At 37.5% G+C, this 142796-nt stretch overlaps 9 protein-coding genes across 21 annotated transcripts; 8 read left to right on the forward strand and 1 right to left on the reverse strand.

Annotated features, from left to right (window-relative positions):
* The first annotated feature begins 8941 nt into the window (after positions 1 to 8941).
* notum1a (notum, palmitoleoyl-protein carboxylesterase a) lies at positions 8942 to 17950 on the forward strand. Its single transcript, XM_028043068.1, has 11 exons — positions 8942 to 9672; positions 12683 to 12735; positions 12847 to 12942; positions 13236 to 13296; positions 13380 to 13438; positions 13528 to 13630; positions 13713 to 13904; positions 14003 to 14100; positions 15200 to 15347; positions 15436 to 15483; positions 15571 to 17950. Exons 1-11 carry the CDS (start codon positions 9332 to 9334, stop codon positions 15872 to 15874), a joined length of 1503 nt encoding a protein of 500 aa, XP_027898869.1. The 5' UTR covers positions 8942 to 9331; the 3' UTR covers positions 15875 to 17950.
* Positions 17951 to 19298: 1348 nt separating this feature from the next.
* On the forward strand, positions 19299 to 21484 carry myadml2 (myeloid associated differentiation marker like 2). The gene has a single exon (XM_028042740.1). It carries the CDS (start codon positions 20059 to 20061, stop codon positions 20968 to 20970), a length of 912 nt encoding a protein of 303 aa, XP_027898541.1. The 5' UTR covers positions 19299 to 20058; the 3' UTR covers positions 20971 to 21484.
* A 1608-nt stretch (positions 21485 to 23092) lies between these two features.
* pycr1a (pyrroline-5-carboxylate reductase 1a) lies at positions 23093 to 28140 on the forward strand. Of its 2 annotated transcripts, none has more exons than XM_028042738.1 (8): positions 23093 to 23186; positions 23430 to 23501; positions 23613 to 23683; positions 24395 to 24574; positions 24666 to 24887; positions 25002 to 25094; positions 26741 to 26904; positions 27161 to 28140. In XM_028042738.1, the coding sequence occupies exons 1-8, from the start codon at positions 23108 to 23110 to the stop codon at positions 27327 to 27329; spliced, it is 1050 nt and encodes a 349-aa protein (XP_027898539.1). In that variant the 5' UTR covers positions 23093 to 23107; the 3' UTR covers positions 27330 to 28140. The 2 variants fall into 2 exon arrangements, with proteins under 2 accessions (XP_027898539.1, XP_027898540.1); XM_028042739.1 differs by having other exon boundaries at positions 23098 to 23223.
* A 766-nt stretch (positions 28141 to 28906) lies between these two features.
* LOC114160117 (transcription factor MafG-like) lies at positions 28907 to 46213 on the forward strand. The gene is given in 4 exon segments (XM_028042547.1): positions 28907 to 29412; positions 29415 to 29452; positions 39722 to 39794; positions 40795 to 46213. Coding segments are annotated over 4 exon segments (618 nt in total). The 5' UTR covers positions 28907 to 29358; the 3' UTR covers positions 41248 to 46213.
* Positions 46214 to 49006: 2793 nt separating this feature from the next.
* Positions 49007 to 59909, forward strand: LOC114160435 (ethanolamine-phosphate cytidylyltransferase-like). The gene is made up of 13 exons (XM_028043034.1): positions 49007 to 49368; positions 54236 to 54324; positions 55798 to 55959; positions 56026 to 56092; positions 56185 to 56269; positions 56350 to 56391; positions 56973 to 57105; positions 57589 to 57671; positions 57781 to 57858; positions 57942 to 58007; positions 58085 to 58150; positions 58236 to 58324; positions 58713 to 59909. The coding sequence occupies exons 1-13, from the start codon at positions 49220 to 49222 to the stop codon at positions 58825 to 58827; spliced, it is 1224 nt and encodes a 407-aa protein (XP_027898835.1). The 5' UTR covers positions 49007 to 49219; the 3' UTR covers positions 58828 to 59909.
* A 399-nt stretch (positions 59910 to 60308) lies between these two features.
* LOC114159631 (guanine nucleotide-binding protein G(o) subunit alpha-like) lies at positions 60309 to 70759 on the forward strand. Of its 2 annotated transcripts, none has more exons than XM_028041633.1 (10): positions 60309 to 60469; positions 60759 to 60894; positions 60972 to 61063; positions 61170 to 61262; positions 61973 to 62133; positions 65074 to 65202; positions 66742 to 66871; positions 66972 to 67043; positions 69788 to 69875; positions 70411 to 70759. In XM_028041633.1, exons 1-10 carry the CDS (start codon positions 60431 to 60433, stop codon positions 70599 to 70601), a joined length of 1131 nt encoding a protein of 376 aa, XP_027897434.1. In that variant the 5' UTR covers positions 60309 to 60430; the 3' UTR covers positions 70602 to 70759. The 2 variants fall into 2 exon arrangements, with proteins under 2 accessions (XP_027897434.1, XP_027897436.1); XM_028041635.1 differs by having other exon boundaries at positions 70362 to 70547.
* A 1146-nt stretch (positions 70760 to 71905) lies between these two features.
* Positions 71906 to 75279, reverse strand: LOC114159376 (neuropeptide B-like). Its single transcript, XM_028041318.1, has 3 exons — positions 75169 to 75279; positions 72775 to 73125; positions 71906 to 72267 (listed from the first exon to the last, which is right to left on the reverse strand). Exons 2-3 carry the CDS (start codon positions 73030 to 73032, stop codon positions 72139 to 72141), a joined length of 387 nt encoding a protein of 128 aa, XP_027897119.1. The 5' UTR covers positions 73033 to 73125; positions 75169 to 75279; the 3' UTR covers positions 71906 to 72138.
* Positions 73132 to 77803, forward strand: LOC114159375 (B-cell receptor CD22-like). 6 transcript variants are annotated; one of them, XM_028041313.1, is made up of 9 exons: positions 73133 to 74619; positions 74693 to 75022; positions 75111 to 75356; positions 75829 to 76083; positions 76253 to 76343; positions 76616 to 76667; positions 76884 to 77020; positions 77109 to 77159; positions 77241 to 77803. In XM_028041313.1, exons 1-9 carry the CDS (start codon positions 74505 to 74507, stop codon positions 77245 to 77247), a joined length of 1284 nt encoding a protein of 427 aa, XP_027897114.1. In that variant the 5' UTR covers positions 73133 to 74504; the 3' UTR covers positions 77248 to 77803. The 6 variants fall into 6 exon arrangements, 4 of the variants coding, with proteins under 4 accessions (XP_027897118.1, XP_027897114.1, XP_027897115.1 ...); XM_028041314.1 differs by having other exon boundaries at positions 73135 to 74619; positions 74696 to 75022; XR_003598569.1 differs by lacking the exon at positions 77241 to 77803 and having other exon boundaries at positions 73132 to 74619; positions 76616 to 76785; positions 77109 to 77158.
* A 7088-nt stretch (positions 77804 to 84891) lies between these two features.
* Positions 84892 to 120356, forward strand: rnf213a (ring finger protein 213a). 6 transcript variants are annotated; one of them, XM_028041703.1, is made up of 68 exons: positions 84899 to 85045; positions 85119 to 85160; positions 86337 to 86452; positions 87496 to 87653; positions 88153 to 88821; positions 88909 to 89048; positions 89134 to 89304; positions 89722 to 89927; positions 90062 to 90351; positions 90433 to 90689; positions 90862 to 91074; positions 91176 to 91368; positions 91608 to 91663; positions 92655 to 92829; positions 92906 to 93064; positions 93143 to 93241; positions 93330 to 93452; positions 93618 to 93801; positions 94010 to 94183; positions 94283 to 94435; positions 94520 to 95136; positions 95903 to 96062; positions 96146 to 96363; positions 96493 to 96630; positions 98254 to 98418; positions 99010 to 100282; positions 100382 to 100563; positions 100658 to 100813; positions 100901 to 104506; positions 104590 to 104714; positions 105642 to 105758; positions 105839 to 105963; positions 106040 to 106162; positions 106357 to 106412; positions 106843 to 106996; positions 108584 to 108719; positions 108810 to 109001; positions 109082 to 109212; positions 109303 to 109460; positions 109550 to 109756; positions 109861 to 110048; positions 110141 to 110261; positions 110377 to 110477; positions 110834 to 111016; positions 111110 to 111276; positions 111367 to 111469; positions 112191 to 112305; positions 112401 to 112608; positions 112694 to 112890; positions 112982 to 113104; positions 113204 to 113314; positions 114101 to 114343; positions 114423 to 114498; positions 114596 to 114630; positions 114738 to 114838; positions 114943 to 115099; positions 115596 to 115770; positions 116077 to 116171; positions 116277 to 116528; positions 116995 to 117127; positions 117424 to 117507; positions 117577 to 117757; positions 117901 to 118102; positions 118191 to 118268; positions 118694 to 118891; positions 119114 to 119203; positions 119309 to 119487; positions 119635 to 120356. In XM_028041703.1, the coding sequence occupies exons 3-68, from the start codon at positions 86353 to 86355 to the stop codon at positions 119789 to 119791; spliced, it is 15612 nt and encodes a 5203-aa protein (XP_027897504.1). In that variant the 5' UTR covers positions 84899 to 85045; positions 85119 to 85160; positions 86337 to 86352; the 3' UTR covers positions 119792 to 120356. The 6 variants fall into 6 exon arrangements, 5 of the variants coding, with proteins under 5 accessions (XP_027897507.1, XP_027897504.1, XP_027897508.1 ...); XM_028041707.1 differs by having other exon boundaries at positions 87496 to 87647; XM_028041705.1 differs by having other exon boundaries at positions 86343 to 86452.
* The last annotated feature ends 22440 nt before the right edge of the window (positions 120357 to 142796 follow it).

Consider the following 142796-nt stretch of genomic DNA (forward strand, 5'->3'; position numbering starts at 1 on the left):
GTTCACAGAAGATTCCAGGAATGTGATGATCACAACTTCATAGACATAGCAGAGGATGCTGGTAGCAGTCACCCTATTAGTCATGACAAAAACAAGATGATGTTTTCGCTCATTGCTTTTTCTTCCTCTGTGAGTTAAGCTTGAGTAATGCTTTTCTCTCCAACCACAAATGACCACCTTCCTCTGGACACAGGAGAAAAGAAAGTGGGCGTTGTACATTCCCAAACAGATATGTTAAATTCCTTAGAATAAATATACCTACAGATGACCTCAAACCAAAGACAGAATATTTGTGGTGATGACACACAATTTTAAAAGGAACACATGGATGTGTTGGAAGTGGTTTCAATATGTTTGTTTGTTTTTCTACTTAGATCCCACAATACCTACCTGCTTTTGTAAGAGGATGCTCTTTCACACAAACCATCAAAGGCTACGTTGAATAAGGTTCAAATTGACTTGTTCCCACCACTGGTGAACTTAAAGCGTGACAGACCCCAACCTGTTACCACCTGATGGAAAATTCAAAAATGCAGTCTTTTTTTTTCAATCAGTAATTTCCATAATATCACATACAAACACATTAAAGATACAGCATAATTATGAGTTTATTTTTATTTTGAAGACGACATGTAAAAAGTTTGAAAATTAACAGGAAGTTGGCATCTCAGAATCCAGAATAAGCTGCTCTGTATATGAAAGAGCTTCAATAAATATTTGTTTGCACTTTTGGCTGTTTGTTTCACAGTAAAATTCTTGCACACACAATATGACACAAAGTTAGACAGGGAATCTGTTGTTATGTTACAGGCTGTTATATACTGTTATGGTACCACTTCCTCTTTATGGTGGAACTGGAAGAGGGTTAAGCTAATTCTCCAAAGTTACAACTTCATAAGTACATGGAACATAACACAAGTGGTCAAGAAGCCTTGTTTCTGGTTCTCTATTTTCGGTTTCATCATAGTTATGTTGTATTTACTTTGAAAATATTTAATTCACAAAAACTTAATCTGAGTGCCACTAAAGGCAACCCCACTGTCACCAGTGTTAGTTTTGTCTTAGTTTACAAACCATGACTGGGGAATATATTTAGAGATCGATATTTAAGGCAAATAAAGCTAGTCATGCTAATTTTTTCCTGCTAATCGCTAATTTAAGATACACAAAACAGTTTAGCATGTCAAAGTCACCCATCCATTTTATGTACACCCTTGTCCCCACTGGGGTCGGTAGGGGTGCTGGTGCCTATCTCCAGCGAACGTTTCGGGCGAAAGGCGGGGTCACCCTGGACAGGTCGCCAGTCTGTCGCAGGGCAACACAGAGACTAACAGGACAAACAACCATGCACACACACACCTAAGGAGAATTTAGAGAGACCAATTAACCTAACAGTCATGTTTTTGGACTGTGTGAGGAAGCCGGAGTACCCGGAGAGAACCCACACATGCACAGGGAGAACATGCAAACTCTATGCAGAAAGACCCCAGGCTTCTTGCTGCAAGACAACAGTGTTACCTACTGCGCCACTGTGCAGCATGTCAAAATCATCTTTCATTTAATTTAATAAAACTATGTTTTCTTAACACAGACTGCTTGACTGCTCAGACATGATGATTAGAAAGAAATCAGAATTGGGGACAATTGGTATTGGTAGGTAAAAGCATTGCAAATGTAAAACCATGTTGCCTTTACTCTTCAAATATTTTTGAAGACTGACGTTTCTAATCTCAAGATGGTGAAAATGAAAGCAGGCAGACCTGTAGGTGACAGATACCAATACTGTGAATGTAATTCTAAGCAGTGATACAAGAGTATCGGCAACTAAAGTGGTAACAAAAGCCCAGCCTGAACTGAAGTTTCCTCGGGTTTCTCCAAGGAGTACCACACAAACTAATGTCTTCGATGTGCCTTTTTTTAGAAAGAGAGAGAGAGAGAGAGAGAGAGAGAGGGCTGTAAAAGCTGAGGTGATGATTTCATGTTTCTGGCGAAAAAATTCCCAGGCTGGGAAGAGCCCGTGGAAAGTAATCAAGTGGCAAGGCTATGTCATTCTGATGAAAGATGGCTTGTCAGAAACTGGCAACTATGGGTGCTCTTTGGCATCACCCACAGCCCACTGTGCACTACAGTAGAATGTGACATCAAAGCAGGTACGAAGCCAGGCCCAGATGCTGGCAGTGATCATTGTCTTCTGTAGTACCAATGGCCTCAACATCCGTGTGAGGGGATGAAAGCAAATGGTGTTAAGAGTGTCAAAATGAGAACCTTACCACATGCTGGTGACTTTACAGTGGTACAATAACAAGAAGGTGCTGCATGCCAAATATATTGAAGCCATTTCTAAATCATTTTTGTCAATTATACTTCTATCCTTGTATCAACAGTTTCAGTCCATGTTTACTCATCCAGTGGTTTTACTATTAGACATATATGTTGCAGGTTAACAACACCAAAACAAAACAACATCATAAAAGTAATGGAAAATGCATTTTTTTTATCTACAGCTCAAAAAGAGCTCCAAATACAGCTCTTATAATAGAATAATGGCCATGTTTTATGACAGGGTGTGGACTTCAAAAGAGCTTCCCCATTGAGAATGGCAGGTTAAAGGACAAAAAATGAGTAATGTGTTGTGACTCTGCTGTGATGACCTGTAATAAGGGCTTTTCCATGTCCTATGGCAAATGTGTGGCATAAATAAACATTTTGGAGATGGTAGAGCCGGATTCTCCCTCTGTCTCACTGGGAATGAGATTAGACATAGTGGCAGGAGGGCTGCCGCCTCTCCGGGGATAATAATAGCACATTTTAAAAGGTAATTGGTCTCTGTTGTCTGCTTTTCTCCTGACTACCTGGCAGAGGGCATAGTAAAGGATGATTCAGGGACCAAGCATGAATACAAAACTCCCGGAAGATGGTTGCACGCACTTTCGTGCACCAGTATCTCCATCACACCCTGGTCCACCCCCAGTCATCCTGAAGCGTACCGTCACATTCCTGCACACATGCAGGCAAACACGCAAAACATGCATGTAAACCCCGCCCTGACAGACACACGCATCCATCTCTCTCAGGGTAAACGATGTGACAAAAATGTTAGCAGGCAGCAAGTGCTACCTTTTCACTGCCAACAACAAACAGCTCAGCTGCAAAATCAACGGTTTGATTGCTATTTAGTGTCAATGAGATCTCTAATGCTATCTTAAGAGTTTGTTTTTTATCAAAGAGGGCATCATCTGCAACCAATAGACGTTCTCCTCTTACGAAATGAGAGCCTGCTCGACAGATGTCTCCTGCCTCTCTTACTCTGTCTTACCCCCCCCCCCTATCCCCAGTTTACATGCACATCTTAGATGGCACCTCTTGACTTCAGTCAGGATCAAGGTTGTTTACTGATTCTCTGGGAAATATCAGGAACATGTGGCTAGGGCACATGAAAGGAGCTCCACTGTGCATTAACACCCAAAAGCATCAGTACATGTTGTTGTTTGGGGTTTCAAACAAAGGTTCTAGCATTAAAATTAAGGAGGACCTCCTGCTTCCGTAGGGTTGCCTCAAGGTGACGCAGAACAGAAGCTGTGGTTAGAAAGGCTTCCACAGGGACATTATAACAGTGTTTGTTTGTAAAGGAAACTCCACAGTGCCAGGAAATATAAAATCTGGTAAATGAAAAAAATAAAAATAAAGAAGCACGAATGGTACATGCAGTGGGGGAAAAGGTTTTAATGACACATATTCCAAAGTAAATATGCTCCTAATAGGTTTGTTGACATCACATTCATACAAAATGTTAGTATAAGCCCAGGTAATTCATGCCTGCAAAGAAATATACACAAATAAGTACATAAATAACGTGTATTGAAATGTATTTAATACTTGGTAGAGACTTGCTTTGGCAAACAATGCTTCAGAACGTCTGCTGTAAGCTGGGGTGCTCAAGTGTGATTTTGATTCATTTTTTTGAGGGAATTGTCTTCAAACAAACCAACATTTCTTTCTTTCTTTCAACAGATTTTTTAATTGGATCATTGTTGAGCAGTTGACAGTTCCATTGTTGTTGCTGCTTTAAAATTTTAGATTTTTCTTGGTTGTGTGGGATCATTGTCTTGCATCATGATCCATTTTCATAGTCTTAGCAAAATTGTCTTGACAGTGAGATATTCTCCACTCTACACTGCACTATCCGTATGTGATTTCAGGAATAATGTGCAGCACCATGTCTCCTCTTAGCATGGCATGTATACAATAAAATCAAATGAGTTAAGTTTTGAGCTTGTCTGACCTCGGTATATTCAATATGGGGTTTGCTTGACCAAATGTCAGAATCAATCTTAAAATGAGCTTCATTATTGTTTTTTTCAGAGAAGTTTTGTGCAATGACTTCAAATATATATATATATATATATATATATATATATATATATATATATATATATATATATATATATATATATATATATATATATATATATCCATATATCAGCAAATTCCAAGTCTTTCTAAGCCTTCTCCAAGTGGTCCGTGGCTCATCTGATTATAGCTTCAGTCTTCTGTCAGAACTCTTGTAAGTAACTCTATCAACTTTATCAGTCTATACGTTGCAACAATGTTACAAATGTCTCCAGTGTTATTTTAGCATCAATTTTTACACATAGTTTAACTGATTTTTGCTTATTTCTTTGCATAACTGGGTTACTTGAATTGTTGCTGACATATTGCATGATTTTCATGTCAACTACTGAGAAAACTATTGATTTGTCTAATACTTATATTTTCTCCTGTGTCCCAAAATATCTTTAAATTTTAAAATAATTCAACACACCTGAGCTGTATTCCACACATTTCCAGATCCCTTTATGTTCTGAATCTGATCAGACTTCCAAGCTAAAACACTTTGTGGTATTATACTGCTAAATCCTGGTCTTTGGTATTGTGACCTTTATGAGATTTGCTTGAGGCTCACAGCCTTCAACTTACCATAATGCTTTAATATGTTTTATACTTCTACTTTTAGGCTTTTGCATAATGTGTGGGAAAATAAATGGTGATTTAAGGAAATTTAAAGAAACTCTTCAATGAATTATAAAAGTTTTATAGCTGGCGATCCCTTCTTTGTTCTTCCAATGAGGACCTCCACCTGTTTCTGATGATGTGAGCCAGAGCTTGTCCCTTTCAAGAGGCTGATCCCTCCTGATCTCTTTGATGTAACCTGACCTAACAGTTCCAACTAGCAGGATTTGACGATCACGGACAGACCCTCAGCAGCAAGCCTGCACAAATCAGAGCTAACAGCAATGGGGGCGATAGGAGATGGGGATGTGCACGCAGACCTGGTAGGGCACAAAGACGGAAAGGGGGCTCATAGAGCTATGAAGTGTCTGAATGCCAAACAGCTAGCAGTCACATGATCACTGCTGCCAGCTCAGACTTAAGCAGTAAAACCTGTGAATCTGTGAGGGCACATGCAACTGATCGGAGATGAAAGACAAGCTTTGACTTTCACAGGAGGCCTGGAGTTGGGGTGGAGGGGCTATTCAGGGGCACTTCTGAAGGACTGCCATCAGAACAGCTGGGTCATTTTCAGATGACCTAATTCTTGGATTAATCCAGTCAGGCTTGCATGGGTAAATTTGAGTGTATGCTACACAAAGAGGACAAAAAAGGACAGAAGGAGAATTATTGGCAAAAGAAGGGCCTAGTTCTTCGATTTCAGCGAAGCTATGCAGAAAAACCCACCTTTCACACAATGGTGGGAAGTTGTAACCTTTCTTTAAAATTTCTTAAGTCTGTTATCATGCCTAGTACATAGAACTTTAGATGCAATCATCTACAATTCACTCTTCTTTGGTCAGAGAACATTTTCTCGCCAGGGCACTATGTGTGTCAGAGGCCAGAGTCCATCTGCGAGTGATTTAAGGGTTTAATTTTTGAAGATGATGCGTGATAAAACAGGGAGGTATGGGTCAAAGTGACTATACACTCCGTCTGTGACAGAACCTCTACTCTTGGACCTTAGCACATGTTTTAATCTATCCAAGCATGTGTTTGAAGTTCGCATCGAGCACCATCAGATTCATTTTTCCTGGCTCACAGCGGCTTCACGTCATTTAGACAAGGGCTAAGTTAGGGTATTTTAAGCTGTTTGGTCGTGTTGTCTTTTTGAATGGAATTTTGATGGATGGTATATATTTGGAATTTCAAGCATTTTGATCAACTTTTTGTTTTTTTCACAATGAAATCATAACTTTTAACAGCAAACAGTGCAGCTGTTTATTTCAGATAATCTAAAGCCATTGGTTACATTGGCTGTCACATTATCTGTACTTTGCCATAATTGGACCTGCTGCTACTTCTTTGGTGTGGTTGAGTGCCTTTAGTTCCTTTAGTTAATTTAGTTGTATATATTGTTATTATTATTATTGTGTGTTTGCTTATTTATACTGTATATATTTGACCTTTTGCACGGGAGCTGCAATGGAAATTTCGTTGAATTCTGTTCAATGACAATAAATGCTATCTATCTATCTATCTATCTATCTATCTAAATGCTACCTCAATTATTCTGAAGCAACCCCTAAAGTGTTGCTCCTCAAATCAAATCCACACACAGCAGGGGAAATGTGCACAGTAATAGAACTCTGGATGACAAATAATAGTCTCTTGGAAGACTGCCTAAAACAAAACAGGAAGTTAGCCATTTTTGTTAAAAAAATAAATAAAAAATGAACAAAAAAATCTGTCATTTTACAGAAGTTACATTTTAACAGGCCTCTTCTATGTATTTTAATGTATCAAATGTATCAAACACAAACGTTTGATAAAAGTGGTATGATGTCAACAAGATGTGAGTGACATCAAAATTTCAACGTGGCATCACTCTTTTAAACAGGTGAGCAAGCTCCTCCTACTGAGAACAGGAAGTGACATGTTTTACTGGTGAAGGCATTCTAACTATAGCTATAGTTGAGGTTTCACAGGATTAAGAACTATGACTTTTCACTGGAGGGTGTGGCTATGTGGGTAGGCATGGAAGCATGGCAGATTTTGATTTATGCTGTGTTAAAATGTGGCTCCAAATCACACATATAACATCCAAAGCATATTTAACTGAGCATGAATAAATGTCAAACTCCAGGCCAAATGGCCAAGTAAATCCACAGCATCCTTTAGCATGTCTTAGGTTGCTGTGTCTCCCACATACAAGATTTGAGTACCACAAAAGTTTCTGTTGCTAAACAAACATACTCAACATCTGTGTCGTAATTTGCTAATATGGTTTTTGTCCTGGCCTCTGAGAAAGTGAAATGAAATGTCCAATTGAAAGTTCCTCTTTAATTGTTAATCATATTAGAGTCACACTTTTTCTGATGACATTACATTCTATTTGTTTGTCCATGCCAATCCTTCACCACCAATCAGGAAGTTGGCTTAAATGAATGAGGCACCTAAGTTTTTCTCCCTTCACATCAGACATTATTCGTGATTGAATCCATTTGTTAAAGGAACACAGCTTACTGGCTAAGCATGCCTATTGAGAGACAGAGATTGATCTTACTGAAGAGTGGCGCAGAGCCCTGGATTAAGCCACTGACCAACCTTGAGCGAAGGCTGCTCAAGGTTGCTTGCAGCTTTTCATTCAGACTTTATGTTTTGTCATGGTCTTGTTTTGTGAAAGATCTCTAAACATAAGTAGAAAGTAATTTTCTCATCAATAATTTCATCAAGAAGGAACTGGAAGTTTCTTTTTTCACCAAATCTGCTGATAACTAATATTAAAATGTACTTTTATTGAACAAAAAGAGTCTTTTAAGTCATCCCACTAAAATATGAAGTCACTACTGTATGCCAGTAGCACTGAAGTTGAACTCCCATGGGTGAAATACTGACTGACTAGGGACTGGCACCGTTACTGTCCACCTCCCCAGGTGACACAGTTGTTTGAAGAAATGGAAGTGTTGATGCTCACCCTTGTAGAGCTAGTTGGACATAAAGAAAAATAAGTTCAGCATCTAGCCGAATGCTGCAAGAACTTTAGTTTTCAAATTACAGGTTTGTAACAAGCAGCCAAGTGCTTTTAAATCTCTGGGTGCTGGTTTGTTAGGTCTCCAAGCAGCTGTCCTCAGATGACACTTCTGACTTCCCCCTCCTCAATGGATTAATCTTTACTTTTGCCTCTTTTTTTAAAATTATTTAGCAGTGATGCTAGAATTCAACATTTGCAACATAACCACATCCCTCTCGCAAAACTTTTAGCCATATTCTTGGTGCCGTGTGCCTGCCCTTTTTGGATGCCTTTTTATTTTGTAGAAAATGATCATGTAAGCCCCTTAAGTTATACGCTTTGACCCAAAGGTGTCATTGACAAGAGGGAAGCTGCTCCCTGGAAGCTCAACTCAACCGTAACCAGGCATTCTTGTGTTAAAAAGCCGGCTTCCCATCAGGATGCTCTGCTCCACTTCAAATATACAGTACAGCAGGAAAGTTTGGGAAGGACTGAAGTGGGAGGAAGGACGCAAACAGGGGAAGAAAGAGTGATGGCTGCTTTGATCTTCAGAGGCCCAGTCTGGATGAAAAAACAGAAGCGTCCTTTCCTTTACGAAATGTGAGCAACTCAGAAATGGAATCAATAAAATATAAACATAAACAAATACAGTAGATAAATAACAAGTGCAAATTCGATGATGATAATTATACTACTACTAATAATAATAATAATAATTTTTTTTTCTTAAATGATTTCTTTTGCCGCAAAAATATTTGTAGGTTTTTCTCAGTTGTTTTTCTTTGAGTGTATTCTCACTTCATAAATTTGCGGTAGGATGGGAAATGGGCATTTCAAGGCCAGTAAAAGCTACCACATCAAATAAAACACTGTGGATCAAAAGAACCAACGCATCGACATTTTTTCCTGTTTAAATAAAAAAAAAAAAAAAAAAAATAGTGGGGCTAGTCTGCCACGCTTGATCGTGCCCTAAGTCCTCCCCCCGCACCAGCGATTGGCTGGGTGGACGCACATGGGGGGAAAGTTTGAATAAAATACAAGAGCATGGCACAAGTGTTGTTGTTCAAGCTTGTGTGCTTGATCCAGAGGCACTCCAGTCCGTCTTGTAAAACAGAGGTGTGACCGCTGTCTGAGACGGTTTGCATCAGTTCCAGAAAGTTTAGTGGATGACTTGTTGGTCTCTTAGGACTTTTTGCTTTTAGGTTATTTTAAATTTGACATCTTGGGAGCTTGATAAGCTCCGTCGAATCCGTGCGTGACAGCCGTCGATTTACTCAGGAAAGTTGCGCGCATCGCTCCGTCCGTGTTGTATTTGTTGAAACATCTGAGATGAAAGCCGCCAGAATGGTCCCATCACTGCTCCTGGTACTGTTTCTGCTGGTGCTGATGCAGTCCGGTGCTCTGTGCGCGCGGAGGTTCCGGGGCGGCCGCAACCCGCAGCCTCGCCGCTCGCCGCCTCCTCCCACGCACCGGGCGGACAGGGGCGACACCACGGAGAGCTTCCCTCTGGACTTCACTGCAGTGGAGGAGAACATGGATAACTTCATGACGCAGGTGAAGAACCTCGCGCAGTCCCTGTACCCGTGCTCGGCACAGAAGCTTGACCACGACATGAAGCTGAACTTTCTGGTGAACACGTCAGTCACCTGCAACGACGGGAGTCCCGCCGGGTATGTAGCAATTCACATTAGAGCGCAGACACACATGTGGTCAAATTTAGGTTCAGGGTCACCTGAGCTGCTGTTGTTCTGCCTTCACCGGGGCTTTCTCTGCTCCTGGTCACCTGTAGCCAGTCGCATCTGACCTGAGGAAGAAAGTTGCTTTTCCAAAAGTTAACTTTCGGAACTTGATCAAGTTTCTTTCCCCAATTAAAAAGTAAAATTGATTCTTATTTTCGCTTTTTACATATATAGCCTACTTAGAAAAGTGAAGTTATTTATGAAAGTGAGCCGTAAAAAGCTTTCTGTTGAGATGTCTAAGATGTCTAAAAGTGGTTGAAGTGTTTAGGGGTTGTTTTTCGGCTAACCAACCCTGACTTTTGATGTCCTTCCTTTGGCTACGTTTACACTGAACGTATGGACTTAAAAAAAAAAAAAACAAAGTTCCGTTTTGTCATTTTCCATCCCTCTCTTGACTGATTAATCTTGCGACACAAACGACTTCGCAGTATTTGCAGCGTCGGTTGGAAAACACATGATTGGCAAACGTGTGTAAAGAGTGCAAAAGTACAAAAAGCGGAGGCTCGGTCAGGATAAGGTAGGATCTGGACAGCTGCTTTGCGTCAGCGGAGCGTGAAATTTGCGGGGAGCCACATGGTCCATGCTTCATTTCCTTTGCTTCGAATTAGAATGCAGGATTTGCTCTGCAGAAAGCTTCGGTGTAAGTTTGCTGAACCCCTGCCTATTGCGTGCACGTCACTTTCTGACAGAGAATGTTTGAGGACGGGACCCAAACAGTGGAGTTGGGATGTTTCAGAAGTGTTCTGGTTTATTCTGCAACTGACAGCTAAACCTGTTATGTGTTTGATTGGAAAAGGAGATGCAAGCTTTGAAAAATTTTTAATATATCTAGATTCTTTACAAAAATTAAGTTCATGAAAATGTATGTGCTTGTGCATCAATTTAATCACAAAAATGTAATCACATCCACAAAAGCATGTATGTTTGTGGCGGTTTTTATATTATGCAATCTGCACATAATGGAAATCTGAGATAAATTATACTGTAAACATATCATCTAGTTATAATTTGTAGCTTTCTTTGTTATATAAATCACTTTTAAGTGTGTCCTGTTCTGGCAATATAAAAAACCCCATTATGGTAGGTATGGCTGCCTTGCATTGTAGGTGAGATTTGTTCTTTAAAAAGGGGGAAATTGAGATATTCATCCTGTAACTTAACCCCCCCCCCCAAAAAAAAAACACAACAAAAAAAAAAAAAAAAAATCAGGCAGGTGATACAAGTGAGATTTCTTCCATTCAGCTTTTCCCCAATTTGTCCCTGTGGATTGACATTTTGTCCTTCCTAACTTTCTGTTTTAATCAATATAAACTATGTTGTACTTAAGCGTTCATTTGAAGTTTTTAGGGAATTTGAAGATGAATAATCACATAAATTCTCAAATCTAATGAATAATTCAATTTATGTACATTTTGTTTTCCAAAAACCTGTTTCAGTTGTAATCTCTGCTTGCTCCAGTAAATGTGATATATTTTGACCCCGGATCAAACCAAAATCTCCCTGGTGGGTATGAATTGAGGCATATGGCAGTTGGAAGCGACCTGTGGTAGATGACATCAATCAACCAAAAATATCAGCATCTGCAATAGCACCAACTTGGGCGTGTAGAGGATAATAAAAAATAAAAGTTATAAAGGGTAATAAAAAAAAAGATACGATAAACTGCATGGGTCTTCTGCTCCCGTAGGTATTCATTTCAGTTGGCTTTAGTTCATGAAAACCCATCCTTGAAGAGTTTAGACATGGATCACCTTCACTAAATTTCATGTACCTATGGATTTAGAATCCAGTCTGATTCCTGTTAAATCTCAAAGTGGCATGTGGTAAGAGCAGGCTGCTTTCACTGTAAGATTCTGAGCGCTTTGGAGACCCAGCATGGTATTGGCAGATGGCCTTTCATTCAAATAAACGCCATTTTCCTGAGAGCTATTAATCACAGCTACAGACATCCAAAGATGAAGCGTATAAAGTTAATCGTTCAGGAATGGTGTTGTAATTCACCTCCCAGAATCACACTTGTTTAGCGTGAGTGGGTCAACACGACACCTTCATAGCGAAGCTTGTTAACTTTCCCAAGAATGCTCCTTTAAATGCTTTGTTGTTCGGAAATTGCATCACTGACTCTAGCTGGGAATAGTTGCATTAAGCATCATCTGAAGCCAAGAAGTGTGATTCAGCGGTCTGAACAAGCAGCTGGAAGGTTCAAGCCAAGTCCGTCCTCTTTAAAGTCATTGAAATGTCTTTTGGCAGTCTCTTGAGTTGAGTCATTGGTGAAGTTGAAAGAATAGAAAAAATGAAATCCAGTTGAGAAGTTTCTTCTTTACATAGCAGGTTAGATCATTTTCAATAAAATAATTATATGTTTTTAACAAGTGCATCCAAAAATCATAGCCATGCTCTCTCCTTGATTGTCCCACCATTAATTAAGTTGTTCTGTAGTTGTTGTTTGGAGAAAATACTACTTTCAATTCTTTTTTTCTATGCCTCAAAGTGCACTTGAATCTTGACAATTCTTAATTTCTCTTACTTTTTTTCTCCACTTATATCCACACTGTGGGAAAGACAGAAGAATGATGAGCTCTACGTTGAGAAATGATGGTATAACCTGGGATAGGGGTTGGTGTGATGTTTATCTCCCGTTCAAGCGTCGCATCAGAGCAGGAAACACACATAAGCTCATTGTTCTCCACTGTTGCGGTTTTCTGTCAGTTTTCACAGATAAAAATCAAATGAAGTGAAAGGACTTTTTGTTTATTTTAAAGCAATGAAGTCACATTTGTTTTGTTTTATGCTGGTGAAAGAGTATTTAGAGTGTTACCTTGCAGGTTTCTATCTGTATCACATTTTTAGAGAAATGTTTATATAAAATTAAAAGTGAGTTGTTATATTGTTTGTTTGTTTTTTATGCAGACAATTCATACTGACTTTTATTCCCCTACAGGTACTACCTGAAAGAGTCTCGGGGCAGCAGACGCTGGTTGATATTCCTTGAAGGTGTGTATCTAACCAACTTCTCACTTCTAAATCCATCTCCAAATCAAATTAGGAATTAGTTGATGAGAGAACTGATTTGTGACGCATCCCATTTCACATATTATGTTTCAGGCGGCTGGTACTGCTTTAACAAGGAGAACTGCGACAGCCGATACGAGACCATGAGGCGGTTTATGAGCTCTTCCAAGTGGCCCCAAACTAAAAGAGGTCAGTTTGTTTGCACCACAGTGTGCAAAGTAGAAGCTGCCTTGACTTATTTGCAATGAAATGAGATCGGATATGACGTGCACCCATTTACAGTGTTATTAAGACCTTGCATCCAGTCATGAGATGCTTCAGAATAGTTACCTGGCGCCCACTGCTAAGAAAGCATAGATTCCTTTCTCTGTCATTGCAGTGTAATGACTATAATCCATTTGGTAATGATGATGAGTAAGAGGAGGATGTGTCTGGGGATTGGGGGGGAGCCAGGATGGCTAATGATACATTTGTCTCTGCAGGCACGGGGATCCTGTCTCCACTGCCTGAGGAAAACCCTCACTGGTGGAACGCAAACATGGTGTAAGTTGACTGCTGTTTCTATGCTCAGTGACTGCTTCACTGAATTCCCTACTGCCAGTTTTAACTTTGCATCATTTGTGCAGGTTCATTCCCTACTGCTCCAGTGACGTGTGGAGTGGTGTTACGGCTAAGACAGAGCAGAGTAAGAAATTATAAAGTCTTCTCAGTCATGACAATGTATTCATCCTTAAGGAACTGCTATTTTAAACCTCTTCTTACTCTTTTGTTCAGATGGATATGCTTTTATGGGCTCCTTAATTATCCAGGAAGTTGTAAAAAATCTTCTGGGCAAAGGTTTAGACAATGCCAGGGTCCTTCTGTTAGCAGGAAGCAGGTATTTAATTTGAAATTCTTACATATCAGTGTAGCTTTGCTGTATGCTTGCGGATACAAATGTGAATTGTTGATGTTTGCAGTGCTGGTGGCACGGGGGTTCTTCTGAATGTGGATCGTGTAGCTGAGCTCCTGGAGGGGATGGGCTACGCTGGGATACAGGTGCGAGGCCTGTCCGACTCGGGTTGGTTCCTGGACAACAAGCAGTACCACTGCACGGACTGTGTGGACACAATCGGTTGCACGCCCACAGAGACTATCAAGAGAGGAATCAAGTAGGGGATAAATATAAAATCAAAAATTCATCTCATAATTGATTGTTTTGCAACTGAGAACATGTTTGCTTACATTGTTTTGTTGAATTTCCTTTAAGGTACTGGGGAAGTGTGGTGCCTGATAGGTGCAGGCAAAGCCATGAAGGAGAGGAGTGGAATTGTTTCTTTGGATACAGAGTCTTCCCATCAATTAAAAGTGAGTTTATCATGTGGGGCCCCCTGCTGGCCTGGTTAGACCAATACAACTGGAAGAAGCAGAGGACATGCAGATAAATTAACATACTATATGTCACGTACTAAATTTTCTTCCCAGCATCAGTTCAGTTTTTGTTTTTACAGCAGAGTCATTATTCAAAGCTGTATTGATGATTGTATCTTGTATCTAAGCTAGCAGGACATTTCTGATCATAAGTGCATCGGTTAGTAAAATTATTTAGTACTTTCCACAGTGTGTGTATGCTATGTAATTTTGTCCTTTTCTTCTTCTATTGTGTAGCCATAAACATATTGCTTCCTACCCATAAACTAAAAAAAAGTATTGTTTATTCCTCTTTGTAATTAAGTTGTTATTATTATTATTATTATTATTATTATTATTATTAATTGTTCAGACAAATAACCATAGAAATTCTAAAATCTCACATTTAATTGTGACCCTCATAATGGCTTTTCCCACTTCACATTTCACTTATATGAAATATATCCAATGATGACCTCAGACCAAACCAAAGTAACTGACTAACTGCCGACTGGTATGTATTATTAATTGGAGCTATATTACTACAATATACAGAATATGAGAAGTTACTTTAACTCCTCAGTTAAAAAGCAGCTATAGAACTTCTCTCTGGTGGGTATAAAATGATGCCTGATCAGTATAAACATCTTGTGGTAGACGGTTCAATTTTTACCTACGCTACAAAGGCACACATGTGCAAAGTGGCAAAATTATCAATTATAGAAACTTTCTTCCATGCTTTCTGGGGAACGTAACAATAAACTTAGCTCTTCTTGCCTGAGTGCAGTGAGACTGCATTGAATCTAATGCAAAATACAAAGAATGCTAAATAAATGTAAAAGCAAAAGGGGATTCATTAATAAGATAAAAAGGAGGTCAGTGGCTTGTTGGATTCTCTGGACGCCAGTCCTAAAATGACAACCTTTTCCAAACCTGGGCTGGCTCTGTTTGGATTATTTTTATTATACTAAAATGCCCGTATCCACACTTATTTTTAAGGTGTACATTTTAAATTAATTTGCCTTTTTCTCTCTCTTTTTTTTTTATCTCTGTGCAGGTCCCGTGTTTGTGGTCCAGTGGCTGTTTGATGAGGCTCAGTTGACAGTGGACAACATCCAGCTAACAGGTCAACCTGTGCAGGAAGGCCAGTGGCGCTACATCCAGAACCTGGGCATTGAGCTGAGGAACACACTCAAAGATGTCCCGTAAGGCTGCATTCTTGCAATTTAGAAGGAGAATTTAAAAATATATATATTTATTTACTCATTATTTATCATGTTTTCTTTTATTCAGGGCTATGTTTGCTCCAGCATGTTTATCACATGAAGTTATCACCAGAAAGTGAGTGAAATTTACTGTCCTTGGGGGACTTCGCATGCATTGTTTTTCTACTATGAGCTAACAGCGCCCTCTTGTGTTGTGTTTCAGCTACTGGATCGACGTGCAAGTCAAAGGGACCTCTCTGCCCAGAGCCCTTCACTGCTGGGACCGCAGCCTCCATGACAGCAGGAACAACAAGCCACCACCCAAAGCTTGTCCTGTGCATCTGATTGACAACTGCCCCTGGCCTCACTGCAATCCCACCTGCCCGACCATCCGGGACCAATTCACAGGGCAAGAGATGAGCGTTGTGCAGTTTCTCATGCACATGGGCTTCGATGTGCAGAAAATGGCCCAGCAGCAAGGCATGGACCCGAGCAAACTACTGGGCATGCTGAGCAGTGGCAGCTAAAAGGGACACACCGTCCAGTTTTAAGCTAGAACCAAGCAGGACTGGATGATCCTTCTGGCCTGTCTCCCATAACTGATACCTCTGCTCACCCTCCTCACTGCAGTTCCCCTTTTGTTGCTTTCAGACCTCCTTCCATCCCAGGTGCTTCAGTTTGACCCTGAAGTCAGGTCTAACACACACACCAGGCTCCACCATAACCAGGCAACACTTCTTGCTATCAGAAATGCTACAATAAATTATATTTTATTTTTTAAAAAGGAAAAAAGAAAAACAACAATAATATGAATGTAATCCAGTTTTAAAGACGCTATCTGACTTTATGTCTTGAGTGCTGTCATCCTTTTGTACTGAATAGATGTAGTGAACGCATTAATGGTACAACAAATGCTGTTTTATATTTTAGGTAGTCGATAGTGTTGATAATAGAAAAAAAATCCTATTACCTCTTGTGTATTAGAGATGTATTTCTATAGTTTCTAATAGAAAAACACATCAGGTCATGTGTTTAGCAGAAACAGTGTAAAACGATATAGAAAAGCACAGTCAGTAAAGCTCTTAAAAGTAAAAAGAAAGTAAGTTGCCTTTATTTTATTTAATGAAAATAAGTTGTCAGATAGCACCTGCACTAAATATTGCGATGATTATGAAAATAAGCAAAGTTGGAATTTCGCATGAGCTTGATTGAGACTTTTACGATATGATCACGTTTTAGCAAAAAGGTATATCATGATCAAATTGATTTGAATTTAAACAAGAAGCAACATTTATTTCAATTGCTGCTAAAATTATCTAACATGATCATTATTACAGTTTTCATAGCTAAATCTATGAAATTTGTTTATAGAAGTTATTTTGACTGATACATTGACCCAAGCAAAAACACAGAGTAACTCCAGAGAAATCAGTTCCAAAGGATTAATGTCATCTCCCATTTCCCATTGAAATATATTTTTTTATAAATAATAGAACACCACTGACACGGGTTAAGAGGTTTTTCAGTATGATAACCTGAAAAATAAATGACTGGTTAGTCATTTCAGGTATCTGCTCAGGTGGCTAGCTTGTAGTCAGCTGCCTTCAATCATGCTGCTCTTCAGTTGCCAACTATGGTTTTAAAACAATGCCACCTTAATCAAAAGTGATGGGTGATGCTCCTTTTTATTTACAAGGCATGACTGTCTGTGATTTTTGCAACCAATCTCTTTTCTCCAATCTCCATACAGTCAGAGAAATCTTCAACCACATGCCACCGACCCTGGCATGTCATTTAAATAACCTTAAGCTGTAGGAACTTTATAATGAAACATTTTGGTGATTTTGAAACTATATTTTTATAAAACATTGATATACCTTGATACCTGAAACTGGTCTACACCTAGTTGAAATCGGACATGCGAATTTTTGCAGCTGAAGTCATAAAAACATATTGTAGTTCTAATCGTACTCTGAAATGGTGCTAAGGTGGACCTGGAAACAAGTCACAAACAGCTACACATACATATTATAGTGCCATTACATCCATACCTCTTTCTTACGGACTGTGTCATCATCACAGGACAAACACTTATGTCAGGTCAACCCCCTACAGCTCAACAGTCATCAAACTCAATGCACGATGAACATTTAAAGGGAGACAAATGTTGTGTATTGTATATTTTATGAGTATTTGTATAGATTATTTGGAAGTGTTCACCATTGTAACTCCCTTCTTTTATTTCATCATAGAGATCACATTTTAATATAATGACATTGTTTGTATGTAATGATGACTTTATAAAATATGCTTGTAAAGGACCTCTATTTTTCATCACACCGGAAGAAAGGAGAAGTATTACTAATTGTAATTTTATTCTGTAACATATTTTTTAACAAAAAAGTAACTCAAGCTACATTGGTAACTTTTACATATTTATTTTGTTATGTAAATCATATTTATAAGTGCTATTGTTTTTTTTTTACAGAGAAGTGATTCTTTGTGAATTGTAAATACATTGCTGTTCTTTGCTTTGTGCTGATTGCATGTCTTTGTATCACATCCAAAAAGGAAGACATTACATATACTATAAGGTGAACATTGCTGAGCAGTCTTGTTATTATTTACATGTTATAATGATCACTGGTAATAAGTTGTAGAGGGGCTAGAATAGTTATTTGCTGACTACTTCGAAGGAAAAAGAAACAAAAAAATTGGGATCATCAAAGATATCTCCCTCCATTTTCTTTGGATGATTCACCTGGATGGATGGATGGATGGACAGAGAGATAAAAAGCTTGAAACATATGTTTTTCTATATATTGAACTGGAAATGGTCAAAAACACCATAATATTCCAGATTTTCCAGGCTGGTCTGGAACCACAAGCTTTTCCTGAGGCATTTTTTCAGTTTTGAGCAACCCCCACAAGAGCCTACTTTGGCCATTGCCTTCTTGTGCAACACTCGAAAAAAAAATTCCCACTTACAGCACAGTCTGGGCTTTCTCCCTTTGACATAGATTGTGCCCAGTAGATTTTCCACGGGGCCAATCAGCAAACAGAAGGAGAAGTTGTAAACGATAACATTGATTTTCTGCACTGTTTTAGGAATGGCAGCAGAGGATGTGATTGAAGCCGTTCAGTCCGTGTTGGCCACACTTCCAAATATTGAATTAATAATATAACTGTATTTGCAGTGGAGGATGGTTGTTTACAGCACAAGCAACTTGCAATAAGCTTCTTAGCAACGAACTGGCGCATTTTACATTATGAACAAACATTAGCAATTCAATAAAATTTAAAACCTAAACACAGTCCACGCCTCCAGGAAGCAATCGTTTCTCAACAGCTGACATCCCTGACCCTCTGTACAAAGCAAATAGCGCAAGACAAAGGGCTTGTTTTTACCAGTCTTAAAAGAGCCACAACAGGTTTTTTATCCCAGTGTATTTTTTTCACTTATGAAATTTGTAGGTGTTGCGAAATGCCCCACATTCTGCTTTCTAAGCAATCCTCATTTAATATTGTCTATGTAGCAGAGTTGCATTGGATCAAGATGCATTGGTAATCGTCAACAGCTATGAAAAGATTTTGGGGTAGTTGTCCCAGTAAAAACCATTCTTTGGTTCATAAATCAAAAATAAAAGTACACTGATCCTACATGTTGAAGCTTTGTTCTGGAAATGCCGCCTCCCTCTCACGTGTTTAGGCTAAATTTGCTATTACTCGTGTATAATCATCTCTCTCAACTCATGTGTAATTTATGTCCTTAATGGAAGTTTTTAACCTCCCTCCCTGTCATTACACTCCATGTAAATGCCAGTCTCTTATACTGAAGGGAGCTCTGAGTCAGCCTCTCCAGAAATACGACTCCCAGGTTGCCAGCCACATGTAGCCTCCCGCCCCTCTGTGGAATATAGACCCCCTATTTATAGAGCTGGCAAAGGCCTGGTGAGCCTGGGCTCTACACAAACTTTTCATTTAAACAGTCACCTCTAGCAGTCCACCAAGTGCACAGTGACACTCAGACACGGAGGAACAGAATGTGCCTGCTCAGGTAGAGAAAAGTTAAAAAAAACTAATCCAAGAGAGGCTGAAGGAGACTGGAAGAGCAAGCCGAAGAACAAGATTGAATCTGATGGACAATTAAAGGCCTACTGGACTTGATAGGCAGGACAACAACTTGTCCACCTCTCATCACAAATAGCTATTGCTGAAGACCTAAATCTGGATACGACTCTTAAAGGAATTCAGTGAGAACAGAAACTTCTTTTTACATCGGACACCAACAAAGGAAGACAGTAAGCAAAAAAAGAATATACTTTAATGGACTTCTACTGTACCAATAATGACCAAAGGAAAAAATGGCTTGTTTATTGCCTTATTAAATGAGTTTTCAGCACTTAAGATGAATGCAATTTAACGAGTTGTGTGGCAAAGAAGAAACTTTCCAAAATCTTTTTTTAAATCTGATTGCCGGAGTCTTCCAGAGAAATCTCTACATATCTGTCTGTAAATGTAACATGATCTCAAGCAAGCTTTTCTAATTGCAAAGCAAGTTCAGACATTTGTAATTAGTGGTCATCTTTACGAGCAAACCAGGAAAGGGTGAGGTCCGTGTGAAAGAGGGGAGTAGGCCGTAAGAACACCAACACTGAGAACAAGAATATCCCAAAGGAAGACATCTGTACTTCATAAGCCTACCAGCATTATGGATCCACATGGGGGACACTACCTCAACAAGGATGCTGTGCTGTCACCTTTGGGTGCAGCCCGAATATGCCAGCTGGTGCTTGGATGTACCATAATCGCCCTGGTGTCCCACAGCGCAGGTTACAGTGCAAACTATGGAACCTTCTGTATGTTTGTTTGGTGCTTCAGCTTCACCGTCACACTGGTTATTTTCACCCTGGACATCACAAGGCTCCACAGCTGCATGCCAATTTCTTGGGACAACTTCACTGTCGCCTTCGCCATGTTAGCAACACTGATGTACATCACTGCCTCTGTGGTCTACCCAGTATACTTTCTCCAAACAGAATACTCTGACGAGGACTACGAAATACAAATCTACCGCATTTCCGTCACCGTCTGTTCCAGTGTTTGCTGTTTCCCATATGGAGTGGAAGTATTCTTGACCAGAGCAAAACCGGGAGCTGTGGTGGGCTACATGGCCACTGTGTCTGGTCTGCTTAAGGTGGTCCAGGGATTTGTGGCCTGTATCATTTTTGGGGCTCTTGCTAATGACAGCGAATACAACCAGTATATTGCCACCCAGTACTGCGTGGTGGTGTACAGCCTCTGTTTCTCTGTAACAGTGATCGTCATCATAGTGACAGTGTCCGGAAGAACTGCCGCGCTGAGGTTCCCGTTTGACCGCTTTGTGGTCGTCTACACGTTCTTTGCTGTGATCCTCTACCTCAGTACTGCACTGATCTGGCCCATCTTCAGCTTTGATAAAAAGTACGGCAGCACTGCTCGTCCTGAGGACTGCCCCCGGGGAGAATGTTCCTGGGACAGTAAGCTGGTTGTGGCAGTCTTCACTTGTGTCAACCTAGTGTTATATTTTATTGACCTTGTCTACTCTCAGAGGATTCGATTTGTCTCCAGCTCTGCTGTCTAAAAAACAAAAATAAACTTTTATTCCAGTTTCTGTGAAGAATATTTGATCCATAGTTTAATAGTGTTATATACTAAAAACCTTAAAAGTACTAGACAGTATTAAGCATGTTGCTTTCTCCATTTGCCACTATTTGCTCCCATAAATGTACATTTCTAGACTTAGCAGCTTATTTATTGTTTTAAAGACTTCAACAAGTTAAATATACCTTAGAGATTTGTTTAATATGTAAGGTCTACTGTGTGCACCAAGACTGGATATTGGTTTTGGTATTCAAGAATTTTCTCTTTATGTTTTTTTTTCCTCTTCTTGTTGCATTATATAATTGGTGGATTGCAATTTGGTACTGAAATGTAAATGTAGCTGATACATTTTAAAACCTAAGTGACGTAACCTAACTGAGTATTTAATTGTTTTCTATCTACCTTACAGTTAGCACTGAATGAAAGTGGCATTCTTTATTTCCATATATTTTTTAATATTGCCAGTGTTCAATAAAATGCCCAAACACAGACCATGTTAAGTTTTGCATCTCTTTCTTTATCTGAAGAAGTGTAAAATTTGTCAGGCTGACTTTTAACTTGATTTCTAAAAGATTGTATTTATTTTCTGTTATAAGCATTTTAACATGCTAGATTGTCATTTATTCTATCATAACCTTCATTTATGTTTTTTTTTGTTGATTTTGTTTATAGAGACAGACATAAATACTTTGGTAGCAGTTGCTGAAAGTAATTTATAGCCATTTTATAAACGTGACTTTTGTGGTCACCTGTTGAAGACATAACTTATTAGTTCAAAAATATTGTGCAGTTATTTGTCCTGAAGCGGTATTTACAAATGTTAGTAAATGAATTTCAAAATAAACACAAGAAAATAACTGTGATGCAGAGATTGTGGACTGAACACTCTAAAAAATGTTTTATTTAAGCACCAGAAACTCAAGAAAAGTTCATTCATCCACTCATTCCCAATAAAGGATACATCCGGGGGAGGGCTGAAAGAGTTCAGTAGGGGCATTCTGAAGACTCCTGGTACAAACTGAAGTGGGTGGCTGAAAAGAAAATTATGCTACTGACAACTTTTCCTGTGTTACACTGTCTGACAATAATCTGGTTTTAGAAATTAAATCAAATTCAACTGAACAGGGCTCTATATCCAAGCTTGAAAACCAGTGAGTCTTGTTGATTAATATGAGCAACCTAATGGCTGTTAACAACACAAGCTAATAACAATGTTGCTTGTTAATTTCTGTGCATGTTGTACTTTCCAACAGCGTCATTACATGGTTACAAAAGGAATATTTTGGAGGTGGGGTTTTCTTGCAAGTATGTAAGTAGAAGTGTGTAAAATTGTCTTTGCTTAGCACCTTTCACATATGAAACTCACAAAGTGCTTCACAAAACACGTAGGAAAAGCACATCAAAAATAACATCAAATTAAATTTAAAGCCTGTCTGTACAAATTGGCTTTTCTCTGTGATAATGTTAATCAGTGGAATTGACACATGTAAAACCAGTGGCAGAGAATTTCACAATCAGGATGCACCTGCTTACAAAAGGAGTTTCATTATCTTTTTGATATTTTTTGTCTATTTTGCTTTTGTTTCTTATTCCAACAGGAGAAGCAATAAATAATAAGATGGATCTTTGTCTATTGTTACACAAACTTGATAAACAAACTGTAAAATACAACTTCTAAATTTTGGATATTGTACTTCTTTTGTCTGAGTACAAAATATAACCACAGTCAGCACCATGTTGATCTTTGGATATTGGATGTTTGGTTTGACAAATAATTTGCTCTCTCCACTACAAATATTATTAACATGGGGAAAAGAGGGAAGACGGTGGTGAAAAACCAATGATTTTTCAGTGTGAAGCACACATTGAGAACAGAACAAGTGACTTTTGGCATGTTTGGTGTTGTCAACGCGTGAGAAATCACGCAAATATCGTTCTCTTGACTAATTTTGACAATTTCAATATCTTCAATATCTGGGTCAAGGCATCTAATGTGTGATACAGACCGACACAACTGGCTCTTCAGCTTTCCACGTCCCACCCCTTAAGGTTGTTGATTGGTTACACGAGTTACGTATACCCAAAGGTACACGCTCATTGGCTGATTACATCTGCCAATGCCAGTATTTTTTACAGGTAGCGACTTGGACGTGAAGAGGAAGCTGAAACACGTTGACTGTGGAATCATAACATTTTGTAGCTACATTGCTAATTCGAAGAATCTTCCTCATTTGTAAGTCTATGTTTTGCTTTAAAGATGCGATTTGTCAAAAATATGATTTTATACATTATGTGACGTGATGCGTTCGGAAAACAAGGAAGTAAGGGTTTGTTTACTACGTACTCAGGAAGAAACGTACTCGTGGAAGTGATGAAAAACAGGCGGAACAAATAACAAACATACTGTATGATACAATATTCAGTTTATTCTATTTTCAGGCATAATGAGTGTCGGATTCATAGGAGCTGGCCAGCTGGCGCAGGCTTTGGTGAGAGGCTTCTCGGTTGCAGGTAAATTTAGACGTTTACATTTGTGTTTTAATAGGTTTTGACTTGTATTTTTGACATATGAAGATTGCAATCATACACTGAAGTTGTTTCTGGACATTTTCCCCCTCCAAGGCGTGATTGCCACCCACAGAATCACAGCGAGCTCTCCAGACACCGAACTTCCCACAGTGCAGCAGCTGCGGGTGGGTACATATATACATGTATTTGTCATGTCCATGAATGTCACAGACTATTAATTTTGGATTTGAACAGTTCTGTATATTCAACAAGTATATGTGGTTAGTTTAAAAAAAATCTTGTTTATAATTGAGTGAACAGACTAAAGAATTTATTTTATCTATTGCAACCAGGGTACAAATTCTACAGGACTAAATGTATACATACACCTCCACCAAAACCTCCAGGGCAGGTTGTGGAAGAAATCAACCATATTTTAGCCATCAACCATACTCTGGAAAAGTTCTGGCTGGATCTGATAGGATGATGTGACTAATCTCACTACTAAAATGACATTGCTGTTTTAACCGGCAGGCACAGAAAGTGGTTGTGGACACTGTTGGCACTATTTTCACTTGATTTGGTTGTTCTAGAAGCTAAATGTTTTATTTATTCTAAAACCAGTTATGTGTGTTTGGGTCCAGTTATAACAGCCAGATTTGTTCAGGAAATTTCACCCCTTATGTGCAATATATATATATATATATATATATATATATATATTTGTAGAACTCATCAATCCTTTCTTGAAAAAAATAAAGGTTCAAATTCATTAATAAAAGCCCTGGGTTAATGGGATATTCATGCCACTGATGAGTGCATGTAAAGTTTTTGTCAGAACTTTGTAGTTCTTTATTTGCATTGAACTGATTTGTATACAACTTCTGTATTTATAGAAATTGGGTGTGAACTTTACCACCAGCAACAAGGAGACGGTCAGCAGAAGTGATGTCCTCTTTCTGGCCGTGAAGCCCCACATCATCCCCTTTGTTCTGGATGAGATTGGGCCAGATATCGAAGACCGCCACCTTATTGTGTCTTGTGCTGCGGGTGTGACTATCAGCTCCATAGAGAAGGCAAGTCTTAGCCATTGCATTTATTTCTTCTTCACATGTTATGTGATTAAGAGAACTGGTCCTTGAAGATTTTGTTGTTACCGCTTCACAGAAACTGCAGCAGTATCGTACTTCTCCAAAGGTGATGCGCTGCATGACCAATACTCCAGTGGTGGTGCGTGAAGGGGCCACCGTCTACGCAACAGGTACACATGCAGAGGTGGAGGATGGGAAACTTTTGGAACAGCTGATGGCTAGCGTTGGCTACTGCACTGAGGTGGAGGAGGACCTGATCGATGCCGTCACAGGCCTGAGCGGCAGTGGACCCGCCTATGTGAGCTTGCTTTGCTTTACAGCATTTAGAAAATGCCGCCTTACCTCTTATATGATTCTTTCTGGATAGCTGCCCCTTTTCTGTCACTATAATTGTATGATTGTTGTCTTGCAGGCATTCCTAGCTGTGGATGCCCTTTCTGATGGTGGAGTAAAAATGGGCCTGCCCAGGAGGTTGGCTGTACGCCTCGGTGCACAAGCCCTGCTGGTAGGACCCTCATATTTGACAATAAAGTCGATGGCACAGTTTGGTCCAAAATGTATACCTAAATGCAAGTAATTTTATTTTTGTTTTGTTAAATAACAGGACACACTTTTGTATCGTTTTTGTTTTGTTTAATTCTCATAATCTTTAACATTAAACATCCTTTCTAATATGTAGCTCCTGGATTTTGCATCATCACTTAGTACCTTGACTATTTTCCTTCTGTTAACAAGGCATTCAGGATAGAATAATTCTTTAAAATCTTCTTATATAGCTATGTTACATTTGATCATGCAGTTCCTTGCAATGATGGTCATGAGTTTTTAACATTTTGTCATTCTATTGCCACAAAAATTGAGATTTTATGGGATAGGACAACACATAGTTTTGCATAATTTTGAAATCAGTGGAACAGCTGATTTCCACTGCATGGTTGAAAAGCATGCTTTTAAATTTGTTTCACAGATATAAGTCTGAAATTTGTGGTGTCCATTCAGTGCATCCATCCCCCTTTACTTTGACACCCTAAATAAAATCTAGTGCAACCAATTGCCTTTAGAAGTACTAATTAAATAATCAGAGGACTCTGCAGGATGCCCTATTCTCTGGAGAAGCTGCAAAGGTTCACTGCTCTGGGGGACAAATCTATTATCAGGACAACTGTTATATGGAAGTATGGGGAAAAGAAAGCTGTAATAGAAAAATAGAAAACCCGAAAAGCGTTTTGCTTAATGGAGACGATGTGGAGAAGATGCTGTGGTTAGTTGACACAGAAATGTAAAATACAATACATGCAAAATGCTATGTGGTAGAAAACGTGGACTGCACATTACTCTGAACAAACCATGAAGCATGGTGGTGGCTCAATCATTGTATGGGGATACATTCCTTTAGTATTGACTGTGAAGCTAGTCAGAGATGGTTGACATTAAATACAGATGATCCCAGAAAAAAGACTTAAGAAAGTTTTGGTGTTTCACTTCCCATCAAGACTGCAGTATTAAGCATAGATACAGAGCTCTGATGGATTAGTTAGGATGCTAGCATATGCATGTGTAACGGGGTAGGGACAGCTTGAAAGACACTGTGGGCTACTTCATGTATTTTCATATCTATGGAAGCCATAAAGGGGAACTTACTGCTGCTTCTTCTTTGTATTAGTGAATAACAATGAAATTTATTGTAGGTTTGCTTTGCCTGAGCATTCACACATCTAAGCTTAAGATATAGGAAATGGTTTTGGCATAATGATTCTCCAAAGTATAATATGATGTTCTTATTTTTTACTTTGCACTTGTTCATGTAAACTGGCCTTTGCTGTACATGTTTGTGTATGATTTATCTATATTCGTTTTTTAGACTTAATCTAATTGCTTTCTTGGGATGTAAATTTATATATGTATATTTTTTGGTCTTGTTTCTTTGTTATAAAAAAACTGACATTTTTAAATATGAATTCCAACCTTCTGTCTGGAAACTCCAGGCAATAGACAGTCATGGCATTTATTTAAGCACCTTTTCATTCCAGCGGAGATTAATTAAGCCGGTCTTGGCTGACAGCAGACAGAATCTGGATGCTCAGGTGCTGAATAACGATACAGAAAAAACATTGCTCTGTATATCATTTCCTTCTTTGTGCTACTCTATAGGGAGCCGCTCGCATGTTGTTGGACTCGGAGCAACACCCTGGGCAACTTAAAGACAACGTTTGCTCACCAGGGGGCGCCACCATCCACGCCCTTCACGTCATGGAGAGTGGTGGCTTCCGAAGCCTCCTCATAAATGCAGTTGAGGCCTCTTGTGTAAGAACGAGGTAAGTTGATCAGATGAAGTGAAAACATTTTTTTTATTGGCACCTAACAAAAATGTAATTCTTAACCATTTTTTATGTACCCGTAAATTGATTCTAAACTAAATATGAACTTCAGACAGCAGATGGAGCTGTTATGCAGACATATTTTTAAAATTTCTTAATGTTCTTGGTTTTCTGGATTTTAAAGTACCTGATTTCATACTGCAATGAAAGCTATACATCCTGTTTTTTATGCTCTATGTGTATCTTTTAAAAGGGAGCTTCAGTTTTTGGCTGACCAAGAGAAGATCTCCCCAGCTGCGATAAAGAAAACAACTCTGGATAAAGTTCTTCAGCAGCCAGGCGTCACTGCAGATGCTGTCGGTGTCAGAACTCGTGGAATCAATATTTTTAACAACACCAGCCCCAAGATCAAGAAAAACTGAGTCTTTTTTGAAATACCTCGTTCAGTATATACACTGTCTAGGAACCACTATTGACCACTGTTTGCGAACATGAACCCATAACATTTAACACTGTAGAGCAGTGGTCACTTCAGGGAGATTAAATCAGATTTATATAGGTTTTGACCATATTAAAGGAAAATTATGTGAATAATTATTTTTGTGGGAATTTTTTTTTAATTGAATTGACGAAATATAGTCGAACCTTTTAATTTGACATTGTGTGGAAGCTTGGCAATCCCTTTGGGTTTGATGCTACTGACTTCTTTGCCCTACAGAAATTGTCATGTTTAGCTTTTAATATATTTAATGTGAGGGCAGAAGGTTTATTTTTGCTATTTTTCTAAAAAAGAAAAAAAGTATTAGGATTTTTTTGTGTAAAGATTTGGTGCAAGGTTTAGTTGTAACAAATTGGATGGCGCTTTGGGATTTTATAATCAGATACTTAAAGACTATCATTATAGCCTGTTTTAAAAAGTGGAAGTAAGGGCACTTTTTTTCATCCATTTGTTTAGGTCCTTATATTTGTGAATAATAAAAAAAACATAAGTAAATGTCTTTATATTTATATTATCACAATGTTTTATGAACTTTAAAATATTGACATAACCATGTAAGATTATCTGATCTGCTTGTTTTAGCAGTGCCTTACCAAAATATAGATAACCCCCATACTTTTTTCACATTTCATCACTTTACAATGACAAAATGTATGTAATATATTGGGATTGCCCAACACCAAGTAATGGGTGTGAAGTTGGTGGAGAATGCTTCAATAAAAATGTCAACAATGTGATGTGCAGTTTAATTTGACACCTTGTAATATTATCCAATTCAACCACCTCCTACAAAATGGCCTTTATAAACATTAGAAAAGCCATTAAAGCCGTTAAAAGAGGGAACATTTTGTGTTAATTTTATAGTTGGGGAAAAAAAAATGTTTGTAATATTTTAATTATTACATTAATTATAATAATTATGTCAAATTATGTTTTCTGATTGATTTAAGGTACATTTGCATTCTGTTCATTTAGGTACAGCAAATGTAAGCAGTGTTCAACATAACATTAGGTGTAAAGTGTTTTATTATTATTATTATTATTGAAATGTTTGCTTTTCTTTTGAGGAAAATAGACCTTTCATGAATGGAGACACGTGACCAAACACGATGACGTCTGGCTTTGGTACAAGAAAGCAATCAACAAGGAGCGCACGAGCTGATATCTGGAAATCGCTTCTTTTTTGTTTGTTGCTAAAACCAAATAAATATGTATTTGTAATGCTCACTCCTCCTCACCGCGGTTTGAGAAGAGGAGTTTGGCAGCTCTGACTTCAGGGAGCTGCATCGTTTTACATTCAGGTGAGTCTGGAGAGCGAAGCGACTCGCTGTTGTTGTGCTGAGTGTGCAGAGATGTATTAGCACAGTTAGCTCGTCAAGCTAACCACATTAGCTCCCACAAACGGTTTTCAAACTAAAGCGTCCGCTGCACTCGACCGCTTAAAACACGCGTTTGTGCTCTTACTAGGAGGTTTATTTTGAAAGTTCAAACCTGGTACGTTATATAGTGGTTTAGCAGGACGAGGTTGTGCTCTTACTATGCAGGGCTAATCTTTTGTACGCTCGTAAAATGCGAATAAGAGAAAAAAACATTCAGATTTTAGTGCTCGTGGAGCGGGATTTGCCATCCGTTTCGCACCTGGTGGCCAATTCCCATCCCGCGAAGAATGGCACGGTGCCACAGTTGTAATGTGCAGACAGAGGCACGGGGATTTCCTCGCTTGCTCGCATCGCATTGCTTGCTTGCTTGTTTTTGTAGGCGGGGAGTTGTTTGCCACTTTCACACGAGCGGGGCGCCGAGGGGTTGAGTCGCGGAATGTCAGGAGCGCGTAGCCAGCGTGTAACCTGTGCAGGTTCCCCTTTGCCATAATTAGTTTGCTCTTGTGTTATTACGCCCGGTGTGCTTTGCTTGCCCACCGTGTCTGAGCGCCTCTCTGTGGGGTTTGTCAACTCATGCGCTTCTCGCTGGTCAAACCTGCTGCTTCATCACCTCGTTGTGCGAAGGAACGAGCGGCAGCCGAGCCAGCCAGCGGTGTTGCCAGATCAGGTTGGTTGCAGTGTCCTTTTGTGACATTTTTGGTCAGACGCGAACGCGATTACTAGAAATCGCAGCATGATGATGTCGCTTTTGTATGTGCATGAATTTGATCTTCCAGGAAATCGCTTCCACACCATCCTTTTCGTATTGAATTGCTTCACCTGGAGTGATCTTAATTCATTTCACTATTATTTGAAATGATCGTCAAATCAGACCCTTTTTCGTCCCTCATCAATATTGTTTCATTTTAAAATCCCAACTAGGAGGCGAGATATTTTTATCATGCTGAATCATCACAATGATGTATTTAGGCGCTCTCTTAGTCAGAATCCACCCCGAAATATGGCACCACCGGACAAAGGTCTCCTCGCCAGATGAGTGTCGATGATTATCACCGAGCCCGTCGTTATTAGTAGGAGACGGATGGAGATCTGGTTGCTGATCTCTCATCTTTCCTCAAGCCATCAGCATCAAGTGATGACCCATCAGGCAATTTATCAATAGCCTCATCGACATTCCGCTGAGAATGTGGCTTTTTATTGCAGCGCTGTCATGATGTACATCAACAAACAGATTTACACTAAATGCTTAGGTGTCAACCGCGATGTCAAAACCATTTATTTTTAATTGCACAATAAGCAGATATTGTGTGTTTTAGTATTTTAATCAAGTGCCGTTTTAATATTGGGTCATATCTAATTGTTGTATGATTAAAAAAAATAAAATACAAAAACACCACCTGAAAATTAGCATTTAAATTTATATTTTAATGTTGAATGAGGCATGATGTGAATCATATCTTTTAAGATTAACCTTCCTTATGATTTATTTTAAAGTCTTGCAGCTCTTAATTACTTTAATTTTGGGATGACAGCTGCTCTTGTTTCCCTGAGTGTGACATGATGAAATTTGCTGCCTATTAGAGCTTATAGAGGGCTTGCAGGTAATGAATTATCCATGGATAGTCTCTGTGCAATTTGAAAAGTCACCTTGGAAACTGTTGAGCACACATAGCCAGGGCTAAAACACATAGAAGTTGCCCATTCTTGCACAGATATCCCAACTTATTTCATCATCTCTGTTCATGCAAGAGAGGGGGAGCGCATTGAAGTGTGTTTAGCAGACAGGGCAATCGTACATCAGAAGCTTGGCTTTGCAATAAAGCGTAATGCACATTGCCCTGCCTCTCTCTGCAGGTAACGAGGAAAGATGATGGTCCATATAAGCGTCGGACGGAGGCAGAGAATGGCGGAGATGAGCTCTTAGATTTATCTCCTCTTTCATTGAGGTGGTGAGGATAAAATAAAGCTAGGTATTGTAGAGGTGAACTGAGTGCACAACTCATACCCAGTGGCGTTACTTGTAGTGGGCAGGCGGCGGAGGGTGGAAGAGGATATGTGAGGTTGATGAAACACGAAGCAAGACTTAGCTGTGCACAGAGGTCTGGCCACCAACACCACTGTACAGCCAACTCAGCTGCGCTTTGGGAGTCGTTACGCCTATTCAGGACAATTATTAGCCTCCAGAAAGGAACACAAATGCAGGATTTGTCCACAAAAGTGCTGCTTAAGCTGCACAGGGAAATAGAAATGCCTTGGAGGAAGGAAGGGAAAAGATCAATATTTTTTTTTCAGCCCTCTCCTTTTGGAATAGGGAGGGAATGTTGGTGATGAAACCTCTTGCAAGTGTGCTGCGGATTAGGATTGCTAAGCATTGCGATATGCCCCCCTTCACTCCTCAAAGTAATACTTTCATCCAGATAGAGTCAAAAAAGTGTGTTTGATGGATTTCTTGGAGCTTGACTTAGACATGCTGTGTTCATTAGGGCTCTCTGTTTACTCAGAATTTAGTGCAGTAAACGTGATGAGCATAAGTGCGCGTCTTTCTCATGGCTAACCTTTCATTCTTTATCTTGACTAAATTCTGTGCGGAACAGATCAGCTTTAAACTCTTATAGGGAAGCAAGTGATTTAAAAAACAATCCCTGTAGTGCTGTAAAAATAAAGTCAAGATAAAACTAGTGAAAGGCTCAGAGTTAGTCTTCCTTGCTTTTTTTCAAGTACTTAAAAAGGCATAACTAGGACTGTTTCTAGTAGATGTCTTACTTTCTGAGAAGCTTTAGAATGGTAGGAGCTTGTTTTAAAGCTACCACATTATGAAGATACATTGGAGAATTGTGAGAACTACAAACTGCTAGTGTTCATTGGATTTAGAATTACACTTATCACACTTTTCCTGGCCAGTACTGATTAGATTTTTTTTAAGGACTGACATAACAATTAAAATTTTGACTGATTACTTTTTGTCTGTTTTTCTAAGGATCTTTGCACATAAAACACAAACGTGCTGCAGCTTCTTTTTACGTTCTAACAGTAACGAAGGAATTTCAAAATTTTCCCTATGTATGCATCAACTCAGATATTCCAAAGAAAATAATTTTTTTAAAAGAAATACTCAACCACTTGCTATTGGGTTCCTTTTATGGGCTAAAAATTATGCTTCCTAATGCTGTTTTTGGGAGCGTTAAAAATATGTGCAGTCATCTTTTGAATGATTCAGTAAGGAACATGTAAGACAATTTTGGTAGATCATGCTTGGTTTAACAAATAAATGTTTTCAAAATTCAAAAATTATCCTAAAGTAAGATATTTAGAATTTTTCAAATAAATTCGTTTCAATATCAGGTTTTACTTAGGGAGAATCACATGGATGTAACTAATCTCCTGTGTTTGTGTTGTATTTTTTTCTGTAGAAATTCAGCTCTTTGAATCAGTTTGAATAAAAAAAACTATAGGAGAAAAAGTGACTTGTCTTTATACCTTTATATTTTGTGAAGTTTTCATTATTGAAATGTTACTAATAAATCTGGTCTGCATTTGTGCTTCAAAAGGTTACGATGTCAGGTCAATACAATATATTCTCAAAAACGCCAGTGCTACAGTAAGCAGCAAGGTTTGTCTGTATACCGTTGTTGGTTGCCCTCAACCTTTATTTCCTCTGCCAGAGTATCACAATATATTCTCTTCCTGTTTAAGCAAGTCCTCCAGGCAGATACAGTTGAAGGTCCAGAGTCTCTTCTCCTAGCCTGCTGCTTGTACTGACGGAGCAGCTCGGAGAGTAAATAGTGGCGGCCGAGACTGAAAATAGATTCTGTAAGACTAGAAAACATCGGAGAGCACAAACTAGTCCTTTTAAATAAACCTCATTTTATGAGCGACTTTAAAAAAAATGCAATAACGTCCCTGAGGGCAGTGATTCATGTTTTCACTTTAAACCAACATGAACTGGATGCAGAAGTTGAGATAATGTGCCGCATGCTTTTTTTTTTTTTTCAAATTCCGTGGATGGTGGTAGCTTCTTTGTTTATTTTTATTTTTTTTCTTGTTTGTGATCCAATCAACATAAATTACCTTATTATAACAAGGAAAAACACATAATAGGAACAATTCTGGCAAATTCTTATTCTTTTAGCTGCACTGTTGAGGGGTCGCCACAACACATCCTCCACTTCCATCTGAACTCGCCTGCAGCACACTCCTCTGTCACACCAATCTTTGGATATTCTTCTTCACTACACCCATGCACCTTTTTTATGTGGTTTTTCTCTTCTCCTTTTCCATGGCAGCTTCATATTCAACACCTTTTCACCAAGATATCCACTAACCTGCCTCCACAAATGTTCAAGCCATGTCTGCCTTGCTTCTCTGACTTTGTGTCAGAAGCTGTCAACCTGAGCTGTACCCCTGATGTACTCGGTTACAGTTCTGGCAAATATATATATTTTTTAGCTGATTTTATTTCCTAAATTATCAAACTTTTGGAATCATATGAAAGGGAAATAATCATAGAAGACAATGGGATTCACAAGAAATTGGACAAAACAATTTTTCTTTATAGAATTTGTATTTTAAAGACTAATCTTCTCACGTAAAGTTTCAATATTTTACTACTCATATCTATAAATTTATTTTAATTAATATTAAAACCTGTTTATAACTCACCCAAACAACACACTAAACAGCATATATTTCAATTTACTTGCTAAAGAAAAAAAGTGAATTGAAATAATTCTGGAAATGTTATGTTTCCTGTGCATTTGATCTGAAAGCATTGAATGTTGAAATATATAATCAGGTATGATTTTTTAAAACTGATTTAAATGTTTTTTTTATTTGTACATTTTTATTTTATTTTTAGACATCAACCTAATATTTTTATACCAATTGTACACAAAGTCTATATTAGTTCAGCTTTTTAACATATAAGCTATCAAAGCTAGTTGCCCATGTTTTGCAGGCATTGGGATGAACAGGCAACAGGTGAAGGTGTCAGTACTTTTGTAGGCTGTGGGGACATAAAACCTTTTAAGAAGAGCTTGATAATAAAGAAAATAAACAAACTAAATTATCGGCTAAGTTTCCTTTCTCTGCTGGAGTTCAAATCAGTGCTGTTTACAGAGGATCTAAACTGGCAGCCACTCTAAAGCCTGTCACAATAATTACACAGTCATATTATTGTCATCATTTGTAACAGTTGTCTGTTTAATGTTTGTTACTGTATAGCAGTACTGCAGTTGTAGCAGACAATTGAGCAGAGACTGGCAAATAATCTAGTAAAATGTTTGACAAGCCGTCCACTGGCCCTTCATTTTGAGATGTTATGTCAACAACACATATCACATAAAAATTTGATTAGTTTTATTTTTAGAGCCTTTGCTGTACAAAATAACATAGATGAGTATTTCCCTTTTACTACAAGCAGATCACATTTCCACTCTGAAAGCTACTGAATGATTTCCCTCCTTGCTGTTTTTGTCAGTCTTATTTCACGCTCTGAATACTTAGTAGTTAATGGCTTCCCACCTCTCTTCCCATCGTACCTTACTGTTGCTCAGATGCACTCGTACACAGTTTCCCCATCCTTAAGTTTGCACCACTCAGCCCATATCTCTCCTCCAGAGCGATCAGAGGAGTCTGATTTTTAATTTGCAGTTAAATGCCTCCCGACACATGCAGCTTGCTTGATAATTGACTTAGCTCAGCTGACAGGAGAAATGATTAGATCTGAGTTTCTGGGTGATCTTTTTGAATCTGAATTAGAAGGGAGGTGTTGAAAGTAGGGCGTCTGTTCAGGCGCAATGAGTTCTTGAGCTGGGGTGCTTGTGGCGTACGGCTTCAAAATGCTGGCTGATTACATTAAATCATCTCAACTCTGTATGAACAATCGAATAAGACGGCAAATGAAGTTGAGATGCAAGATTGACTCAGTGAGAAAAGGCTAGTATAGCTTTTTAATTTTCTTTGCCAGCCTGTTAATGTAATTTAGGTAATCAACATTGGCCTTTTTTATGTTAATAAAAACAAAGTGGAAAGCTTGATAAGCAGTAAAATTATCGACTTCGAATCAACAGTTGTCTTTACGGGGTTTGATTTGGAATGACAAAAAGCTGAAAATATTGATTTGTTTACGTTAGGCTGACTCAAAAGTAAAAAAATAAAAATAAATATTGTCCAAGCATTGGTAGGTGAAAATATATATAAATTTTTTTTTATTATTCTTTATGCACCACTAATTTTTACTTTTATTTAAATAATCAAATACATTTTATTTTGAGGGTTTTGTTTTTACTCTGTTGGCTAACAATGAATGACAATATTTGTGCCTACTTTTCTAGCGGGGGAAATAAACTCTCACTGTATGTACATTTTGAGAATAAATATATAACAATCAAACAACTTTTGTTAATAAAAATAAAAGGCAATCAGCGGCCATCTAAGGGGGCCAACACACAGAGCTGGATCTTTGAAAAGAAATAGATTTCCTGTCAGCACTTTCTCTGGCATCTACTTAGTTGCGCTTTTAAACTGTGGCATCAATTTTAATAAAAACATTCCAATGTTTTTAAGCTGTACAGTTTTATAACTTTTCTCATCATGCATCTCCAGTGTCTAGTTTTATTTAACTTATTTTCCAGCTGCTATAAACAAGTGTTTAGAAGCTGCTTTGCAAGAATTGATTATGGCATTTTTTTATATGTATACACTTGTGTGGTTTTAGTTTTCTGTCTCTTTGCAAATACCTTTTGTATTAGACGATGTGAAATCCACTACCTTGGCGGAGCAAATCTTGTATCCTGTTAGTCCTTCCCAGCTTTGTTTAGTATTCAGGCAGCAGGCTCTGTCGTAATCTGAATTCTGAGGCAGGTTTCAGGGGTTTTTGTTTGCTCTTATGGCCCTGATAATCTCGTTACACTGCTGTCAAGTGGAGATGGCTCTCCCTGCAGCCCCGAACCACCATGCGTGCCACCTCCAGTCCCCAGAAATATAACCTCCGCCCAGCCCCCACCAGCCTGCCGCCATTTTGAGACAGTTGTTGATAGAAGGGCCTTGGATGTATCCTTGAAGAATCACCTCCTGAGTATTTCTGTTCTGCTTCCAAACCCCTGGTACACCCCACCACCATCCCCCTCCCATTTCAGGCTGTAAACGACAGTGATAAATATTCACCATCGGGACACAGTGCACGGGAGCCTTGGCTCTGGATCCCCATCAACAAAAAGTCCCCCAGCTAACGGTGTTCATCCTTGGCATCCTCCCGAGAAATCCTGTAACGAGATCTTTAAGGCAGGCCGCTGGCTTACAGCCAAATCTATCATGTTACATCAGCCTTTATAAGAGCAGATTTTTCTATGTATTTTTTATTATCATTCTTGAATATGAACCTGAGCTTACCTTTGTAGATTTGGATGAACAGACACTGCTTCTGATGGTCGGCTGGCCTGCTCTTATTGTGTTGGCTCAACTTCACAACTTCTAATTGGCACCTTGGTTTTGGTCCTTGCTGAGATCAGTATTTTTTTTTTTAACTCAACCTGCTCTACTCAGGCACCTCTAAATGTGCCGACCACGCATTTCACACAAGGCTTTTTCGTCTCTCTTTCTTTTCATCTCGTCCTCTCTTTTTCTCGCTCTCGCTCTGCCTCTCTGTCTGTCTCTCACCATTCCTTTTCTGTGGGTGACCACACTCAGCATTTTTCTATTTCCTGTGGGTGTGATGTCTCTCCTCCACAAGCAATCAGCCCTGATTTGTCAGCGTTCTTCCAGGCGATTCATAAAAATTCAGCAGGCATCCACAAAAGACGTCTGCGTCCCCACCTGCAATGCCCCCTGCTCTCCGAGCTGCAGATCTCACCTACTGCTCCGATGGCTAGATGCTCACTAAAGGCCTGGAATTTTTAATGCGAGGCAATATGCTGCAGGACTTTTTGTTTTTGTTTGAATTATTGAATTTAAAGCCATCCTGTCGCTATCAAATAACTCACTGGAGCACCTCTGACATCCCCTTGTCATTTCTGCAGAAAATTGTAGGTGTGTTTTCCTCTCCCTGGCTTCTCTATTTGTGTGGATGCCTCTTTGTCTCTGTGAGGTATGACATGCCCGGCAGTGGAAGGGAGCAGCTGTGCATTGGACCTTGTCTGTGTTGTTCTGCCATGCCCTGTCATAGCTAGCCGTCTGTTGGCAGCAGCCTGTGCTGGAGGCTTGCAGCCTGGACACAATCTTTCCTTGGTGTCATATGGTGAGCTTTCAGAATGCCAAGCCATGCCTTCGCACAGCTGTGTGACAGAACGTGTATCTTTAATAGGCACGGTAGCATGATATTCCCACTTTATAACCTTGGGTAAAAAAAAAAAATAAAGCACCATATATTGTGTTGTTTACAGCCCAAAAAAAAAGTAACTCAGAAAATGATACTTACTCCTACTAAAAATGCTGATTTGTTATCACTGTTATAATAGTGTTTATTAGAATATTTTATCAGGCAGATGTACAGTAGTTACCTTGCACTTTCTGTCACTGCAAACTTGTAACGTGTTATAACCATTTTTAAAATCCTTTTTCATACTTGTAATTTATGTACAATATGATTTATATGTGAAAAAATATGAACAAAATTGATACATTTTGTGATGATTCTATCACTAAATTAACTTTTCTATAGTAACTGTGGAATTATTTGTGCTATCTTCTCAGTATGCTGCTTTATGGAGTTGTTTCTTATGTATTATCTTATATGATCCATTTTGTTATTTTTTTAGAATCTGAAAGATGAGGTAAACAAATGTATTACACAGAGCCCTACTTGTCAATCGTTGATTTAAAGAGTGTAACTTTATGTGGTGGGTGGTGTGCCTTTAGTTTCCTTAAATATTTTGTTAATTCTGAACAAAAATATTTTCAAACAACGAAATTCCTCTTTATTATAAGTGAGAGAAAACTCTTCTTTAAGTCATCTGACTCGCATTGAACAGCAACAGGTAGGGGAGGGGCTGTACTGTGTGACTGTGATTTATAAGGCAGAAGAAAGTCCTCTTCATTCAAACACTTTCTGTAACATCTTATTAAAGTGGAAAATGTTAGCAGTTTTTAAACCTAGCTACCAGACATTGCTAGCAATCATTTTTCTACTTGATTTTGCTATTTATTAAGTACCTTGCATTTCGTTCCTAAACATGTCAAACAACTCCTACAATTTTTAGTTTATAAATGCATCAACCTATATCGTGTATTGTTCTGCCCTGTTTTCAGTTTATTAAAAATAAGAAAAATGGCAGGGACGCAATTTAAGATGCATAATGAAGATAATCTTATTCTTGGAACAAAATAGTTACTAAAATAAAATTAGAAGAAAAGAAATTTATCAGATTTTATTCATCAAAAAAAAATAATAAAAAGGAGGAAATTGGTATTGGTTGTGAAAAGCCTGATCAGTGCAGCCGTAGCTCTTCCTTTTTTTTCGCTCTTATCCTAACAGCTATTAGCCTCATGCTTTCCTGTCTGTTTGTCCATTATCTGTGCATCATCAGACAGACCATTATCCCATTATGCTTTGCATCTGTGGTCCAAATGCTTACTGGAAATGAGTCACTGCAAAGGCCTGTAAAAAGTAGGTGTTACTATCAGACGACTATTCATAGCCAGCCCATCAGGGATGAAAACACCACATTTAAAAAGTCCACTGAAGGCGGGGCGGGATGCAACCACATTACAGCGGAACACTGCTGGTTTTAAGAGGACTTCATCTTTAGAGTGAAAAGCATAAAAAAATTCCAGTCACAATCTGACCCCATGTTATGTCCCCAGTCTGTGCGGTCGTGTCGTATTCAGGTCATTTTTAACAAGAGTCTGTCTCTCCCTGTTTGGCTCAGGTGACCGGTCCACCTGTAGCTCCCCTTTTGTTGCCATGGTAATCTCCTGGCCTTCTTATAGTCCACTTCAGAGCTGCGACTCATCTGTTTTTTCCTTGTCTTACCTCACTGAGCTTTCTCCACACATCATACGTGACTGGCTTAATGTGCTTGGAGGCCAAAAACACTCACTTGCGTGCACACACCATCACACACAGTAGCTGTAGCTCTTTGTGCTTTGTTTGGTGTGATGCTGTCTAAAAAAAAAAAAAAAAAAAGAAATCCAGCATGTGTTTGTTTATGTAGTAACACTGCTGGCTGTGTAAATCAGCTTACAGAGGCAGTGTGCTGGGTGGGCAGACTGTGGTGGGTGTCGCTGACACAGCATTTATTGCATGCAGAGCAAAACTCACAGAGTCACAGCTCTGTGTGTGTGTGCGTTTTTGTGTCTTGTCTTATGATGGAGCTCACCCGACAGACAGCATTCGACCTTCTGTCTTTACACCCCTTGGTTACATTTCTCACTCACAAAGCTTCCCTGGGTGTTCCCTCTGTACTGACACAACAAAAATTAAACTGCATTGCAGCCTGGTTATTCTGGGCTCTGCACTAGTTACGTCCCCTTTATTGATTTGTGGGATTATAGCGGAGCTGATTCCAAGACAGGTGCGACTGTCTAGACTGGGTAGCTCGCTGCCCTGTGTACCTGAGAGAAGGAACTCTGTTTTCCTAGATATTGCAAAGTGCTGCCAGCCAGTTTAACAGCATCTTAAGTTCAACTCCCAATAATCCTTGTTGAAGACAAGAAGGTTTATCTACCTTCCTCTGAATTGCATGTCCTGTTTAAAATCAACCTGATTCATGTTTGAGGCAGACGCGGCGTCAAATTATTTGTTTGTTCTGACAGATGCATAAAGAGTTCTCATTCAACTCTCTTGGTATCACTGAGAAGGGTGTCTGAAGTCCTTGACCTACTTTATATTTTTGGGTCAAAGTCAGGCTGGAGCCTATTTGCCAGAAATATAATATTCTGCACTGAAATTAATTCGCTCTTTTGACAGCAATATTTTTTTTATTATTATGACTTTTCACAGAACAACCAGCAGTACAGGTGGAGGCTTCTCTTGTGGCATGAATACCATAAACAAAGGAAACAAGGCCTTAAAGGTAAAAAAATAATGTCTGATAAAAATGTTTTATTAGGATTGTGCCTAATTTGTGATTTTCATTTTTGGTGTTGACATTTTTTTTTTAAATTTATTTATTTTTTTTTCCATTTCAAAACGTAGTGCCTTTTAACTACGTAGAGTAATTTGTGTCCTTTTTGTATTTTTGCAGTGACACATTCGAAATGTACTTTTCAATAAACCATCATTGTAATTTTATTTTTTTTCTTCTATTATTCCCTGATGTTTAAATTTGATGTTTTATTTTCCACTAAGAAATGCTATTTTTTTATATGTACTAGAAGCCCATCAATCTTTATAAATAAGGCACAAATACAATAAAATTATCAGTCAAGGTTGCTATCAATTTTTGAAATGACCAGTTTTGGATTACACTTCCCTAACTACTGTTTGCATTTATGGGATGGAGGAGGAATCTAATAGCTTCTCTTATTTTCTCTGAAGTGAGTATTTCAAAGGAGGGCTGAACCTGGACAATGGCTAAAATTTTAAAAAATTGCTCTATATTTGTCATGCGTAATGAAGACTGAATTAAATAATTGAATACTTCTTTGCAAAAATATGTTGATACATGCTCACTGTTAAAAATTTCTGTCAAACTTTAAAATAGTATTTTTTTGTGTCCAACGGACACAGGTGGAGCACAAATGAAGGGACTTCCAAGGGTTACAAGTATAACGTTTCAGTTCTCAGGATGGTGGGTCACATTTTATTGTTCAGTTGCAATGTCTACTGTTGCCAGAAGATGATAAAATGTATATTTTCTGTTTATTATCAAATATGTCCTTGGAAAAGTTGTGTTCAGCTAATGATCTGATCATTGATACAATTGCTTATGTGGCCTTTTATTAAAAATGGAGAAAAATAATTGCCCACCCTCCATGATCTAATATTGTTACGTCGCCCACCTTGAGTTCTTATGATGACTTTATTAAACCAGTTTTGATGTCAGATAATTTATAATTGCTTTGCCTCTGCAGGTGAAGCGGGAGCCTGGGGAAAATGGTACCAGTCTAACGGACGATGAGCTGGTCACCATGTCGGTGCGCGAACTAAACCAGCATTTACGGGGGCTCTCTAAAGAAGAGATCCTGCAGCTAAAGCAGAGGCGACGCACCCTGAAGAACCGTGGCTATGCTGCAAGCTGCCGGGTGAAGCGGGTCACCCAGAAGGAGGAGCTGGAAAAGCAAAAAGCCCAGCTGCAACAGGAAGTGGACAAGCTGGCAACAGAGAATGCAAGCATGAAGGTGGAGCTGGATGCTCTGCGCTCAAAGTATGAAGCCCTCCAGAGCTTTGCCAGGACTGTGGCGCGCAGCCCCGTCACTACAGGAAGGGGACCCATGGCCTCTGTGATAGGGCCCCTCATCCCTGGTAAAGTAGCTGCCACCAGCGTCATCACCATCGTCAAATCCAAAACGGAGGCCAGGTCGTAGTAGCAGAACAGGCAGAGGGATGATTTTCACTTCTGAACTAGTCAGTGCATTTTAACATGGTCCAGGGTCTTCTGTGTTTTTTATTTTATTTTAAGTCATAAAATGCTTCTTGATTCACTCTGAGCAATACAACACAGCAGTCGTCCATTTTCTTTAATATAAGATGATATTGTTTGTCTTTATTTACCTCTAATTTCTTAATATTGACTCAATCAAATCTAACAATTCAAGGCCCTCTTGCTTGTTATTCTGCACTGACTTGATTAAGGATCAATAATGAAAGTCACTTTCTTGGTCTTAATGCTACAGAAGTCTTCAAAACAACTAACCCAAAACTAGCAATTTAAGTCCAACTTGTGATATTTCAGTTTGTTTTGTTTTGGTGTTAGGTGTCTCTCAGTGATGTAGGCATAAAACAATGCTGACAAACCTAGAGTTCGTTTCAGTTTATGCATCCGTGAAAGGCTTCAGTGAAGTTGTCATTATCGACATGACTGGTAGATGCAATAATATATGTATGCACTAAAAACACACATGGAAAAAAAAAAAAGAGATCTTGCGTATTTATCTTAGCGATATCGTTCCAGAGCTGAGTGCCATTCCAGTATGACAAGATTCCGCTACAATATCCGAAAACCTGAATGTTGATCCAGTGATACCCTCACGATTTGTGAGGACACTCATTTTGGTCATAGAGAAAATACGTCATTTTCTTTAAAAGATATCTCTCTCTATATAAATATTACTTTTTTTTTTTTAATTACTTCTTAACATGTCCGTCAAATATTTCCAAAAGAACGTCTTTACACAAGCTTTACTGTTTGAATTGTTAAAGTGTAGAAAACTTTGTCTATCACTGAGTTCTTGGTTTTTATTACTTGGTAGATCAAACTCCATTGTTTATAGAAATACAGAAAAAGAAAACTCATTAAAAAAAATCCTGTGACATCTCTTTTGCAATTGTACCGAAAGTGGCTTATTATTGAAGTCTGATAGCTTTTTTTCTAGTGACTAGGCGCGTACAGTGGGGTAGCGCGTAATGTGACGTATAAGTGGCAAGTTGGCGGTGTTGTTCACTGTATAGATGTCAACGCTGTGCTATTTAAAAAAAAAAAAAACTAATCTGTAGAGCTAAACTAGGTGGTGTGAACAAGGTCAGTTGTCTGTGTGCGTATTGGCATCTGTGATATCCTCTGCTTTCTCGGTGTTAGTTACCAATCATATTGTCATGAAGAGTTTACGTCAGCGAGCAGTGTAAGACAGATATCAATGAAATAGTCTGTGAATTTAAATGAAGCTTCAACTAAAAATATGCTGCACCTGATGTTGGAAACCTTCAAAATATGTCTTCTGTGACCTGAAAATAAAGAACTTTATTGTTGGGAAGATTTCATTAGTTTTCCAGCCACTTACTTGATGCTAACTACAGTTCCTTTCAGAAGTTTACATACACTCATTGACATGAAGGACATTAATTGGAATCTTTTAATGTATATTTTTCCATATTATTATTATTATTATTAATGGTAATTTTCCTTCCTCTGGGGTAAACTTACAATATAATATACAACTTTTATATTTTTTAAAACTAAAAATTGAATTGACAAATTCGTGTGCACCCCAAATACTATTTAATTAGATTTTCCTAAGCAAGGTGCCGACAAACCAAATACGTTTTGTAGCTACCAGCAGACTAGCATCATTCTGACTGAATATTTTACAACTATCTTTTGTAGAAATCATTGCGTTAATCTAAATTGCTTTTATTTCTTTCCTCAGCTTAACTTCTTGGACTCGTTATTGTGGCCCAGTAGCTCAATCTTTACGTTTCAGTCCACAGTGATGTTAGACTTGTTCCACTGTGAACAGTAACGCTGCTGCTGTCCTAGAATCTTCCACTTCATGATCAGCATAGAAACAACCATAGTTGTTTCTATGTTTTTTCTGGACATCTGAACTATTTTCTTCTGTAATCTGTGGGTAATGATTTGAGTAAAATAGTTTAAACATCTTCACAGTTTTGTGCTCCAACAGGACAATTAAACAAAACACACATTTTGACTGTGTGTAGATTTAAATATCTACAATAAATTGAAACTTTAAGCCCTGACTCGTATTTTTTGTTGCATAATTACCTTGGATAAATGCACAATTTAAAGCTCAAAATTTATGTGCCATTCTTGTCCTTCTTGCATATGTATAACTTCAACTGTAGATAGCAGAAATAAATGCATTATATTTAAAATATGCAGTTTCCTAAGCCTATATCTGGATAATCCACCAAATAAAAAGGCAGATCTTCCATAAATTGACCCGTGGGTCTTTAGATTAAAGGTGGCATGGTTCGACTGAGGGTTTGTATGTATGCACTAAGCTCCTGCTTGTTTTGCTCAGGACAAAACAGGCCACTAAAAATAAAACAAAGTTCTTGATAAGAAGCAAAGTGGCAACATGGATGGCAGCTCTGTTTTCTCTCCTTTTTATTTGATTTTTTTATTGTCATAAAGGGCTTCAATGCACACATAGAAAGAGACGGCATGAACATGTAGTTACAATCAAGAGCAGCTGCCAGCAGCGCTTCCCCCGTCCCGAGCGTCACACCGCCTGGTTGTGTAGGAGAACTGTCGCTGAAGCAGCTGTACACCTCAAGGTGAACGCAGTTGTTCAACGTCATTAACAGAACACACTTCATCCAGGGGTCGCCCTCACTGAGGTGTTAATCTACAGTCGCTCTCAAAACAAACATCTCAGCAAAACTCCACGTCTGAGATCTGGGTGCTGGTTACACTGTCTACGCGCACGTCGTCCTATCCTCTCTCTGTCAACATGCTTAGCTATCTGCGGTGACGGGTTAACTGTGGGAAAATATATTTGTGACTCTTGACATAGCCCAGTATCGATGTTGGCGTCCTTATTACCGTGGCCGTCTTGTGGAGTTGATCTTTTTTTGTGTCAAGTGTCTTTAAAAGGTGTTCAAGTGGCACTGTCAAGCAATCTTTGAATCTCCTCTCGAAGGCGACGACTCTTTATCACGCATACTGGTGTATAGTATGTAGCTGCAGTAGGTACTGATGATCGTTGTAAAAAAAGTGACCCTTAATATGCAACTCAGTGGAAAGATGTGGGAGAGATGTGTAAGGTTAAATTAATATCGTCAGAGTTGTTAGTCTGTTGTTTAACTGTTCTTGCTGCTTTGTTTTGCTTTTGTTTTTGCAAACTGTGTGTTGTTTTTCTGACGTTTTGCTTCCTGAGTAAGTGTATAAGCATTTGGCCCCTTTTTTGACCTAAAGGATTCCAGGGTTTCTGCGCTGTCTTGAAACGAACTTTTATCATTTTCCAAATTTGCCAAATATGGGGGGAAAGAAACCCCCCAAAAAACAGTTACCTAATTTATTTTTGAAAAAAATTCTCAACTAGTTAACTTAGATTTAACTTGCATCCTATGTGTTTGATTTGCCACATCACAATTTTTATTAAAGTTTTAGAGCGATTGTGTGAGAAAATCCTCTGGAAAACCACTCACCCTTCCTCCCCAAACTTATAATAATACTAATAGAATCTGTTTTCAACTCCAACAAATTGAATAAAGGTGTAAAAATGTACAAACGCCTCAATGAATCTGTGTTTATTGATGGGCAACTCTGTCCAAATTTGTCAAATCTGTCTCTTTAATTGCCCATTATGAACAATTGAAGAGATGCTTTTAATTTCCTCCTTCTCTCTCTGCTTGTTGGTCCTTTTCGATTTTTCTTTGACTTGTGATCAGTTATTGAACTGGACATATTGGCAATATACTTGTTTTAGGAACCTTATTGGTGTGTAGGAAAGCCACCAATAAGCATCTTGTGTTAACCTTAAGTTTAACACAAGATGCTAAACTTAAGGTGTCGTAGCCCGAGTCTGCTGACATTTTTTTTCCAATGAGAAATCTGCCATACCATCATATCTCCTTCACCAAAAGCTGTTCAGGACTTGGCAGGTTTGTCATGAACACAACTCAAAACTAAACTCTGCTGCTCAATTTCTTTTTCTTACAAATTTGGCATCATTTCAGGAAGATAAAACTCAACCAAGTTTTGTTTTTTTCTTTTTTGTAAGGAATTCAAACCTAAAAACCATGTGGTAGCCCTGGAATCCATAAAACATCCATCCTTATTCAGATTACGAATTTCTAAATTCAAGGTTAACTGGCTTAGACGTCATGGAATTACAGATGTTTGTGAAGTGGTTGCAACTATAGGATCTGTCCCAGGGGCTTAATGCAAAATCTGTTTTTGCGTTTTTTGTTTTAATTTATATATATTTGTATGCGTGTATGTAGGGGTGTGTGTGCGTGTGTGTCCTCCTCTGCTGCTACACCAGTCATTTATGCTCCTTATTTTCTGTTGCATCCTCCACAGCATTTTCTGTCCTCATTATGCGGCGTTTTTCTAATTGATCTCAACACTGTAATTTATTCTGCAGATGTAATTTTATAATTGATCATTGCTTGTTTTTCTTTGTAAGCAACATATGGAGAGGATAATAACAGCACTTGTGTGGCCGTTGAATTTATTAGCTCTCAAGATGTTGGGATTTTTTTAAAAAGTGGAGTTTGTAAAAGGTTGACTGTGCAGGGTTATATATTTTTTTCTCTCTTGCTCTGTGGAGTGGGTTTGTGTTTCAAACGGAATATAAGTGAGTAATACAAAGTTAATATTCTGTTGTTATTTTTCTGTATGGGTTGTAATAAAATATTGCAGTACTTTGTATGAAAACAGACAATAGTTAATTGTAACTATTTATAAATTAAATTATTGTACTTTTTTGCAATCTGTAGATAAGCACTATGTATTCCTATACAGTATCAGCTGTGGATTTAAATGTGATTCTCTGAGGTGTCTAAGTTATTGATGTATATATTGTATGTTTGTTGATACAGCTTTCTTTATTTTCTATAAGACCAATAAAATGTTTTGGAAAAGGACTTTATGCGTTGCTGTCATTCGGAGTTCTTGAAATTGGGTTTTGCATTATTCTGTGGCGTCATTGACCCAGTTTGATACTTGTAAAAATAAACTGACTGGGAAGGCTTTTGCCGTCCAGGGTTGGTTTCAGAAGACAGCGATCATTTAGATGGCACATTTTTTTTCGTTTTTCCTTTTTTTTTTTTTTTTTTTGCACGATCCAAAAAAAGCTGCTGGGCGACCCACTTTGACTAACCTCAGCGGACGTATTTTTGGCCCGACACGAGTAAAACATTAGAGTCATGAAGGATGTCTAGGTGTGCTTGTCCTAGATTAGGAGGAGTTGTGAGTTAGTCATCTTAGCTCCCTGTGGAGCTCCTGAACCAACCCCCCTCATCAAACATCAGGCTCCTCAGCAGCGTTTCAACCAAAACACATCTCATGAGAGAAGCTGCTCAGACAAAGAGACAGATGGCTTCAGACAGGCTACATCTTACTGCTTCATCCTTGAGGGCAACTCCAAACCCCAGCTGCTTCGGCGTGATTTTAAAGCAATATTGTTCTTCACTTCTCCTAAATGCTCCTACAGGTCTGTGTGACCTGTGCCTTAAAACAGGCTCTGCCTCTCTCCTTGGACGGCTGCCCCAGACGAGTACACGGCCTCTGAAGAGTTGATTAATTTGGCGGGTTGGGTTAAGGTGAGCTGGTGGGCTATGTAGGACAGCATTCTTCATCTTCACCCATTTCTGCAGCAGGTGCCTGCCCCAGTTCTCAGACCACAACCTGCACTTACAATTAATGTTGCCATCTCCGTCAGCAGGGGTAAACTTTCACCACATGTGACCTGCTGAACTTTGACATGCTGCAGATCCCTGTATTGCAGAACATGCCTGTGCATTAAGACATCTAATGAAAGGTTTATTTAACATTTGGATTTAAGTTTCAGTCGGCTTCAACAATTATTTAGATTACTTAAATATAAAAATTTTATTGATTCTAAGTATTATGATTTGTTAAGGGTTTGCGCCACACATCGTGTGCCTCTGTCCTGATAAAGGATGCAAAAGAAAAATACAAGACAAAAGAGATCAGGATATTCAGTTCACTGATTGGTAGGAAGTGGCTGTGTGGAGTTAGGTTTCCCTCTGCTGGAAAAAACAACAAAGCTCAATAAGTAAGGACAATAGTCTAGGAAACTCTGTTTATTTCCCCTTATATGGCGCTAGAGTTGATAGAAAAATGCTTTTGTGCCATAACCCAGTGTTGAGTATGTGGGTTGCAGCCAAAACTTGCCAAGTCCTCTGTTGATGCCAAACAGCTTTTGGAGGAGGCTGTGTGATGGTGTGGGGAGGCATCATATTCACAGGTACAATAAAGCCCAATATTATTCAAGGAAATCTCAATGCAGAAAGATGTCAGGAGAGGATCTTGCAACCAGTGGCAACCCCATTTATACACTCTGTGCAACCTTGGGCATGCTGTACATGACAAAGTGACTCAGACAACCACGTCAGTTAATGTAGGACAGGTTGTGGAATGGAATCCCGTCCCACAGCAATGTGTGACCAAACTAGTGAACTGCATACTGTAAAAGTGTCTAACTGATTTGACAAGATTTTCATGGCAAAGTGTTTCGAAACCTATAAAGTAACCTCTGCTGACTAATAGGTCACCATTTCAAGAGAAATAAACAGGCTTTCTAAAAGTTTGCAATGTATTGCTATTGAAAAATTGTTACAAGTAAATAATCGAGGTAGAGACTTATGAACTTAACTGTCAGTTTAGTTTGCAACAACAGTAAATCAGTTAAGTAGGGAAAATTGCATATATTGTTTTTATCTATTTGTGATATCTATAATAGGCTTTTACAAATAACAGTTTTATTTAATTTGATCACTAAAGTAGTGAAATAATAATAATACAAAACAATAATAAGCTGCTGCTCTAATTCTGACTTTTTTTGCACCTCACAAATCCAAGATTCCCCCCTTCAAAATAAAATACAGTTTTCTTCAATAAAATGATTTTACATTTAAAAAAAACGCACATTTGAATGTGCACTATAGTTTGCAAGACTAAAAAAAATTCTGCTGTCTCACATATAAAGTTGAAACCAAATATTTACACTGAAAATGTTCAAATTTAACAATTCCAGTTAAAAAAGAAACAGTCCTCATTTGACAGGGGCTGAAAGGTCATGCAGAAAGGGAGAAGCTGCTAATCTAAAAACAAGATAAACAGACACATTCTGGCTTGGAACTGCACTCATGGAAAAATACTTGGAGGTGGCAGCATCATTGTGTTTTTTTATTATCTGAATGATGTATCTAGTGTTCTTTGCAAGACAGGTGGCCTCATGAGGGGAAAATCAGCAAGAAGCTTAAAGTTAGGGAATTAATTGGTCTTCTGATTAAAAAATAGACACAAACCGAAAACGTTGTTACATTGTTACAACAAAATCAATGTATATAAATTTCTGTATTTGAATGCATTTCTAAAAAAACATATTTTACATCCACCATAGATAGATAGATAGATAGATAGATAGATAGATAGATAGATAGATAGATAGATAGATAGATAGATAGATAGATAGATGGTCACCTGACGGAGGACAACGTCTATTATGTAACGATGTGTCGGTTGGCTTTGCTCTTTAACTTTTGTCAAGTGAAAACAAAGAGGCACGTTTCAAAATTTTCAAAATAAAACCCTCGCTAAAGAGCGCAAGGGGTGTATTTATTTATTTATTTTTTTTAGCTCAGTGAGCTTCCTCTGCCGTGCTCCGCCGGCTTGACGCACCGTGGACCGTGCGTCTATGCGTCGCCGGTGGAGGAGGCGTTGGCGCATCGCACCACTGCCGCTTCTGCTGCTGCTGCTGCTTACTCTCAAAACCGGCCGTCCTGTACAGAGACTGGAACTGTCACCTGCCAGGCTGCTGTGAAAGAAACCGCCTCGCTTAAAACAGAACCGACCCGCTACGGCAAGGTGCGCGTTTTAATCCCTCGAAAGAGAGAAGCCTCAAAATGATCAAGAACGGTCACCACCACCACCACCACCACCACCTCCACCAAGTGAGCGCAGCTGCGGGGAAAGACGCAGCGACGACCCTGGCCTCAGCGACATGCAGTCCGGAGAAGAGGAGGCGAAAGATCCGTGTGTGGTGCGACGGCTGGTGAGTTGCTGATTGGATGTGTTGATTGGTGTGATGAAGATCGCACCGCGCTGTCCTCAGCCTTTGGTTCTTGTTTGAATGAAGAAGTTGTCACATCGGGACAGGCCTGCTCCATGCAGGCTGCAGGAAGCTGCTTAACACCTTATCAGCTCAGCGCAGGCAAAACTTTAAATACAGTATTCTGCAGCAGATGTCCTGGACTTGTTTTCATTGGGATAACCGTCTTATGTGTATGTGTTATATGTATGGGTTATAATACAAACCAATTGACGTTTCACCTTCAGTTGACCTTTCCTTCTTAGTAAACACGTTATAAGAATAGATGTATTATTTCCTGCTGCTATTGCCCATAACTGATTGCTCTGAACTGATCATAAAGTGCTTATTAAGCCAAAATAGCATAATTAGATTTGTGCAAAATTAATAAATCTGCTTTACAATATGCAGGAGGTCTCTTGTAAAAGTACAAACTTGTATTTCCTTAGGTGTTTATTATTATTCTATTGAGTATGTACTTTAAAGGTTAAGATCAGCACAGTATCTATACTTTATCTACTACGAGTTTTTATTGAGCATTTTAGAAATATAACATCACATCTTCATGATGATTCCTTATATATCTTTTGACATTATACAAACAGGTGGCAGTTGCAATGTATTTAGTTCTCGCTTAACACAACACTTCTAAAATTAATGTATTAAATAGTTTCGTTGTAATTTTCCAAATTGCAGCAAAGACCTATAGGCACTAAGCAAAAATAGACATTTGGCCTACTTTTAGTTTCGACTTTTGCTTAAATTTTCAAAGTTAACCCAATTAAGATAAAAGTGCAAAGAAAATGTTTATACATTAAACAAACATTCTTACAAATATCTATATAGTATAATATGGTTATAACAGGTATTGTCAAAAGAAATCAGGGTCTGATTTTAAAAAGAGTGCTAGCTATTAGTTATATCTAAATATTTGTTGATTGGAGAGGAGATAATTAAGACAACGATTGGTCCATTTCAACATTTGGGTTTGTTTTTGGAGGTGATGGTAACTGTTTGTATCTATTGTTTTTTTTATAACCAAGGTTGTCATCAAATTTCTTCGATTACTGTCTCTTATGAAGTCCTCTTGTTCTCACACATCCAAACCAGCCTGTAAATTGTCAGATTGCAACATCAACCATGACATGGCTTATCTTGAAATAGATAGTGTTGAAAACTGGGAGTGACCTCAAACACACATCAACCACACTAAATATAACCTCCCAGCACGACAAAACAGGATAATAAACAGTCACACACGTTTTTACATAAACACAACAGTGTTTTTTAATATCATAGCCTTGTCACATTAGTTCATATCTGCCTTGGTTTTTTAATAGTATACCAAAATGCTTAAAGTGCATAATTCTCCAACAGTGCCTTTCTAATTACATCTTTTTTTATTTAACCTTTACTAAAGTAAGTGATGTAATAAGAACAAATTCTTGTTTACAACAATAACAACCTGACACTGTGATTTGTATATTGGGATTTTTCAGGCTCTGTTGCTTAGCTGAAAATCTTTATAAATCATCCTGTTTATAGGCATAGACTTTTATATTAACCCCAGAATATAAAGAAAACACCTTGTGAAGATGTTGGCTGAAACTGTTAAGAGAGCGTCATTATCCCATGGAAACAAATCCGTCAGCTACATGGACTGAAAGGCCACTCAGCAGGAAGAAGCTATTGGTCCCAAAGCAACACAAAAAGCCAAATTACGGTTTGCAAATGCAGACAAAGATCTGGATTTTTGATTTGGAACTTAAATCAACCTGCTTGGTCAGAATGTAGAACCACTACATTTGAAGGAAAAAGTTGGAAACTTGTAAGCTTGAGAAAATCCTCCCAAATTTAAAGCATGGTGATGGCAGCATTGTGTTTTACAGATTTGTTTTGCTATCGAACAGACAGTTTTGACGCTAGGATTACAAACCTGATTCAGTTACATCAGTTCTGTCAGGAGGAATGAACTAAGTAAGGAAATGTAAACTTATGAGTTTAAAGAATGCTTTGAAAATATTTCACCCTTATTCTTTTATTTAGCAAATAGAAATAAGTTTGGTAATCCTAAAACTGTTTCAGGTCCTTTTTTCCGACCTAAAAACAGGAAAACTGAAATCTCATTTAATATCAGACAGTAAAGGCAAATGGTTTTGTCAATGCAGATATCTGGTTTCACCTGAAAGGGTTTGCTCCCATTAGGCCACATCCTCTGTTATTACACAAATCTATATCACATGGTTTCCTTTACTACATTAAATTCTCAAATTTCTACATCTTGGAAAATAGAATAAAACAAGGATATGGCCAAACTACTGAATTAATAACTAATCCACTTGCCTTCTCGTTCTTAACAGAAGGATTTATTTTTAAGTGTTTTGCCTGGATGGAGAAAAAGCTGGTTTAACTTCACATACTAAAATAAAACTACAATGGACTGCAACATTAAAACAACTCATCTGCATAAAACCAACTCAGCAGCTGAATACTGACGTCAATTGAAACAGAAAACACATGTTATGACGTTGCTGTACCAGTCAAGAGTATTTTTTGATCTGATCTGATTTGTTTTAACTTGTTTCCTTTTACACTTGCTTTAAAAATCAGCTGCTAGAACGGCTATCTTTGTTTGTTTAAGAACCATCCGAGTTCCTTTACCTTTTTATTGACTTTTAAAAAATTAATAAATAAAACAAAAGATAATTCAAAGTTAAAGAATACTGAATCCTCGCATAAGCTAGCATTTAAATAAAATCCCCTGATTGACTCATTTGCAAATGAACCAAAAATGTTAAAACCCGACCCCTGATGGACACATTCTGCAGCGGCTGAACAGATGTTTTGAATATCTGCGCATGAAGACCAGGATTACGGTGGCTTTCTCTCGCAGAATTCCTGCTGTTCCTCTGTGGCTGCATATTTACGCTTTGGCGGCATGTCGCGGAATATTTGGGATGCCGGAATATTAACCGGTGGCGTGAGCATGCAAAGAAAGCCAATGTCAACAGAGCTCATGTCATTAACCCCCCAGTGCACACCTGCAAAGGCCCCCGAGCAAATTGACTCCTTCCTGCCTCGCTCTTACTATTTCCTCATCCCTTCATTGGCAGTTTGAAAGGAAATTTCCTAGGAAGCCGTAGTGTTTATTTTTACGTATTGTGGCCACGTAATGTGGCACATTCTGTTCCTATTAGTCAACATGGTTAAAGGTCTGCTGTCAGAGAAGCATCATCAACCAAGAGTGCAAAGTCCAAATTCATAATCTGCTATGGTGCTGTGCACACGCAGGACTGTAAAGACTCAGCCAATAAGCAGCGCTTTGCCTATTGATTCAAAGCCAGTTATCTTTGATTATTGGAGACATTAGACTTTACTGAATAAAATCCTGTTGTTTGCTGTTTCCTACACACGCCCAAATGGTCCCCCGCCGTGTGCACATATGTCTGCAAAGCCTTTGCACTCGAGAAGCTTAGGTGCCACTTGGGTGTCTGTTAACAGGCTTCTCTAATTAAAATTTCATCATCCCCACAGTGATACGCTCATGATGCTTCCCTGCTAAAAAATACGGAGAGAAGAAGAGGGCCACTTGTTGGGCATGGTGCTGGAATAAACCCCACACACAGAAAGGTCTTATGTAACTCAGGGCCTTTCATTCAGTCACCTCCAAACACTGTTTATTACATTCCTCTTGGTCCCCTCAGTCACCTTAGAGCTCCTGAATCTCATTCCAATGATTTGACAACACATGGCACATTTCTCACTGTTACTCTTGGTAACGAGCTGATTTTCACCCAAAGTTATGATTTAAAGTCCATTTCAAGTGTTGTTGCACTTTACAAAAAGCAAAGCTCAGTCTGTTTGCAGCAGGACTGGGGGTCATAGCAGTCGGTGCAGCCGTCATCAGTAGGATCAGGGTCTGGAAGCACCACAAGGCTCTCTTACTGCCTGTGCTGTGGATGTAATCTAATAATAATAGTGTTGTTTTCCTATTGATGTTTCTGAGCATGCTATTTATAGTGCTGTTCACTGTATACCAAAATAAATCAAGAGGACCGAAATATGTGCAAATATCCTGCTGTTTTTTCTTTTATTTCCACTACATAAATCCTCACCCAGAGACAAGAGACAAAATGAGTATCAGTGTGATGTAGGCTGAGAGCTTTAAAGAGCCTCTGAAGGGAGGCTAACAGCCATCTGTTCTGTTTCTTTGTGAGATTACTGTGCTACACTCTCGGTCTTTTATCTGTCCTAATCTAATTAACTGGAGACACTATCATAGCTGAGGATAAACAAGCAGAATGGAAGGAAGACAGTTCATCAAACAGGTTTGGGTTTAGATACTTTTTCTAATCCAGCAAAGTGTGCACATTATTCACTTGAGTCAAAAAGTTGAAGTTGTGCATTAATCATAACTCCACAGTGATACATTTCAAACATTTCTTTCTTTCGTGGTTATGGTTTCCAGCTAATGAAGTTCAAAAATAAATCATCAGGAAAGTGAACTGTTATATATTACTAATGATTCTTAAATCCAGATGTTATGTTGGGATCATGTTACGCAATTATGAGGACCACTGCTGACAATGGCTGACAACCTCTGCACAAAATGTATCAGCTGTCTGTTCACAAGGCAATGTATCCAACGTTTTACTGGAAAGTTGAGTGAGAGGAAAAAGTCAGAAAGAAAAAGGTGCTCAAGAGACACATACTGTACATTTAAGAGAAACTCTGGTCTTTTTTGTTAATTCCCTTCCAAAATTTTAAATCCAGTCCTGCCATATAATTCTATCATGTCTAACTCCTTTCTTCTTGTGTTTTTCCACCTTAGCTATGACATGGTGCATTATGGCCATTCAAACCAGCTGCGACAGGCCAAAGCGATGGGAGATTACCTCATCGTTGGAGTGCACACAGACAGTTAAGTCAAACAAATGCCACAGATACTTAATTTAGCATAAAACTACATTGCCATACTGCTAAAGTATGAAGCCCTCAATTGTAGTGGCTGCTCAGGCGTGTTGGTCCAGAATAGAACAAACAGTTCCTCTGACTAAACCACATTCTGTCACCAAATAACACAAAATGAGTGATAAACCCAGAGTACAATTTGGTGTTGTTTCCTTGAAAGCCATTGAAATAGTTCAGGATTTTTGAATTGTGGTTCATCTGACTTTTAGACACATCAGTGTTATCTCTTAAATATGGCATATTTAACTCAATAGCCAGTAAATAAGCAGAATAGTTACCCAATGTTTTCATTAATGCCCACCGAGGTATTTGCAAAATTTGTCTTCCTTTGACAATTTCTTAACCTTTGTTTAAGATTTCATCCACTGGGTCATGGCCTTTGCTAGAACAAGGGGCAGTAAGTAAGAAGGCAAATATTCTTGATGAGCTGTAAAGGTCCCATCATTCACCTCCAACTGTTTAAACTTGCTCCAACTGTTGATCAAGGCTAAATAAATCTGCCATATTTATTAGCCATCTGGACAAAAGGGGATCAGAGTTGCAATCAATACAGAGTATGAAAGAAAATATTGTCATTCATCAGTCATTAATAATACATGAGTTCATGAAATTGGATCAGGTGAGAATCAAATTGCAAAAAGAGGGAAGCATACAGGTACAAATGAGTGAAGGAGCCAACCGACCCAGAGCCTTCACAAGTAGGTCAAGAAATGAAATAGCTGACCAATATCAGCTTGACCAGCAACAGACTTGTGGGTTGCAACAAAGAGAATAATGGCAAAAAGGTCTAAAATTCAGCACAATGTGTTTATCTAAAATGTTATATATTGCACTGTTCTAAGTTTAATGATCACTATGGCACATTTTGTAGCAGCAGTAAGAATAATTGTTGCTTTTCTGTTTTCAATAAAACATTCAGATCGTGTTGCACAATTAAACTCTTTGTGGAAATACCATGCATTAAATTGCATTGTTATTTTCACTTATCACATAATCTCTTAGCAGCCTATAGTAGGAAAAGTGTAATGTACTGTTATATTCAATGTATTAGAATATGTGTTCCACTGAGACTCATTTGTGAGATTAAAAGCACCTTTTCAAATAACCTTTAGGCGGGTACTTTTCATTAAACCACGTTTCTATATGATTTTTTCTCGGTCTGGTGTAATATGCTAGCCTAAATGAGTTATATTTTTTAATAATAGTAAGCAGGAAATCACAATTAACACAAATAAAGAATTGAAAATATCTATATAATGTGTTTCATTTGGTAAATTGAGTTACTGAAATAAATGAACCTTTCAGTAATATTCTATTTTGTTGTAATCAGCTTCTTAAAACCGAGATTTCTGTTTCCATGTTCGCTTAACCCAGACGTATTGGCTTGTGTTTTTCTTAATTTTCTTGCTTTATCATTTGAAGGTGAGATTTCAAAGCACAAGGGTCCGCCAGTCTTCACTCAGGAAGAAAGGTACAAGATGGTACGGGCCATAAAGTGGGTGGACGAAGTGGTGGAAGGAGCCCCTTACGTCACGACCCTCGGGACGCTCGACAAGTACAGCTGCGACTTCTGTGTTCATGGAGGTACTAAACACTCTGTTCAGCTATGTGGGACAGTGCTATAGTCCTGACTGTGTCATTTTGTTCCAGATGATATAACACTAACTATGGATGGAAAAGATACATATGAGGAAGTAAAGAAGTCAGGACGCTATAGGTGAGTTTCTTTTCCTGCCAAACACAGAAGAAAGTCGGGGTGGGCTTCTCTGTGTGTTTCATTAACTTGGATGTTACACTGGATTGTTGCAGAGAGTGCAAGCGGACGCAGGGAGTTTCCACGACAGACCTTGTTGGCAGGATGCTTCTGATGACCAAAGCACACCACAGCAACATTGTGGGTTTTTACTAAATTCTTTTTTAAGGCCCTAACAAGAGCAATTTTGCCAACTTTTTTGTTTCATTTTTTATGTTCAGGACAGCTCAGACTACCAGCAGCACACAGACAACTTTGGAAAGGTAATTTTTTGCCGTGCTCACTCGACTGTTTTGTCATACAAGCAGAAAGTAGTTGGCATTTGCACCAGATGTTAGCTGATATTAAATGAAGGGCTTTGTTTTAGACCCGCTTACTAATCTTTTAGAAGGCCTTGCCAGCAAACTGTGAATAGCACTTCTGTTCCTGAATGAGTAGAGTAAGTAAGAGCCACAAAGCTTTTAGTCACAGGCAGTTAAGGGTCTCTTGACTGGAAGAACAATGCTGGTCATTTGGCAAGTGATGAATTTTGAATTTGTTGCCCAGTTTTGCGTTGTTACCTTAAATTTTACCGGTTGCTTTTACTGCTCTCCCCACTAGGGGGCAGTGATGGTGCATAGAGATTGCCTCTCCAGAAAAGCAAATGCAATAAATCAGATTAAACATTTTAGCTTTAGATTAGTTAGACTCCCCAAATGTATTTATATTTGCTAAATGCCAGAATAAAAAGAGAGGGATTCGTTGGAATGCTTATTTTAGTTTATTGAATATGGCTGTATATCAGAAGTTTGTCTGATTTAAATCTGCTCCATATTTTGCTTTTTTTTAATGGCAATATGTTTAGAAGGGCCACAGTCCCTGGACAGGAGTATCTCAGTTCCTGCAGACTTCTCAGAAGATAATTCAGTTTGCTTCAGGCCAGGAGCCTCAGCCCGGAGACACCATCATCTACGTTGCAGGAGCCTTTGACCTCTTTCGTATCTTTTTATAAATTACAATTGATACTGCACATATGTCTTTTCATGCTAACTCTTTTAAGTCTCTAAAACACATGCAATATTTGTAAAACTCTAACAATATAGTCTGAAATAACAGCACTGAATTAATACCTAATAAAAAAACACAAATCACGCAACAAAAAACAAAAGAAAACAGCAAGAGAAAAACCTTCTTGTAACTAATTTGAAAAGGGAAATAGAACATAAACACATCAAATTGATAAAAGACAATTTAAGCCCAACAGGAAAAAAAACACACAAATAAATACTGAACATAACATCTAAAACAATCCATGTCAGAATAAATAAATATTCTGCTTTATTTTATTATGTTTTTGCTACATTTTTGCTTTGTAGTCAGTTAATATTAATATAATTTGTGGCCACAGTTCTGAATGTTGTCACTAAAACATTAGTTGTTTTTATGGAAGCCAATGATATCCTTGATGATACCCCTGCTAGACATTGGGCATGTGGACTTCCTGGAAGCCGTCCATAAGCTTTCCGAAAAGCCGTACATCATAGTGGGGCTGCACTTCGATCAGGTGAGACTTTTTAAACTGACCTTTTGTTTTAATCTAAGTGAAAAGCTGGATCGGTTGTATTCTACTCAAAGACACGCTAGCATGTCTGACACATTTTCTTGTGTTTCAGGAGGTGAATCGTTATAAAGGAAAAAACTACCCCATCATGAATGTCCATGAAAGAACTCTCAGTGTGCTGGCTTGCAGAGTAAGTTCTTCTCCTTTGTAATTTAGTAATTTCCTCTGCATTAAATATATTCATGTATTTGTTGATTTGATGTCGTTTTACAGTATGTTTCGGAAGTGGTGATTGGTGCACCGTTTGCCGTCACAAAAGATCTGCTGGATCATTTTAAGGCAAGTGCAAAAAAACCTCACCAAATTCTTGCTGTTCAATCATTTATTCTATAATTGTTGTGTCTTTGTGTGTTCAGGTGGATCTTGTTTGCCATGGTAAGACAGAAATCTACCCGGACAAGGATGGATCTGACCCTTATGCTGTAAGATTCAGTGACCTGTCACATTTCATCAGTCTCCAGTGATGATTTGTGATATTTTTTATGATCATTGTTGCTTATTTTCCAGGAACCAAGAAGAAGAGGCATGCTACGAACTGTAGACAGTGGGAACACTCTTACTTCAGATGAAATTGTGCAAAGGATAATAAAAAACAGGTGATTACAACTTAATCAGAGAGAAACCCTCTTTGATGGTTTCTCTCAGATGTCCTTTTTTTAAACATTTCATGTATTTATTAATGCTTATGCACGTTTGCTTTCCAATTTTCTCATTTTAGGATTCCAAATCTAATTTACATTAGTAAGCCAAATCCATTAATAAATAGGTCTTGCACAAGATTTTGCCATTTTTTTAGTATTAGTTGTTTCATTAATTATCATTGCTAATTACAGATCATTATGAGGCTAAACTGTCTTTTTTAAATAATATAAATCTCCGAGAACAAATTGCACATCATATTTTTGAGCAGAATTCCATCAAAGGGGCGTACTGATTTATTCTCTCTTCTTTATTTGGTTGTTGTGTTTCCTTTTGTTTAATTAGGCTTCTATTTGAGGCAAGGAACAAGAAGAAAGAAGCCAAAGAGATTGCTGTGATCCAGGCTATGAAGCGACAAGAAGAGGAAAAGACTAAAGGAAGATCCCAAGCTCTGCTGTAGATGTGCACCACCATTTGTGGGTTTGACCTAACATTAGCAAGCTACATAAATATAAACTTCTGTATAACAAAGTCAACTTTTCATAAGTGTTATAGCATCTCTGGATCATATCAGCAGTTTTACAGTTAAAAGACAACAAACCTGCTGTGGGATCATTAGCTGTTTGTGAGCAGTAAAATCACTCATAAGCTGGAACAAGGAACATGTACTGTACCTGTATCTTCTAAAGTCGAATACATACATTTGGATATTTTAAACTTTTGTAATTTTATTGCCTTTTAACAAGGAAAAAAATGTTGAAGTTATTTTTGGCTTTTAGCACAAGAAGAGTGCAGGTTGGCGAAGTGGGACAAACATTTATTTATCTAACCAGAACTGGAAATCTTCCCTGGGCTGTTGCTGCTTTTTGCACAGCAATACTCCTAATCCTAACTAATCATCATCTGTATATATTGCATCAAAATGCATAAGGATTTTTAAATTACAGCAGAAATCAGCGGACAGATACCCTTGTGCTGCTGTTCAGTTAATCCGTTTAAATATTTTGGACCTCATATGTTCCACTCTGCACCGACTGCTCAAAAACATCATGGGAAATGTTCTGTTTTAATAACAGAGTTGTTGTTTTTTAATCACAAATGCACACTGGTGAGACCTGAAGGTATTGCCTTTTGCGTGCATTTTTAAAAAAATATATAACCACTGAAATTTGTGGAATGATGAACTGTCTGCTTTAACTTTGGTTTTCATTGCATGAGTGGAAATTAATGACATTGTGTTGTCTTGAAGACAAAGTGGAGTTCATACTTCTCCTAAATCATGAGAAGTCTAACACATGTGGATATGAAATGGGGTCAAATAATATATTTTTTGTAGAAGCATATTTTACTCCTCTCCATTAGCTGCTGTAAACATAGTAGCGTAATGTTTTAAAAGCATAATGCATATTATTGTCAAATGAAATGTAGATAGTGTTGCATATTATATATATGTTATCGATCATTCCCAAAGGACATACTGTATAATATAAAGTTGATTGGATTTACAGTATATTATTGCTAATAAAAAAAAAAATTCTGAAGGATGGTTTCACTTTTTTCCATTTTTATCAATATTATATTTGTAGGAACAAATATGTTATATATATACGTATATATATATATATATATATATATATATATATATATATATATATATATATATATATATATATATATATATATATATATAAGTCTATTGATATACTGCGAAATTGCGATGAAACTACTTTTCGAATTGGCTTGAGTCACCTAATTAATAATTTAATATAAATATTGGACCATCTCCACAGTGACTATTGATATCATCATTTGTCATAAATAATGATCAATGAGTTGAACATCTTACACATGATGAACATAAAAAAAACTGGCCAATACAAAAATGCTCACTTTATTTCTTATTGACTCACCTTTTCCGGGGTCACAGGCTTTTATTTTGACAGAATGCGGTACAAGTGTGGTCCTAATTAAGCAAATTATCACCTCCGAGTTACGCTTGCTTGATGCCTGGAGAAGCAGCAACAAAACAAAGCTGTTGAGAAACGAAGAGCAACAACAGAGAGATGTTTCGTTGTTTAAAAATGCTTCCTCTGTCGCTGAAGGTAAGCAGCAAAAATTTGTTTGATAAACTACTTCAGAAAGTTTTGTCTGAAATTTGAAATCAGGAAATTATTCTCGCTCTCCCACTCACTGTTTCAGAATACGTATTTTTCTATTCAACTAAACACTAATTAAGTCCTATTGGTAAAAATAGGACTTAATTCGTCTGTAGACGATTATTTTTAATTCCTTTTTTTTTTCTCCTGGAGGTTTAGCAAAAAATAATCACCCTATCTTGGTTATTTGAACATCTCTGAAATTTAAATGCAGACATGTTGCTGTTTCCGTTAGATCTGCATGGGAATTTGCCTCCAACAGGACATCTCAGAGGAAAGTAAGAAAGCCCAAATAAAGAGCTCCACAATCGAGCAAGACCTTTGTGATCATGCCAGGGCTGAAAGGAATGTCATCAAAATCCTCATGCTTGGTGTGTATATGCTGCATCGTTTAGCAGCTCTCAAATACTTTGGTAAATTTTTTTGCAAAACGCTGTTTGTGTGGCAGGAGTTGCAGAGAGCGGAAAGAGCACAATAATCAGACAGATGAAGATAATACACAGCCGTGGCTTCTCCAGCCAAGAACTTCTTAGTTTCAAGGTACCAAACATTCACACTATTATCACACATTTTTAAATACCGGATACTTTTTTTTTTTTTTGCACTCTTGAATAAAGATGAATGAAATGGACAAATGTTTTCAAAGCCTGCAGTGTTGGATAACCTTCTAACCTCTATGAAGATTGTTCTACAAGGAATGGGCAAGCTGCGGATAAACCTCGCAAATAATAAGAACAAGGTGAGCCACAGACACCTTGGTTACTCCACTTATGTTTATCTTTCACCGCACCTGCTTTTTATGACACTAGAGGGCCCTCTATGCCTATGTGAAGCATGGCGTCCTCGTCTCATGAGCGGTACTTGTATAATATTTGATTTGTCGAAGAGATAAGAAGCATTTGCATCCATAGTGAGGGTGCGTTGCAACACTTGGTTGTGTTCTAGCTTTCAGTGAGACTTCCAAGTGTTAAAGTCTGTAACAGAAATCATTAAGACTAGATAAGATTTCACGTTTTGCTTGGCGATTTATGTATTTATTTTTATCCAGATGATCTACATTTAAGTAAGTTGGAATATAATTCTTTAGGCAAATAAGCTAATATCTTATAGATTTGTTGTAAATAGCATCAAGCATTTATCTCTTAGTCTTGGTGATGATGCTTTACAGCATTTTCCTTTCTTTTACACATTGTTTTATTGATCTTATATAGTGTTCTTTAATTTGGTAAAGTTAATTTTGAGGTTTCCATTGGCTGTAAGCTAAAAATCACCATAATTATCTGATACAACTACATCAAAAATTAACCTCTCTCTGATAAATATTGAGATTTTAATACACTATAAAATCTAATTGATCCCTTTTGTGCTGTCTGCAGTGCATGTCTTGTAAAGATAATATCAGGATAATATATTGACTCCGACTGTATTGTGTTCCCATGCTTAAACCAGATCCAGGCTCGCTCCATTCTGTCCTGCAGCCAGTGTTTGGGAGACGATCAGCAGCTGCTCCCTTTTGTGGCTCAAGCCTTCTGTGCTCTTTGGGCCGACCAAGGGGTGAGGGCCGCTGCAGCCAGAGGATACGAGTACAATCTGAACGACTCTGCCCTCTAGTGAGTACATCAACCTCAGGCAATTTATATTGCACAATCCTTTCCCAATTATGACTGACGGTGGAAATGTCAAGGGAAATTGCCCAGTAAGAAGTGTGTAGTTGCAGTTTGTCTCTAAAGAGCAAATGGTAAAAGCAATGCAGAGAATAACTCGCATCAGGAAATGATTTGCGTGACATTTATGGGATAGGAAGTCTAATTAGAACCACACCAAAAAAACCCAAAAAACTTTTGCAGCTGTCCAGGTGGAGGGGGACAGGTGGAGTACATGAAACATACATGATGATAGAGACTATTTTTGTGTTCAATGAGAAGGCGAATAGAATAGCACCATATGTGTGGGGTTGTGTGTAGCTTGAGGTAAAGTGAAGTGTTTATGACTTGGCTGTAAAGTTTGCATTGCTCTGAAAAGTGATGATACCCAAATAATTTATGGGAAATGTCAGGACAAGTTACTGCATTATTATGAACTAAAAGGAAAGATGATGGATATCTGAAAAATGTGGAGGAATCAATTTTACTTACTTAAGGGATGTCTTAAGAAAGCTACAACTAGCTGTTTTTTATCCCTTCTGTAGAAAATCACACCCACAGAGTGATGTTGGCATCTCCATGTTTTATCATGGAGATGGTGAGTTCTGGGCCATGTGTAGGGTTATGCATTTGCCATGCATGGTAGTTTGTATGTATAGATATGTTGATTTTTGGTTTCATCTGACATTAGTTTCTTGTTCTGACTTTGGACCAACTCCAATTGGGACTTCAACATCTAACTACTTGTCACATTTTCATAAAATCCTGTTTAATAAATGCACAATTAGAAGTTTTCCTGTCAACATGTTCTCTCACCTGAGCTATGGACTTCTTAAGTTGAGAGACAAGTTGGCTTTAATCAAGTGCATGCCACACCTTTCAGATTTGGTTTTTTTTCTCTGCCACACATCAAGCTGGTATTCCTCATAAAAGTCTGGTGAAAAACGTTGGAGTTTGTGATCTTCATACTATATGGCAAAATGTGAAAAAGTGCTATGAATACTTCTGCAAAATACTGTTATTTTTCCCACATTTGTTCCAAAATGTTTTTGTCTGAACAGCACTTGTTTTTCTCCGCTCTATCGTTGGATCATGCAATAATGCTCTTTCAAGAGTTGTTTAAAAGCACAGCGGCCTTCAAAATTTCATCAACTCCTACCTCTCTGCTTTGTGCTCTGTGTTCAGTATTTTTGATGAGTGCTTTTGTGCTGCGTCATTATGTAAAGAATGGAATATGTTTGCAGAAAAGCAATCCGAAATGTGCACTTGTGCACACAATATTTGGTAATAAGCTGGATACCCGAGTGGCTGTATGATTAAATATTGGATTGTGATTATTTCTTTAAGTAAAAGAAGTAATTTGTCTTTTTAAATAAATGTGGACCTAGTGGGCAGAATGAACTTCTTATCTTTGAGGCAACAGGGAGGCGATCAGTCAAGATAAAATCTACTCCGGGTGGTCAGATGGAGAAAGGACGGAGGTGTGACAGCTTCATTACTGGAACTCGATAAAGTCGGTTGCTGGGGGATTATATGAGACTTGCCTGTCTCTCTTTCAGTGATCTCACCTTGCTAGACCCGCCATTGATTTCTCCCTCCAGAAATGTTGGATTAGACTGTGTCGTGACACACTTGACTTCCCCAGGCACCCAAATGTGTAAAATGACTTCTGATGGTAGCGTGGGCTTGAAGTGAGCGGTTAATGTTGTTAAAGGAAAATATGTAGTTACAGTAAGTTATCTGTGTTTGTAAGGTGTGTTTACGAGAAGCGTTCTAATTAAGCCCTACTATAAATGCAAGCCTCCAAGCCGTTTGGGACGTTTTAAATTGCAATCAGTTTGGAACAGGTTTAGCTTTTTCTCTGAGTCTTTGTAAAAACCAGTTAATTTCATTTTATATAGTGCAGTGTCAGAGCAAATGTCATCTTCACAGCACTTTATAGAAAAAAAAAAAAAAGTCAAAAGCATTCCCAGTTATATAGAAGCCAGTTCTAAAAAAATAAAAATCTTGTTTGCAGAATTTGTTTCTGCAAACAAAATTCAGAGAACAAATTTCACAGCTGGCCTCAAATATATGCATTTTAACTTTTTCTGATGCATTTAAACAGGACACAAAACTGCTCAGGATTTTTCAAATATTTCACGGGATCTTGCAAAACTTTCTCAGAATTTAAATTTTTGCAGAATTTCAATAGTCAGGATAGCTTTTTTTTTATTTATTTGAGCATTTCCAGCAAAACCTTTATTTATCTTGTCACAAATGATTACTGTATGATATTAAGTCACATCAAGTGATTAATGGCATGACTCGCATAAGACACCTGGAGGCAGAGTTTCATTGAAAGATTTCAATTTTCACTTATGCTTCAATCAGATGAAATTTCAGTTTCTAATGCATTTTCTTTTAATGCTTAAATACATCAAAGGCAATTCTCAAAATTCAGTTCTACAGCACATTACAGGGCTTTCCCCATTTACTTCTGTTGGGTATGAAAAGAACTAATTGTCTTGTGGTTAAGTGTGAAAGTACCATCATGACTCATAGGGAGGTGATTTTTTTTTTTTTCCTTTTGTTCCCAAGTGTGTATAGGAAGTGTTTCTGCTGCTTTTGGTGACTATACTGTAGTTTGGAGGACATTGCTATAGATTGAAATTACAATTGTTACAAAGGTCCTGAAAAAATATTGGCTGACAATAATTTTCCATCTTGTATTTAAATACTAAAGCTTCCTTTGTTTTTCTTTCATATGCTTTTAAAAAATATATTTCTAAAAGTATATTTGTGAACTGATTGAGAATTGGTAAAGAATACTAGAACCAAAGGAAAAAGAACAAGAAAACACAGTCGACAGCTTGTCAATTATGTATTTATCGTCAGATATCTTCCTTTTTTCCTGGTCGTCTGCAGCTTCCTTGAAAACATAAGTCAAATCATCTCGCCAAACTACATTCCCACGGAGATGGATGTCCTGAGAGTCAGAGTGAGGACCTGTGGAATCATTGAGACACAGTTTCAAGTAGATGAAACAATCTTTAGGTAAGACTTTGAAATAAATATTCTATATGAAAAAGCTTTAACCTGAAGGTGAGTGGATTTTTAAATCGGTCTTCTAAATTTACATCGTGAGTCAAGCAATCATGAGTCTAAAATGGGGGCTTAATAATCTTGAATAAGAGAATTTAAAACTACAAGTTACATTATTAATCAAAAAAGTACTGTCAGTAAATGCAGTGGTGGAAGTGTTGGAGGGAGGTCTGACAAACCTGAAAGCACATTAAACATTAACTAAGCATTTTGAGCAAGGGTCATTTAACATTTTTACAAGGGGAGATGACAACAAAATGTAAACTGCAACACTGTTTTACAAAATAAAAATGATACACCAAACAAAACTGTCTGAATCGCAGAATAAGCACATGTGTTGATATTTTTTTCATCTTAAAGATTACTACTAAGCAGATGTCCAAAAGCGTCTGCCAACTGAAGAAATACCTGACCAAGTGATCCGACTTAAAATGTCCTAAAGAATCAGTTAAATAGACAACTTGATCTATACCTACAATAGTGAAAATAAGAAATAATCTTCCAGTTGTCTCTTATTGAGTTATTGAACCTCTGAAGACTCTGACTTCCCTTCAAGGCATTTCAACAGATAACAGAAGATGCTTTCAGTGGCGAACTGAATGAAGGAAACTTCCTGGGGGTGAATTGGACATTAAATATTGATAGCTTTAAACTTTCTAATTAGCCACAAAAAATCAAATATGAAGAAGCGTATCAGTAAACCACTGAAACTTTTCTTTTCAGATACCTTTTACAGTGCTCTTTATTTACTTTCTTGGATAACATTATTTGTTTCTGTGGGCTGCAGGTTAGAATTCATAGAAATCGTGAGTGAGTGTGTATAAGTAAGAACTCTTACTATAAACTTGATGAGGATAGTTTATGGATCTAACTCTCTTTTTCTAATATATCTGGATTAAAACTTTCTGCAGTTAAAACGGCTCAATAACTCAAATGCCTAATTTTGGCCTTGCTGTCATTTTGGTATGAAAATACTGTTAACACATTTTGTACATTTTGTTGAATTAATTCTAAATAGAATTTGTCATAAAATGACAGGATCTCATGTTTTAAACTGGTAACTCAGGAAAGCTGCAGTGATTATTCTTTTCTCCACCACTTCAGCTGCTGCTGTCAGTTCAGTTAACACTTATCCTCCTCCAGCTTTGTACAACTGACTCAGAAGATAAATGCCTCGTCGCTGGTGACATGCGGCAATCTTGCACCTGGAGTCTCTTTGGTCCAAATTGAAACTCATTATCCATGTCACCCAGACCCTAAGGTTGACCTGGTGCCACTCTGTGGAAACAGATGTCTTCAGTATTTTGAATAGTTTTGATTTTTTTATTGCTTTAATGCAGTTGATCACGAATAAAATTACTTTGTAAAGAAATACTTTTTTTTTTTCTTCTGCAGATTAGCTATATATGCTTTGATGATGTCTGGAAGGTTTCATGTCATTTTCTATCTTTTTTTAAATGGATTTAGATGTTATTTCTTGTTGGTTGGCAGATTGTATGACGTTGGTGGCCAACGCAGTGAAAGGAGAAAGTGGCTGAGCTGCTTTGATTCTATTCATGCCTTACTGTTTGTTGTGGGTCTCAGCAGCTATGATCAGATGTCGTTTAAGGATCCATCAATGGTATGTCATTAAAGTATTAAACTATATTAACACTTAATTTTATGGATTTTTTAAAACCTTTTTATAGCTTTATCTGCCTGCCCTTATTTTCTTTTATTAGAATGGATTTCAGGAAAGCCTTGAATTTTTTTCATCAATCTGCACAAACACAGTCTTCAAGAAAACTTCTCTGGTAAGTTTTTCTTTGTGAAATCTGAAGAGTGTGACATAGATTTAAAGGTAACCCTCTACATTTTGATGCATCTAAATAAAATCCAGAGTGAACAACTATATCAGAAGTTGCCTGAAGGATAAATAGTTTATTCTTTTGAAATGTTATGACACATGTTCTTAGTGAATACCTCAGAATTTTAAGGAACATTAATGAAGGAGAATTATGAAGACCCAAAAACACATCCAACAAGAATAAAGTTAAAAAGTTTAACACACGGTTACTTTTAAAGTTATTGCCTTTTAAGTCTTTAATCGTTCACTGTACAATCCATTGTGTTAGACACCGCTGCTAACCTACCAAAACCACATTCCACTAAAATGACTGGCTAAGCAAGTGGAGTAGGAATCAAGAAGCAACCAAGGCTCTCGTCAACTCAGCTGCAGATATCACTTTCTCAAGTGGGAGTTGAGATTACATTTATTAGTCACGTACTCCATAAATCTAGCTTTCATTACATACAGTTTTCCACAAACTATATGTAGGTCACTGCAAGCGCGTGGGAGAAAGGGCTCTGATCAGACGAGACCAAAAGGAACCCTTTGATGAAACATGCAAAGTTTTATTTGTGGCAGAAAATGAACACCGCAAAGCAACCTGAACATGCCATCCACACTGCAAAAAAAAAAAATGGTGTTGGCAGCATCATGGTGTGGCAACGTACATAGAGCCTGATTAGAGATGATGGGAAATGTTGAAGATGAAAGGCTTTTGCAGGCTGCATAGGACGTTGTACTGGGATGGAGGTTCAACTTCCAGCAAAATAACCCTAGTAATAAGGCCCTGTATTTTATTTATTTTATTTATGATTTAGCTTGAGCTATTTTGCAAGGAATGCATGAAAACACCAGTCCATAGATGTGCAGAGCTGCTGCATAGCCCAAAAAATTTGCAGAAGAGGAGACGCAAAGATTGATGGAAAAAGGTGGTTTTACAAAAAAGCTTGACAAGGGGTTTTATGCAAATGCATGCTACATTTTTTCAGACTACCATTTGTAAATATCTTAAAACAACATATTAATTTTACTTTGCAATAATTTTCTACTTTGTGTCTGTCAAAATATGCATAAAATAGATGAAGTGTAAAGGGTATACAATGATTTGCACCCTTACCTTTTCTAACCTCTCTTTTCTCATGTTGTTGTTCTAAATATGACAGCAGGCTAGAGGCACTCATGGGCTTTTAAAGAAATCTTACACGCTATGTAAACAGCGCCCACAAAGCTTTGATTGCATCTGATGAGCATAATTGGCATACAAATTCTAGTTTACTGTCATCACATTTAATAGCTGCTGTTGTTTTCTGCTGACATACTGACAATGTGTTGCTCTGGTTATGAATGGAAATCATTTGTTTCAGCAGTTCATCTTGAGATATATGGGGTAGAGTTTTGCCTTTCTAGCTTCTTTTTTTCTACTAAATGCTATGTGGTCCTTTCCTTTTATCTCTAGTGTGGGGGAAAAAGTCAGATAAGGTCGCTGAAAATAACAGAACTATGGTGTGACTGGAGATTACTTGATATTTTATCTGCTATTTGAACAGGAACATTAATTTTATTGGGTTTGATGATCAAACAAGGCTTCTCTAAGGTAGTTTTAAAAATTATGATTAACCACACACACCAATTTTTCTCCTCAGTTATCCAGCATATGCATAATGACAAGACCTTATTAATTCACCGATAAACTAATGCAAACTCCACCAGCTGGAGACCAAGTTTTCATCCATATTTTTAGTGTTGGATCTGATTGTGTTTTGCAGTGCTGTTGACTTGTGAAGTTGCAAATGATTGGATCCTCTTTGGTGCTTGTCACTCGCCAATTTGTGCCTTTGTTGTTTTGGCCATTCTGTTCATGACTTGTTGTGGTATGAAAAGGATGCCATTACAATGAAATGTTTAGTATACTCGGCATGAATCAGCTCTGGGAATGTTTCATACCTACTTTTACAACTGAAGTAAATTCATTTCTTATCTGCTCATAACGTCCTTTAATAATATAAACTAGTAAGACGTTCCTTGGTTCTGATTGGAAGGATCATAATCCTTTGGACTGATGGGTTAATTGGAAATGGTGTCCAGTCCAGTGTGTCTCTGTAAGTGATTTAAAAAAAACGCTGTACGAAATTGGTAAACACACATTTCTGCATTAAAATAATCAATTTTAAGCATTTTGTTGTGAAGGCTACTCTTAAAGAATTTTTTTCCCCGTAAATTATCCCTGTCAGTTTATTTAGGGAAATGTAATGTCATAAAAATAGGAATCCATAAAATTTAAGTCAAATGTTTTTGACAAAATACCATAGTTGGCAACTACTGTTTATTTCAACCTGTTTTAGGGATTGGACCAATTAGTTCTACTCTGTTCTCCTGAGCCGTCACTCAGCGCTTTTGCAGCACATTTCTTTTGAGAAAGTGAGATTATAGTAAACAGCCTTATAGTCCCCACAACAAACACATTAATGTTGACTGGCCATTTCATTCTCAAAAACTCACTTTACACAGTTTGTCCACAGATTTTCTAGCACAACTCATGCTTTGAAACGTGACTCAAGAAGCTATAAAGTGACAAATACAAATGGAAGTGATGGAAAGTGAAGAAAAGTACATTTCTACTCTGACCCATTTGTTTTTTGCTATGAAGTTATGACTGAAAATATCCATTTATATGTTCAGGTCTTTCTACTGCTTTTTTTTCTCTTATAGATTTTGTTTCTGAACAAAACTGACCTTTTCCGGGGGAAGATCCTGCACTCTGGGAGACACTTGAGATTTTACCTTTCAAGCTATGAAGGTACAGTAGAGAGAACAACCCAGATCATTTATATTTTCTCTGAATGTCTTATTCCAAAGCCAGTTTTAGCATCTCATCCGATTTTACTGTGTTTTGAATTTGTCATACTAGTCTCCATTTATAAAATGAGTGACACATTGAAAGCAGATTACAAGCAGAACACTAGTTTCTTCACAGTCCTGCTTTGGCCATGTCTGTTACTGAACAATGGAAGGTGTGAGAGAGTTGAATGATCTAACATTTGAAAGTTGCTTATAAATTCAGCACTTTGGATTCTTGCAACATCATCTTTGCTGGTGAAGTAAACAGAAATCTTTGTGCATACAGATCGAAATACATTGTTCATTTTATTCATTCGGTCTGGGTCATGGTGATGCATCATTCCAGACTCATTGCCAGGGGTTCTGTGTGTCGGCATTATGTTTTGTGTATTTGGATTTTGATGAAAAAAATGTCAGCCAATGTCTTGTTGCATCTGTATTTCAGAAAGTGAATAAGCCGTTTGAGATGAGACAAACTAACTTTGCCTGTCTAGGAGCAGACTGTGATGTGGACGCTGCAGCCCACCATGTTGCTGCCGTGTTCTCAGCCTGTAACATGGCCTCGAGCAGACGTATTTACCACCACTTCAGCACGGCCATCGACTCTGAAATCATGAAGGAGGTCTTCCACATGGTCATCGATCAGATCATCAAGGAGAACCTATCAGCTGTCCAGCTGTTGTAGGTCTCCTCTACACTCTGCCTTTAGTTGGCGATTACTGTGATTTTATATTTTTGTTTTAATCTTTTAAAAACAAAAGGCCATGTGACTTGCTAAGACAATTGTATATATGGTGCTGTTTTATTTCTAAATTATTTTAAATAAAGTATTTGTCTCGATCATCTCATATCTTTCTTTAATGTCCATGCACGCTTTCTAGAAAAATAAACAATTATTGAGTTACCAAAGTGTCTTGGCTTCAATTAACATTTATTAATTGAAGCCAATACATGTTATAACTGTTCACACTGCAGTTTTCTGTTGGTCATCCAGTCATAATTTAAGTTTGCAAATTTACAGTAATTTCAGGTAGTCTTTTTCTCTGTTTGTTTGTGTGTGTATCTTTGGGGAGTTTTATCTCATAGAAAAGCCCAAAGCAGTGCATATTTGAGCATAGGAAGGAAAATTAGTTGGTTCACTTTACCAAAGATACTTTGGGTCTGTAACAAAAAGAAAGGAATGAAAGCCAGTGTCCAAACGTACATGAACACTAAAATTTCAAAACTGCAACTTAGTATTAATATTTTTAGCAAATGCAATCAAACCCAGAACAACCTATTCATTCACCTGTTCATTTAATAAAATACCCCTGACAAAACCTACATCTATGTCTGAGAATTTTTAGAAAGACCTAAAAGTTCCAGTTCAGATGCTTTTCATTGGTTCTGACTGAACTTGGAGAATTTTACTATGAAAAATCAGTAAAAAACAAAATTGGTAGATAAGTTTAAATACTTCCAGATTTAATTGCCATGAAATACTTCTCTACAAATTAGTGTGACAATGGTGAAGGCCTTCCATGTTGATTGACCCATCAATATGATTGGGTAGGCCTTCTAACAGCTGTGTTTAGTGTTAATATTTCAAGTCAGATTAGCAAATAACTGTAACTGTTCCAACTATTTGTTTTTCTGTTCATTCTGTAATTTTACTGTAGATTAAGGGATGAAGCAACAGGATTCTCCCCAGTGTATGCCAGATTTTTTTTCACCCACTCATAATTGTTCAAGTAACTGTGACTTGACATAGTGATGTTTTATCTAGATTTCATCTTGCTGTTAAGGTTTAAATGTAAAAATTTTGAGTTGGGTCTATGTTCTGTCCTAAAATATTATTTCAGTTTAACAAACTGAAGATAGTGAATGAAATGTATCATAAATATGAAATAACCTTGGCAGAAAGTTAGAGGACGGTTTTCAACTTGTTTTGCAAACTTTTCTCCACTGCCAAAGTGATGAAATGTGAAGAATCAAATGACATCTTTGTGATTTGCGTTTTAGATCCACAGTACAATCCATTTATTGATGTAAACTCGGATCAAATATGAACAATAATACTGGACCAGATAACAATTAGACATATTTCATCAAAAAAAAAAAAAACAAGCAAAAATGGCGCATGAGAAACAAACTTCCATCAACAGCATTACCCATCACATTAAACATATGTTGTTTTTTAAATGTCCTTTTAAGAATTCTGCTTCATGATCCAAGGACAGCAATCAGTCTCCTTCACAGTCTGAGGAGTCCAGGGAGAGGAAGACATCTGCTTTGCACTTCAGAGATCCTTTGGTTTCCTGGAAGAGTTCACAGCTCTGCAGGTTTGGGGTAATGTCTTTAATGCAAAGAGGCTGTTTGGAGAGAACGGAGACAGATCAGGATTAAAGTACCTAAAATCACGACTAGTTTCGTGCACTTGATTGAAGATGATTCAAGATGCTTTTACACAGCAACAAATATTCTGCAACATTATACTGTGTACATTCATGCAAATCTTGTAATATTCTATCCATGTTTTCTAAAGAAATTATTGTAGATTTATTTTATGCAGGCGGTCAGTTTCTAAAGTAAAGGTAGGACATTTTTCATACTGCTGATGTGAAAAATATTTATTGTCTAAACGGGGCGCAGAATGCAAGCCCAGAACGGTTCGCTTTTGTTTTCTCATTAAAGTTTAAGATTTTGCAGCGAAGAGCCATGTGGCGCTGAATAAACTGTTACTATTTAATAATTAATACATAGAAAACGGAAAAAGTACTGCCAAATTTCTGTAATGTTATGTTTAATCGTCTGCTAAATAATGAAGAAAAACAAAAAATAATTTGAAAAGTTTACTGAGCAAATGAATTCCCACTAACCATCGTCTTTAAAACAGAGTTATGAGAGAGGAACTGAGATAAGACGCTGCTGGTGGCAGACTCTCCGCTCTCTGAGGGGGATTCTTCTCTCCTTGCGTACGATGACGACCTCCGTATCCCGGACAGCAAGCCGGACGCTCTGCCCACCGAGTAGTAGTTCGGTCCGGCCACCTGCTTGTACCAAGCCTCCGACGGACTGCAGGCGACGAGAAGGAAAATCGCCACGATAGGAAACATAAGTTTAGAAGTCATCTCCATGTCGAGAGCAGAGGTCTGAGCTGCTCCTTATCTCACTGAGGCTGCTGGTTCTTCTTTCTGAGACCACTCACTGGCCAAGACCCTTTTATAGGGCTCCAGATGATCATCCCATCGTCATGAGAGAGAGAGAGAGAGAGAGAGAGAGAAAGCGAGAAAGAAATTTATTGTGGCACTAAAATCAAAAACTTTGCTTAGGTTTTCTAACTTTGTGTTTTGCCTTTTAATTTAGGTTTTATTTTGCTTAGGTTGCCCTAAAAACAGAATTATTTCTATTACATTGTGTTTACTCTGCATTAAATGGGAGTCACATATATCGTTAAGGTGCAAAACTATAGGGGCTATCATAGATTGTATTTATAATCTGTAATACATTCAATTAATCTCATATTTTGTGTTGCAACGGTTCATCTCTTCCCCTCATTTTTGACAGGACAGGACTTGTAGTTGACAGAACAGATAACTCCTGTGTAAAATTTGCCAACGAACACTCACAGTAAAATAACATTTTTATTACGAGCCTCAACTAACAAGTACATTTATCAAAGTTCATTAGAGGGGAACAACTTTTTTCTGTGATTGTTATGAAGCTGAGCACTCTATCATTAGATCATGCTTGACATAACAGGAAATGAAAGTAAGCTTCATTGTGCTGCGGCATCAAATAAAAGGCATCTTCTTCTTTTGTGGAAGTCACTGAAGCAACAATATGTTGCCCTAAGATAAATTCAAAAATGGAGCATGTGAAACTTAATAAAATATAGGCAGAAGGGATAGAGAACAATCAACAGAACATAATGAAAAAGTACTGCATTATACAGTAAAATATATACGTGGTGGAGAGACGAGTTGGAGAAAGTTCTGCTAGTAATTCAAAGCCAAACATATTATTTCCCCCTGTCTGTAAATGCTGATGTTTTAAACATTTAAAAGGTTAAAAAAAAGAAAAACAGTAGCGAATATCTCACAATATTTTAATAATCATATGAATCCCTATTGTTTCTAAATTATTTAAGAGTGAAGAATGACAATGGTCCGTTGGAGCAACACTAGATTCTTTTTTCTTTTTTTTTTTTTACTCAGAAATTACCAGAAAACTCCTTTAAGATCTAATATACAAAGTATATAAATATATAAAGTGGTATAGCCCATCAAACACAAACGCTGTGTGATCTCGTTGCACAAAACCTATTAAACTATCATGGCTCCAACCCTGCACCTACTGTTAACCACAACATAAGAACATCAGGTTGCAGTGCACGAAGTGTGGCTCCCTGCATAGAGATTTTGTACATCTGACATTGAAATATGAAGAGCTGAAACAGGCTTTGTATAAGTGACCTGATTTTTACAGGGTGAGAAGTGCAGCTTTGACCTAACACCCTGTTTTTTCATGGCAGGAAACTGCACATTGAGGCGATAGATAGAAAAGCACGCAGAAGAAAAAGAGACTGCCTGCTTTTCCACTCTGACAGATGTTAAAACTTCTGTTAAAATTAAAAGATCTGAACGATTTAATGTTACTCAGCCTGAAAATGTTGGCTGAAAGCAGACCATTGATGTGGACTCTGTTGCTTCTATTTGCAGAAGGTAAATACAATAGATTTTTGAAATATTTTTCAGCTATAGTACGTTGCAACATGTAGAAATTTTTCTTTTCCAGATGTTTTCTCCAACAAGTGCTTCGTGGATTACCCCCAGCAAACCATCTGTGCTGTCAGAGGCTCGTCTGTTGTCTTCTTTTGTATCTTTAATAATATTGAAAAACAAGAAGTAAAAAAGTTCATGTGGGCTTATGTGAAGTCTTCTAAAGTTCGTTTAATTTTAAATTACCCTGGGAATGTATCTGAAAGATTTGAGTACGCCGGAGACAAAGAGCATAACTGCTCTTTAAAAATACACAAAGTGAAACATTATGATGCTGGGAAATATTTTTTCAGATACAATACCAACAAAAGATGCCCCACTAAACTTCTGGTATTGAACGTTATTGGTAAGTTATTTCTCATTTGATTTAAAATTGTACTATTTGTTTCAAATAAGTGAAAATTTAAAAGAAACTCAAATTCAAATTTTTATAGATCTGAATATTTCGATGCAAAAAGAAACGATAAAAGAAGGAGATTCAGTAAATCTCACCTGCAAAAACCGCTGCGACGGTGGAGAAGGTTCATATGGGTACAGCTGGTTTAAAGATGGAGAAGCCGTAAATGAAGGACCAGTACTTCATTTAACAAACGTGTCCTCTAAACATTCAGGAAACTACACTTGCTCCCTAAAAATGAAAAACAGAACAACTTCAGGAGTGGCTCATGTCGATGTTGAATGTGAGTATCAGCCTGAGCAGAAAGACTTTGATGTGTACAGAATCACCCATTTGCTCCCTCTGAGTAAAGCTGACATTTCGTTTGCTAACAACAGCAGGGGACCTTTTGAAAATCAGTTTGAAAGGGAGCCTTGAGAAAAGTATAAAGCTTTTGTATTTTTTTTAATTTGTGCTTTTGATTTTTTTGCAGTTATTTTTTTCCTCAAAATGTGGCCAGTCAGATAAATTGATGTTTGTACTTTTAGAAGAAATTATTTTAAAATGCTGTCTTCACCAATAAATTTATTGTTCCCAGCAGTGACTGTAGTTTGTGTTGTATAAGTGGATGATGAAGGCAAGACTGCAAATGTTCCATGCAGCAGTAATTTGCAACTTTGTCGTGATAAATAATCTTCCCTGGCACTCATTTGCTCAATATCTACCTTTGCCCCCTCCTAAAAACCTAAACTCTAAACTCTTTCCTTTATTTTCAGATGGACCCAAGAACACATCTGTGCTCGTCAGATCATCATCTGAGATGGGTGCGGGCAGCAGCATTGTCTTGATCTGCTGCAGCGATGCGCTCCCGCCTGTGGAAAATTACAGGTGGTTCAAAATAGTAGACGGTTGGATAGAGAAAGTTGGTCATCAGGCTGAGTTGCTTCCTGTTGATGGTGGTCAGTATTTATGCAGTGTCTCCAACAAACATGGAAGTCAAAACTCCACAGTTTTCACTTTGAAGAAGAATCGTAAGTGTCTCACTAAAGTCGTTGCCTTCTATGAACTAGTTTTTGGAAAATGCATTAAGAAGTTCATTAGGTTTTGTTTTCTTGCACTGTTATATATATATATATATATATATATATATATATATATATATATTTTAAGCATTACAGACAAACTATAATTTTTTTACAGCTTATTGGACGTTTATGAGAGACATGCTTTTCATTATCAGTGCCAGTGTTGTCCTACTTCTTGTCGTGACATCTGTTATTGCTGTTTGCAGGTGAGCTGTCTGTCCTTGCATGGCATTTATTTTTGAGTAAAGTATTACACAGAACAAACTGGAGAACCTTGCGTTTATTTTCTGAGCTTAAATTATAGACATACGTATCATCTATAGCTATAGAATCTGGTGTTTCTATAAATATTAAAAACTGAATGCAGAAAACTGAATGAACACAATCTTTTTTTTTCCTCGTCAGTATCAATTTGTAATATTAATTTTTTTAAATTGAAAAACAATCACCCTAAATTATATTTTCTGCTCTATTTCAGACTCACCAAAAGCAAAATGAGGGCAGAGACAGAACATCGGGAAGAAATGCAGGTCATCTTGTTTTGTTTCCTTGATTTAAACCACAGACAGCATTGTTATCTGAAGCCAAATCAAGTAAACATCTCAAACTCTGAGTCATCACAGATAAAATGTGGGAAAATAACCTTTGGTATGGCTAGGGTTAAAAACTTTGACTTCTAATATTTATTTAAACATTTTTGTTTCCTTTACTTATCTACTAATATGTATTTGCATTTTTGTATTCAGAGGACAGATGGTGCGAATCGACTTAGGTGTGAAGACAGTCACCAGTCACAAGCTGACAACGATCTTAAGGTTGAAGAAGCTACAACAGAAATAATATATGCAACTATTGAATTTCAAAAGGGAAGAAAGAGAACCATGTGAGACATTCTGACATTTGCTAACCCATTGTTATAATCAATGAATAAACTAGATGGTACAAGTGCTGATATACATTTTAACTTTCAGGAAACAGCAGGATTATGAAAATGAAACTGTTATTTACAGCACAGTTCGCAGGTAAAGTCCATCAAATGCGATTTTTATATATAATCTTTTGATTTAAACAGATTCGTTAAAAACATTTTATTTCTTTTTTAGGAACTAGCTTTTGAGCCACTGAAACAGGACATCCTCTTAATGTGATTGCTCGCAGCGCAGTCTGAGTAAGAGCAAAACCTTCTGCCTGTGGGATCTTTTTGGTTGGTGGATGTCTCTTTAGATGATGAAAAGAAGTACAGCAACTCACATTTAGTCTGTCTGCCAGAAAGTATCACTCTTGATGATAACTGAAAAATAAAACTCCAATGAGATTTACTGAGAAAATGTTGAAGCACAAAAACCACCATTGTTTGTCGATACTTGCATATTTATTGGTATGTGACTACAGAAAAAGTTGTTTTCAATGACTAACAGTGAGTTACTTCTTTCCATTTCTTTTATGTGAGGAATCGCTCATAGTATGATTCTTGTGAGACACTAGAAGTTTCTTAGAAATGTTCTCAAAAACATGCAAAAGGCTGTTCAGTTTTTACTTCTAAAGCCAAGAAATGCATTGTTTTTAATAACTGTTGAACTTTACCTGTAAATTCTAAAGAAAGATCTGAAAGTCTGTCTGTGCAAAAGTGACTCATTCACCACAATAAAACGACAGTGCCTCCCAACCTGCGACTACTTCCTATGTTTTTTTCTGGCCATTTTCTTCTCAGCTTTTGTGGCCTGTCACCTAAATATGTGGTTCTTTTAGATGTGAAGTTGAAACTGCATTCAACCATAATCCTGGGATGCCCACAGTACGGGTGGTGGGAGACTTCTGGATAATGTCTCCAACCTCATGCATGACACTGTTGGAGCACAGTAAAGTGTACTACTATTACAACTGCTCCTAACAAAACACATAAAAAGAAAAACTGTCAGCATTCAGCTGATGTTCTTTTCATAGATTTCTGTGTTGTTGCATGTTGCATTTCTTTACACAAGTACAAAAAGCACAATTTGTACAGCAAACTTGAAATTATTTTCATTAATTTGAGGATTTTCTCTTAATTTATTGCTACATTTGTTCGCTCTTTTTTGTGTTCTGTAGACTTATTTTTGACACAATTTTTTTTTGTTTAATATAACAATATATATTTCTGTGCTTTTTCTTTAATTTGACTCTTTGCTACTGTTACGCTAAAAATTCCCCACACTTGTCTAGAGTATTTCATTTGGATTTAGTGCAATTTTCCAAATGCTATTTTACAGTCTATCTTCCAGATGCTTTTATGATTCATGGAAATAAAATAACCATTGAAGGTGACTTAAAGAATTATGCCTGTGTGCATAATTCTGCACCTGGTACGCAAAATTCATTGATTTTAATGGATGCAAAATAAATTAAGGTATGCTGATACACTGGCAATAAAAACACCCACCCCTATATGCTCTCTCTGGGTTGGAGGCCTGTTTGTCTCAAGTGAAATGAATCAACAATCTAGGTTAATGTTTGAAAATGGATTCACTTTTCCAGATTTTGATTTGGACATTTTTCTGAAATAAAATTGTGAATTTCTTCATTGTTGTTCGGTTGTTAAAGACAACCATTTTTTCAGATAGGCATCAACATCTGGAAGAAAACATTTGAAGTCTCCACTCAATCTATTTAATGAAACCTTTCTGACTTTTGTTAATCAAAAGAGACATAGTCCTCTGACAATAGCAACTTTAACCCATTTCACTCAAGTTCATCTTATGTCAAAGCACATCTGGTTAGATTTAAATAAATATTTAGCATCATGACATCCTAAGATTAATATGTAATTTTGATGCTTCAAGTTTTTGTAAAATCAAAAACAAAAAAAGTAGACTTGAAGTGGATGCCTCAATTTGCCTCCTTTCATGCATTTGCTCTTCAGGGAATTTAGAAATGTTGGCGTCATAACTACGTCTGTCTCAACACTTCTCACTGTCTGGGGATGTTGTTGCCCTCATAGGGTACGCAGCATACTCTGTCAATGACATTCTTTGAAAAAACAAAAAAGGCTGTTTGTATAGCTCTTTAACAAAATGAACTATGAAGATTGATTGCATCTACATCATTAAAAAACCATGAGCAAAACTGAGGTTATGGAAATCAGCAAAAGCTATATCCAGATTATTTCATGTACTAGATCTGTTGCTCAAAAAGGTGTGACAGTGACTCAAAGATCAAACGTACACATAAAGATAATTATATTTTATACTGAGTCTTGTTTGTGATTACTGTGTAGCCAGAACTCATCTACATCAACTAGTACAGCAAAACCTCAAACACACAAAGAAAGTCTTGTGTGACGCTTAGGTCATCAAAGCATCTTTTAACTCCAAGAGAAAGATAGACATGAAAAATTTGTTTTAGCTGCAAGCAATTTTTTCATAGAGCCATTGATGCAGAGTCGCTCATCGACTTCGTCACCTGCAGGCTAGAGCAGACGGACTCCCATGTGAGTGATATACAGCGAAGTTTGCAGGTAAAGTTCAACAAGCATAGGTTAAACATTAATAACCGAGAGCTTAAGGCGGCCCCGGTGCAAACATGTCTTTTTTCTTTTTCAGAACATCGCCGCTAAACCCCTCACAGACATCAAGCAACGTCATTTTGAGTTATAGATGTACACAGAAAGCTTTAATGGCATCTGTTCTTTAATATATATAAATATGAAAGAGAAATGGCAATACAATAATAGACAACTCCTGTCTGATTTCTCTAAAATAATGACGTATCTGGCTTACACAACATGTGTTTGTCTTTGAAAGTTGTTTACCAACTTGCATTTAAGTTGCAGTCACAGAAATGTTACCTCTGGAACTTTTCACGTGCCGTCATGTTACACCCACAAACTTTAAATACAGACACTCGATTGAATCATAAGAGGCAGAACAGAAAACAGCAGGAAGACATCCACATTTTAAACACAGAACAAACTTCGACTATATGTGAAATGATTTCAACCTTAGCTTGTATTGGAACCCTCTTTTTTTATCTTATTCTTGATGTTACTGTTTCTTTATGACTGTGAAGGCATGCTCATAAAATATCCCAACAATAATTATCAATGTAGTTTTTAATACAGGACGAGAACTGAAAAGAACTTGTGAGTTTCTATTTCGTCACAAACAGCATCTCTTTTACTTTTTGTTTGGTTAATTTAAATTTTGGTAAAGCGTTTAGAATATCACCATGCTTTCGTCTCACACTGCTCTTTGCATTGTATGTAACTACTGTATTCTTCAGGATGAAAGACACATTTTCTAATCTTAAACCCTGACAGCCCAAGTGAACCTTTAGCTCTGACTGCAATCCAAGTTACCATGGCATTATGTTTGAACAAAAACCTGAAAATGTGAAAGTGGAGTGATCCTGCTGAAACACCAATCTATGGTGTTTCAGACAGATAACCAATGTGACTCTTATAGATGACTGAAGAAGTCACCTGTGAAATCCTTTGGCCGAGATGTCACTTTGTTCCACACACACTCAGATTCTGTCTCACGCTGCCCTCTGCTGAACATGTAGGAGCACAGCATGGCCTTTTGATCAATTCTGAGTGTCCTGACTTGTGGAAAGCCCGAACAAACGGCGCATGAGTGTCACATGAGAGCTATAAGGAGAACTGACTCATAACACATCAAAGGTCATCCTGCATGCATTTCAGGATGCTTCATATAAACAAGTTTAAGTTTTAAGTGTTTATTAAATTGCTAATCGGGTGACCTGGACTTCATTTAAAGGAACATTTAGTGTGCGATTGATCTGCTTGTTTTACTTAAGTATGCTCCAAGGTTGTTGCAGTACCAGTTCTTTGTGATATTAAATGATCTAGAGCTGTTTTTAGCTTTGGCACAGCCTGGATGTAGCTTCAAAATGCCAAACAAACAAATCAGTTAGTTTCACAAACAAACAAACTGATTTGTTTGCCAAACTCTTGCTATCTTGAGGGCATGCTGCCTTTAACTAACCAGTTTATCCAGTGCTACTACTAGGCAACCAAACATTCCTCCATGATTTTAGATTATTTTCTACTGGGAAGTTTTATGTTTTATGTATTTTAAAAGTCTGATTTGATCACTTTTGTTTCACTTCTAGTGCTACAGTTCTAGTAATAGGTTCTGGGTTGTTTTTCAAAGAGAAAGTGAAAGTTAGCAATGAAGACTCTTACCTTACATTGCCAAGCTATAATTAACTTTTGACGGCACAGAAACATTTGCAGGCATCACTTTTAAGCTATTTGGAATTTCTCAATTTTGTATATGTTGTTCAAAGTTTATAAAAAGTAATATAAATATGCCCAATGTATTTTTTTAAAAGTTCTACTACAACAGTGTGTGTAGTCAACTGTAAAACATGTTTTTGGTTCAATCGTGGTTCAGTTGTTGTTCTGTTCAAGAAAATTACTTTATATTTCAATACAATTAACAATAGCCTGTTTAGACTAAGCCAAAAGCACTGCTTATACATAAAAAAAGCAAGACAGAATAAAAAAAAATGATGATGAACTGTCATTTCCAAAGCCCTATATATCTATAATAAAGCAATGTGGAATATTCTTGACTGGCTAAACACTAATGGAGAGTTTTAGGATGCTACTTAGAGGCTAAGAGAACTATTTCTGAAGTCTTTCTAAAGATGTTTCAAAGAAACTTCCTCCCAGTAGTTATAAAATCGATCTGCTTATACCAAATACCAAATAAATATCTGGTTATACCAAATATTTAGTTTTAGATTTGTTACAATTAAACAAAACAAATATATACACTGATTAGACATAATACACTAAGAGCACCTGCATTGGCTCACTGACCCAGCCTGAGATGTTCAGTTTATCGACAATAGAGAACCACCGACCTGGACTAGAAATGCTATATTCATTACCAGCAGAACCAGTAACACAGACCAGAGTTACTGTTCATCCCCACTTGAACAAATGACCCAGGCTAGAGATGCTCCATTTAACCCAGGATGAATATTCTATGTTTATCTCCACTATTCTAACCTTCTATGAAACTAAACACAGAAGCTTAATTTAATTTAATTTTCAGTTTTCTTTTTCACCAAGAGCAAAGAATATTTTTTTATGCCAAGTGGAAGCAGCAATCTGCACTAGAGATTCACTAGCAAGCTCCACATGGAGCAACAACCAGGGTTGGAGATGATTAGGTTGTCCCCAAATGATGAAGATATAACCAGTTTTATTCGTGTCACTAGTCACTGGTCATAATTGTAAAACTAAGGTGTGCTTGTACACATTTCAGTACAAACACTAGTTTCACACCACAAACTAGTGGTGTGAAAATCCACACATTAAAACAAGAAATTTAGACCACACGGGTGGTCTAAAAAGATTTTTTTATGTTGCTTTTTAACAAAATCGACCCCTGGTCTTTTTACCATACCATACCATACCATACCATACCATACCATACCAATTTCATTTATGAAGCACTTTGTACACCGACAGGACCAAAGTGCTGTACACAATCATAAAATACAATGCAATTATAAAATAGAAAAGATCAAATATAAAATACATATTAATATACAGACACAATAAAATAAAGTAAAACCTCTCAGATTGTGCCAAAATCCAAAGAAAAAAGATGTTTCTTAAGAAGGGACTTAAAAACAAAGAGTGAAGAGGCCTGTCTTATGCCCAAAGGAAGATCATTCCATAGCTTGGGAGCTGCCACAGAAAAAGCACGGTTCCCTCTGAACTTTATTTATTCTGAACTTTGTCTTTGGTATTTTCAGAAGCAACTGATCAGCTGACCTGAAGGAATGGGAGGGTGTGTAAGACTGTAACAGCTCAGACAGATAGGGAGGGGCAAGGCCATTAAGAGCTTTAAAAGCAAATAAAAGGATTTTACAATGAATCCTAAAATGTACTGGCAACCAGTGTAAGGAAGTTAAAATAGGGAAATATGGTCATATTTTCGTGTACCTGTTAAAAGACGTGCAGCAGCATTTTGTACCCTCTGAAGCTGAGAAATATATAAATAATTGACTCCTATATAAAGTGCATTACAGTAATCCAGCAATGTAGTCACAAATGAATGGATCACTGTTTCGAAGTACTGTCTGGAAAGAATAGGTTTTACTTTGGCTAGCTGCCTTAAGTGGAAAAAGCTGGATTTTACAACGGTTCTAATGTGTGCTTCCAGCTTAAGACCAGCATCCATCTTGACCCCTAAATTTGTAATAACATGTTTGACATACTGGGCCAAAGAGCCAAGATTGGTCAGGGAATCTACAGTGGATCTGCCAAAAATCACTACCTCCGTCTTATCTTCATTAAGTTTCAAGAAATTTAGAGCCACCCAGGCCTTCAAATCTTCCAGACATAAAAACAGAGACCGAAGAGAGTCTGCGTTCTTTGGTGGTAAATATATCTGTGTGTCATCTGCATAACAATGAAAAGCAATCCCATATTTTCTAAAAATAGAGCCAAGAGGAAGGAGGTACAACAAGAAAAGAAGCGGGCCTAGAACTGAGAACTGTTCCTGTGGGACACTACACAACAGTGGAGCAGAGGGAGACCTATGGGCATCAAGACAGACACAAAAAGTACGCTTGGCCAAATAAGATTTAAACCAATCAAGAGCTATGTGACTGATGCCCACCCACTGTTCCAAACGGGAAAGTAAGATGCCATGATCAACTGTATCAAAAGCAGCTGATAAATCCAACAAAAACAACAAAGTCACCAGAATCAGTTGCTAAAAGTATAGTATTAAAAACTTTTAAAAGAGCTGACTCGGTGCTGTGAAATGGTTTCAAACTGGACTGAAAAACCTCTAGAATATTATGTTCATTAAGATTAGCCATTAGCTGATTATAGACTACCCTCTCAAGAATTTTTGAAATAAAAGGCAGTTTTGAGATAGGTCTATAATTCGCCAGAACAGTAGGATCCAAAATGGGTTTCTTAAGTAGAGGCTGCAGAACTGCATGTTTCAGAGTTTTAGGAACAACACCTGAGGACAAGCTGCTATTTACAAGAGCAAGGACAGAAGGACCTATAGTAAGAAAAACATCTTTAAATAATTGGGGTGGAATAGCATCATCTGGAGAACCAGTTGGCCTTAAGTGACTAACCACCTCCTGCACTGATTGCAAGGTCACGCGTTCAAAGCTGTGTAAAACAGCAGAACAAGGCACAATGACGGAAGGGTCATAAGCAGAGGGGATGATCTGGCCCCTAATAGAACCGACTTTCTCATCAAAAAAGTGTAAAAAGCTTTCACATACAGTAGGTGAAGTCTCCATAAAACCACTATGTGAATCATTTTAGTTTGTGTCAATATTTAGTTTGTTTCTCCACTTTTTGTTGCTCTTGTCCATTAAAAAGGGCTTAACAGAAATAACTTTCATTAACTGGTTAGTTGGAATTCCAGAAACTTCATATCTTTGTTTTGATCCATTTATCTTTGTCATGTATTTTAGCCGAGGATAAATATGGAGGCACAGCAGTTATGCAAGTAAGTAGGATGTTTGGGGAACATTTTTGCCCAGAGGGGGTCACTGTTTTATAATCAGTGATTTGTTTGATTAAACAGCTCTTGAAATCTTGTTATATAAAAATTATTTTGAGCACCCATGTTCTTCAAATAAAAAATATAGGCGAAATTACTAATTATTATTTTTATTTTTATATCCTCACATAAAGTTGGGACCGGAACACACACGTTTATGATTCATAATAAAAGTAAGCTTTGAGGGTTTACGCCCATTTAGGATGAAACGAAACTTTAGGAGAGACGGAAACGTGCCTCAGCGACATTTTAACCCAGAGCAGCCAGCAGTGAGGCACAGCGCATGCAGCAGAGATGGTGCGTAGACTTTACTGAACTGACAGCAGGAAGAAGATTGAGGACCCACTCAGTTTCTGGTGAGCGCTGAAATGTTTGTTTTTGCTACAAGGCATCCGGCATGCAGTAACGCCACTGTCCTAATCCTATTAGCTGGAGAGACTGTGGGAGCTCGTGGTGACAAGACACAGCTGAGTAAGTGGAGGATTACCGAGCCAAAACAGTGTTGTGGTTCGGCGTATACCTAAATTTACAGCTGTCATGGGTTAGCTTCTGTTTGACAGAGGAGAGACGAAGCTTAAGTTAGCAAGCGTTAACTACTGGGCTAGGTAGCTCACTAGCTGCTTATAGCGGTGGTGGTATTTTTCTGATGCGAGTTCTGGCTTTTAGTGAGGATTCCTGATGGGACTTGTTATTTAAATTATCATAGTAGCAGTGAAAGAATTTGCTAAGCTTTCGTTCACGTTTTTGTGTAGTGAAAATAACAAGGAAGTTCTTCGTTGATATATGATTGGCCGACATGTATAGCCAAAGATCGTTTGTTATTAGATGATGCTTCACGGTACAGTTAAAAAAAAAATCGAACTGTGTTGCCTACAGTTGCCATTCGTTCAGAACTGGAGGTTTTCAGCAGAGACAAAACTAAACGGCAACGATTACCAGTTTAATAATGACTCACATTAATGTGAAATAATTCATTCCTATCACAAATATTTATTAATAAGGCTGACCCAAATTTGACTTGAAATAATAAAGAATAAAATACAGTTAAAATAAAGAAATTGTCTTATTATTTTTTTTAAACTCTGCATTAAATGTGAGCCAAGTAGGTGTAATCTAGATTTATTGTAATTCTTTAATTACGGTATACTGTTTCTGTGCCCCAAATGACTAAGCAATTATCTGCAGGGTGGAGAAAGGAAAATGAAACCCATCAGAAAGTGTTTATCTAGGGGTACCAAGTGAAGTCTGTTAAACTTCAGCCAATTAGCTGTATTTTTAATGCTAAATATAATTTTTTATGTTATTTGAGGACTTTCCTTATATTTGAAATGCTTAAGATGTAAGCTCTTCCCCTCATTTTTTGCGAGGTTAGTGTAACAGCACATGGTAATTGGCGGGACAGATGGCTGCTGTGTGAAAGTTCCCAGTGACACTCCTTTAAAAGAATATTTTTATTGTGATACACAACAAAGAACTTGCAGGTCAGTTTATTGTGTAAATGTTGGTCAAAGATCATGAGGTGAACTACTTTTCTGTGTGTTAATCTGAGCTCTCTATCATGAGACTGTGCTTGACATAACAGAAAGTGAAAGGAAACTGCCTTATATTGGGGCATCAAATACAAGATACTTTCTTCTTTTGTGGTAGTCACAGAAGCCTGACGATGAAGTGTCCAAGTTGTGACTATGATATTTTGGATAAGAAATCCAAGTTTTGCAGTGATTGTGGCTTCAAGCTTCTTGCCACAACATCAAACACAGAAGGTAAGTGGACAAGTTTAGAGATTCAGTTTATTCTCATGTATTAACTGAACTAATCATTTTGAAAAAAATATGTTTTTATGCTCATGTTTAAAAAATTAACAAATCTGTTCACAGACAGACTGTATTCTGTCTGTTAACCTTGTTACATTAACCTATTGCATAGGTATCATATGGGGTAAGCATTTTCTCAAGAGAGTTAAACATTTATTACATTAAGGATAATGAAATATAAGCTTCAACAAAAAAAATGTACTCATGAAGGTGACATGAAAGTATGGTTATTTATTTAAAAACACATTTTAGTAACTAGCATTTAATGTGATACTGTAAAACTTATGAGCTTCCATAGAAATAAGTGTTTGTTTAGCAAGCTTTGTTCTCATCCTAATATTTACTATACTACATATCAATTTTAAAGAGCTATAAAAAAAAACCCCCTTAAAATTACTTAATCTTTTATAGTAGTAGTGTCAGCTCATGTGTTTTAATTTTATTGTTTTTGTGACTTTAAGTGAAATTATGATGTTTGGTCAAATGTAACTAAGATTAAGCTTTTTGGAAACAACCACCATTGATGGATTTGTTGTGAAACAAAAGACATGTTAGAAAGCACCTCATGCCCATTTTTAAGCATGGTGGAGGATCTGTGATGCAGTGGGCCTTTATCTCTTTCAAAACAGACCCACTGCATCATTAAAACTTCTGCCAGAGGACATTTGCTATAAAAAAAATCTGGTGACCTCTGTTCTATGATATCTGGTTATTGATGCGTAATATTATGGGTTTGGACTAAAGAAAAACTAAAAAAAAACTTTAATGAAAGTTAATAAAGATATTGAAGCATGGTTTTATTAAATTTTTAGTACCAAGAATAAAAATGTCACCTAATCAGCTTACTAAGAAGTTTAGATCAATTGTATATTTTGACTAATTAAAAGACTAAAACATTGCAGTTATAAGCACAAGTATGAACGAACTAGTTGTTTTCAAGTATCTGTTTTTAAAATTAGGTTTTCATTCTTAGCTTTATTTCTCTGTTGCAGACACAGAAAATCAGCCTAAGTCCCTGGTTGCAAACTCTGAAAGCAAAATGGAGGAACTAAACTCTCAGAGAAATGCCCATCATGCAGAGAGCATGGACTCCAATAAATCTTCCAAACGACCAAATGAAGAACAACTCAACCCAAAGAAAAAGGTGAGAGTAAGTAACCTGAACAATTTTACTCTTCTTATTGATAAGATCATCATAAGTGTTGGCACCAAGAACTGTTCATGTAAACACATAGCTCATAGTTATTCATAACGTAAACAAGGTTTCTATGGAGTATGAAAAAAGTATTGCTATGAAAATAGAGTATACAATAAAATTTGTTATTTCCAGACTCTTGTCAGTCTGTCAGTCAGTCAGCGGTTTTAGTATCTTTAACTGCTGAAGCCTGACTGCTGTACAAATATCTACCATAAATATATGATGTTTACAATGAAATGCAGTTAAGCATTTACATTTTAAAGAAAATGTATAAAAGTGACTGAGAATCTGGAAATTTGAGTCATAAGAACTCAATTTTGAATTAAAAACGTAAAGAAACCGTTGAGAAATTTTATGATCTCTGAAACAACGCCAGAATTAATCCTTTGTATGTCCAGAATGTGATTTATTATTTGTTAAAACATATATATTTTCTTTTTGGCCTTTATAGAAGAAGAAAAGAAAGAAAAACAAAAAGAAGAAAGGCGACAACGTGCCTTCAGACCAAGATCAGAGCCAGTCTGACCCGTCACTCGTATCTTTGGAAGACAGTCAGGGGAAGATGACACCAGAAAGGGGAGACTCCAGTGACAGTGAAAGCTCAGATGCCAATATGGAGGAAACAACAGACTCACTCCAAGATGATTTCCCCTCACTCCAACAGCAGCCTACTTCATTACCAGCTAATAGCACGGCAGCCTCCTCTAAAAATACACCAATTGAAGAACCTGTATCTACAGCTGAGGATACTTCTGCAAGTCAGTCTGAGGAAGCCAAAGCTAAAGAGACTGATGCCAATAAGTCAGGTCAAGATCAAACACCTGAGAAAGGAGCAGGTGATGCCTCAGCTCAAGCTTCAGCCTCAACAAACAAGCACGTCCCCCAGTCAGTTTCAGCTGAGGGGGCAAAGCCTGCTGACCCTATAGAGCAAAACGCTATCCCAAAAATATCAAAAAACAAGAATGAATCTGTTGTAGAATCTAGACTGGACAAAAATGCTAATTCAAATCCAAATGCAAAACAGACAGAAGAAACACATCGGAAGGCTAAAGGTCAAGGTGATCAAAAACAGAAAGGAAAAGGTCAGCAGGACCAGAAGGAGAAATCAGCACCATTGAAGGTACTGTTGATTAATGTTGTACAACATTTTTAATGAAAAAGACCTGTGTTATGTGTGTATAAATAGCATTTATACTTAACATTGCAGGCTGATAACTCAGGCTCCAGTGTGGATCCGGAAAAGAACATGGAGACTGAGAAGAGGCAGGACGAAGTTTCAGGTGGTGAGGAGAAACAAAATCAAGACAATAAGAAAAGCATAAAAGCCAACACACCACTGCCTAAAACGTAAGACACGTATAACTTTCAAAAACTACTTTTATCTTTGGAAAATTATGTTCAGTAAACTAATTCTCTTCTCTTTGTTTTCTAGGCAAATTCAAAACAAAAACGTTGCCACAAGAGACAGGCTCACAATTTACTTCCATGCAGTTCTCTCAAAGGATTTTAAATTTCATCCTGACGACGATCAAATCTTTATCAGAGCTGGGAAACCTATTTCAAATAGCTGGAATGATAACGTAGCTGAGCTGCAAGTAACCAGGTAGGAAATTGCCAAAAACCCAATTTAATCTTAGGTTTTAACTCTTTGCTAAGTTATGTTAAAAGTTGACACAAAACTGTTTCACTCATTGATTTTAGGTGGTTTTTATTGTTTGAATGGTTCATATTTAAGAGTGAAAAGCTTTTCTAGAAAAATATTTCTGTAAAAATGGTGAGGTAAGACCTGGCTAGGAAAAAAGAAACTTTGAAAAAGTATTATTTAAGAATACTTTCAAAGAGGATCTGGCTCTGGTTGCAAACAATAAAGAAATGGCGAATAATTAGAGATGTTTAAATAGTGCATGAAATTTAAGAGAAACACATTGTTTTTGGTTCTTCCACAAACATGCAAAGTTGAACTTCATTCTTGTCTCACTGATTTTAAAACCTATGCCTTATAATTTGTTCTCCTCTGCAGGGACCTTGGAGAGCATGGTTTTCTTGTTGAAGGAAGCCTCACAACGAGCAAAACCAAAACTGTGTCTGAGTCCATAGCATATAAATATGTTGTCTATAAGAATAAAAAAGAGAGTTATGAGTATGAGTACATATACAAACTAGACTCTACACATCACCATACAAACAGGTGCTTGTTTGTGAAGCAGCACCTCATCACTGATGATGGTAAATAAATAAAAAACAAGTCTTCTCTCAGTCAAGCTGTGCAGTCATTTTAGCTAGTATTTTATCATTTTAATCTGCATTATGCCGTGATTCTGTAGCAAACACTAGTATTTATTTTATATTTTCTGGTAAAGGGGACTGGCATCAGTATGACGACATCATCTGCGTTGAGCCATCAAAGGGCATGCTGACCCGCCTCAAGGAAAGGATTTGGCCTGATCAACGTAAAGATCTGATTCAAGGAAGAGAAATTGCTGCAAATGTGATGCTGGAGTCGATATTTGATCTTCTAAAGAGCTGGAGTGATACCAATGTGAAAAGTTTTCAAATTCAGCTGAATCAGTTTTTCCAGGTTTATTCAAACCCTTTTGTATTTGAGGAGAAGCAAAAGAAATGGTACTCCTTACAATTTGGGGAAGACGATGTAAGTTCAGAAATTGTGTTTGTAATCTAGACCCTCATTTTTGGCCAATTTAATTCACTCTTTTTTTATGCAATATTACAGGTGAGGAAGATCCTGAAAGAGTTCATGCTGACACACGTGATCCCTCAGCTCCAGGATAGGGCTGAGAAAAATCTCTACATCCCAGACCAGATGACAGCAGCTGTGGTCATGCTTCACGTTTGGAGACAGTACAAACTCAAACTTGATAATCCTGAGCTCCTCCGCCTCTGTTCTGCACTGTGTTTGCCCGAACTAGAGAAGGACAAATTTCTTCAGCACTGGGCAAATTTTTCTCAAGCTGTTTCAGTATTCAAAAAGTAGGTACCCAACATATTTTTTAATATTAATTACAAAACATGAATTTTAAAAGAAGAAGATTAAGACATTTGTTTGGAAGCAATGACAGAGAACAAATGCTCAGACATTTTATATGTAAAACATTAAATCCCACAGATTATTAACCACATTTTAAATGTTGCTTATTTGTAGTTTGCCAGAAATGCTGGTGGATCTCATCAAAATAGTCAAAAGAGCTACAATGCCTCGATGGATTATATTACTGCCACTCCTTCATCTGCTGAGAGGCACCATAAAGCCCTTTGAAGGAAAAACCTCTGGAAACAGAAACTATAGTTTGTCTTGGGCAGGTTTGGAAGGCATTGACATTAACAACCAAACGCACCTGTGCAGTCAAGACAGGAAGTAAGTTCCTTCAGTTTTTAGCTATCTGCACATTAATTTTAAGTTTTTATTTTCAAATAGACCAACATTACTGACCACCTTTTTGATTGTTTCTATTTTAGAGCACTTATAAATGTGATGAAGAATCACAGTCACTTGATGAAGGTGGATCCACTTTTAGTTCGGTCCTGTTTGTACCTGATGCCACTTGAGGAACAGCTGCTCTGTAGCACCAACATTAATCCCGAGCTTCTGGACATACTTCATGTTTTTACTAATAAGGTTCCTCAGGAAATTACTGCCAGCAGCTCTCAGGTGAGTGAAAATCTGGACAATAGTGGTAAATGTAGATTATTATTTGTCATTATATTTCTGAAGTCACCAGCTTTTTAAATGTCTTCACCTGCATTATGCCAAACCAGTATTGTAGCTGCATCATAGACATATGAACCTCTAATTGCATGAACATTTGTTAATTTCTAGAATGATAGTCAAGAGTTATTGGAGACAGTGTCACTTAATAATATTTCTGGTTTTCTGTTATGCTTTTGTAGGATGTCACTGAAATTCTTGCCCACATCCATGAGCATCTCATTGAGGAAAAATACAGGTAGTGACATCAATAAAATCTTGTGTGTTTGTAAAGCCTGCAAATTGTATCTATTCATTTGACTACCAGCTAAGGATTCAATCAGTGATCTTTAAATTAAGGAACCAGAACCAGTCCCTTTTACATAAAGTCCCTTTTACACTCATCTATTGTCAACATTAGATGAGTTCGAGTTGTTAGAGATGGGTCATAATAAAACGGAAAAGGTCAGGGTTGAAATCTAGGAAGAAAAATTAAAAAAGTTATTTAAATTTGCAGAGTTCTCATCTTTAACAGCAGTTAAATTTAAAAGCATCAATTATGTTTAGCTGTATAACTCAGAATAATTACTGTAAGTACAGTATATGCTGTTGCTTAAAGAACACTAAACATGATCCAATGCTCATGTTGCATGGGCCAATGCTCGACTAATGACATAAGATTGATTGCAAAATATTCACCTCCAATGTGAGCTCACTAGGCAAAGTGTTATGTGGTAGTTTGTCCATTTCAGAGGAGTTAATTTAGTATGAGATCTGGCTGCTTTACTTCTGGCAGATTTGAAATTACTAATTGGCGTGCCTTATTCCTCTTTGATCTTTTTCCCTAAATCTGTTCCACCAAAGTACCCTACAGTAGTGAGCCATGGAGTACCGTACTTGATTTAGGAAAATAAAACAAAACCATACAGTGAATGGAAGCTGGTGAAAATCTCACTTCTTTACACAAATTCATTTTTATTCATGTTGCTCAGATAGAAAAAAAAAGTCTCTACTGCAGCTAACACAAGCCATAGTGAGTGAGTATCTCATATTTGGATAGAGTAGCTATGGATTTGATTTAACAAATCAATTCATGGATGTCAGTGAGCAATTGGTACAGATTAATTTGGCTGTACTTAATGTTTTCTTTAAAAAACATGGGTAAGGAACTCATGAAGGACTCTAAATTATTAAGAGCCATTTCATGTTTGAGTATCACCCAACTCATCGATTAATTTTCTTCGTCACAGCGGCTTCACACAGGTTTACAGGAAGGAATGTCTGACAACTGCAGTGAGATTGTTAGAGAAGCTCTGCAAAGGAGTCAAACCAGAAAGTTATACCCAAAGCTTTCCAGAGATCCCTGTGGCAGCAACAAATCTTGTTGCTTCAGTTTTAGACTTCTTTTTGTCTAACAAGGAACAGGTAAAAAGCAAAGTCTTACAAGCATAATTTGCTTTACATTTGTTTTCACAAATTGAAAACTGTAAATACTATTTAGGAGTCTGAGGATGCAGATGGAGAACAGCAAAATGCAAAAGACTTGGTAATCTATCAGGGGATGGAAATAATGAGAAACTGGATGAATCGGTCATTCAAACAAAGTTTACTAAAGAGGGGACTAACAACCTTTTACTCAGCAAAAACAACAGAACTGGAGGTGAGTTTAAAAAAAATCTTTTTAGTTAAATATTGACAAAACATGCATCTTATAGATTTTTTCATTCTTGCATTTCAGACATGGAACAACATTATCTCCATTAACTGTAAAGATAAAAAATTTACAAACGAATGGATGCAAACATTTATTATGGACTTTGAGGGCAAGTTCAAGCAGGTAGGTGATACACTGGAGAGTTAAGATTATTTTCAGTCAGAGATAGCAGTGATTTAATTAATTTATGGATGTTTTGTTTTTGTTTTAGGAATCTCCACTTGATCAAATTGAATTCTACTGTACAAACATAGAGGAGTTTAGTGCTTCCTATCCACATGTTGCTGCCAGCATTGAGAAGTGTGCTCTTGAAGCTGTCACGTCTTTGTGCCAGGTATGAGACTTTGATTTTATTGCTTTGCTTCACTAGCCTTTGGCAGTCTTGGCTATGTGAAAATGTATCCAATGGGCAAAATGGTTATGTTTCTGACAAAAATAGACTGCACATTTAAATTTTTTCCATTGATTAGCTGAATGATTGTCTTCTCATTATATGCAGACCAGGTCTGAAGGGAAACTGTTTGAGAGGTTAAAGATAAACTGGAAGTTTGGGAATCTCATCTCTGCAATTATCCAAAAGTCCTGGCCAAGGGATGGTCAAGGAAAATATCAGGAGAAAGAAGAAGTGGTCCTTCAGCACCTCCTCTCTTGGACGGCAGCTAAAGACATTTTTCATCTATATGGTACTTTTTCATTTAAAAAAACAGCAACTATGAAACAGTATGGTCTGAAGAAAAGCATTCTTTAGTGTGGAGAGGCACACAAAACTGAGTAACCCCTCGTTTAAAAAAACAATGAAACAACAAACCACAAACTGGAGATAATTAACACGTGATTTGGCTGGTTGCTTTGGGATAAAGAGACAATTACTTTTAAATTTTGTATGTACAGGTGCAGACACAAAGCTGATTGAGAAGCTCTCTCAAGATGCCAGAGACCGATTGGCCATAGCCATATCAGCCTTCACAGCCATAATCAATCAGCTGATACAGGGAGACATTAAGATCAGTCTGCTCAACATCATTCTGGAGAGGAAAGACGCCTTCTTAGAACTGCTGAAGATTGGTAAGAAATTTTTTCAAAATAAAAACTGAAATTGAAACAATTGACTAAAAAAACCAAAAAAGAATCTGTTGATATTTTTGTATGTTATGTTTTTAAAAGACTGCCTCACTGAGAAAGAACAACACAGGGATCTTTCCAAAATGAAAAGGTTTTTGCAACACAGAGCAGAAGAAGTTAAGTCTGTGTACCACGAAAAGGAGCTTGTGGATGTCATATTAACAATGAGCCACAAACTTGAAGAACATATGACAGGTCTGAAGCTTATATAAAGAAGTTTAGTTAACTTTGATTTGTTGTTGCAAAGTTAACAGGTGGTTATTTAATTTATTTCATTAGTTGATGTTTCTGACCTGGAGGACAAAACACAAGTCAACATTGAGATGATGCCCTTGAACCATTTCATGGAAGTTCATCATTTTGAAAAACTGGCTACCGCAATGTCTGGAATTGTTACTTTCTTCAGCCTGGATGAGGAAATAAGAGACATGGCAACATTCCTGTACAAATTCAATGAAAGTATTGTCTTACAAATGTGTTGGGAAAATTTTGCCATACAAATGGCCAGGGACGAAATGGAAGATGTGGATGAGGAGATGTCTGTGTTGGAGATTGGTGCCACACCAGAAATGATATACGATCAGATCTACTTGCCTTGTAGGGATGAATACAAAGACATCTACACTCGCTTAAAAGATGGAAGCATAAGACTTGAAGAAGTCAACCAGCTTTTCAAAGCCTACAAGGACAAGTATGAGGATCTCACTCAGGAGCTTGACATCATGTGTAAACAGGATACATCTGCAAACAAACAGTGGATTCATAACAGGGTTCAACAGGTCCAGCAATATCATGAGCTTCATCTTGCTGTGGAGTCTGCTAAAGTTATTATGATGGTCAAAGACACACTTGGCCTTCAAGGGGACTTCGAGGTCTTGGAAACGCTGACGGATGTTGTAAGTAGTCATGTTTAAATATGTTAATGTATGTGAATAATCAGTGTCGTGAATCGTCTCATAATCAAAAAAGTATTGAGAGTTTGTCTGAAGGATTCACCTATTGAATGACTTTAATCACATTTAAAAAAGCAAGGAGGTTCTAGAAAGAAAAATGATTTGACAGAAGAGAAGAATTTAAAGTTTCCAAACAACTATTACGTGTTATCTTCCCTATTACCATGACATGTCAGTGTCACCAACACCAGAAAATAACTTAACTTAAAATAACTGAAGTGTAGGGCAAGAAAGTTTCTGTTTTGTATGTCAAATGGAAGTGATAGTGAGCTTCTGCTCCAACAGTAGTTATGTTTTCCTCAGAAACGTATTAATGGAACATTATTAGTTTTAGTTCTGTGTGTTGCCTGGATAGTTCCTTACTTCTGAACAATCAATTAGTTGGGAACCCAGAAATAAAATTGCTAAAGAAAGTTATTAAATTGTTGCAGGCATAGAGGAAAAAAAAACTAAATATATTTTTACATATTGATAAACATTCAGACAAAACTAAAATTATATCACTTTAGGGTCATAACATTCAATGACATCTTGAATGTTAAATATTCAAGATGTCTTGAGTGTAAGAGGTTGATTTTACTAAATCTTAGTGTACCAAGGGCATTTAGTTAAAGGTATGTGAAAGGTTAGATGGGGTGTATTTATGAATATTACACATTCATAGAGTGTGTTCTTAACACACTCAAACTCAATTCCCATTTCTCTTCAGATTCGTGAAGACTTCAAGAGAGAACCACTAAATAGGATTGATAACGATTTGATGCAGGCAAAGATGGTTCTGGTTGACATCACAGAGCCTCGCAGGTTGTGTTTGAATGAACTAGGACTCAGACGACACTTTGTAAGATGGGTAAAGGATGCCCTAGAGGGTGTGTATAGTTATGTTTTCATGTAATAAATTTATGTATGTTGGGAAACTATTTGAAAATGTTCATTTAAATTGTAATTTTAGATATCAATGAGTTGAAGGTGTTTGTCGACTTGGCTTCTATCTCTGCTGGAGAGAATGACATGGATGTGGATCGTGTAGCTTGTTTCCATGACGCGGTCCTTGGTTACTCTTCTGTACTTTATGAGCTTAAACCAGAATCTGGTTTTCGTGCCTTCAAAGATGTGCTCAACAAGCTCTGGAGGGCTTTGGAGAATGACAACAATTTGCCAAAAAAACTGGTGAGAATAATTTTTAAGTAACTTTAATAACTTTAACTAAGATTATTTCTGATTAACATTTGCATGAATGTTAATATTTGGGGAATAGGATATTTTATGATTAATATCTTGTAAAAATATATATTTTAGCTTGACAGTGCACGTCACTTGGAGTGGTTAAAAACTGTGAAGGACAGTCATGGATCAGTGGAGCTATCATCTCTCTCATTGGCCTCAGCCATTAACAACAAAGGCATCTACCTAATCAGTGCACGGGATGTGAAAAAGGTAAAAACACTTCAGTAAGATAGATTGGTCTGTTTGTTTATGCACTAAAGAGATAGTCTTTAAGAAAATACTGTTGAAACCTGATATTTACATACACCAAATAAAAGTACACATACACATTTTTCACTGTCTGAAGTTAAACTTGATCAAACCTCTCTTGTTTTATGTCAGTTAGAATCCTACAAACCAGAACACTTAGTGAGAACATCTTCAAAGATTTTTTTGTAACTCCTTGAATTCAAAAGTTTACATACATTTCATACAGTTTCAGGGGAAACTGTCTTTTGAACTGTATGACTTGGGTCAGATGTTTTGGGTTTCCTTCCACAAGCTTCTCACAATAGTTTGCTGGCGTTCTGGCTCATTCCTCTTGACAGAACTGGTGTAACTGAGTCCATTTTGTAGGCCGCCAAACTCGTACACGCCTTTTCAGATTTTTCCTCAACTTCTCCATACAACCAAGATCAGGTCTTTGTAATGGCCGCACCAAAACATTGACTTTGTTATCCTTAAACCTCTCTGTAGCCACTTCAGCTGCATACTTGGGGTTATATTCCATTTGGAAAACGCATTTGAGCTCATGCTTTTACTGATATATAATGTTCTTTACTCATGATGACATCTATTTTATGAAATGCACCAGTTACTCCTGAATCAAAACTGCACCAGCACGTGATACTGCCAGCCCATGTACTTTTAAGCATCCCTGTTCCTCCAAATTTTGGTTGTTATGCCCAGACAGTTTAATCAGACTACAGCTCATGTCTCCAAAAATGGAGATCTTTGTCGCTGTGTACATCTGCAAACTGCAATGTGGCTTTTTATGCTTCTTTTGAAATAAAGGCTTCTTCCTCGATAAGTGGCCTTTCAGCCCATCTCAGTATGGGACACATTTCACTCTGGATAATGGCACTACCTTACCAGCCATCATCTACATTACTTCTTTGACTGTTATTCTGAAGTCAAACTGGACATTTTGGAACAAAACATTCATCTCTGGGGACACTGAGCCAATCTCCTTCATGAGCAGTATGGTTGGATGGTTGGACATTTTCATCATGTCTATGCTTGCATATAATTGTTTGAAGAGATGTTTGTAGCACCTTCAAACATCAGTATATTGTTCCCAATGATGAACTACACTTGTGCAGGTCCACAGTTCTTCTCCTGGTATCTTGGCTAATTTCTTTAGAGTTTCCCATTGTGTCAAACAAGAAAGCAGCATAGTTCATATGTATCCTTAAAATACATGCATAGCTGTGCCTCCAGTTAATTTAAATGTGTCAGTTAACCTATCAAAGTTTGTGTAAGAAAGCCCAAAAGGTTTTACCTATGTCATACATTCTAAAAGACTATTATCCCTGATACTGACCAAATATATGTAAACTGTTGAATTCGAGGAAAATTATACAAATATCTCTAAAAATGTTCTTGGTAAGTTTTTTGGGATTTAGGAAATATAAATAATTTGAGTGATTCTAACTGACATAAAACAAGAGAGGTCAGATTTAACCTAAGACGGTGAAAAAAAATGTATGTGTCTTTTTATTTGGTATATATAAATATCTGGTTCAACCTACAAAATTATGGATACAAGCTTATGTATGATTTTTTTTTACCTAGTTGAGTCTTGAAACAGCCGTGAAGTTGCAGATTCCAGAGGAGCATGATGAAGGTCAGCAGATGCGCTGCTACTCTCTTGAAGACCTGAGGGAGCTACAAAACAAACTCATGCTCATGTCTGGAAAAGGGGACCAAGGGCAGAATGAAGTTGAACGTTTTGTAGAGGTAAAATGAAATAATTAAATTCTGTAGAAAGACCATTTAGTCACGTTTCTATAAGCATTATTTCATTTTAAATTGATTCAACTTATGACAAGAAGTTTGAAATGTAATCAAAATTACAAATGGATTATTTTTGACATGTTAGGAAATTCATGATCCACCACTGTGGAGATTTGCATTATCAAGACATTAATTGGATCTGCTTTCTTGCCTACAGTGTTATGTCATGATTTATAATGGTGCATAGTTCATAATGGTCAAAATGTCATTCATAATGGTGGTCACTTTAATGAAGTGTCATTTCTTCAGACAGCAATAGTAGCATGGGGACGAGGTTGAGAAACTCAATCTTTTCACGGTTTATCTGTCTCATATTATACTATCATGACATGGTGATAGTTTTAAGAAATATGCAAAAAACATATTTTCCATGAAAATTACATACTGCAGCTTTATGAGCTAGTGCTATGTAATATATGTTAAGCAATATTGATTATTCATTAATCAGTGACTGTATATAAAATCCTAAATGATTTTTAAAACTCATTCATTAGGGTATTTTCTGCTTTGTGAGTTGCTCTTTCTGTGTTACAGGTTTTTGCCAGTGTTCAAAGACTGACAGAGGCCTTCATTGCTCTTTACACTGCTGGAAATCCTCTGTTCAGACACTGGGAAGTGCAGATTAATTGCTCTTCAAGTTATGCTGAACCCAGCATTTTGATGGATTTTAATTTGGGCAGGGCTCTTAGTGTCATTGTGGAGGGCAGCCCAGAGGAGCAGCTTCCTGAGCTCTGCAGAAAAATGGAGAAATGTCTGGAATACTGGATGAACTTTGTACACAAACAGAGATCCCAACAGTATTTCTTAAACTACTACACTGCTGAGCAGATTGTCTACCTCTGTAGCAAGCTGACACAACAAAATGCAAACAAGGTTGAGGACCAAGTCCTTATGATGCTTTCCTTTATCAAGCCAAATTGCACATCCACAGATCTGAGGCAAGTGTGGCATGAGCTCCAGTATGAAATCATTACTAAACCCCAGGATCAAAATGAGGACATTGAGTTTCAGACTTTTGTTGTGGTGTCAACAAGTGACCTGGAAGAATGTACAAGTGAACTGGATCCTTTTCAAAGTCTTGTGGAAAAAGCAAAGGGTCTGCAGGCATTTGATCACATATGGAATGCTTACATGAAAGATATGAAAAATTTTCTCCCAAACATTCTTGATATAAAAAGTCTTGGCCGAGTGTTAGAACTACTGGCCAACAAAGATGATGAAGATGATGACAGTGAAGAAGACATTTCTGATGACAACAGTGGAAAGTTCATAAACAGGCAACTGCCCAGAGGTTTGGTCAACGGAAAGCCAAATCTCATTGTTTGTCCTCATGATGATGCCTTGGCATCCTGCATCTCAATTTACATGAGCAGCAAAGATGAAGCTCTTCCAACCTATGATGAAGTCATACTGTGCAACCACTCAACCCCGTATGAGCAAGTGGAGCTGTTCCTCAGACGCTGCCTTGGCAGTGGCTACAGGGGACAAAAAATATACTCTTTGGTGTATGGAGATCTCCTGAGTTACGACGTGAGCTCTAAAGTTGAGAACTTTTTCCACCAGATGAAAATGCAGAGCAGGACGGACTACAGGCTTGTTATTATTTGTAGCTCAGAGAGAGAGCATGCCTATCTTCCATCTGCCTTCAGCCAGTACAGGTTGCACATGATTCCCCAAGAGCCATTAGCAAGAATCCAGCAGTACCTGCAACAACACTACACTGTCCCATCTGAACAGTGCAGTGCTGCAGCAGCTTTTAAAGATAGACTGTGCGTTGGTGTTGTTTCATCTCAAAGGGCTGGTGTTGGTGAGTATATGAAATATTTCTACTTGATGTCTTACACTAATAGAAAATAATAAAAAATCTAATTGTTTATAGCTCTGAATGTATTTTTTTTTATTGCAGGTAAATCTTTGTACATCAGGAGGATGTATGAAAAACTTAAACACTCTACTACAAAGCAGTCAATGTTGAAATGTATTTGCTTGATTGAACCTAAAGTTGATGAGACTATCATCCTTCAGTCTTTGCTTGACACCTCCAAAAGGAAAGAACTCATTATCTTTCATTTTGATGTCACATCATCGGTAAATATTATGTTATTTAATATTAAGTTATTGCAATAATTATTTTGACAGATTGTATCTTATTGTACGTGGGATCTGTTTTGCTCCTGAAAAGGTCCAGAAAGGACTTCCTGAATTCCTATTCAAATTGTTGGTTCTGCGCTATTTAATGGACTCTGAGGGAAAAATGTGGCGGTGCAATGACAAGCAGCTCTATGTCATTGAGATTTTAGATCCCACTGTCAAGTCAACAGGAAATGCTACTCGGGAGGTAAGACTTTTTAACAATTAGTATTTTTCAGTCTTTGTATATCTTTGTCTACCTTACCTGTTTTCTTCTTGCTACTTTTCTTAATAGGCACAAATGACAAGAAACACTTTTGTGGACATGTTTCCTAAAATTTTCTGCCGACCACCCAAAGAGGTCCTTATGCTAGAGATGAGAAAGCAGGAGGATCCTACTATTGTGAGCAGTGAGGACCCACTGATGGATGATAAAGAGTTCAGGAGTGAGGCCTTTCAGCGGCCATACCAGTACTTGACACGGTTCCACAACACAATTGATCTAGATGTTTTCACATATCAGGGCGTTGAGGGGTCACATGTAGAATGTCTTCAGATGCTTCTCATGTACTGTGGGGTAATGGACCCCTCCTGGGCTGAACTTAGAAATTTCACTTGGTTTCTTAACCTTCAACTAAGAGACTGTGAGACATCAGTCTTTTGTGATGCCACTTTCACTGGAGACACACTAACCGGATTCAAAACCTTTGTGGTGGATTTCATGATTCTGATGGCAAAGGACTTTGCCACTCCATCACTCAGTATCTCTGACCAGAGTCCTGGCATGTCACAAGTTAATCTGGTTGGTGTCCGAGACGAAGACCTGGCTCCTTTTCTCATCAGAAAAAGATGGGAAACAGAGCCACATCCATACATCTTCTTCAATGATGACCACGTCTCCATGACCTTTATTGGCTTTCATCTTCAACCCAATGATCAGAAGTTTGTTGATGCCATTGAACCCACCTCTGGAAGGGTGATCAGAAAGAATATCATGACCAGAGCATTGTATGAAGGCTTACAGCTCCAAAGAGTTCCTTTCAACATAGACTTTGATAGTCTCCCAAGATGTGAGAAAATAGAGCGAATCTGCAATGTTCTTGGTATCCAGTGGCCTCTTGACCCTGATGAAACATATGAACTTACCACAGACAACATTTTAAAGATGTTAGCAATCCACATGCGGTTCAGATGTGGCATACCTGTCATCATAATGGGAGAAACAGGCTGTGGAAAAACCCGGCTAATAAAATTCCTTTGTGAATTGCGAAGGAGTGGAGTTGCAACTGAGAACATGAAACTGGTCAAGGTGCATGGAGGGACAACGTCAGAGATGATCTATGGTAAAGTCAGAGAAGCAGAAGACATTGCTTCGATCAACAAGCAAGACTATAGCCTTGACTCTGTCCTCTTCTTTGATGAGGCCAATACTACAGAGGCTATCAGCAGTATCAAGGAGGTCCTTTGTGACAAGACCGTGAAGGGAGAATGCTTAACACCCAACTCAGGGTTACAAATTATTGCAGCATGCAATCCCTACAGAAAGCACACGGCTGACATGATTCAAAGGTTGGAATCTGCTGGTCTTGGGTATCGAGTTCGAGCAGAAGAGACTGATGAAAAACTGGGGTCTATACCTTTGCGCCAGCTGGTGTATAGAGTTCAAGCACTGCCACCAAGCATGATTCCTCTGGTATGGGACTTTGGACAGTTAAATGATCACACAGAAAAAATATACATCCAGCAGATTGTGCAAAGAGTCACTACAAGCAAATCAATAGATCAAATCTACATCAAATGCATCACAGATGTTCTTTCAGCCTCACAGAAGTACATGAGGACCATGAAGGACGAATGCAGCTTTGTCAGCTTAAGAGATGTAGAACGCTGCATGCAAGCTTTTGTGTGGTTCCATGACCACCATGAGATGTTCTTTTCAGAGCTTCAAAAATTTGAGTGTACTCAAAATGATGAAGGAAATGAACGGCATCAAAGACAAACTGAGGCTCACGATCCTGTTCTCTGGTCCCTTGTCATGGCCATAGGAGTGTGTTACCATGCCTGTCTTGAAAATAAGGATAAATACAGACAAAAAATCAGTACCAAATTACCGTCATACACCCCAATGAGAGTAATGCATGACATTTCACTCATGCAAGATTTACTTTTGAGTGGTGTGCCAATGGGAGATACTATTGCAAGAAACAGTGCCCTCAAAGAAAATGTCTTCATGATGGTTCTCTGCATTGAGTTAAGAATCCCCCTATTCTTAGTTGGAAAACCTGGAAGTTCAAAGTCCCTTTCCAAAACTCTAGTAGCAGATGCCATGCAGGGACAAGCTGCTCATTCTGAACTCTATAAGATGCTCAAACAGATCCATTTGGTATCCTTTCAGTGTAGTCCTCATTCAACTCCTGAAGGTATCATCAACACGTTCAAGCAATGTGGCCGCTTTCAGGAAGGAAAAAACCTCAATGAATATATTTCAGTTGTGGTTCTTGATGAAATTGGGCTGGCAGAGGACTCTCCAAAGATGCCACTAAAAACTCTTCACCCATTGCTGGAAGAGGGATGCATTGATGATGAACCACTACCGCACAAAAAAGTTGGATTCATTGGTATTTCCAACTGGGCGTTGGACCCCGCAAAGATGAACAGAGGCATTTTTGTCTCACGTGGTGACCCTGATGAGAAAGAACTCATTGAGAGTGCTAAAGGCATATGCTCGTCTGATGTAATGGTTTTGGAGAAAGTCAGGGATTTCTTTCAACCATTTGCAAGATCCTATTTGAACATTTGCCGGAAACAAGGGAAAGGTTTTTTTGGCCTACGTGACTATTACAGCTTGATAAAGATGATCTTTGCTGTGGCCAAGACCTCTCAACGAAAACCTGCAACAGAGGAGATTGTCAAGGTTGTTTTGAGAAATTTCAGTGGCAGGGATGATGTTGATGTAGTTTCTGTCTTTACCCAAAGACTTAAAATTTCTCCAAATTTGGAGAACATCAACACCATTGAGTTTGTGAAAGAAAACATTCAAGCAGTTGGACAAGATGAAGAGTGTCGGTACCTTCTTGTGCTAACAAAAAATTATGCAGCCCTACAGATCCTACAGCAAACATTCTTTTCAGAAAGTGGTCAACCAGAAATTATCTTTGGATCTAGCTTTCCAAAAGACCAAGAGTACACCCAAATCTGTCGCAACATCAACAGAGTGAAGATCTGCATGGAGACGGGCCAAACAGTTGTGCTTCTAAACTTGCAGAATCTCTATGAAAGTCTCTATGATGCTCTCAATCAGTACTACGTATGCTTGGGTGGACAGAAATATGTCGATCTTGGATTGGGAACCCATCGTGTAAAATGCAGAGTGCACAAAGACTTCCGGCTAATTGTCATTGAGGAAAGAGAAGTGGTCTACAAACAATTCCCAATACCTCTAATCAACAGGCTGGAGAAACACTACCTTGACATCCACACTGTCCTTAAAGCTGAGCAGAAAAAGATGGTTGAAGAACTAGACAGATGGGCAAAGCTATTTGTATCTCTTACTGGTCAGCATGCTGGAGCAGCTGATATGTACAAGTACACACTCCCTGATGTTTTCATTGGCTACCACTCAGACACCTGCGCTTCTGTGATTCTTCAAGTAATAGAGGAGTGGAAGGACAATTTTGAAACTTCAGATTCTCAGAGAGGATTGCTTGATCAGGCCAAACTCATACTTCTCAAATGTGCAACACCAGACTCGGTGGTGCGATTGGACTGCACGGGCCTACCAAAAGTGGAAAGTCAACATATGGCTAAGGTGTACTTTGAGGAACAAAGTAATAGCTGTTTAGCTGACTACATCCATGCTCACACAAGACAGGAAACCAAGATCAACACATTCTTCACAGAGGTAATTCTTACTGGCCTTTTATTTTCACATGAATCCTTTACTTGTTTCAGATTATAGGATCTAATGTGAATGTCAAAATTTAGGTGACCACATTCTCCAGACTTTTGACTGCATTTGACATGGAACCTCTGGAGAAAATGTTTTATAGTGTTGAGCTCCTCTCACTTCAACAGTTTGACACAGAACACTCCTTCCTAAAGAAAATAAGGTTTGTTTCTAAATGTACTGATATTGTTATTATAGAATATAATTACAAGTACTTAAAATGAATACTTCTTTTCCAAATACCAATATGTTTAAAATACATTTTAAGACACTTTTACAATATAACATGAAACAACAAAAATATAAAATTAATCTTTCTTATTCATTGGCAGTTGGTTGAGTGAAGCTCCTATTTAAGAGTTTGATTTTTAGTTTAAGCTGAAGGTTACAAAGTTAAGGTTGAAAAAATTAACCCCTAGAACTACAAAATTGTGAGTGGAGACATCATCCAATATGTCCCCCTTGCAGTAGTTGTTGAAAAAAAATTGCATGCACTTTTTATTTGTATCTCTTTTTATTTGTATGTATTAAATCAGTCACAGAAAACATGTGACTATGAAGAAATTGATTATTATTAGTTTGTATTGCCAACAGCTGTTAGCATGGTCACTTTGAAGAATTTAACTTAATGAGTTACAACACCATTTAATTTTCCTTTGGGATCAATAAAGTATTTTTGAATTTAAACATATTAATTGTCAAATCAATTGGCTCTTACTTAAATTAAGCATAGCATGAATAGCCACCAGCACTTTCTGCGGGTTCATAATTATTTTTATTTACCTTGAAGAATTAATAACAGAAGTTTTTGAGTAGCATATATAAAGTAGCCCAAATGACTGATATATGTAATTTATAGTAATCTTGTGTATACGTAGAAGCAAGGTTTTGCTCTTCTGTTGAGTAAAATATATCTGTGGTCATTTAATGATGTTAAAGACATTAGCTATTTTCAAATTATTGTTAAAAATGTTTCACTATTTCTTTACACAATAATTCATTAAAATGTAATGTTAAAAAAATTTGTACTCGTGTATATATAAGGAATATTCTTAAATTGAAAAGGTGAAATTCTTTTTTTTAATTGAAGGAACTTCCTCACAGCTGAAAATGGAGGAAGTATGACTGGACCCTGTAACCGAATCCTCATTATTCAGTGTGATTTTGATGAACCCTGTAAGAGCACCAACCTGATTGCATCTGCAAAGTAAGTCCTATTATTCATTTTCTGTATTGATTTCACCACTGTATCCTGTTATCATATTGAGTGTTGTGGTCCATTTTCAGGTATTCATCACTAAATGAGATCAACAAAGTTACACAGGAGAGCAAAGGAAGTAGGGTGTTTGTCTACTTTATCACAAGGTTGCCAAGGATGGAAGGAGGGACTTCTTACATTGGTTTTCATGGAGGTAAACATGATACTATTTGAACATATTTTGTTTTTATCTGACCAGGAAATAATCCAAAGCACTGTGCTTTTTATAGGACCCTGGAGATCAGTTCATATAGATGACCTCAGAAGGTCAAAGGACATTGTTTCAGATATCAAGACCTTGCAAAGCATGAAAATCAGTCAAATGTTTGAATCAAAAACAACTCGGCCTGAAGGTAAAAGAAAAATGCTAAATATATATGTATAAATATATATGTGTTGCACATTATATATGCAATCCATAATGCATACAGTATGTGTATGTATTGCACTATATATATTTATTGCAAAATATTTTATTTATATATACTGTATGTAATATATACAAATATTTTATATAATGTATATATGTGTGTTTACATGATTACAGCTATGGAGACTGATGACATGTACATGGAGAGTGAGCAAGAAGAGTTGGAAGAAAACGTAAGTATATATGATATATTTCACATTTTTAGTTAGGTAAAACTATTGTCAATGAATAAGAATATTATTTAAATGTTTTTTTCTTCAGTAAATTAATTCACTAAGTGAAACAGATAGATTAATTATACAAAGACTGATGTTTTCAAGCGTTTTGTTATGTTATGATGACTTTCAGGTTAGGCTGCAGCTAATAAAAACATGACACTTAAGAATATTACATTAGACCATTATATAAAGATTCTTAATATAGGAATAGGTTGCTAAATGTTCAGTACCTGCTCAAAGGTTATTTTCAAGTGGTACATTTAATCTGCAAACAAGCTTCATCTAATTTATTGAATATGAATGTAAACATAATTTTTTTTATGTTTACATTCTGTTCACTGTAAGTGCATATTTTTCTTTTAATTTGTCTTTTTTCTTTACGAAGGACTTGGATAATGTTGTAGATACCACATCATTGCTCCGGAGCTGTGTGCAGACTGCTGTTGGCATGCTGAGAGACCAAGTGACAAGTGGCTTCCGCAGCACTCGACGGGTTGAGATCCTTTTAACTCTCCTGAGTGACACTGATGAACTAAGAGGTACAACAGAAATGATGTTTTCCTTTCATTTTCACAGTTTAGATAATTTAGCAACATTTTGCTTCATACATTTGCTATGATATGTAATGAAATGCCAGTGAAAATTTCAGAGTGACCATAGCTTTCTCTGGCTTTTTGGGTCACAGAGCAATGCAGCTCTGCTCATTCTCCATCTTGTCTCTATCAGTTCATGGATGGGGAGCAGGAAACGGTCTTGGATAGACTAAATACAGTGTACACCTGCACAAATACATACCTAGTCACCTTGTTCTTAGAAATAACATCCATTAAACAAACTGGAGGTAATAACTTCCCATTGACTGACTATTCTTAAAAGCAACAAAAAATATTTTGAGAGTACAACTGACAAATAGGTCACACCTGCCACTTGGACACCCCTTTTTTTAATGGTGGCTTAGGCACCTTTCTGAATGCACCATATCATAACCGCCACAGCATGCACATCCAATGATGTGCTTTAACTAACAGTTGTGGACACTTGATATAAATTAGAGCTGTTGTAAACAATTATTTTAGCAATCGAGTAATATTGATTATTCTGAGAATTAATCGAATAAAACATTTGATCAAATAAGATATTGGTAAATACTGCCATGACAGTGGTATTAATATCAGATATCAATATCAGGCCAAATTTTGAAATTTGTCTATCTCTACCAATTATTTTCTACAGCAGAAAAATAACCTCACAAGACACTTCTAAAAAAATGTATATATACCATTTTTTAATTCATGTCTTCATATTCACTGAATTTTATTAGATTAACTCTCACCTTGCCGTACTGCATTTATGTCCCCATGTGTGCGACAGATCTTTGGCACTTTTGTTACACACTGAAACAGATCTGTCAGGTATGCACACACCACAGTGCGCCCCTCCACCCATTTGTTGCAACTGGAATGGTATGAAATTTATTTTCTGGCTCGTCCGTAAAGCTACACTTACGCTAAGCATCAGCTACCACAGCCGATGGTAGCTGATGCCTAACTGGATGTGTCCGCTCCACCTGTACACATACAGCCACTACGTAGTTTGCCGTTGTTTGGTGTTAACCATTCGCTCTAGGAGGAGAAAGGCTGTCCTATTTTATGCATTGAACTAACCAATTTTAAGGATGCCTGATGGTTGTCTGAAAAATTATGAAAACCCAGACATTTTAATCAAACAATGAAATACCCCTGGATGCCCAAAACCGAACTGCTGCTAGCACTTAGCATTGGTTAAGAATTCATAACAGAATGAAAGTGTCTCGCAACACAAATAATCACCCTGACTAAACACTTGGTGCTAAACAGTAAAACTTAATTTAATGTAGCTTTGAGGCAGATAATTTGCCTTGAGGAATTTTAATAATCGAGGTACTTGAATCGTGACCTGATGTAAATGACATTATTCTGACAGTAACAATCATGTTATGTTTGCAGTTGTAGGTAGGAATAAAGGTTTTTTGGTTTCTTAAATTATTGCAGTGAGATAATTTGCATTTTTGTTTTAAATATTTTATTATTTTGATGTATTTGTATGTTCCCTACAGTTTCCGTACTTGTCATTTTGTGTGTTTTCAGATGAATTTCTTCAAACTGTGAAGAAGCGTCTTCACTCGTTGTTACTGATTCATGATGGGAACGCGTTCATGAAGAGCAACTGGGTCCTCAAAGAGGCTTCAAACATTGATGCCTTGCAGGAAGGAGGCACTTTCAGGTAACTACTAGTAGTACTATTACCTCCAAAAATAGAATGCAAAGCAGTGTCTTTGAAAGCTTTTCTTGACTTGTTTTGCCATTATTTCAGACACACCTTATGGAAACGTGTTCAAGCTGTGGTGGTTCCCATTTTGGCACATCTGGTGTCAGTGATTGACCGGGACCAAAACATGGATCTCTTGCTTGACAAAAACTGCTCTGAGGCAGTGAAGAGATTGTGGTTGGATATCTTTGGCAATGAAAAACTGGTGGAAATCTCACACCTCACAATGGACTCCAGGTCAGTGGAAGTCACATGTTTTTTATTATATAATTTACTTGAACATTCTGTTTACCTTTTCATATTTATATCTTTCTCAGCTATGAGACAAGAACAATCCTTGTGCAGAACTACATTCCTCAAGATCGAAACATCGGCTGCAGCATGCCCTTCAGCTGGAGAATTAAGGACTATTTGGAGGAACTTTGTGTTCATGTCCTTCAGAATGAAGGTATAAGCATTTTAATAGATCTTTAGGTTAATCTGTCACAGATGCAGATATACAGACTTTGCCATTTTTGTATCAATTTTGATTTTACAGGACACAATCAATTAAAACTGATTGAGATCTTTTGGAGTACACCACTTGGACGCTACATTGAGAAAGCTGATTCAGAGACTCAGATGGAGTTTTACCATCGCTACCTTCAAGATTTTATCTCCATGTCGATGAATGTCACTTCTCCAGAAGATCTGCAGGTTGTCTTGATTTTACTTAATGGCATAAAATGTCACATTGTGTGAGGTGGCGGACACATTGTAGTAAACCACATGATTTGCTTTTTTAGCTCCTCTGTGGTGCCTTGAATAGTTGCGTCAGTGAACTACGACTACAGCTGAACGACACAGAGAAAATGACAGCTCTTCCATGGGTTCATGCTGCTTATCACAAGTTCAAAAACCGACTTCAGAACCTCTCCAGAATTATGTGTACTGAACCTCAGGTGACCAAGGACCTTCTGGGAAACCCACATGCAGGAGACAACGTTGAACTTGTAAGCATGAACTTACCCCTCATAATTTTTTCAATATATTTTTTGAGTTAGTCTTCAGGCTTTTGACTTTCAAATCTTTGAAACACATGCTCCTTGTCTCCAAGGTCCTCGACGTTTATGCTGCTTTTGCTTGTTTGGAGCACCTGGAGCCCAAAGTGCTGGCCACCGATGCTCAAAGACAAGCGTGGCTCAGGCAGGTGAAGAAACTTCAAGTTCCCATTGAACTGATCTGTTCAGAAGACGGTGTGAGACATTATGGAGAGAGGAGCAAGATGATAGTCCTCAGAGTCCAGTAAGTCAAGAGAAAGCTGTAATCATTGAACAAAGTTTATTACTTAATAACACAGACTGAGGAATTAAATTGTTGTTGTTCTTTGCATGTAGATCTGGATGGAATCGCATATTTTCTCTCTCTTTGTTCATTGAGCACATGTTGATGGAAATTGAACAGTTGGACACGAAGCTCACACCTTTAGTGTTGGAGAATATGCGAGGGCTTGGCAAGGTTTCTACTTTTTTTTTTCTTTTTCGAGATAAGCCTGTTAGCATGGAACTGACTTTGTGCTTACTTTTAATTTTCCCAGTGAAACTTAAATGTCTCCATTTTTTCCCCCATCAAGATTCTTGAAAAAAATTCAGATGTTAAAACTCAGCAGATTTTTGAGGCAGTAATTGGTTTGCTGAAAAACTGCAAAGATGGAGCCGTGGAACGCATTTTCAGGTGAAAAATCAACATCGCAATATATATCACTCTTGGCACAAGCCAAATAGTTTATCTGTTACTACCTTTGTCTGTAATAATGTGTGAAAGTAGTGAAATGTTCTTAAATTAATTTATTGCTTAATTCATCAATTTATTCTGTTTGGTTGCTTTTACAATAGCCTTTTTGTTAATGCAAAAAAACTGACCAACTGTATTTAAAACATACTTTTTTGTCTTGGTCTAAAAGGGTAATAAATGTTAAGACGTAGAGTGTGTTATTTACTAAATCTTTAACTCAAAATGTCCTCTGGAAAATAGATATTTCTTGAATAAAACATAGCTCTTGTAGTAATGTTTGTATTTTCTGTGTTCAGGTTCGGTCATATGGTGTGTCCAGTTTGCATGGGAGACCCTCAAGATCCACTCTGCCTATCATGTCATCACATCTACTGTGTAGCTTGTATCAAACAGTGGCTGGTTCCCGGTCAGATGTACTGCCCACTTTGCATGCAGCCAGTTGAGGAAAACTTCCCCTTGGTTCCTTCAAATGAGATGAGGTGAGTACATTTTTTAATGCATATTTGCTTCCTGGGATCGTCTTACTTGAGCTGTAATTTATTTAATGTCTCTGTTTGTCTTGCTTTGTTTAGGATTCGTGTTAGTCAGCATGCTCAGTTCAGGAAGCGCTGCAACGCTTTCTTCATAGACCTGGTGTCTACTGTGTGCTTCAAGGACAACTCTCCACCATCTTCAGCTGTCATCTTTCATTTGCTGTCTTTTCTCATGGTGGAGGCCAGCCCAGCTCCCTTGCTCAGAGGTGCTGTGATACAGATTTATCACCCTGCGTGCTATTTTTTGTCAGATGTGTGTGTAAAATCCAAAAAACACCTTTTTTTTTTTTTTTCAGCCAAACGACAAATGCTGACAAAAGTGCTTTCTCCATTTGATGACTCTGCTGATAAAAATCCTGTTGTTCGCTCAGTGGTGCTCAAACTTCTGATGAAGTACAGGTGAGGTGTTATGGTTGCAAATTATTTTAGCTGTATTGTGTTTGTATGCTTCTTATATTCAGAGCCCCGCAGAAAAATCAAAAGCATAATACCTCTCAGTACATTTAGAACATTCCAGTTTTCATTCTAATACTTTTATTAAGTGGGGGGAAGGTAATGCAATATATATATATATATTTTAAGTCTTTTCCCTTGCCCCCAAATTGTGCATGGTGTCGAGTGAAACTCAGGCCCTTGTTTAGTCATGTTTCATCACACTTCCAGTTCTATTAACTTGTTTTTTTGTTGCTCTTACTGTGAACATGGGCAAATTTTAGCTAGCCAAAATTTAGTTGACTACACATTGGCTTTATTTGAAAGGCACTTTATCCTTTCTTCCCATTTTGAAGAATGGCTAAGAAAGGTCTCTGTGTCATTTCATTTATGCCCCAAAGAAGCAGAAAATCTAGGGTTATTAGCTAGAACATCTAAAAACTGATCAAGTTCAAAAAGAAAAGTATGAATTTAAAGGAGTCTTCAATTAGTTAATTTTTTTGCGATTTCTTTTCTTCTTTTTTTGTGATGGAAAAAAATTATGTCAGCGAACAGTTATTTTTTTCAATTTTTTTTGTTTCTTTTTTTCCAATGGTTTTAGCTGTTTTTGCACATCTGTGCTGAGAAGCAGATACGGGTAGAAGCTGCTGTATGTGCTGACATCTCTCATATAGACTTATTTTTTCAGCTTTGATGAAGTGAAAGAATATCTACACCAGCATCTGGTGGCTGTTGAACAGAGCAATATGTTGGATGAGACTGACAAAACTGAACTCTACTGCATGTACATCAACTGTCTGGAGGTGAGTTGAACTTTGACAGCTCCATCCAGATTGTAGACTTTTACAATACATTGCAATTCTTTTTTACCATTTCATCCCCTCTGACATCTCTCAAGGATTCCATGTTTGAAAGGCTCCAGTTCAGGTCTGCTGCAGATCAGAAGGCGTATTTTCAGAATGAAAGTGCCTTTCTGACTGAGTGTCTGCAAACACACGGTCAGCATGCTGAAAAACCATCTGTGGAGTATCTGCAGCAGTTGGCCAGAGTGCGAATGAACCTGGACAGGACTGCTAGTCTGATTGTGGAAAATTTGAGAGAAACAGGTCTGTAATGCTGGTGTTATGGTGCAGAAGAATGCCTCTTCTCTTTTATTTTAGGAGTGTTTCAAATGTTCTTTTCTTTTTCCAGGCTCACCTGAAGGTGGTCATAATGGAGCCGCAGCCTTTCTGGACAGTGTGGTGAATCTGTGCAGGCGGAGTGGGAACGATTGGTATCGTGTCTATTTGATCCGCAAGATTTGCAGCCAATATGGAGTGGAGTTTGTCCAGAAACGTCTTAGGCGGGGTCAGATGAGTTGGCTCTTCCCTGAAGAAGTTCTGCTCCAGGTTCAGTGTGATTTTTGTTTTTAATGATAGTTGCTCAATTACGTACATTGACGCTTATTAACTGTTGTGGTTTATTTTTTCCTACCCCCAGGATGAGGAGACCCCCCCAGTAGATCACTATCTTGTCTGCGGAAAAGATTACAAGACAATCAGAGAAGCTGTTGCAAAGACAGTTATGGAAGGCAAAGTAGAAGGACTGGATGAGGCCTGTGAGGTATCGTTATTACTTATTGTTAATTTGTATTTAGGCCAGGACTTTGCTTCTCTGTGTATGATTTCATGAGTATCTTTATGTTCCATTGATGCATTACAGGGCTGCAGATGTGTGCCACAACTGAAAGCAGTTTACCTTCTATTAGCGCTGTACAGAGAAATCACCACTCTCTATGGACACGATAATGAGGGCTTCCACCCCACGCCGCAGGTACATTCTTAAATGTAAACCCCTACATTAGCCAAAGAGCAGCATTCACTGAAAAAAAAAATCATCCATATACACTGCCTGTTTTCACATCCGTTCACGTGGATACAAGCACATAAAGTCTATGTGATAGACAAACACAAAGTGGTGTAAAAATATCCAGTGGAAGGAAAACTATGCAATACCTCACTTTTTTATTATTATTTTTTTACATATAAAAATGTTAAATGTCTTATATGCTTATAACTGCTGTTAAAGCTCCAAGTCTTTTGTGGTATCTGTCCAGGGTTATGGCCATTCTTCTTTCACAATAGCTCAAGATCAATCTCATTTAATGGAGAATGTATGCGAACAAACATTTCCAAATATTGTTCAGTAATGATGACTTCCAATAAACCAAACAGAGGTCTTATTTTATACTGAAATATAGTACAATTAGATGCACTGTATGTTTTTTCTGGATGATATTTCTGAGAATCAGCTTAGAGGTTAGTGAAACTGAACACCTAGGTCATTTTTTAGATTTTAAAACATGTACCATTTGTTTTTCAGTTAACAATTACCCACTAGTTTGTGTCGTATCACATAAAACGCCAATGAAATAAATTTAAGTTTGGGGCTGTTGTGTGGTAAAGTTCAGATGTTTTTAATTGTGGCTCTTCATATTATCACCTCGGTCAGATCTCAATTATAAAATTCTTAAAAAATAACGTGAACATTTTATTGACATTTTTTTGTGTGTGTGTTTATAACTGATGTTGCATATTTTCTGTATAATTGTACCAACAGCAACTTGAAGCACTTTCAGCTTTCATCCAGACATCCAAAATCCTTGCCAGCCCAGAGGTGAAGGCCTTTGCTCAAGACCTGGTGACCAACAGGATGGGGCCTCTTTCTGTCCGCCCCGGCATCTCTGGGGCCCAAAGTGTGGCAGTAGAATTAACTGTTCACTTAGCTGCTGTACTGCTCTGTGGAAACCAGGGGATCATAGCTCCCCTTCAGCAGCTGGCACTGACACCTGTCAACATGCAGGTTTGTGTTACATCTGGTTTCAGTCATAACAAATATAACTTTGAAATTAGTGTATAACTTTTAAAATTTTGTTTTACAGGCAGCGTTTTTGCCCTCTATGCCAGAAGATATCGTAGCAGCAGCTCAACAAGCTTTGGGCCCACTGCAGTGGTACCGTAAGTAAAAACATAATGATTTTATAGACTCACTCGAGAAATTTCAGATAAAACTCCCATACTATTAAAAGTTGAACCGTTTCATATGATCACACAGGTTGTCCAAATGGTCATCCCTGCACCATTGGGGAGGTATACTATATTCAATCAAATTAGTAAAAATCTTGTAAAAACTCAAATTTTTCTAGACCTTTATTTTTTATATTGTGACATTTTTTTTGCAACTTGTGTTTTTCTAGTGTGGCCAGCCAATGCAAACCAGTCATTGCGTAGACTGTGGTGCTGTAATTGGAGGAGACAACCATATGCCTGTGCAGGGTTTTCAGGTTCTTGCAATGCAGTAAGTGCTTTCCAAAATCCACGAGAAAATGTGCAAAGAAAGTTGATCACATTTGCTTAAGAATTTTCTATTTTTTTTCTTCTTTCTTTTATGTCCTCTGACAGAGGTGACCGCACCCAGACAGGCCACATCCTTGGTGATCCAAGTCGCCGGGACAATCCCGATATGCTGGACACAAAGAGCATGTCGCCTGTTCCCTTTAATGTTGTCCGAATGCTCACTCACACAGCAATGCTGGTTGGGGCATATAATCACACACAGGTGACTATCCCATTTTATTTAGCACTTTTTGGGAACATGACATACTTTACAGTTTAAAAGCAAAAAAAGGGAAAAAAGTACACAACAACTACAGCAAAAAATGTTAAACTACGCAAATAAAATAAAACTTTTGAGGCAACTGCAACAAAATCTGATAAAAATAGGGGCAATGATATTGCAATAATGAACAAGGAAGTGTTTATTGAACTCATCATTATAACATTAAAATTATGCATTATTTAACAAATACAGAAACATGAAATTATATTCCTTTTATGATGTGTAATGAAATAGAGGTAATTCATTGAACCAAATTAAATTGACAATGTAAAATATCCTAAATAAAATTAAATATGAATAAAAATAAAAAAGAAGTACTGAAGTTGAATTAAATACTAGGCTAGAAGGACACAGCACTATTGAGCTGTGTGCTCACAGTATTCCTGTCAGATTTTTTTTTTCCTCATCATTAATAGTTTCTTTTTTGTGTTTTTAGTTCATCTCTGCAATCATCAAGCCTCCAGTTCCAGAGCCTGCTGCATTCCTACTTAATCACCTGAGAAAAGATATGGAACATCTGATCAAATCATTGGGAAAGGGGACAGATGAGACAATCACAACAGTTCACCTAGTAATCAGCAGCTTGCTGGGACCCCACCAGCAACAGAAATGTAAGTTACAATCTTGGTGACCCTTTACACCAAATAATATTCTGTGGGATCTTTAAAGAAAGGTATTTGGCATTGAATCTTGAATCTTTTTTATTTTTTCCCTCTTACTTATTAAACTCAGGCTGTGCATCTGAGTGTTTTTTTCCATATCTTTGTTTGAGAAACAGCGATATCTAGTGGCCAAGAAAAACAAAACATTGCTGCATTTTGCAAAATAAAAATTTATGATGAGGCCTGTATCATTGCAATGTTTTAGGTTTGACTTACTGATGAATCTAGTTTAAATTATTTGAGCTTGTTTTCCAGGGCCAGTTCCTTTTGACAATCGCCTTTCAAATAAAGAGGCCAGAAACGGATGGGAGTTGGAAATGAGCAATGCTGTTATCATACCTCAGCTAAAGGTAGTACATATAAAGTATTGGAATCAGGAGATGATTCTGCCGTCCATGTTCATGAGGAAACAAATGAGTGAAACATATTGCCATCTGTCATCTTCTCTTCACCAGCACTTGGACAGACAGCTAAAAGAAGTGAACGCCTTCATCCGGGCAGACTCTCGGATCTCTGCCAACCCAATCATGAAGCTGGTGTTTGGTGACCCTCGTCTCTTTTTGGCGTCTCTGCCGGCGAACTCTCTGCTCCACTGTTCCGCTGTGTGGAGCTGCAGGGAGAAAGTGTGTGTGCTGAGCCTAACTCACATCCTAGAGCAGAACGATGGCAAAGACACTGTGCCTGTGCTTTGGAGATTTCTCCACAAGGTGAGAAAACCGCAGCAAAAAGATGCAAGCTTTAGGAGCAGCTTCTCTGCTGGGAGGTTACTTTGAACAACTTAGACTTTTTGGTTCGCATGGTAAAAATCTTTGAAAAAAAATAAATTGTAGCAGCAGTTTTGCTGTACTAAAATGTATATTAGTACAATTTTCTAAAACTTCCTGTCTTTGATTTTGTCACTGCAATAAAAGGTGAATTTGTTTTATAAACTTTCACACATTTTTAACAAGTGGTACTAAATGTCAAGGAGGCTACTCTAAAACAGAGGCTTATCAGCATTATATAGCTGGGATATGTTTTCACATGAGATGACATGCATTGCAATTCTGTGCTGTAAAAATGTTTAAATGTTATTTCCGGTTGCATAGCTTTCGGTAATCACTTCAGTTACTCACTAGTAAAAAAAAAAAAAAAAGTAAAATACAAATTTTTTGTAACAATTTGTCTTTGTAGGAGGCAGAGCTCCGCCTGGTGAAGTGTCTCCCTGACATCCTCACACTGCAGAAGAATCTGGTGAAGAAGTTTCAGAACATCACTGAGCTGACCTACGAGACAATCAATGAATTTCTTCACAGTCAGAAAGCCGGTACTTAGACAATCCAGACAAATCGATTTCAGCTTTTTCAACCATGTGATTCGCATTATGCAATACGTCATTGAACTACATGTTGAGTTTTCTTTTAAATCTTATGGTCAGATACTTGGCCGAATGCGTTTTGTATTCTTGTTTGCCAGGAAATGGGTACATTTATCCTAAAATAGAACAATGATATAGTATCCTTGAAAAGGGGGGAAAAAAGTGTAAATATGCTGTGGTCAGTCTGCATAGTTAACAGTGGCTCCATGTGTCTTAAAACATGTCTGGTTTCTTTCTGGTCACAGCTTCACTTAAAGCCTGGTACGAGAAGTACATCAAAATCTTCCTAGCAACCTGGAACCAGCTTAGAGTGTCTCTGGCAACCAATGGTAAACACAAACAACAACAGTAAACTTGCTCTAGTTACGGAGTGTTAGTCTAATTTGCGTGTCCTTCAGGTGAGATTAAGATCCCAAATGAGTTCTGCCAGAAGGACCTGGACCTGAACAGTGACTTCAAGGTACTTCTACCTCAGCGACAGGGTGCAGGCCTGTGCTCCACAGCTCTTATCAGCTACCTGATTGCTCTGCACAATGACCTCATCTACTGTGTGGACAAGCATACTGGAGAGGAGACCAGGTGAGGGCGCTCTTGCCACATTTTTCCTCATCTTCATGTTTGAACTTATTCTGCAAATGCATTTTGCGTGTTTTTAGGTATTTAGATAATCAGGGTAGCATGCAACTAACAAACTGCATTATTTCCATGTATTAATTTTACAGCTACAAAGTGAGCCCTGCAGATCTCACTGATCTGCATGTGATCCATTATGAGCTGGAGCGGGACTTGATGCCCCTGATTCTGTCCAACACTCAGTACAGCATCGAGAAGGGCCAAGAGACCCTCCATGAATATGACTTGTTCAAGATCCAGCAGCAGATCATTTCGCACTTTCTGCTGGGAAAACCTCGAATCACTCTCGATGTGAGTACATGGAAAATGCAACTACAGCAACTTTTTGAAGTTCAACAAAACTTTTTTTAACCTTCATATGAATGTCTTCTTACTGCAGGGTATTCCTACACTAGTTAACAGACACGATCGTGACTACAAGATAATCCTCAGAGATGTTAAAACCAAAGTCAAGCAAGTAAGTTATTCATACTCCTTGCTTTTAATTGCACTTATCCTGATTCACCTTAATAAAATCCAATCTAACCAAACTATCTACATTTCTAAGCAGGCCTCAGAGGTTTATTTTAAACATTAATAAAACAAACGGCATCGTGATGACCAACAGCCTAGAGGTCAGGGATAAAGTTGTGAAAAAGTTGAAAGTTAATTATTGATATTAATAATTATGTACTACTTAGTGTTGGTCGATCATGTAAAATCCCAATAAAAATACTTTGAATATTTTGGCGTTGTAACGTGACTAGCTGTGAAAAAGTTCCAATGGTATCAGTTCTTGTGAGAGGTTTTGATTATTGTTCATTCAATATACTTAACATATTTTATAAGTATTGCTATACAAACTCACATAAGTATCTGGAATGTCTCTGATTATGCCATCAGGAGCCCCTGCAGACCCTCACCCTCTTCTCCGTCGCTGGGGAGCTGCACTCCTACAGCGAGGTGTGCGAGGCCTTGTCCACGCTGGAAGTGGCGCTCGGCTTCCTCGCCATGACGGGGGGGGAGGCTCACATGCAGCTGTCCTGCTACCTAGAGGAGGTGCTGCAGATGGGAAACCAGGTGGCTCAGCATATTGTCAAGGTCAGCCTATCTGAAGCAGTGGTCACACTATCTTCTGCATGTTCACTCCCTCTTCCGCAGTCTAGACTGTTTGGTTACATTCTACACTCACAAATCAAACAAACTTGCCTTTTGTTGATACTTGTTTGTTGACCAACCTTAAAGCTATGATATTTCATTTTAGTGAACATAGTCTTGTGCATGAGGTGTTCATCAGGGAACGGTCTCCATTTTTGCTCGCAGGTTTTCAGCATGTGTTGCCTAAAGCATTGTGTTGCTCTGTGGCAGCTGTTGGTTTCACTTAAATCGGAAAACATGCTGCGACTGAAGAGGGTAAGATGTCACTTTCCCTTCTCCTACCAGTACTGGTGGTGATAATCTCTGGTTTATGTTAGAAGAATATCTAAATGCCGTGTTGCTAATTCTTGTGTTTTTCAGGACCCATTTGTGGGGGTCCCTGAAAAGTACAAGCGGCCTCTGGGAGAGGAAGAGCACAGGCTGCTTACTGCCTTCTTCTCCAAGAACAGTGCTGACATTTTCCTGTTAGAAATGCACGAGTTCTTGGTTCTGGTTCTTAAAAAGTCCAATGATCCTGATGCCTACAGGCCTGACTGGGGGTAATATAAATTTTCTTTATGTACTTAATGTTATTTTATTTCACTTTTCATAGACACAATTTTAATGACTGTTTCATGCCTTGTGCAGTATTTTTACGACTGCTGTTCCCAATCCTTTTTTGAAATGGTTCTTTTTCTCTTCTCAAGCTTGAAAGAATCTTTAGTGTCTTACATGGAACAAAAAGACATGGACATACCTCCAGATGTGGAGGAGCACTTCCCAGAAGAAATCTTCCTGTCCCATTATGTCGAAGCCTGGAAGTTCATCATTGCTTTTAAGCAGGAGCGTGGTCAGAGACAATGAGGACATCGGGAACAAAAGTGCTATTTTTGCTGCCTTTGTACTTAAATTTAATTGCTCTTGTTAAATGACAATATGGTTGAGTCATATTTTTGCACATAAATCAAAATGATGTGCCTTTTTAGGAGCACAGAGTGCCACAAAATAAGTGTGTCATTTACCCTTATGAAGATCTAAACTTTGGTATGCTTTTTGTTTTGTATTTCTCTCAATGAGGTTGGGAATAGATTTTTGCTGTTTAAATGTCTTTAATTGTACTTTACTTCTTTACTGACGATAAGAATACCTAATTGAAGAAAAACAAAAACTCAGGTACAAAATGTAGGGGTAGACTTGGAGATGTAAGCTGAACACATCCCAAACCCTTAAAAGTGATGAATAATGTATTTCGCCTGCTTGTATTTGTTTTAATAATTTGTTTCTATTTCTGTTGCATGATTTATTCTTTTTGAACTCTGCTGTCATTCCATTTTTTTCATCTATATTTTTTTTGTTTACTTTTTTTTTTATTCCTAATTGCATTGGTGTTATAATAATGTGGCATAAAAGGCACCTTATGATAATAATATGTTGTGGCCTGCAGTTTCTTTTCTTGTTCTAATGGCATGAGGTGCTATGTTAAATGTTGTGTGTCCTCATTTTCAGGGAAAAAAAAAAAGAAAACAGACATGATACCTGCTTTTAAAAACAAAGAGCAGCGTTCATTCTGTTACCTGAACCAAATAAATCCACATGGATGCAGTGAATTAAATGGAGCTTCTTTTGCAAGAAGCTTAAGATGCTGATTAATGTGACCTTATGTATTCTGGCTTGGAGCAACCTACATGGATCCCATTTTGACATAAGGATAAAGTATCTCTCCCAGAACTAAGTGAAAACTTGTTCTGTTTAATAGAAATATATTTTCCTACCACGCATTAGGAAATGCATCTTGATGTTGAAGTATGTATATATTTGCTGTATTTGCTTCTTTCACACCTTTTATGGAAGTTAAACATGTGCAGTCTCTTTCTGATTGCCCAGACATGGACCTTCACATTAACAGTGGTATAAAGCGTAATGTTAGTGCTGTAACTATGTTTTTAGATTTTAGTGACTTTGTTTCAGCATCTTTCGTGTGCTCTCAGTGTGAACTTGCTTAGATGACCATACCTTGGCCTTACTGGTTGTTTTGAATGTCCTCCACCTCCAGATTAAGTTCAATGTTTTGCATGGTTTTCCTTTTGCTTCAATAGTCAGAACCACACTAAACTAAATGTGTGACATTTGAACAGAGCAAACCTCCTTCAAAATGTGTGTTACTCCAATTACGTGTGCAAGATGGAATATGACTGTGTGGAATGAGCTGAAGGGGCTTAAAAAGAAGAGTGAACTAAAGCAGCTCTATAATGATTGGAAACTGATTAGGTCATACTAAAAATGATCAAGTCATAGCAAAGTGGAGTATATAAAGATGTAGATGTGCTGCTTTATGACAGTAAAGACCACAGGAATTTTTTAGATCAACATTTTGCAATGTAAAACTTTATTGTAGATGTGCTATGTTTTTTTATTAATCACGTTGCAAATGATATAATATAACAAGTCAATTTGCATCACAATAACACTATGCCAAAAAAAAAAAGTAAATGTAAGTAAAGCCTTATTTGCTTTTTCCTACTGATGCATGGTTTTCAACAACTTGAGTGCTGCTGGCTAAATAAATTAGTCCTTATTTATGAATTACATCACCGGCAAAAATCCAGCACTGGCAACATATGATGCAGTGCTCAGGAAATGTCTGCCTGCCAAAGGTTTTGTGCCTTTTTGACCCTTGGCTGGTGGGAGCCCAATGTGTTTCTGATCAGGCTGATGGAAATGATAAGGACAAGACAGCCCAAAGAACGCCGCTGGATAGCTCCTTGATTCAATTTCCTCTGTGCCAAAGCAGTGTTTAGCACAACAATGGCAAATGGAAGCCTTTGCCTGTGAAAGTAAACTATGTCCATGACCACCCTCGAGGAGGGCAGAAAACCTTAGATATGCACTTTAGATCCTTACCAGTGTGCCTGAACTAATGAAATATAATTAAAATTTTCTGAGGAAACAATAACTATCTCTAAGTTGATGATCTGCTATGTTTTTCAGTAGATTTCACAAGCAATGGTATCATGCAGACATCCCACCTGCCTCACCGTGTCAGTGCAGATCATTAGAAGCAAAAAGAAACTGGACATCGACTCAATAAACACACCCACAAATGGGTCAGTGGCATGATTTGTGCAACTTAGTTCTGCAGAGCAAGCTTCACTGAGTAAGTTCAATCAGTTCACTTCCACTCCTGTAGGCTTCAAAGCCACCAAGCCTGTGGTATAAAGGGAGGAACAAATTATTTTCCAGTTTTCAGTTTCCTGTCTTTGTTTTTAATGAGGAGAAATCAGGGACAAACTTGGTAGTTTGCAGTTAATAACAATCATGGTCAATGCACACTTTGGATTAGGTCCGGAGCCTTTCCATGAGGAGGTTTGTTATGATTAACGAAGCTGGACAGCTTGTGGGAGAGGCTGATTTGACGGCTTTCATAACTTTGTTAATACTCTTGTAGATTCTTAGTCATCCAGGATTTGACTATCCTTCTACTTCAGCACAAGCAAAACCTTGTTAATAATAGACGGTGGAATTACTTTGCGAACCTTATTTAATGCATTAGCCTTTACATATATTAATTTGGCAATATTTCATTCATCATTGTATTTGGGCTTGTTGCTAATTATGTATAAAAGTGGTGACAATGAAAAGGAGCAACCATAAAGTAATTGAGGACAACCCCAAAAGTTGCTGAAAAATAATTATGCAGTGTTTGGAAAGCAAAACTCAGCTGTGATAGGCTTCCAAGCTGTGACAGTCTTTGTCATTATATGAAAGTGGATGTTCAATTTTAGTGAGTGTGACTTATGTGGCTTGTTTTGTGTCGAAATAGTGAAGCTAAGACTTCATATTTGCCTTGAAAAACAATAAAAGGCCTGATTATGATTTATCAGATTCATATTTTTACATACATGCTCTGCGACAGACTGGGGACCTGTCCAGGGTGTACCCCGCCTCTTGACCGAAACATTCGCTGGAGATAGGCACCAGCAACCCTCCCGACCCCACTAAGGACAAGGGTGTATAGACAATGGATGGATGGATATTTTTACATACATTTATCTTTACTAGTTCTGAGGTATGATTTTCTCTGAATTTCTCTTAGAAAATTATTGATGTGTTGTTGCATCTCACTTTGTTATCCTGATCTCGTTCGTCACTTGGCTTATCCCTTTGAACAGTTGTATAAACAATTAGGCAGAGAACAAGCCTAAAATGTTTAGAAGTTTCAAATGGAACCAATTCACCAGTCTAGGATACTTGCTCATGTTTGACTTTGGATCTCCTCTGTACCTTGAGCTATGAAAGAGCTTCAGCCTTAACCCTTTCCATAACAACCTCAGATATTCATCAGGTTTACACCTTGGGGATCTAATATCACTCACAGGCTTTGACGCCAGGCAGGCGCTCACAGCCAAAGGGGAACAAGGTTTTTAATGACTCTGGTATGAAATCAGTACCTCAAAATACCCCAGAGACCTTAGAAAGAGCACCGACGGGCTACTGTATTTTCTATGGACCTTTATGCTTCACTGGGAGTCTGCGGAAATGTTTTCTTTAAATTAGCCCTTCAGGTGCTGCTGTTATTGCATTATTATCAAATTAGTGTATTTTAATTACTACGTCATATGAAATGTATGTGCCAGCAGGTCACTGTGAGGTTAAAGCTCAGAGGGCCGTGTTATAACTCTCAGGTTGCTCGGCCCGCTGTGCAGCTTTAAGATGAAGAACAGAGAGGCAGAAATGCTCCATGAGCACATCTGTGAATTATATTAGCTAATTTTGTGCACTTCTCTTTGCACTCAACACTTGAGTTGTCCTCCAAGCAGAAGGAAGAAATTAGGAGCACTGCCGCCATGTTGTTCTGTTAAATACGTGAAGAGAAAATACAATTATTAGTTAAGTGGGAACATACCACATGGGAGTATAAGAGTGCTCAGCATTTTAAGATTTCAGATTTAAAAACTATGCCGTGTGCATGTTTACCTGGAAAACAGACAACAGAAGACATTCATACTAGCTTGTGGCATTTGAAGTACGCATCTGAAACACAAACTGCTATTTGATGGTGCTTTTGCTGAAGCAGATTTTTTTTTTTTACCTCTTTTACCTTTAAGTATACCTGCTTCAGTGCTTCAACTCAAGGTCTCTTACAGCACCACAGCTCATTCTTTGAATCCATAACATAAATATCATATATTATCGAATCAAATTGTTATGGAAAGACGAGAAGGTGTTTGAGAGCCCAAAAATATGTCTTCCATTCCATAAGTAGTAATAAGGAGCAAGGTCAAGAGTGTGTTCCAGGTACATTATGTCGGAAATGTTTGCTGTCTTCACTGACTTTTGTTTGAAATAATGCTGCATGAAGACTCTCCGATATGTTCTCACCTTCTCAGCTCCATGAAAATGAACAAGAAAATGCACCATGAATTCAATCCTTAAATTCCTTTTAGTAAACATATCCAAATTAAATTAATGGATGTAAAGGAAACTTTGTGGCTGCTCTGAAAACCATTACTTTGTTTCTCTTTTCAGCCCAGTGAGGCATGTGTTATTCAAAAATTTTGAGGTGGTTCCAAGTTGTGATGCAGTGCCCTGCAAAAGTATTCATACACCTGAAGCTTCACATTTTGCCACACTACAAACATACATGTCAATGTAGGTCTGGTCTTTTGAAACCTCTAAGTATCTTCCAAGATTGTGTTGTATTTAGCTCAACCCATTTTTCCATTAACTCTAGCCCGTTTTCCTGTTCCTAAAATCACTACATGAAACTACAAATGATGTTTCACGAGTGTAGTGTGTTCAAAGGAATGAGCAGAGGTACTTTTCCACCATTTTGCATGGAGGTCAAAAAGTTTCCTTATGGTTTCATAAGTGTCTAAATGAATGGGTTGTGGTAAAATGCCAGTAGAACATCTTTTGGCTTTCTCCTAACAATGGCTTTTGCCTTTACCTCTTTTGTATAGGAGGCCAGATTTGTGATGTGCGTGGCTAATCGTGGTCATATCAAGAGATTCTCTTTGCTGTAGTCCTTGCGATCCATAATGTTGTCCTCTAATTTTCTCTATCAAACTTTAAAAGCCTTCACAGGACAGCTGCATTTATACTGCGATTTTTAGTTTTCAGAAGATCTAGCAACTTCTGAAGGCAAGTGGTTACACTGGGTTTTATGTGCATCAGTTACTTAGGGTTCCAAACAAGTAGACATTTTTCATATTTTTGAAAATCATGTGTTTTTCTATCTGTTTCACAATTATAAACTACCTTGTGTTGGTTTAAGGACTTTGAATTTAAATTTGCCTGAGGTTTGATTTTTGTTTGTTGAGGTTATTTCTGTGCTTTTGATGATTTCTTTATTTTTGATAGAATTTTTAACAAATGCATTATCATTTTCATCACGATCATCTTGCTAGCTCCCTGCTTGTTATTATGTACAACAAAAAATATGTCAGATATTGTTTCAAGAAGCAGTTTTTGTGTTGTTGTTGTTGTTGTTATTGCTGCATATTTATTCTTTCAAGAATCACTGTAATTCAGATTCCTAGAAATGCGTCTATTCTGCACTTTTGCTCTTGGACGGCACTGGTTTAGTGGAACAATAGAATATCCTTTTACATCAAGACTGAGAAAAACTGCAGGTTTTACAACACAAAATCTTCATCTGAATATAGCAAGCCAAAAGCCACTTGGCACACCACACATATTGTTATATAATCCGATTAAATAGCATCCCACCTTCTCTTGTTCCCTCAGTTGTCAGCTTCATTGACTTCCTCCAAAACTATTTCTCTTTCTAGCTTCATTCTCTCTTCTTTCACTCACTCTCTTTACCCAGATCTGCTTTGTTATCTGACGGCCTTTGGCTGTGAATAGATAATGACTGTGCAAAAGGGTTTTGTTTACCATGGATACATCAGGATTAGAGTGATTACCACTGGTGCCAGCGTTGTAACAAGGCCGGAAAGCATTTCACAGTGTATGTAGGTGCTGACAGTTATCCTCCACAAGATTAGAGCAGATGGATTATGGATTGTTGTTCTTCCACCTGGTGATGAGAGACTAGAAGAAAAGGCTGAATGTAGACCCCCAGGAACAAGGCTGTCATGAGTGAAAGTAATCCCTGCCCCTTGTTTGTTATAAAACTTGTTCAACGTTCAGCTTTTTGTTAGCTGTACTCCTGAGTATGGCGTTTTTGTTGAAGACGTTATACTTCTTACCTTGACCTTTGACCTCCGTATTCCCTGCTGCCTGAGGCAGGCAAAAGAACGAGATGGGTCCCCTGCCTCCATCTAAGCTCTCCTGTGGTCAGGGCTCAAACTGGTGTTCAGTTTCACTGAGTTTCTCGTCTTGGCCCCAGCACAAATACACAACACCCTCTCGGATTGCACTTGATAATATTTATCCTCAATTATAATTCCTCAAAAGGGATTCTTGAGCAAAGTACAGTGGCAGCAGACAAAGCAAGGCGACCTTGAGCCTTGTTGAAGTGGGCTCCCCCTTCGCTCTCTAGAACCTTTTACTCTACCTAGCTGTAGTGCAAAATAAGCAATGTAACCTTTGAGAGATTCTCAGCAATATAGAATCACTTAGCTGTATATTTGTTCTGGTGGTGAATGCATGCATTGCTATAGGGAAATGCGACACCATCTTGAATATACACTTGTGAGACATGTGAGGAGTGGCCATAGTTTGCATGGAGGCTACAAAGGGGCATATGTATTTCAAAGGCACCAGACAGAAACAAAGAACCAAAACATTCATGACTTTATTAATACACAATATATAGACAACCAACAAAGGACTGCCATCATATTTAGTTCCATTCTTCAGTCTGCTCTTTCCAGCTTCTCTCAGCCTGCTGAAAAAAAGCCTTCCCACAGCATCACTATACTATCACTACCATGTTTGAGAGTTGACTTGCTATTTAGAGTGATGTGCCGGGTTAGTTTTCTAAAGAACATTTTGTTTTGCATGTCGGAAACAAAGTTCAGGTTTGGTTTCATCTGACCAGAGGACCTTGTTCTCCATTTGCTATGTCCCTCAAAAGGCTTGGGGAAAATGGGGCTTCTTTAATAAAGAAACAGACAAAGGTAAATGTTCACGTACAACTACTAATATAACTTTGCAGTTTCAGAGGGCAATCTCATCATGCTGTCCCCTGACAAGACGCCACCCTGGGTGAATGCCCTATATCAGAAACTGCCACCGCTCATAGCATCACATGCTTTGTAATTCATTGCCAAAATCCCAACATTTGGCTTGAACCCTTTTGTTGGGTAGTCATAATATGCCTCATTACCGTGCTGGTTGCTTTAATGTGTGCCACTAAGCACAGTGTGTATCTTCAGCTCATCCTTCTCATTTCTGGTTAGCCTGTAATGCATCATTTTGGTTTACAGATCAGCGTGGGATTTGTTGGTTGTTTTGGCTCTTACAAATGGCATCAGAGGATTGAGGATTTTCTTGCTGGGGAAGTTGATGGAAATAATGAGAGGAAGGTACACTAGCCAATTTCAGATTTTTTTTTTTTTAACATGCACACATAGAGAGATCTGTGTATAATGTTGTTGTTTCTGGCAGAGCCTTATTTGGGCAACTCAGCTCCACTCTGCAATGCCCAGGAACGACATGCGTGTCATTTCCTGCTGGGAGCAGACATTTCGTTATTACTGGTGCTCTCTGGCAGCCTCAACATGTTCTTTCTCTAATTTTCAAAAACACATAAGTCGTGTATTTTTTTCGCCAGTCAACAGCAGCATTTTTCCAGACAAATTAGGATTGTGGTTAAAGAAGAAATAGAGTCTTAGTAGACTTTTGGTTTAATATAAAATGTACAAAATGCCATTTGCAGTCCATTTATGCATATTTTTCTAAAGTGGTCTTGGCTTTGACAAACAGCCTGTTTATGCTACTTTGCTATGCCTCTGGGATGGTTGTCCAAACTATACACCGAAAGTTTCCACAACAAGTTCAGACTAATTACAAAATATCTTGTGTTACATGATTTTAAGCACATGATAACTGAAGCGTGACATGTAATTAAATGTTAGAAATGAATGTTCTGACCAAAATAAATGGTATTCATTACCTAAAATAAATGAGCTCCGTCTCTTTTAAGAAAATAGATTTTAATAAACTAAAATATACTGACCTGATGTGATTTCACTTTGCGTAAATTCAGTCAAATCATCTGAGAAAACAGAAACCCCATTACTTACAAAAGCATTCATTCTTCCTAAACTTTTTAATGTTTTCTCACATTTAACCACAAGTTTTTGTGTTTTCGCTGAACACAAATTAATATATTTTGAATTAAGTACGAATCAAGTCTATCCTTGTCAAACTTTCTTAAGGACAAACAGTCTTCAACCAGCTGGACTGACCTTGATTATCTCCCAGTTAGGAAATAGTTATCTGTGTGGGCTGGAGGCCATCCCAGGTTATCAACCTCTCCCACCTCTCCTTATTCTTTTAGCCTCAGGAGAAGTTAGGGTTTTTGTATACAGCCTGAACAAAACTGATATTGCGATCATTTGGTGGTTTAAAAAAAACCCCAAATGTGTAAACAGAACCCTCTCTGAGGCCATCTGCTGCTTTCATGAGTTTATTCTTACTCTCTCTCTCTCTTAAATCTGGCAGTCTTTACAAGGAGACCTTAAGGTCGAGACACTGGCCTAATACTTCCTCCCTCTGTGAGTGTATTCTGACACCTCGGGGCTGTTCTCCCTCCATTTCTCACAAGCATGGAGGGTTCTGTTTCCACACCCCCACGCTCCCACACACCCCCACAAATAAAGTTGAAATACAAGTACACCAAATTACAGTGTCCTGCAAAAGTATTCATACACATTGCACATATCCACATTGCTGCAAACAAAAACTTCAGCATGTTATACAGATGCGAAAAACCTGCATAAAGTTGTGCATAGTTCTCGATTAACAGAAAATGTAACATAAAAGAGATGGAATTATTGAGTATTTTAATTCAGGATTAGGTAATAAAACAAAATCTCAAGTTTTGTACGTTTAATTATTCAAAACTGGAAAGAGCATGGGGGAACCAAGACATGACCATCAACCACAACTGACAGGCCAGACTGAAAAAAACCCAGTATATTCAGGGAAGCAACCAAAAAACCCAGTGGTATCTCTGGAGGAGTTGCAGAGATCCACAGGTTTTTAAAGTTTAATTAAATGGTCCTCTGTGAGAATTTTTTTAAGTTCTTGGTTGTAACGTGACAACATGTGAAAAGACTTTGAGGGACAATATATCTGGCTTTTAAGTATTTTGAAGAACCCTCTTTTGGAAGCCATTACCGAAAGAGGAGTTAAAGAGGTTATTATTCTAAAGACATTTGGATATATCCGTAGTTCACATCTTTGGGGTCAGTCGCAGGGCTCTCTAAGTCAGGCTCACTATGTCAGGCCTCGACACTGGATCAAAATTTGGTCAACCATATAAATCTATGACATACATTATGCAGCTGATGTCTGAAATAACATTAATAAATCCAGTAAAGGAGGAAAGATGGAAGTAAAGGAGGTGGCTTGAGGCGAGAAATGGGTAAAAACTTAAACAAGTGTTTTATTTTGTTTTGAACTGTTGCAGAGAAGCCTCGGCATGCGTCTGCTTTACATCATAGTGTGATGACTTTACCACACAGCCTTCGTTCCCCCTTCAGAGTCATCCGTCTGAAGGTCTTTAGTGCAGATAAGCAGACAATGAAGGATCAGAGTTCATGCCAGAAAGGCGTTTAACATCCTGTCTCCCTCTCTGTATAGTACGAGCTGCCAATTTATTATCTGCTATGGAGTCAGACAGACATGGAGACAGCCTACTTTAGCTTCCATTGTGTGTAGATGGGATTTAATATTCTGTTGAGATCTTTTGCACGATGCAAACATGTAAATCTGTCAATTTCCACTGATTTCAGAAGAAACCTCACAGATTTACAGCTGCATGTTTCGACCTGCATTCCTTGATTAGTGATAACGTGTAATTTATCATCCAGTATCTTTTCAGTAACAAAAATGATTAATCACTGTTGGTCAAATTAATCTCACTGCATGTGCAATTTTTCCAAAGTAAGCAAGTAGAAATAAAATTTCTATTTTAATTGCAGCAATCAGGATAGAAATTGCAGAGGTGTTCACTAAAAAACAAACAAAAAAACCTAATAAAACAATTTAAACAATATCTAAACAAAAATGCATATTTTTAGCTGATTTATATATATTAAAAAAGCAAAGGTCTAAACCATAGACAGATATCATGCCGGGGTGTCAGTTGAAGATCTCTGTTTGGACTCATTGTTGCACAACTTCAAAGACTTGCTTGGGAAATAATAGAGGCAACTTTTCCGGTTCTGGTGCTTGTCTATGAAAAGCTCCAATAAGACAAAAGCAAGGTTGTAAGGTTGTTGAAGTTGACTTTGAGCCAGTGCAACTAAAATATCAAGCGTATACAGTAGCTTAGCTGAACAATACAGTGGATTTTATCAGCTTTAGGAAAGAAAGAGGTAAAGACGAGGTGGTGAAGTATATTATCAGTAAGAGTTCACTGTCTTTAGACTTGTTTAAAGTTCAAGCATTGTTTAGGCAGACATAGATGTCAAACAGATTTTTAATGATTTGAAAAGTTTGTTAATTTAATCTCAATAGAATTTTTCTTTTGTTCTTCTGAATTTTTATTTTAAATATCTGCAGTCAATCAAATCCTGCTGATTGATTACATATCAACAAGTCTTATATAAATAACACCAAGTTATTTTATCTGCTGGCTCAAATTTGAACAAACAGGCTTCAATCAGTGAAGCGTTTTGTATAGTAATTAGCAGAGATGTGGATGTTGATCATAAAGCCGTACGGCAAAGTCTTCCGGGACATTGCTGATGGACTGTTTGCTTGGACTGTGCTCCTGCGATTGAGAAGTGATGATGGCCAGAAGGAAACTGTCAGGCCTGGCCGTCACTGCCACTGCTAGCAGGTGTGAATGTACAGCAGTATCCATGTCTTTAGCTGGAGCTGGATGGAAATGCACGTGTTCAGCAGCTGTGAGGAGAGCGCATGTGTTTATGCATAACCTCGTGAAAGGGAAGTGGCATTATTCTCAGAGGGAGGAAGCCCTGAATCTCTCCCCCTTCTTTACTATGAGTCTGTCAGTGCTGCAGCTCCTCTGGGCCTCAGCGCTTCAATGTGGTGAATCTATGTGTCGAATAAATTCAGGTCCTCGGGGTGAAAGTATTACTGCCTGAAGGATGAAAGTTCATATGTGACCAGACAGGCTGCTGCTCCTTAACTTTTGTGTCACCTTTTATATTTTTTAGCAAGCAAATTGTGTTTTACTCCCAAAAATTGTTTGTGATGTGACAAATACACAACAAAAACATCAGTTGGAAAACATTTAACACAATTTCCTTAAGTACTTTTTAAAATATTTTTTAATTTATTGATTATTATTGAATTTTACTTTTTTTGTTGCTGTTTTGAGAAGGTCTTTCTTTGGAATTACTTTCTAACAAAAATAGAATAATAATAGCTCTTTAAAACGATTCTAATATTTTTGGAGAAAAAAGCAATAAATATTCCTATAGAGATAAACAATAATGTAAAGATTATATGCATTGCATGCCGTTACAGTTCCCTATAAACACATTACATAAATACATAAATAATTACAACAATAATAATATTCAGTTCAAGTTACTTGTTGGCTCATAAAGCTCATAAAGTAGCTCAGAGCATGAGAGTAAAATGAGTCCAGCCAAAGTTAAAGGTAGAGAAACTATTCTTTGTTCCTAAATTGTGGAGGTTAAAGTTGAAACAATGCTAAGTTAAAATCTGTATTTGTTTTGTGAGTCTTGTAATTCTATTTTTGATCAGTATTCAGTTAAAGTCAGTGTATATTTTGATGCTTATGCCAGTTAATATAGAGCTAAATACAGCAAAGCTTTAAAACAGTTGATTTATCCTGTTTGGTACACTATACCTTTGTTGTCTTCATCTAAGTGAAAGATGAATATATGAAAAGGTTAATGTGTGAAGTTAATTATTACCTGTGAGAAAAGTAAACCAGGTCTATAAGACAATGGATATGTAAAACATTAATACTGTACACTGTAAAAAGTTTGTTAACAAATAAAGAAAAACGCAATCTGGATGCTAAAGGCAGCACTTCGGTCATCATTGCTGACTTCTATTTTATTATCCTCCAGATTGTGCTCATCACTGTTATAGCAGTCCTGACACTCGAGACATGTAACAACTGCAAATGTTCAGATATACAGATAATTCACGTTTCCCCTGTGTTTGTATCAAGGCATGACCCTACATGCCCAGATGTCTAAAGTACAGCTTTAGATATCTGCGCCATCATACATGTTGGCCTTCCTGAGGAAGATGGTGGTTGCCAAAAGATGATGGCATGCTTGTGGTGGTCAGGATGAAGTAATACTCACTCTGGGGCACTCCTCCCTGCGCGCTGTCATTTACGGTTTGGCGAGCGTACATAGGCAGCGTCACAGAGTGACCAGCGTCTGTTTCTCTATCGCCTCAGCCTGTGTTTTAACCACTGACGTTTCAGCTTATTCCAAATCCACATCAGTGTCTTTGACGCCAACAATTGGTTTTCCTTTTGATTCTATAAGTGGAACATATAATTTTTGTTGACATAAATACTGTGGCAGACTTGTGTTTATTTTCCTTTTTTCCCTCTGAGAATCATGTTAATCAAATACATAGCAGACCAACCTACTTTGTTCCAAAGACTGCATTCAAAGCCATTTCACATTGATTCCCAACTGTTTCCAGCCATACGAATAAGACAACTTCTTGAACAGCACAGGTCTTTTAATCTGATGTTATGATCTGCAGTTTTTATGGACCTTGAAATTCTAAAGACTCACTGACAGAAAGCTTTTAGCTTTTCCAAACATCTGCTAAGATAAGCCTCAGTAAAAATATTTTCTGCACGTTTAACTGGTGTCATTTTATGTTCCTACAATGATTTAATAATCTGCTCAAGCAAACAATATTTTATATGGATACCTTTCTAGCCAAAAATAAACAAAATCATACAGAGAACATCTCTACCATAGCTTAAAATATGGTAGAGATATTTTATTATTAGTAATTATTATTACTAATAATATACAGAATTTAATCAACTTTTTTTTTCTTTTTCTCAACTAATTTCTGCCTTGCAGCATCTCTGCTGCAGTACCTCTGCTGAGCTTGTGATGGCAGTCTGGTTCCACTTGAACAGATGCAGCTCTTTGCTGTCTGACACGTTTTTAAATGGGCTTCTTTCCCAGCACGTTCAGTCCAGGAAAAGGAGCATTACAATAGGTTTTTTAAGATGCATTGACACCAGATGTGTCCTGCCTCTTTTCTTCAAATAGGGCAAAAAGGTTCACATACTAATTGGCCATCTGAGCAGCCGGCAAAATTTGTGGGGAGCAATCATCATAAATGTGTATGAACACATGCATGTAAGCATAAAGGCAAGTAGTGTAATGTCATGTTTCCAGTCCCTACTCATGTATGAAGTTTTCTATGAGTTGCTCCTGCAATGAGGCATAAAATGCTACAAATACGATCCAAGCTGGCAGCTTATGCAGTACTGAATCATTATGATTGTATTTTAAAAAGGCAACTACATCACATGTGTGTCAACCAAAATGTTCCACTTGAAATTATTTTTGTCATTAGATGATGGAAAAATTAAAATACTGCAGTATTAGTATAAATAACAGTATATCGCATTTGCCTTTTTGCTAAATGATGCAAATGCTGTTTTTTCTCTGATAACAAGCTGTTGTTCATGCAGCTGCTTTTGCCAGTAAGAAAAATGTTATCAACTCAAGTTTTTATTTTATGTGATAATATCCACAAAAACATCTGCGTCAGAGGCTGCATGATTTGTTTATTTTTTATGCTATCAGGATACAATTTTCATAACTTTCATTACTGTAACTGTTCTATCCAGAGGAAAAAATGGAACAGATCTCCAGATCAGAAATTCTTGCACAGGTTAAGCTTTAAAGCTATTTTTATTTATTCATTATAGGTTTCTCCTGTGCATGAAGTCCAAAACATTTCAGTCAACCTTTTCTAAACTGAATGCTTTACAAATGAATTTGTTTACATCTAGTTTATAAAAGTTATTTTGCACGGAACATTGATGTTAATTTATATCTTGTTTATAAATTTAACTTGAAGCTTCTTTAAATTATTAAATCACACAGGGCTTAAACTATTGCTCATTTTCTAAAACATATTGGCGCTTCTACCATTATTCAAGATCCAGGCTAATCAAGACACCTTTAGATTTAGTCATGGGTTTTCAGCTTCACAAAGTTAGTTCATGTGTTATTTGTAAAGTAAGCTGATAGGTTAACTTGTTCTACAATAGGTTTGCTTTTAAAACTCAGAAAAAAAACAACCCATTCTTTTCAATTTCGAAACATAAATTGTGAATGTGACCTTCTCTCACAAAAAACAACAACGAAGGAGCTAATGTTTCCTAAAACAAGATCTATTGACTAAAGCATTTTATGCAGTCTTTGAACAAAGTCTTGATTTTCAGCCTTACTTGAAAACCTTTGCTAAGATTTTGATTTTTTGCAAGTACATTTACATTGAAATCAGATTTAAAAATACATAAATAAACCTTTTTATTAAGCACAAGAAGCCAGGAGGAGAGAAATTAAGTATTGCTTTAATTTAATTTGGCTAAATCTCCAGCAGGTCAAAGATTGCACATGGAAGAAATAAAAAAAAAAATCTCAAGAATGCACATGTAAATGAAGTTTTTAAAATGGACATTTGTACAATTTCAGGGCTTGATAATACACTGAAATGTATCAACTCAATAAATAACTAATTTGCTCAATTTAAATGACTTTAGCAAATGTTCTTTTTGAACTTGTTTTGTTTTTACTGTTATAGCATATTTAATTCTATCTCTAAACTTGGGAAATCATGCCACAGATTCAGATTTACCATTATTGCCAAACAAATTCCATCCTTGCTTCTTTTTTAGATGAACGTGTAGATATACCGTATTAAAAAAAAAAGAACAGGTTTAACTTACAACATGCTTCAAACAATATGCCTGGTGATCTTTACTAATGATTGTGTGAACAAGTGGCCAAGGCTACACAATTTCACAGATTTGTTTTGAAGCTGTATGTAAAACTAAATTGAGTATGTCAGGTTGAACAGTTTGCACAAATATGCAGATTCAGTTCATTCTGAGACAGTCGTCTCTCTGATTTGTTTATGCCCGTTCATAAAACTATTAAACCTCAAAATCTTTAATGATTTTCATCCAGCAAGCTCTAATCCTATGCTTGAGGATAGTGTTCAGGACACTCAGTGGGATGTCTTTTATTACTCACAATGTGGGTTGAAAAACCATTTGTTAAACAGTAGCTAAAAACCTCCTCCGCTTCTACCAGGCAAGAGAGAGGCTGAGACTTGGCTCATGTTAAAACACCAATGTGGGCCCACTGTGCCATTAGTGGCTGTGGAACAGCTGGAAATGATTCCAAAAACATGGCGAGGAGGAGGCAGTTTAAAACCACATGGTTGCAACTCTGTTTTCACACCGTGCATGAGCTTTAACTGATGGCTTCACCCAGCCAAAGCAGGACTGTTTGTAGCTGACAAGACAACAACATGGAGCAAATTGAAGATGTGCGTCATAGATTAATGCACACCACATGAGCAAGGCTACCAGATTTGAGGTGTTAATGGGCTTATGGAGGGTATATGATCCCACATGGAGGATGAAGGAAGGCCATCTGCTTCCTGTCTCTAAACCAAAGAGTTTAATGCCAGGCGCCTGAAGTGCTGTTCTAAAATTGTAGCAAATTGAGTTTAAAACAAATTTATTACCTTTTGCCTATTTTTGTTTAGTTAACAAACAAAAACAGGCACCATCTGTATAAAGCATAAACAACAAAAACAAAGGTTTGTTACAAGCATGGGCAGTAGAGAAGAAAAGTTACTGCTCAACTCATGAAATAAGGATAATATTTTGTCACTGTAATTTAATATTGCCAGTATGTTCTATTATTTAAAAAAAAAACAGGCCATCATAAAACTGATGATATTTAGTTTCAACAATAGTCACTTACTGAAGGATAAGACAATGGATGGATAGATGAAGGAATTATAAAATAATGAAATTACCCATCTACCCATCGGCCAGGTCAGCGGTCCATCACAGGGCAACATAGACACACACACAAGACAAACAAGGAAAGCACATACATGTTCCCAAGGAAAATTTGGAGAGATCAATTAATATCCAGCCATCCATTAAGCTTGTCCCTCCTGAGTTCATCAGGCCACAGGCGGTGACAGGTCGCCATTCCATCGCAATAAACAAAGAAATCTTTTTTTTTTTTTTTTTTTTTTAATCTTTTGGAATTTTTAAAAAGACTTTGCCAACATTTGCCAGTAAAAAAAAATGCTTTTATAAAAAGGTGACGTCAAACTTTGGTTCAGTCCACCTACAAGTACATTGTCACGGAAGCTGAATGAGAAACCTTAATGTTTTCAAATAGAAAACTTTAATAATAGCGGGATGTTCTTTGCTGCTTTGCTTTTTGTGCCACTTTTTAATTTTGAAAGACAAACTACAGAGTTCTGCTTGTAAATATTCTGCAAGTATTCATATTTAAAACAGATGTATTCATTCAGTATATGCTCGTGCCAAACAAAAAGGCCTGTACCAACAATTTCTGTAACAAATACATCCATCATTACGCCATAGATAGTGTTTAGTATTTAGTGTTCTCAAAATATCCAAATACCAGGGCATCATAGTATTTTGTCAATATCTGAAGGTATAGGTTTTGTTACTGTAGTCTTGAACCCTGTTATCTCATTAAAATGAATTAAAACTATGTGACAGAAAATGTGATTAGTTTTAAAGTTGCATCTTTTTAAAACTCATATGCCTTTATATCAGAAATCTGTTAATATTTAGTTTGTTACTTGTATCGAAATACCTAAAGTAACATCTGGAATCTCATGTAGTTTAAAAAGTTATCCACATTTAGCCTCATAAACTCTATCAGTTCAACCAAAACCACATTTCTTTACTGTCTAATCTTACAGGGTTTTACCAGTAAAAGCAACTGACAGTCTACCATCTTGAAGCCTTTTTTACTTAACTGTCTCTAATATAGAAGAGAAGGTAGTCAGGCTCATTTAAAGCAAACCCACCTGAATAAACTTCACGTTCTATCTGCTCTAATTATGGGATTATCCCTCAGGAATTTTTATGAAAACTGAAATAGAAAAAAGCACACACAATCACACACGCACACATCGATAGACAGGGTGGATTTCAAACATGTTCTAACTTTTAAATGTATAAATAAGAGCCAAACTTTTATTTTCTCAACCTTTATGAAGAAGTTTCCTGAAAGCAGGATTACGTGATGAACAGTAAGTTTTAATCTCTTTTAAACTCACTATGTACAACCTTCAAATGTACCCCAAACTGCTGGTCAGAACTAAATGACCATTATTTAGTGTTAAATTCACCAGATCTAATAAGCTGCGAGTAAGGTTGAATTTATCAGATTTGCAATGTTATTATCCAATCTGAAGAAAGAATTTTTTCCTCTCATTTTGGCTTTGGTGACACACACACACACATGCACACACAGGCTCCTACTGTAGATTGAAATGAGGGTGGTGCAATGTCAAGCTAATCAGCTTGTTGTTTCCATGTCTTTGAACATAAATGGCCCTAATAGCAGACAAATGTAGCCAGTTTTGTTAATAGCTGAACTGGCTATTTCATCCACAGATCAGCAGATTTGTCCTGTATCTCTGCGATGTCTATCTTGACGTTTTGCAGTCCATTTGCACAAAGTTACAGTGGTTAGGGATTCAGAGTTGTTAAACATTGTTTTCTGTTACTCAAGAGCACAACGCTTGCCAGCAACTTTGTCACCAGCTATAACTATCAGATTTTAATTAAATACTGTGGCGATTTCAACTCAGGCCATTATGCCTTTAAATTCACAGTTAAAGAACTTAAAGATGTGCAAACATACACAATCGTGATTTGGATAAATCACAGCAATTTTGTAATGTTCAGAATGCAAGTTTTGAAATTCATGACTAATGAAGAGTGAAAGTAAAAGAAAGCAAACTCCTCACAGTCCTCACACTCTTCTGGTTCAACAAATCAGGTGCCAGATATGCTGCAAACACATTTGGTTTTGCTTCTTTTTGACTATAAAGAGATTAATAATCCATTTCTTCAGTGGTGTTTCTCATGAGGGCTGCATAGGAGCACTATAAATGCAGTTTTCTGTAGGTACCAAACAGCAGGAACATTCCACGTGAAGTGATTTAAATCTCTCTGAAATCACATGGGGCTCTCTTCTTTGGAGCAGCCATGGACAGGCAGCAGCATTTCACTGTTGAGCAGTTGCATCACCGTGAGAATCCTGGGTTTAATCCTCAAAGGCCTGTGCTGCAGTTGGAGCGTGCCTTTCCTTCTCAGAAAAGCCCTGGTTAGTTATATTTATGAACCATGACAGTTTTACTGTGGACAGTCCCACTGCATTAGTATAAAGCAGACTTGTGCAAATGCAAGTTTTTGTATCTGAAGTCCCAGTATTTTTTTTTTTTTTTACTTCCCTTCTTCTTTAAATAAATGTAGGTGTTTCTCCATTAACAAAAACAAACTAACCAACCTATTTCTGGTTGAAGGACAAAACTCTAAACTATGTTTTAAATGCTTGAAATGTTTTACTATTTTACTATTCTGTGCAGTATAATCTTTTTAATTAAAACTTGCATGTAAAATAATTCAGTAATGTATTTTTTTCATTTGTATACAATTGTATATATTTTTTTATTTTATATTTTATATATAATTTATGAGCTGCTGAAAGAGTCACCTTAACGCACACACATGCACACACACCCCATACACTTACGACCATCAGACTAGTGGCAGCACCAATTAGCAAGCACCTGGTGGAAATGTGAGTCTGCTGATTTTATCAAACAAACCACTTCTCAGTCCACCATTCCTAAAAACAATTATAAATGGCATCATGGAGACGTTTGTGATGAGGTTTTGAAGGGGGAGTGCCAGAAAGAGCAGCTTCTTAAAGAGACAAAGGCCCAATTTTAAGGCATTAATTGGTGACGTTTAATTTCTTTTAAGCTATTTTTGATATAATACAGCAACCGATGATCACATAGTTACTTGACCGAGCTATAAAATCGCACTATGTGCCTGGAAAATACGCAATACCCATTTTTTAAGCTGAAAGCTTGAAGACAAATGACAAAGAAAAAGCTTAAAACTCATGAAAGGTACCCTTAAATGAAATGTTACCTTTGAATAACTCATGACCGATGATGGAATAGTTGTGGAATAACAACATGAGACATGAGTCTGTCATGCTGACAGTTACGGCACTGACTAGTATTCAGTCTCCTGAGAATTATAGGTTATTTATAGAGTACATGGGGATGGTAGAGGGTGACTCGGACTTCAGTCTCAACCACGCTTGTGCCGGAATGTTTGTATTTTTAACATATGATGTGTTTGTCGGACTGTATGAGCACTCAAATATTTTCGCAAGAGATTTTCTGTCAGCAGTTTCCTCTAAGTCGTCCTTCTGATCAGTTCTGTCAGAGATGAAAAGATCCATTTAGTGTTAGAAGAAGCTGTACTTCTCCAACCTGAACTTCACAAACCAACCAATAAAATTGTATATATTTTCTTAGACAATGATAAAAGGTTTCAGTTCTTGACCTTTAAATTTAGGTGCTGTAAAAGCACCAAAAGCATGCTTTAACATTGCTGTGGATTTAAAATAGTGAAGCTCTGATTTATTCAGTCGCATGAATAATTGTGTTTATAGTAGCTTTGGCTGGCTGTAAATATGACATTCACAGAAAGGTGCTTCACTGGCTTGTGAAGTGTGAGAGCCACAAAGGGGGATGTATTTCACTTTAATTTCCTCTGCGGACAGTCACTGCTATGACTGCTGCCCCTGCCCCGGCAAGACGAGCTCAAGATAAGAAAAATAGTGGAGGTCTCTTGTCAGAGAGGGTACAGTGTGAGGAATTTATGAACTGCTGAAAGAGTCACTTTAACACATATTTTAATTTGTAACATTATATCTCAGAAGGAGCTTATGTTTGTCATAAAGGACAGTGAAAAATTCTAACCATGGATGTTTAGGATGTTTTTGAAGTAAAGATTGAAACATTTTTCGGCATGTTATCAAATTTCATGAAAAACCTTACGTCATCGATGGTGCTTTGCAAAAATATTCGCTTTTATTTTTTTGTGTGTGTTTTGTTATACTACAGCTACAAAATAGAATGTAGTTGTATTTAAATAAAAAATTTGATTTTCCAACAATTTTTTACAAATGAATATCTGAAACATGAGGTTTTTACTCAAGCTCCTTTAGTCTATTACCACATAAATTTGTTTCATCACATTAACATTGTGGAAAAGTTATTTGTGTTAAAGTACTTTTGCAAGTCACTGAATATTTCACGTATTGAATAAATGTCCTTCTGTTGGGATGGAGGTAAATTGCAAAGTAATGCATTTTATCTTCCTTGGTAGATTTCTGAAATCTTAACATGATTAATTTCACCCTAATATGTTGAATTATAACAAGGTTAAACTTTGGTTCAAATGTTGTCTCCCTTTTGACTTGAATAAAAGTTTAACAAAAAAGGTTTATGATTTAAACACCTGATTCACTCTACGTTGTTCCAGCGATTTATATTCTGTTTAGCCAAATGAGCAATTTCTTTCCCCCTTATTACAAAAGAGGTGTTTAGAAAAGGCTCCAAAAGCACAACATCTGCGACTATTAACCTCAACAATGACTGTTGGTGCTACTGGGTAAGGAAATGCATGTTGCTCAAAAATTAACTAAGGCCCTGAGTAGTAAATGTGGCAATTAACGCCTGGGGAACTGGTGGAGTCAATGTTACAAGGTGAGTGACATGAGGCAGACCATGTCACTTTGGCTATAACAGGTTGAAGCAAAGGTCAGAAAGTAGCAGGTTTCTGGACAAGACCATTTAACAGGTAAAGCAAAAAAGGAAATTCAGTTTCCCTCCTGATCACTGTTGGGGTGAAATGATACCTACACAGAAGCAATAAAGTTTTTGTCAACCAGACAGTAGCAGCATTATTTTTTACCGCCACCACTAAAATAACAATTCTGAAGTAGATTTGATCATCATGTAGTCAAAATCTAAAATATATAAAGTGTTGCTTTAGTCAGGAGCCTGATTTGATATGTATACTTTATCGTGCATTAAAAAAGCAATGATGCTTACTTTTTTGGCACTAGAATCATGATTGACACTAAAAACATTCAGCATGACCAGGTCACATCTAACCTGAACTACTCTACCTGATTACTTGACTCCTGAAAAATAAATGTAGATGACAACTGAAGAGGTACGTGTGCCACTGATCCACCTTCCACAGTGTGGATCAGCAAGGTCAACTAATGGTGTCATTTGACGTAAATCTCCATCAAAATGCATTTTAATATTTGAGGCAAACTTTGTGCTTTAACACATTTACTTAACTTGTACAACTCCGGCAAGGGATCCTTAAAACTTTGCATTGGTTGTTCATGGTTCTCCGGAGACCTGTGTGGCTCCATTGTCCGGTATGCAAGCTGCGGTCCTGCTCTGCATGTCTAGACAGAGGAAAAGGGAGAAATATATGCCAGCATGTACGGTAAAAAGACTCATTCTGAGTGGCGGAAGTTGAATTACTTTTTCCTTCTCGATAACCTCATAATAACGTAGACTTTTTCTCTTTCAGAGAAAGTAACTGTGGGTAGACTGACATACCCATAAGACATTGTTGACACAGCAATTTTAATGTGGCTTTTTTTTTTTTGCTTTAAAATTTCCAACAATAAAACTTTAGAAAGGATTTACATCATGCTATGAACTAAACTACCTTTCTGATCGTTTTTTTCCTCTGTGTTCATCAGTGGTGTCCACAAGTTCAGCCAACACAGACAGATCATCTTTCAGTCACCACAATATTGTATTTGACTGACATACTGAACAGACCTTGTCCTGCCTCCTCCCCCATTTTCCCTGGCTACTGAGCATCTCTTGTCATCGGGCCTTGCTCTGTTGAACCAGTGGCTTAGTCGATGTGTCAGGACTGGCAGTGGAGGGAAAATAAACAGCCCTGGATTATAATAATTGGTCGGTTAGCTTCAGCCCAACTGCAGCAGTAAAGACATGGCCAATTAATCAAGTGTTCTGCTGAAACCTTTTATAACAAGCACAACAATAACTTCTTAGCACATGGAAATAATTTTCCTTGATTAAACACAGAAATAAATAGAGCTCTGCAGGTATGCTAACAAAACCAGTAAGGCTTTCATGCACACTTCATCCCCCAAGACTAAAGTTTTACAGCTTAGCTGTTGGTAGTAGTTCAATTGCAACTTGACTTTTCATGGTACTACATCTGCCATCTTGATGTTAAAGAATAAAAAATACAACAACAATATTTAAACAGCACAATTCAGATATAATTAACACAACATCTGGTGTTATATGAACCTCAATTCCTGTCCTGTTTTGGTTGGACAAAGTTAATATTTATTGTTTATGGAATCTTATGTTTTATCTAAGTGTTTACTTTTAGGGCCAAGTTGTCAGTATTTGGTCATATACATCCTTGCACATCAACAAAATGAGCATTAAAATACTTTATATAGTACTATTAAGATACTAGCAATTTTCCTACATTTATTTAGTGAACTGTTTAAGGGTTTTAATGGCTGGTTTTCACATTATGACATCCTCATGTAAAATG

The sequence above is a fragment of the Xiphophorus couchianus genome, chromosome 16 (genome assembly GCF_001444195.1).
Source record: "Xiphophorus couchianus chromosome 16, X_couchianus-1.0, whole genome shotgun sequence".
In the NCBI taxonomy this organism is placed as follows: domain Eukaryota; kingdom Metazoa; phylum Chordata; class Actinopteri; order Cyprinodontiformes; family Poeciliidae; genus Xiphophorus; species Xiphophorus couchianus.

What these genes read in the sequence shown, in the direction of transcription:
- notum1a (XM_028043068.1), top strand. Translation starts at nt 9,332, where the DNA reads ATGAAAGCCGCCAGAATGGTCCCATCACTGCTCCTGGTACTGTTTCTG. An exon ending in AACGACGGGAGTCCCGCCGG is followed by an intron (nt 9,673 to 12,682) that starts GTATGTAGCAAT and finishes ATTCCCCTACAG; the next exon opens with GTACTACCTGAAAGAGTCTC. An exon ending in CTTCTGTTAGCAGGAAGCAG is followed by an intron (nt 13,631 to 13,712) that starts GTATTTAATTTG and finishes TGATGTTTGCAG; the next exon opens with TGCTGGTGGCACGGGGGTTC.
- myadml2 (XM_028042740.1), top strand. Translation starts at nt 20,059, where the DNA reads ATGGATCCACATGGGGGACACTACCTCAACAAGGATGCTGTGCTGTCA.
- pycr1a (XM_028042738.1), top strand. Translation starts at nt 23,108, where the DNA reads ATGCCAGTATTTTTTACAGGTAGCGACTTGGACGTGAAGAGGAAGCTG. An exon ending in CTATCAGCTCCATAGAGAAG is followed by an intron (nt 24,575 to 24,665) that starts GCAAGTCTTAGC and finishes ACCGCTTCACAG; the next exon opens with AAACTGCAGCAGTATCGTAC. An exon ending in TCGGTGCACAAGCCCTGCTG is followed by an intron (nt 25,095 to 26,740) that starts GTAGGACCCTCA and finishes GCTACTCTATAG; the next exon opens with GGAGCCGCTCGCATGTTGTT.
- LOC114160435 (XM_028043034.1), top strand. Translation starts at nt 49,220, where the DNA reads ATGATCAAGAACGGTCACCACCACCACCACCACCACCACCTCCACCAA. An exon ending in CGTTGGAGTGCACACAGACA is followed by an intron (nt 54,325 to 55,797) that starts GTTAAGTCAAAC and finishes TATCATTTGAAG; the next exon opens with GTGAGATTTCAAAGCACAAG. An exon ending in TGGGGCTGCACTTCGATCAG is followed by an intron (nt 57,672 to 57,780) that starts GTGAGACTTTTT and finishes CTTGTGTTTCAG; the next exon opens with GAGGTGAATCGTTATAAAGG.
- LOC114159631 (XM_028041633.1), top strand. Translation starts at nt 60,431, where the DNA reads ATGTTTCGTTGTTTAAAAATGCTTCCTCTGTCGCTGAAG. An exon ending in TGCTTCCTCTGTCGCTGAAG is followed by an intron (nt 60,470 to 60,758) that starts GTAAGCAGCAAA and finishes TGTTTCCGTTAG; the next exon opens with ATCTGCATGGGAATTTGCCT. An exon ending in GTAGATGAAACAATCTTTAG is followed by an intron (nt 65,203 to 66,741) that starts GTAAGACTTTGA and finishes GTTGGTTGGCAG; the next exon opens with ATTGTATGACGTTGGTGGCC.
- LOC114159376 (XM_028041318.1), bottom strand. Translation starts at nt 73,032, where the DNA reads ATGGAGATGACTTCTAAACTTATGTTTCCTATCGTGGCGATTTTCCTT. An exon ending in ACTCTGTTTTAAAGACGATG is followed by an intron (nt 72,268 to 72,774) that starts GTTAGTGGGAAT and finishes CTCTCCAAACAG; the next exon opens with CCTCTTTGCATTAAAGACAT.
- LOC114159375 (XM_028041313.1), top strand. Translation starts at nt 74,505, where the DNA reads ATGTTAAAACTTCTGTTAAAATTAAAAGATCTGAACGATTTAATGTTA. An exon ending in GGCTCATGTCGATGTTGAAT is followed by an intron (nt 75,357 to 75,828) that starts GTGAGTATCAGC and finishes CTTTATTTTCAG; the next exon opens with ATGGACCCAAGAACACATCT. An exon ending in AAGGGAAGAAAGAGAACCAT is followed by an intron (nt 77,021 to 77,108) that starts GTGAGACATTCT and finishes TTTAACTTTCAG; the next exon opens with GAAACAGCAGGATTATGAAA.
- rnf213a (XM_028041706.1), top strand. Translation starts at nt 86,353, where the DNA reads ATGAAGTGTCCAAGTTGTGACTATGATATTTTGGATAAGAAATCCAAG. An exon ending in AACACACCACTGCCTAAAAC is followed by an intron (nt 89,049 to 89,133) that starts GTAAGACACGTA and finishes TTTGTTTTCTAG; the next exon opens with GCAAATTCAAAACAAAAACG. An exon ending in CTGTGCAGTCAAGACAGGAA is followed by an intron (nt 91,075 to 91,175) that starts GTAAGTTCCTTC and finishes TTTCTATTTTAG; the next exon opens with AGCACTTATAAATGTGATGA.